This window comes from Hypanus sabinus, chromosome 7 (assembly GCF_030144855.1).
Source record: "Hypanus sabinus isolate sHypSab1 chromosome 7, sHypSab1.hap1, whole genome shotgun sequence".
Lineage (NCBI taxonomy): Eukaryota > Metazoa > Chordata > Chondrichthyes > Myliobatiformes > Dasyatidae > Hypanus > Hypanus sabinus.
The window spans coordinates 130,665,516-130,766,908 of record NC_082712.1 but is presented as its reverse complement, the minus strand read 5'-3'; the positions used below and the strand labels follow the sequence as shown (position 1 = coordinate 130,766,908).

At 41.4% G+C, this 101,393-nt stretch overlaps 1 protein-coding gene across 1 annotated transcript; it reads left to right on the top strand.

Moving 5' to 3' along the window:
* The first annotated feature begins 27,921 nt into the window (after positions 1-27,921).
* LOC132397549 (bestrophin-2-like) lies at positions 27,922-100,748 on the top strand. The gene is made up of 10 exons (XM_059976372.1): positions 27,922-28,073; positions 33,383-33,477; positions 42,848-43,081; positions 45,311-45,465; positions 46,043-46,120; positions 47,625-47,777; positions 49,500-49,580; positions 50,340-50,491; positions 61,462-62,119; positions 100,419-100,748. Exons 1-10 carry the CDS (start codon positions 27,922-27,924, stop codon positions 100,746-100,748), a joined length of 2,088 nt encoding a protein of 695 aa, XP_059832355.1.
* Positions 100,749-101,393: the final 645 nt, after the last annotated feature.

The following is a 101,393-nucleotide window of genomic DNA, read 5'->3' as shown; positions in this document are numbered from 1 at the left end:
TCAGCCTATCAAGGTTTTCCAACTCACAGACCAGTTTGTCTGCAGACTTTCGGCATCAGTTCGATTCAGCAGGATAGTGAAAGACAGAAATGGAAACTTTCTTATTTGAATGGAAACTTACTTTTCGCTATCTTTCTTGAAGGTATTTGCTCTTGCTGATCTGTGTAATTGCACGGTGTTCCTGTGGCATGCCGTGCAAATTGCACAGACCAGCAAGAACTGCAGACGATGCTTAAATTTGCAAGTGCTCAGAGAATGAGTTCCAAGACATTGACTCATTCACTAAGTTTATAACAGAAAGGGTCGTACAGTCAGCGTCTGCAAGGAAAATGTCCTCTAACAACCGACCTCTACTACGTTACAGTGCGTCATAACAATAAAAGTTGACAGAGGATTGAAAGACATGGACCACTTCCCTCCCAATATAATAATTATTCGCCATTGGCTTCAATGCACCAGCATAACCCAGAGTTGAATTTAAAAAGGGATATATGAAGACCAAAACTTCAGACCTTAGACAAAACTTGTGATCTACCAGGCAACAATGATCACTGCTCTCCTATGTGATTTTGAACTCTTGACAGCAAGCACTTCAAGACACTGAAAAGATACCATCAACTCTGGCTCCACAAAACCCTCCAAATTCACTCGAAGGAAAAACAGACCAACATCAGCCTCCTCTCCCAGGCCAACGCACCCAGCAATGAGAAGCTAATTACACTTGGTTGGTTTCATTGGGCAGTTCACATTACGTGCATGCTCTATTATAAGCTCTGTCACTGGAATGGAATATCAGGTGGGCAGAGGAAGAAAATCCAAAGATGTATTTAAAACCTCCTTGAAAAAACTTCCAGCATCTCGACTGACTCTTGAAAATGTTGCCTTACGATTGCTGAAAGTGCAGAAACATTTGAATTGGTATTTTGGAACTGGAAAACAGAATCCAGAGCACACGGAAGCCATGTGTGAATAACAGAGTAGCATATCATCCCACAAGCTACCTATTCACTCAATCCATCAGGCACCTCCTAACCCTTCTGTGGGAGAGTCTGTAATTCCCACATTGACCTCACCAGCTACCTCAGAATCCACAGACCTGGAACGAAAGCAAGTCATCCTCAGTCAGATGCCTGCTGAATTTGCCCATTTTACCTGTGGTCAGAATTTATCGAAAGCTTCAGTAAATTATCCAATGGAAGCTATACTTACTCTTGACATTCACCCACTTTCTCCGTGGATAATGAGTTGGAACAGTATACCTTGCCTGGTTTGCCCTAATCTGGGTGCTCCACACCAAGTACAGCACCATTCCTGTCACCCGAGATGTCCCACAGAATGGGAATCAAGTCTGTGATCTCTCGACTTGTGTATACTCCAGGACATCAGGGTAGCTGACAAAAATGAGTAGCCTGGCAGGTTCCATTGCTTTCAATGTTACAAACCGCACTTGAGGCTTAAATAAAGTAGTGCAGAGCAACAAAAATAAAACAGGTCAAATGACACAGCAAAGCAGATTCAAAAATGACCAGCGGTGCACAGAAAAAAATTCCTCTGTTGGCCATTAATCACTGCATGAGAACAGGTCACCCACCAAGCAATCAATATTATTCACAGGTTGGCACATCTATATACAAAATAGAGGGAGGAAATTGATCTAATTTAATTAATTTATCTAGAATAAAAATACATTCAGAATTTCTTTCAAATCATAACCTAAATTAAACATAAATTATACAGATATTTTACAACAAAGAGCACAGCTAGAACAAAAAAAAAACAAGGAGTCTGTTTTTAGTGCAACATGATCAAGGTGATCATGATATTGCTGAACTGTTATGACCAGGACTTTGCCACTTGGTTCAAGGTCAAGTGGCTGAAGGGAAGTAGCTGTTCTTGAATCTAGTGACGTGAGACTTCAAGCTCCTACCTGATGTAGCTGTGAAAAGATGGCATGGGCGAGATGGTGAGTGACTTTTATGATAGAGGCTGCCTTCTTGAGGCAGTGCCTCCTGACCACCAATGGTGTAGAAATTGCCCATGATGTATTTGGCAGTTGGACATAATTCAATCAAATAAATGTACAGATTTGCATAAATTTGCACAAATTATTTGTTACTACCATCAGGAAAAATGTACCATTTAGTTTTTTTTTACTTATAATAATTTTGTGCCTTTACACTGTACTGTGATGGATATTCACTTTCCAGAGCCCTAGAGGCTTCTTGCCAACCTCAGCTTTCTGGCACAGCAGCACAACCTTTCCAAAGGGTCAGAATTATTTTGACAAAATTAAACTTCTAACCAATATTCCTTGCTCAGCTTCTTGTTGTAAGCAAGAACCAGCCTTCATTTCTTAATATATAGTAAGTTGCAAGTAATAATCAGTCCAAAGTTCAAAGGACAGCTTTGCAAACAAAGAACACTCTCTAAAGAACACAAGCTGCTGGCCTACAGCAGCTCAAGAGATATGGTTTACCAAGTGAAGTGACCATGAGATGTTTTTGTCTGCACCAGCAAACATAAGACAATAGGGTTATGCTAACTGGTCTATATCAAACCAGACTGTGTACATACATCTACTGATGCCTCTGGACACAGCTTCAGTGATGTTCCTGGAATCATCGGTATTTCGGGTCTTTCAACATCATACACCCTCCTCCAGGTGACCCAGCCGGGGCTGATCAGACCCCAGCTTGTGTTCAGATGGCTAGCTACACATGACTCCATGGCTTCCCTCTTTTGAGCCACAGACATCTTGAGGTCCTCTCTGCTGTATCGGTGGTACTGCGGATGGCTCTCCTCTTCCTCCCTCCCGCGATGCCCGAATTGCTGAAGGCTCTGGCTAAGGAATGGGCTGTGAATCCCCTACATCCAACCTCCACCAGGAGACACCTCGCTCTCCATCCAGCCTGTTGGCAGTTGCTGACCAATCCTGCACACTCGGAGAGCTTCCTTTCAAGGACCTCTTCCAAGTGATCTTCCCATGGGACCGTCAGCTCCAGCAGCACCACTTGCTTGGTAGACTCAGACACAAGGACAATGTCTGGTCGCAGGTGGTGGCTGCGATATGTTTGGGGAACTTCAGCTGCCATCCGAGGTCCACCAACAGCTGCCAGTCCCTTGCAGAGGCCTGCCAATGTTCCTTTGGTGGGTATTGGCTGCTCCCCAGCTCTGACAAAGGCAATGGCCTGCTTTCCCTTAGATTCATCGTAGTTTTGGGTAAGTTATTTAGTTCAAGAAAGTTTGTGAACCAGACTGATTTTGTCACTTAGCACATCAAACATGGTCATGTGTGTGATCAATCAATAATTTGGGATATTTGTGTACTCAGAGAGTTAATCCTCTGTTTCCATTTATCAGGCAAAGTGTGTGCCCTCATGATGACCTAACGATGAAACATGCAGCAAATAACAATAACCCACACTGGAGAGTACTCGAGGGCTTCTCTTAATCATTCCACTCTTCAAGCATCCCCCAATTGTAAATATGTTCCCTCTCAAATCTGAAGCCTAAATTGAAATAATGAGCCAACAACCTCTGCAGCCGCTTCCTCATGCAACACCGTAGCTAAAATATCACAAGCATAATAACGTGCCAGAAAATGCTCACTGGATCATAATAAATTTCTATTTACAGTCACACAGAAACTGGACTAGTGTCTGGTCATCCAACCCAAATCAATTGAATTTCAACAATATGTTTCAGATTTTGGTCAGGACTAGTGTACTCCAGTTCAGATACTGTCAGACCAAACTGGGACAGCTCAGTACTTACTAAATATATTTCAACCGTAGTACAGATTTCTTTCCGCTTTTCTGCAAAATTACTCCCTTCCTGATTAGAATTAATTATGGCACATTTCCAATACGTTCATTTCTGGAAACAGTTAAATTTGGTGTGAAAAATTGAGGCCTCTGTCTCAGAATGGGTTCACAATTGTACACGGACTCATACAACAAGGAAATTATCACAACGTGTTGTGTGAAAGTTGTGCCAAGGAAAGTCTTAAACAAAGTTTGAGGTTCACAGTAAATTTATTATCAAAGTACCTACATGTCACTATATACTACCCTGAGATCCATTTTTTGCAGGCATTCGGAATGTTAACCTTCAGGCACCAGACACAGATACACAGTATATACATATTATATCTTACAATATATGACAAGCCTCCCAGTCTCTGTCACTATTTCCCCTTCCCTCCAATGTCTGCCCATCATCACGTGGATCCACCTGTCGCTTGAACCTCTTGCTCCACCCAATCCCGCCACCCTTTCATTCAGGTATTTCCCCCCATCATTGAGTCCAGATGAAGGTTCTCGAGCTGAAAAATTAACTGTCCATTCCCCCCCCCCCAACACGTGGTTCAAGTTCAAGTTTATTACCATTTCAATCATATGCATGTACAGTACTGGGCAAAATCCTACCCAACCTAGAGCTTTTCAATATAAATTTTGTTTTAGGTGTTCATTTTTTTGCTTTCTGCATGAGTGTATCAGTAGAAAAGAGCAATTTTTAGGTTTCCAAACATCCATTTTCCAAAAAAAAGTTTAATGTTACAGAGAAATATTGTATTTTGTTAAAGAAAGTAGCATACTAAGCAAAATAAGTCAAAGAAAACCTTGATCACTTTCTAGGTAGATATCCCACTGCATGATTAAACAAAGATACTAATGATCAATGACATAATGAGTTGAATGAACTAAACTGATTAACTGAAACAGTAACGCGTATAGAAGGAATCAAACTGGGTGAAGGACAACCAAACTAGAAGTGAGGCTGTGGCAGATGTGATAATTTAACCTTCAAATCATCAATTCTTACACCATATTAAGAATGAGCATGCAGAAAGATACAAGGTGTTTACTCTACATCACCAAGCAGAAATTTTTACAGCAGACAGGAGTTTCTAGATATGCTGTTCAAGCTCTTCTAAAGAAGCACCAAGAAACAGGCAAAGTAGAGGACCAGAAACACAGTGGCTGGCCACAGAAACTGAGAGGTACATCAAACTAACATCCCTTTCTAAACTGAAAGGAGTACAGTACTGCCATCAACTCTGAGCTCACAGAAACCAATGGAACCCAAGTACACCGCTCTACAGTCTGGAGAAGTCTTGTCAGAATTGATCTTCGTGGAAGAGTTGCTGCCAAAAAGCCTTTCCTCCGAAGTGGTGGGACCCAGGCCAGGGCTTGAGAGTGAAGGTTTGCTTTCAAAGTGGAAACAAAACCAAGAGACTTGCCTTGAACAAAGACACAGGGATTAGGGTGCCAAACAATGTCAGCAAATATTCTGGACTGAAGAGTCGAAGTTTGAAGTAGGGGGTCAAACAGATTGTTGGTAGAATGGGAATGATCCTTGACAATACTAAGAGACCTGATAAGGTTCCTGATAAATATCTTGGAGTGTGGAAGAGAGACCCCGATGATCCTCTCAACAGACCTCTTAATCTTTTTGAGGGTCTTGCAGTCAGATACCTTGCATGGTGATGCAGTTGGTCAGGACGCTCAGTGACAATTGGCTTTGTGGCTGTGGACTTCCTTTCATGAACTTCAGATCTGAATGTTATTTGCTTACTTTTATTCTTTGCACAATTTTTTTTATTTCTGCACACTGGGGCTCTGACAGTCTTTTTTTAATAGGTTCTACTGGGTTTCTTTGTGGCTGCCTGCAAGGAGTCGGGTCTCAAGCTTGTATATAGTATGTATATTTTGATAATTAATGTACGTTGAACAGGAGCGGGCTGAGCACACAACCAATGAAGCTCAGCTTTATGAAGCTAGAGAAGTTGCTGCCAAAACGGACTATAGACTTTCTGTCAAAAAGTCAAAGATCTCATTGTAGAGAGGCATTGACACCAAACAAGGACCTCTTTCCCACCAGCTTCTGAGAGATGATTGTATTAAACGCATAGTTGAAGTCAATATAACAGCATCCTAGCATGTGAGGCACCATTTTCCTATTGGGCCAGGATGGAGTGGAGGGCAGAAGCTATGGCATCATTGGTGGGCCACATTGAGCAATAAGTGAACTGGAAAGGGTCTAATGTAGCGAGAAGATGGGATTTATTACGACCCATAACTAGCTACTCATTATTGTTGTGGTCAGTGTCACTGGACAGTCGACATTAAGGCAGGTTATATTCACCCTCTTGGGGACTGGAATGACAGTGGTTGTCTTGAAGCCTGAGGAGATAGTGGACTGTTGCAGAGAAAGGTTGAAGATGCCTGTTAGAACCTCTGTTAACTGGGCTGCATAGTCCCTCACCACCTGACCAGGTTTTTTTTCAGGCCTCACAGATTTATGTACATTGACTGTGTCTAGAGTTTTCCTCACATTAGCTGCTCCTTGGGGGGGAGGGGGTGGGGCGGGGTATTTGCCAACATATCGTTCTATGTGTAAAAGACATTCAGCCTATCAGGAAGTGTCAACATTCTTTTTTTATATATATTATTTATTTATTAAATCTTAGAAATTACAAAGAATAAATGTGGTAATAAAGTAGTAAGAAAAATAATATTGACCCTCCCCCCCCCTTAACCCTTATCTAAAGAAAGAAAAAAAAAGGAAAGAAGAGAAGGATTGCCTGGATATCGAAGGATCCCCACATGCTCCATGGAGCTCAAAATAATTTTGATATTTATTTTTACTTTCCCCAATTACTATAATTTTATCTTCAAAGGACCTATGTATTTAATCCTATTCAACATTCTTGACACACAGGATGGAATTGTAGTTCATTATGATCTGAATGCCCTCCCATATGTGCCTTGCATTTCTGGTGTCACAGAAATGGCTGAATATTCTCTGTGAATAATCCCGTTTTGCCTTCCTGATGGAATGGGAAAGCACAGCTCTTGATGACCTGAGAGCCATTTTATCCCCCAATCTGAAGGTAGCATTTTTTAAACTAATTCACAGGATGTGGGCGTTGTCAGCTAAACCAGCATTTATTGCCCATCCCTAGTTGCCCTTGAGAGGGTGGTAATGACCTGCCTTCTTGAACCGCTGCAGTCCCTGAGGTGTAGGTACACCCACATTGAAATGAACGTTAGTGTCAGTGAGTGTGAGTATTAGTGAGGTGCAATCTATAAAAGCAGGAAGAAACTAAGTTAAAACTGTATAAACACCAGTTAGGCCACAGCTTGATTTTGGCATGTAATTCTGGTCACCATGTTGTAACAATTGTGAGTCTGCAGAAGTGGGAGTGGAGAAGACGACTAAAGATGTTGGCAGGACTAGAAATTTTTAGTTGTGAGCAAGGATTGGATTATTTTCTTTGGTGTTGAGGTGTGAATATCATGTTGAATGCCTTAGACAGAGGAAGCAGGATAATTTCTCTTAGCAGAAAGGTCAGAAAACAGGGTAGTGATGGGGGGGGAGGGTTGGGAATGGGAGGGAATTCCTTGATGTTGATCCAGCGACAATGAAGGAATAGCATTATGTTGCCAAGTCAGGATGATGAGTGACTTGGAGGGGGATTTCCAAGTAGTCACATTCCCAGGTACCTCGTCCTTCTACGTGGTAGTGGTCGAGGGTCTGGAAGGTGCTGCCTTAGGAATGTCAGTGTGTTGTTGCAGTGCATCTTGTAGATCGTACACACTGCTGCAACTGTTCATTGATGGTGGAGGGATTGGATGCTTGTGGAAGTTGTCACAGATGAGTTCTGACTTGCCCTCGTAGAGGTGAGATTAATAACGGTGACATCTTAATATCCTTCTCTTTGCAGCCAGTCACAAATCCTGCGTATTCATCAGTGGCCACAGGAACCACCTCCATGAAGATGCTCCAGTCCATGTTTTCAAAACATTCCAGCAATACTGAGGTTGCTCTTTCTGTTCAGGTCCTTATCTCCCTTTGAACTGGTTTGATTTGTTTGATCAGCATAACAGATGAGTGGTTAGAGTATCCAAGATGGGGTCAAGGACCTGCTTTGAAAGCACCATGGATGTTGATATAAACCAGGTCTAATATGTGCTCTCACCTCTGGTAGCAAAGTCAACATTTTGTTATGGTTATTAGTCTACAGATTTATTGAGTATGCCCACAAGAAAATGAATCTCAGGGTTGTATGTGGTGACATAAATGTACTTTATAATAAATTTACTTTGAATTTTGAATCTAAGCAGGATTGCTTTAAGTTAGCAGGGTCAAAGTTAACAATAAAGGAAGCGTCGGGGGGGGGGGCACGGTGTGATAACTTGTCAGAATCAGAATCAGAAACCAGCAGGGTGTGTGCTATCTTATTGTTGTGGAATAAATCGGGCTCAACACCAGCTGAATCCACAATAAATCCATAGGTAATTGAAGAGTCTTTTGGGGAAAGTACTGGGACAGTTCCTGCAGTTGAGGCTGACCTTCTGAAGTTCAAATTGGCTGCCAGTTATACTTTATATCCATGATTCAAGGTCAAATGAATCATCGACTGATATTAACTGGAACCACCCCTGAATGTTCACTGTATGTACTCTGAGCATAAGTACATTGTAAAGCAGCCAATTGAAGATCTCATTGTGTATAATGTAATTGATTCAAAACGCTAGATGAAAACGTTTTGGAATGAGACCCTTCATCAGGACTGGAAAAAAGAGATTAGAACTCTGGCTTCATAGATACTGCCTGGCCTGCTGAGTTCCTCCAGCACATAGTGTGCATTACTTTGCCTTCCAACATCCGCAGATTTTCTCCTGTTAGTGCATAATTTGTTGAGCAAAGTAATCTGATCAATTTTCCACCCGAAGTCGATGGTATGGCCCAAAACATGTACTAACACATTTAGTTTCAAGACCGTTGTATTTTGTATTCATCACCAAATTTTAGGGGTATTATAATCATGTGGTACATGTATTGCAAGGTAAACTGCGTTTTTGTACATAATACGCAATTGATACTGCAGTACAAAATTAGTTCATGCTTCCTGCAGTAGTTTTGTGGGAAGAAAAATGCAAAACAGATTAAGATTCGCCAGAGGGAAAAAAAGAAATCAAAGAGGAAATTGGCAAATCCAATCATTCTTCAGATGAGGCGTTCCAACATTCAGAGTCATGATTTAGAGATCGTAACTCACCAAGTTTGTCCCAAGAATTGCAAACTACTTTGTGTGTATCTTGTGCTAGTAAATCTGGGTATTGTCAGTAAAAGAAAATGCAAAAGAAATGAGTATTGTCCTATTTGTCATTTTGGAAATGTGAATGCTCCAAGGAAACCATACAACATAAAGACTTATTCTAGAACTTTCACTTTCATGGTCAATGCAGGATTGAAGGTTGTTCTGGATGAATGAAATAATAGCAGGTAAATTATACAAAATGTGAAATAAGGACCAGAAATGCTGGAAATACTCTGGGATAAAGTCGTATTCACTACCAAAAAGTATTCACTTGCATAGCTCAGGCCTGGTGTCCAGCATTCCATTTACCTAAATTGATGGTGGCATCTTCCACCCTTCTCCCAGCTGCTGTTGTCCCTATCCTGCTTCAAATAAATCTAATTGAACAGTGTGATTGTCCACAGGCCTCCCAACTCTCAGCCTGGGAAATTTGCTCTCAATGTAATTCGCATTCAGATACATGGGGTATATGACTTCCTGAAAGAAAAGTAACTATATTTTTATTACTTATTTGTTAGTTTCAATGATTTCAATTGAATTATAGTGTGTAGGTGAATTTCTACTAGTTTTTGGTAATGCAGTTGTTTTTAAAATGTTTCTAAAAATTTGCTATTGTTGTTTGTCAAAGTAGTTCAGAGTCCAGCAGATGCCTATGCTGAGAGAGTCCTTGTGTTGCACTTTGCCATGCCAAAGAGCTGTGGGGCAAACTCCAAGCAGGAGATAGCACTGCTGGGTTCCTGCTGGAACGAGCAGCTCTGCTCTAAGACAGATGGTGTCTTTTTCTACAGATGGTGCTGTATGTATTTACAGCATCTTCTTCTGTTTTTATATCAAATAAATGGTTTACAGTATTTATGCATATCTACCTGCAACCAGGAAAACTGCATCAGGAAATCTCCGAATTATCCTCAGCTGGAAAAGATAAAAGCTTGCCACTGAGCTTGGTCATCGGTAGCACAATGAGAAGAAAGTTGTCATTGGAGAAGTGTTGCCTGGTGAGTTTAACTAACTCAGAGCATATCAGAATCAAACTGGAACAACCTGATCTACACAGCTCAATATTATGTCCTTCCAACCACTTGATCACTAGGGGAACAGAACCAGCAGTAAAAGCAAAGAAACGGAGAACTCAAATACTATTAATCTAAATTATCTTGCTCCACAGCATTTAAAATTCAGTATTTATCAAACTATATTTCTCTTTTAAAGTTGATCTTTCATGAGCTTATTTGTTTAAAGCAATTTTCCACTTCACAGTAATGCTCAGAACACAAAGGACAGCACAAGCAAGGGAGCTGATAACGATATCTGCAAAGAACTTGGCGTACACAGTATATGATATTTATATAGGCGGTAGGCCAAAGTTTAATGAATTATAACAAGTTAATGTGACACAGTAAACTGAATGAGAACAAATGAGCTATGGTCAAAATCAAGATACTATGGTGGCTGAAACTCTGAAATGTAAAAAGTGCAACATTATAAATACTGCACAGGACAGCAAGATCTCCCACAGCTCTGCACCCCTAAACCCAGTGTCAGATCCATGCAATTTGCTGAGGTCCCTGATAGTGCATAATATTTATCCCATCAATATGTTTAATCCTTTGGAAGACCTTGGGTCCAACTCTTCTCCCTATATTCCCCAAACACCAAACTCATGGAAGAAGCTCTACTCCCATACCCCAAGTTTCCCCAAACCAGTACACAAGGGTCTGATGCCAACATCCCAATGCATATCTCTCTCTCTCTCTCTCTCTCTCTCTCTCTCTCTCTCTCTCTCTCTCTCTCTCTCTCTCTCTCTATATATATATATATATATATATATATATATATATATATATATATATATATATATATATATTAGTGGATCATTTGAATTTGCAGTGAGGAGACTAATTATCAAAACAACTACTGGCATCTCACTAAACTACTCAACAGTTTCACCTGAATGGTTAAACTAGTGGATATGGCCCAGTCCATCACGGGTAAAGTCCTCCCCACCATTGAGTTTATCCACATGGAGTGTTGTCACAGGAAAGCAGCATTCATCATTGGGGGCCCCCACCTCCCAGATCATGCTCTCCTCTCACTGCTGACATCAGGAAGAAGATACAGGAGCCTCAGGACCCACACCACCAGGTTCAGAAACAGTTATTACCCGCCAACCTTCAGGTTCTTGAACCAAAGGGGATAACTTCACTTGCCCCATCACTGAAATATTCCCACAACCTATGAACTCACTTTCAAGGACTCTTTATCTCATGTTCTTGATATTTTTGTTGCCCATTTATTTATTTCTTATTATTTCTTTATTTTTGTATTTGCACAGTTTTTTGTCTTTTGCACGTAGATTGAATGCTCAATTGGTATGGTCTTTCATTGATCTTGTTATGGTTATTATTCAATTATGGATTCACTGAGTGAGTCACAAGAAAATGAATCTCAGGGTTGTATATGGTGAAATACATGTATTTAGATAATAAATTTATTTTGAACTACAATTTCAGATCTTCATAGCCAATGTAAACACACACAGGTGTCAAATTAAGTTCTAATTACCAGGGCTTCAAAGATTCTTAAGGAAAGTCTGGATCCTTGCAGGCAGAAAGCACACAACCACCCAACATTGTGGGTACACCATGTGGCTAATTAAAGTCCGCATCTTGTATCACAAATGTCTTAGTTTAGCATAATGTAATAAGATGCATCAATTTCATATCTTCTGGGTCCCAATTCTTCATACTTTTAGATTTGGATGTAGATGTATCAAATTTAAAATAGCATTGGGATGTAAATTAAATCATTGAATAATTTAAATTACTCAAAGCCACACCCACCTACAACTGGCAGGCCTGATCCTTCTAAACACTGGTAACTTAAAGAGGCAAAGTCAGGCACAGAGTGGAAATGCAAAGTATGCCATCTGTACAAGAATTTCATTTCATCCCTACCACAAAACACTACTTACTGTTCTTGCTATAAACCTAGTATTAAAATCAAGCATTTCAAAACTGTGTTGAGCCAACTATTTCAGCTGAGGCCTTTACAATAAAATCTGGGAGGTCACTGGATTTAACAGAGACATTCCAGTAACAAATGAAAATTACTTGAGATCAGCATGGCTTTGTCAAGGGCAGGTCATGCCTTATGAGTCTGATTGAATTTTCTCAAGATGTGACTAAACACATTAATGAAGGTAGAGCCGTTGATGTAGTGTATATTTTGGCAAGGCTTTTGACAAGGTACCCCACACAAGGCTTATTGAGAAAGTAAGGAGGCATGGGATCCAAGGGGACATTGCTTTGTGGATCCAGAACTGGCTTGCCTACAGAAGGCAAAGAGTGGTTGTAGATGGGTCATATTAAACATGGAGGCTGGTGACTAGTGGTGTGCCTCAGGGATCTGTTCTGGGACCCCTGCTCTTCATGATTTTTATAAATGATCTGGATGAGGAAGTGCAGGGATGGGTAGGTAATTTTGCTGATGACTCAAAGGTTGGGGTGTTGTGGATAGTGTGGAGGGCTGTCAGAGGTTACAGTGTGATATTGATAGGATGCAAAAACTGGGCTGAGAAGTGGCAGATGGAGTTCAACACAGATAAGCGTGTGAGGTGGTTCATTTTGGTAGGTCAAATATGATGGCAGAATATAGTATTAATGGTCAGACTCTTGGCAGTGTGGAGGATCAGAGGGATCGGGGTCAGAATCCATAGGACACTGTCACTCAAGTGAGAAACTGCTAGAAAATTCAGCAGTTTAATGAACAAGGAGGCAATTAAAAGAGAGAGAGGACTCTGACTTGGTTTTGATAACACTTTTAATTGTGACCTTGAGAGAGAGAGTACAGCGCCAGCTGAGACACGAGCTAGGAAGTCGCCATGGTAACAGCTCAGAGCGGTTGAGCTAACGGACGGTTGGAATTCCGGATGGAATATAAAAAGTTGAGGCGTTGGTCTGATAACAGCAGAGGAGACACGACACGGGAGAAGTGCGGAAGCTATTCGAGAAACCACTGGTGGAGTTTAAGACCACCACGGACCGATTAATTTCGACCCGTGATTACCAGTGCAAGTAAGAACTTGCCTGTGGGGGTCTGCTGGTGGGGAACCCGTGCCGTGGGTTAGTAGACCATTCCCTAGAAGGGGCTCTGTCCATCTGTGTCTGTGTGGGGTTCACACGAAGTGACTCTAAAGACTTCGGAAGCAAGAATAACTAAAACTGCCAACGTAAACATCAACTCAATTAACTCTCTCTCTCTCTCCATCAATTCAACTCGATGCAATACAAAGTGAACTGAACTGCTTAAACTTACCTGACACCGTAAGACTGATATCTACCTCTGGGACTATTATCTTTGTATCCACATATACATTTACGGAAAGAGATATATATATATATATATAATAGTTTATAATCTGTATCGTATTATCTGGTTTTAATGATATTAATTCATAGTAATAATAAATATAGTCTTAATTTATAGTAAACCAGACTCCAGGTGTGTTTCATTTCTGCTGGTCCTTTTCAACTTGTCACGGGATTCATGACAACACTCAAAGCTGCTGCACAGGTTGACTCTGTAGTTAAGAAGGCATACAGTGTATTGGCCTTCATCAATAGTGGGAATGAGTTTAAGAGCCAAGAGGTAATGTTGCAGCTATATAGGACCCTGGTCAGACTCCACTTGGAGTACTGCACTCAGTTCTGGTCGCCTCACTACAGGAAGGATGTAGAAACCATAGAAAGGGTGCAGAGGAGATTTACAAGGATATTGCCTGGATATGGGAGCATGCTTTATGAGAATAGGTTGAGTGAACTCAGCCTTTTCTCCTTGGAGTGATGGAGGATGAGAGGTGACCTGATAGAGGTGTACAAGATGATGAGAGACATTGATCATGTGGATAGTCAGAGGCTTTTTCCCAGGGCTGAAATGGCTAACACGAGAGGGCACAGTTTTAAGGTGCCTGGAAGTTGGTACAGAGGAGATGTCAGGGGTAAGTTTTTTTTACACAGAGAGTGGCAAGTGCGTGGAATAGCCTGCCGGCAGCGGTGGTGGAGAAGGAAACGATAGGATCTTTTAAGAGACTCCAGGACAGGTACATGGAGCCTAGAAAAATAGAGGGCTATAGGTAAGCCTAGGTAATTTCTAAGGTAAGGACGTGTTCAGCACAGCTTTGTGAACCGAAGGGCCTGTATTGTGCTGTAGGTTTTCTATGTTTCTCTATGTTCCAGATAATTGAGAGCTGTCTGAATCACTGCAGGTACAAATATTGGAACCACTTACCAACCCAAAACCCAACCCCTTCCTATATATTAGGAGCCACACACATTCAATGTTAGGGCTGTGTAGAGACACCAAAGTATGGCTTCCCATATAAAAACTCTCAGCGTCAGCTATTTACTTAGCTTCCCAGATGTAAATCAGTCTCAGGGACATAATTGGGAGCTAGTCAAGATGCCTGATCCTAATTAACAATTCATGACTTCCATTGAAAATCATCCATCTCTGCGCACTCTCAAAGATCATGAAACCTGGCTTCTGTTTCATGGCAGAATAGCTTAACAAAACTCAAATGAGGAACTATATGTGATAATAACTTAGGAGGAAGTTGGAAGAAAACAGAAAAAAGCAATCTTTACTTTTCACTTAACCTCATAAAGGTTTGCTCTTTGACTCTCAGAATTATTCAGATATATAATTTTGAAGCAAAGCCTTCAGAATTTCCAACCTCTAATTTTAAAGCAAGGTTGTAACTATCAACCCAGTTGTAAGCCATATGTTTGAATAATCATAGAACATTAAACTAATAAACAAAAAAGCTGTGTGTATCATATCAGCTGTAGGGTATAACAGGGTGACTTTAATATATTATTTTCTTTATCTCATTTCCTTCCTATCTCTCCTACTCTTGTTCCTTATATTCTCTTCACAATGTGCCTTTGCACAAAATTACTAATTGATTAGTACTGGCATATTATGAAAGCTGAAGTAAAAGGCTAATTTTAAAAACATTGTGATATAACTTCCTATTTTATTATTTATGATTCACATAAAATATGAAGACATATACATAGAGTATTGTGGTTTGAGATTCAGCTCTATTCAAGTCAATGGAATTGAATTTCAGAAGTACTAAATACTACACACAGAGAAATTATAACCATGAGAAATCGTAAGAAGAAAGAAATTGAAGCCAATCATCCTATCAAGCTTGACACGTGTTTGATTAGATCATGGCTCGTGGATGACGATACCTATCAGTCAGTAGCATTCAGTTATCCTTGCTATGATTAAACAATAATAAAACATTATTTTCATCCATGGAGCATTTGGACAGTATAGACTTCTAAGTCATAGTATTGTTTACTGACTACAGCTCTGCCTTCAGTACTATAATTCCAGGCAACCTCACCACCAACTCCTGGACCCTGGGAGTCAATGCTTCCCTCTGTAACTGGACCCTTGACATTTTGACCAACAGACCGCAATTTGTAAGGATAGGAGGCAACACCTCCACCATAATTACTCTATACACTGATGCTCCACAAGGTTGCATCCTTAGCCCCCACTCTAATTCCTGTACATTCACGACTGCACGACGCTCTGCCTCCATCTAGAAGTTTGCAGATGGCATTACATAGTGCGCTCTATCACAAATAACAATGAGTCAGAATACAGGAAGGTGATAGAGAGCTTAGTTGCATGGTGTAAGGACAACAAAATTTCCCTCAGTGTCAGCAAAACAAAAGAGCTGGTCATTGACTTCAGAAAGGGGGCAGTGCTCATGCTGTTGTCTACACCATGCTGAGGATGAGAGGGCTGAGAGCTTCAAGCTCCAAGGAGTTGACATCGCCAATAGTCTGCCTAAGAAACCTCACCAATGACTCTACTTCCTCAGGAGGCTAAAGACATTTGGTATAGCCCCATCAATCCTTAACAAATTTTATTAATGTGTCATTGGAAGCATCCTATCTGGATCCATCACACCTTGGCATGGCAACAGCTCTGCATGTGACCACAAAAATCTGCATAGAGTTCTGGACATCTCAGCACATCATGGAAACTAGCCTCTCCTCCATGGACTCTTGTCTTTACTTCTCACTGCCTCAATAACACAGCCAGCAGAATCAAATGCCCTGCCTACTCCAGACATTACATCTTTTCTCCTCTTCCATTGGGCAGAAGATACAAAGGCCTGGAAGGATGTACCACCAGGCTCAAGGACAGCTTCTACCCCATTGTTTTAAGACTAGTAAATGCATTCCTAGCACAATCAGTTGAACTCTTGGCCTCACAATCTACTTTGTTATGATCTTGCACTTTATTGGTTACCTACACTGCACTCTATAGCTATTACATTTTTTTCTGCATTGCTATTGTTCTCCTTCAATGCATTATGTAATTAATTAACCTGTATGAACAGTATGCAGGACAAGCTTTTCACTGTATCTCAGAATTTATGACAATAATAAGTCAATTTCAATTCCTGTTGTTACATTTTGTAACTCCAAAACTAATAACAAAGGAGAGCTGGGAATAACTCATGTACATATAGTTTTATTTCTTTGCTTTAATGACGCATGCGCTTATGGTGGTGTGATGACGTATACCATTCACTTATTTTTTTACACATAACCTGTAATTAATTATATAAACAACAAAGAATATTACTGAAATATTAAATACATAACACCCTTCACTACTTAGCTATAAAATTCAATTCAATATAAGATGCATCTCAACATGTATATACAGTACTGTGCCAAAGTCTTTGGCACTCAGTATTTTTATATAAATTTTGCTTTAGATATTTATTTTTTATCATCTGCATTAGTGTGGCAGTAAAAAGAGAGAAAATTTTAAGATTGATAAATATTCATTTCCCAAAAAAATTAGTGTTAAAAAGAAATTTTTGGATTTTGTAAAGAAAGCAACATATTAAGTAACAGACCACTTTCAAATAAAAACTTGATTACTTCATAGGTATATACATAGCCCAGTGTATGATTAAACAAACTCAACATACAGGTGCTGATGATCAATGATGTAACCAGCTGAATGAACTAAACTGGTTAACTGTAACAGAAATGGGTGTAGAGGAAATCAAACTGAATGAAGGACAACCATGGTGTGGCAAATGTGCAAATTGAGTTAATTATCTGGTCAAAATTAATGGAATTCTCAATGCTGAGAAGTACAAGTAGATTCTCATCCATCATACAATATTGTAAGAGAAACATCTGATCAGTCCCAATTTCATTCTGCAGCAAGACAATGACCCCAAGCACACGATCAAGGTCATATAGAACTATCTTCAGTGAAAAGAAAAACGAGGAATTCTGCAACAGATGGAATTGCCTCCACAGAGCTCTGATCTTAACATTATCGAGGCAGTCTGAGATTACCTGGAGAGTCAGAAGCAAGTAGAAGAGCCAAAGTCTGCAGAAATATAGCAAGTGGATAGGGGAGAGCCAGTGGATGTGGTATATTTAGATTTTCAAAAGGCTTTTGACAAGGTCCCACACAGGAGATCAGTGTGCAAACTTAAGGCACACAGTATTCGGAGTATGGTATTGATGTGGATAGAGAATTGGTTGGCAGACAGGAAGCAAAGAGTGGGAGTAAACGGGACCTTTTCAGAATGGCAGGCAGTGACTAGTGGGGTACCACAAGGCTCAGTGCTGGGACCCCAGTTGCTTACAATATATATTAATGATTTAGACGAGGGAATTAAATGCAGCATCTCCAAGTTTGCGGATGACACGAAGCTGGGCCTACTCCTGCACCTATTTTCTATGTTTCTATGTTTCTCCAAGATGTTTGGAATACCCAACCACCCGATTTTCTTATAAAACTGCATGGCAGTGCACCAGGCAAAGAGTGGTCACACCAAATATTGATTTGATTTAAGCTGTGCCGAACATGTCATTTTCATTTCATTAATTTTGAAAGAACCTTTACATTACAGAATTTTTTTTACATGTGCCTAAGATTTTACACAAAACTGTATATGCACATATGCAGGAACATATATTATTTAATAGTATATTATATAATACAACTACTAAATACACAGTATATTACATTTTAAATTGTCCCATTCAGGCCTGAAGATTTATTCGCTGTGGAGTACTTCTTTCTCTTGTGGGGTAACATTTATTCTGCTGAGAGATGGGGGTCAGTCTGCTTGGCAGGTGAGACATGGCTGTGAAACAATCTCATGTTCTGTGGCTGGTGGTTGTAGGAGGTTCTCTGGGACAGCAGGAAGTGGTTTTGACAGTTCTGGACTCCTTTTTTCTAGACACGTTGGCAACCCGAACAGTGAATGGCAAGTTGCTCAATCTACTGATCTATCGCAGGTCACTAGATGAAGCTCCAAGCCAATGTTTTCAGTTTGACCATACCTAAGAAAACCTTCAAAAGACTTCCTTCAGCCTCCATACGATATAACTCACTGGCTACTTTATCACAGATGGTATAAGGAACCAAACGGGTTTTGTAAAACTTGGCTGTTGTATTTTCATTTAACACTATTTTACCCTTGATTTGTTTGAGTTTTCCAGTGCCATCCTTGAACACTGTTGTGGCATCACCCAGTACCTTTATTAATTAACTTTCAGCTGATTCTATTGCAGGAGATTAGGCATGTAAATAGTGGATGGATCACCAATCAAGTTTCAGTTGTCTCAGCCATTTACGATCCCAATGTGACTTGTTGTATTTCACCATTACAAATTACATTCCCACAGGAGTTGTCTTTTCTCCAGTGTAAGTTACTACAAACCCCATTTCCAGAAAAGTTGGGATATTTTCCAAAGTGCAATAAAAACAAAAATCTGTGATATGTTAATTCACATGAACCTTTATTTAACTGACAAAAGTACAAAGAAAACATTTTCAATAGTTTTACTGACCAACTTACTTGTATTTTGTAAATATACACAAATTTAGAATTTGATGGCTGAACAAAAGTTGGGACAGAGTTAAAATAAGATTGAAAAGTGCACAGAATATTCAAGTAACACCGGTTTGGAAGACTCCACATTAAGCAGGCTAATTGGTAGCAGGTGAGGTTTCATGACTGGGTATAAAAGTAGTGTCCATCAAAGGCTCAGTCTTTGCAAGCAAGGATGGGTCGTGGCTCACCCCTTTGTGCCAAAATTCATGAGAGAATTGTTAGTCAGTTCAAAAGGAACATTTCCCAATGCAAGATTGCAGAGAATTTAGGTCTTTCAACTTCTACAGTACATAATATTGTGAAAAGATTCAGAGAATTCAGAGACATCTCAGTGTGTAAAGGGCAAGGTCGGAAACCACTGTTGAATGCATGTGATCTTCGAGCCCTCAGGCGACACTGCCTAAGAAACCGTCATGCTACTGTGACAATTATAGCCACCTGGGGTCGGGAGTACTTTGGAAAACCATTGTCACTTAACACAGTCCGTCGCTGCATCCAGAAATGCAACTTGAAACTGTATTATGCAAGGAGGAAGCCATACATCGATGCAGAAACGCCGGTGAGTTCTCTGGGCCCGAGCTCATCTCAGATGAATCGAAAGACTGTGGAACCGTGTGCTGTGGTCAGATGAGTCCACATTTCAGCTAGTTTTCAGAAAAAATGGGCGTCGAGTTCTCCGTGCCAAAGATGAAGATGACCATCCTGATTGTTACCAGCGAAAGGTGCAAAAGCCAGCATCTGTGATGGTATAGGGGTGCATCAGTGCCCACGGCATGGGTGAGTTGCATGTATGTGAAGGTACCATTGACTCTGAGGATTATATTAGGATTTTAGAGAGACATATGTTGCCATCAAGGCGATGTCTCTTCCCGGGACGTCCATGCTTATTTCAGCAGGACAATGCCAGACCACATTCTGCACGAACTACAATAGTGAGGCTTTGTAGGCTTTGTGTGCTTGACTGGCCTTCTGTCAGTCCAGATCTATCTCCTATTGAAAATGTATGGTGCATCATGAAGAGGAGAATCAGACAACGGAGACCACGGACTATTGAGCAGCTGAAGTCTTATATCAAGCAAGAATGGACAAAATTTCCAATTGGAAATCTACTACAATTAGTATCCTCAGTTCCAAAATGATTAAAAAGTGTTATTAAAAGGAAAGGTGATGTAACAAAATGGTAAACATGCCTCTGTCCCAACTTTTGTTGAGTGTGTTGCAGACATCAAATTCAAAATTTGTGTATATTTACAAAATACAATTAAATTGGTCAATAAACTATTGAAAATCTTTTCTTTGTATTTTTGTCAGTTAAATAAAGCTTCACGTAAATTAACATATCACAGATTTTTGTTTTTATTGCATTTTGTAAGATATCCCGACTTTTCTGGAAATGGGGTTTGTAGTTGCATATTTGCAGACTGCAATCTTTAAAGTGTCTTTAAAACTTATTTTGTGAAATGACTGAAACAGCAAAGACTGTGTCCAATTCAATTTTAATTAATTTACCGTTCACTTCTGATGTAAACCATACTGCTTGTCTACTATTAGCTTTCATATTGTAAATCTCAAGGCTACTCAGTCCTGTGTCAGTCTCATCATTATTAGATTTTTCGTCAACAGCATGTGATTAGTGCTTTTTGTGAAACTGAAACCTGATTTTTTAAAACTCTTTTTTCTCTTCCCTGTTTAGCCTATTTATTTTTGTCTGCCTGACATGTTCTTTGTATGTGCCTTACTTTGTTGAATTTTCTACAAGTTTCACCTTTGATCTGGTGTATGTGAGCTACTGCCACAATGGTAACATAATTTGTTCAGCCAGTCAGGTTTCTGTTTAGATGTTGAAATTTTATTTATGCTCTCTTTCATTCCTAACTGCATCACAATTGCATCTCTGACTGATGTTTCCATTGATACAACGATTTCAATTAGGAAGCCATTTTTGAAAGCTTTCTTGTAAGATTTCACAAGCTAAATTATCCCTTAGTGCATCTTTAAGCCTATTACTGAACTGACAATGGTCAGACAATCTCCTCAATTCAGCCTCGTATACTGAAATGGACTCCCCTTCTTTTTTGTTCCACTTATGAAACCTAAGGTATTCTGCAATCAACAGTGGTTTTGCTTCTACACGTTCCCTCATTACATTTACGATATCAGCAAAGCTCATTTCGGCTGGTTTGGTTGGAGCAGTCAAATATCTATACAAATTGTATGTTCTTCCACCTATTACACTCAGAAAAACTGGCTCTTGCTTTGTATTGGCTATTTCATTTGTTTGAAAATACTTCTCAAACTATTCAATGTACATCCCCAGTTATATTTTGAGCAATCAAATGTAGCCACCTATTTCTACTTTTTACAATTTATTATTATCACCCAGTACTCACTGTTTATTAACCTGTGAATTTCATCTGTTTTCTTACTTTTACTGACTCGTCCATCTTCCAAAGAAAAGAACTTGCTGCACCTGTTTTTATTTGACTGTTTCCCACTCCTTGTGAATAAAATGTCCTATGCATTTAAAAACAACTTGAACATCTCGCTGCATTTCAACAGGTAGGTAGTCATCTTGGGTTTGTTTTAAAAACTTACTCGTCACCACTGTTATGTTTTGTATCTCCAAAACTAACTGAAAAGAAAAACGTGGGAGATCTGAGGATGGCTAGTTTCATTTCTTTACTTTAGTGAGGCATTCACTTTTGATGTGGTGGCATAACGGCGTATACCATTCATGTAGTTTTACATATAACCCATAATAAATTATGTAAACAACAGAAAATGCTTAATCAAACAATATATTTACAATATTACTCAAATATCACCGAAATAGTAAAAATATAACCTGTTACCATGCTAGTGCTCCAATCCACTGAAATTCCAAAGCATTTGTTCCAATTATTCTGAATGACCCACTGTGTAGATCACTATCCAAGAGATTTGTTTTCTAAGTAAATTTTGTGCCTCATTCAAAAGTATATACATCAGCCTGTCTGGAGGATATGATCACCTAAAGCTTACACAAATAACTAAAAGCAAAGTAAAGGGCTAGTGGCGAAAAAGAAGAGCAGGGGTTGTTAGAAAAGTCCATTTCAAGTGAGAAGCTGGTAGTTCTACTCCTGTTAGTCTTGGCACTGAATAAAAAGGAAGTGGTTTCCAGCAGAGCAACCATTTTGAAAGGGACTGCTTTGAATTGGAAGTGTTGGTAAAATGTTAAAGTGCAGCCTTTGGTGAACAAGAGCTTTGGCAAGTAGGGCAGACAGAAACTAGGTAAGGGTTTGTCACTTTTCCTAAGTCTGCTACTTTACTAAAAAGGGATTGTGGCAGTCAGTGGAAAGGTATGCTCCTCCTGTAAGATGTGGGAGATCAGAGAGAGTTGATGTGATTCAGATTATTATGCCTACAAGAAATGCGTAAAAACGCAGCTCCTCTCAGACCACATAGATCAGTTGGAACAGTATCTGCACCTACTGAGGAACAGACAGAAGGCAAAGTATACTACAGATTACAGTTTCAGGGAGGGGATTAAGCCAATGGTTCAGTCAGATAAACGGGTGATTGCCATGAGGGCTAGGCAGGTAGTTCAAGAGTATACTGTAACTATTCAGGAGGGCACGGAGCGACCACTCCTCACTGAACATCGACGGCTCTTTGGTAGAGATCGTCAAGAGGACCAAATTTCTTGGTGTTCACCTGGCGGAGAATCTCACCTGGTCCCTCAACACCAGCTCCATAGCAAAGAAAGCCCAGCAACATCTCTACTTTCTGTGAAGGCTGAGGAAAGTCCATCTCCCACCCACCCCATCCTCATCACATTCTACAGGGGCTGTATTGAGAGCATCCTGAGCAGCTGCATCACTGCCTGGTTTGGAAATTGCACCATCTCGGATCGCAAGACCCTGCAGCGGATAGTGAGGTCAGCTGAGAAGATCATCAGGGTCTCTCTTCCCACCATTACAGACATTTACACTACACACTGCATCCACAAGGCAAACAGCATTATGAAGGACCCCACACACCCCTCATACAAACTCTTCTCACTCCTGCCATCTGGGAAAAGGCTCTGAAGCATTCGGGCTCTGACGACCAGACTACGTAACAGTTTCTTCCCCCAAGCTATCAGACTCCTCAATACCCAGAGCATGGATTGACACCAACTTATTGCCATCTACTGTGCCTATTATCTTGTCAATTATTTATTGTAATGCCTGCACTGTTTTGTGCACTTTATGCAGTCCTGGGTAGGTCTGTAGTCTAGTGTAGTTTATTTTCTGTGTTTCTTTTCACATAGTTCAGTGTAGTTTTTGTACTGTTTCATAGAGCACCATGGTCCTGAAAAACATTGTCTTGTTTTTACTGTGTACTGTACCAGCAGTTATGGTCAAAATGACAATAAAAAGTGACTTGACTTGACTATTCCACTCTCTATCAATTATACCTTTTGAATCTACTTCGCTGACCATCAATACTAGCATGCCTCAAGGATACGTGCTTAGCCCACTGCTATACTCTCTCTACACCCACGACTGTGTGGCTAGACACAGCTCAAATGACATCTACACATTTGCCAATTACGCAACTGTTGTTAGCAAGATGCCAGATGGTGACAAGGATGGATGCAAGAACAGGACAGATCAGTCGGTTGAGTGTTATCGCAGCGACAGCTTTGCACTCAACATCAGTGAATCAAAGGAATTGACTGTGGGCGTCAGGAAAGGTAAGCTGAGGGACACACACCAATACTCCTCGAGGGATCAGAAGTGGAAAAGGTCCATCGTGGGCAATGCCTCCCCAGCATCCAGGACAACTTCAAAAGGTGATGTCTCAAAAAGGCCATGCCCATCATTAAGGACCCCCATCACTGAGGACATGCCGCCTTGTCCTCACTACCATCAGGCAGGAGGTACAAGAGCCTGCAGACACACACTCAACATTTTAGGAACAACTTCTTCTCCTCCGCCATTAGATTTCTGAATGGACAATGAACCCATGAGCACTTCTTCAGTATATTTTTCCCTCCTTTTGCACTACGTATTTAAGTAAAATCTTTATATATACTTGTTATTGTAATTTATCCTTTTCATACTCTGTACTGCAGCTGAAAAACAACAGATTTCACGACATATGCCAGTGACAGCAAACCTGATTCTGATTCAATTGGAGAGTGCAATAGCAGCCTCTCAAGAGAAAATGCCATCAGCAACTAGATCAGTGGCACCACCACTACACAGCAGGGTTGGACAGATCCAGGTAAGCAATAGTAATAGAGGATAGGTGTTTGTTTCTACTGCTGCAGTAGAACAAAGGGATCTGGGGATACTGATCCATAATTCCTTGAAAGTGGCATCACAGGTGGACAGGGCTATAAAGAGAGACTTTGGTACACTAGCCTTCATAAACTAGACTATTGAATACAGGAGTTGGGACGTTATGTTGTAGTTGTATAATATATCGGTGAGGTCAACTTTGGAGTATTATGTGCAGTTCTAGTCATTTACCTAGTGGAAAGATAGCAATAAGTTTGAAAGAGTGCAGAGAAAATTTACAGGATGTTGCCGGAACATTAGGACCTGAGGTTTTGGGAAGGGTTGAATGGGTTAGGACTTTACTCCCTGGAGCATAAGAGAATGAGGGGAGATTTGATAGAGGAATATAATTATAAGGAGCATTGATAGAATAAGTGCAAGCAAGCTTTTTCCACAGAGGCTGGGTGAAAATAGAACTAAAGGCCATAGATTAAGGGTGAAAGATGAAATATTTAAGGGGAAGCTGAGCGGAATTTCTTCACTCAGAAGGTGGTGAGAGCGTGGAATGAGCTGTCAGCAGAAGTGGTGGGTATGGGTTTGATTGCAACATTTAGGAGACGTTTGGATCGGTGTGCACATGGCATGGGTATGGAAGGCTATGGTCCTGGTGCTGGTTGATGGGGCAAATAATAATTTGCATGGACTAAATGGGCTGAAGGGTCTGCTTCTTAACTGTGGTGCTCTATGACTCTGTAATGGGACTGGCAGAAAGAGAGATGAGGTCCTATGAAGTGAATTTAACAAGTTGAGAGGAAAGTTAAAAGTTAAAGGGTTTATAAACAGAATTACTCCCTGTGCCACAAGTCAGTGAGGCAAGAAATGAAAAGATAGCACAGTTAAAAGTGTGGCTAAAGAGCTGGTGTAGGAGGGAGGGCTTCAGATACATGGATCACCGGGCTTTCTTCCAGTGGAGATGGGACCTGTACAAGGATGGGTTACGCCTGAACTGGAGGGGCACCAATATCCTCACAGGAATGTTTGCTACTGCTGCTTGGAAGAGTCTAAACTAGCGTAGCAGGAGGATAGGAATCAGTGATCAATAAGGAAAAAATAATAGTCCATCATGGACAAAAAAAGACTACTATGCCACCTCATCTCCAGCAATAGTTCTATGTTCATCCAGAAGAAACCAGTGAGCACAGAGACCCCACTTGCCCCATTTTTGGGGCTTGCTGACTTATGCATGACGATCCCCATGACGACACCCCTGCTGGACAATCAAGATAAGGTTTGGCCATAACAGCGGACTCACCTAAACCCAATGAACTAGAGAGTAACTACAAGACCTTGAAGGTAAATTTCAGAAAAACACATAAGAGTTTAAAATTCCATTATTGGTCTTGTTTGTTCACTTTGTAACTTTTATTGTGATAAGGATCCTGCCTTCAAGGTTCCGGACCTCAGTGGTCAAATATTGCTTCGTTTTACAAGTTGTTTAACCAATTTGTGTTGTGAAATGGCACTGAAAATGTAACAGAATGTTAGTGAAAGAGATTAGCCCCAGAACAAAGCAGTGTTGTAAATTTGCAGATTAGCTGGTCAAGTGACCAGCTGTACTTGAAAGGGTTTCAAAATTCCATGCTTATTTCTTTTGCCATATTACCACACACATAGAGGGAAAAAATGAGCCTTCAGGAACCTTCTGGAAATCAGACGGAAGGGAAAAGAGCCTCTAGCCTTCAAATACAAACAGTAAGTACTATTTCTAAGTTGACATTTGATTTAGTAACTGATATTACCAAAACTTCACCTGTATGATTACCATATTGTAAAACTGACTGACAGAGAAAGTTTTGAAGAATACTTAAAGAAAAATGTTGCATTGGTTTGAAATACACATGGAATTGTGAAGATCCATATCATTATAGATTTTCAGTGGTGGCTTTTGGCTGGTTTAAGAGACTATACTCAATAAATCAAAATAGAAGTTATGAGTGCCCAAAATTTTCCAGAGGTTGAAATACTTACTTTGGAATTCCAAGACATTTGAGGACACAAATGGAGAAGAATTGGTATCTGACTTTCCTAAATGCTTGGCATTCTGACTCAACGCTTGTGTTAGTTAGATATTCTTAATGGATCATATAGTCTGATCATTTTCTAACTGTTCATGTTGGATACTTCCAATTCTGCTTTTAAATGCAGGGAAATGATCTCTGTTGTAGTCTAAAGCGCAATTATCTCAGGTACCATTGTCCTGCAGTGATTTTTAGTAATAAACTGGGACAATAAAACAATATTTTCCCAATGATGAATTATTTGATCTTCTTAGTTTCTCTATTAATATAGCCCAAAGTACATTCTATTGTTCTCTGATTCAGTCGCTAGCGAGCCACTCTACAGATTTATCACATACTTCAAGATAACCTATCTTGATTTCCAGTTAATAGCATCCATAGACCATGAATCAGATCAGAGAAATAGTATTTATACTCAAACTTTCATAATTTCAGGAAATTCCAATGCAATTTACAGCCAAAAAAATTACAGCATAAAATATAGCAGCTGTTATAATGTTAAAAATGCAACACATGGCAAGTTCCCAAAAAATAACAATGTGGTAATGATCATGAAATCTGATTTTTAGCTATTGGTTTAATGTTAATGCATTCCAGAGCACTGAGGAAAACAAAGCTATGGAGTCTTATTTGTCACCTGATTTGGCTTCAATGTCTCAAAGTAGCTATTTCTGAGATAACTACTAACTTGTGTGTATCATTGAGTGTTATTTTGAGCCATGGCAATCCCAATGCCGAGTTGACTGATTTTAACCAAGTAACAATATTAGCACTGCAGATGGCCTCAATATTCCTGAGTGTTTTTATCCTGTAATCCCAGCGTTTTTCTTTCTCGCTGCTTGAGCTCACTCGTCACCTAGTTACGTGCTCTACAATTCAACTGTATTTAACAAGCCTCTCCAAGCCACCACGATGTCACAGCCTCAGTGTCATCCACTCCAGTGAAAACATTTCCTTTGTTTCCTCCACCCTTCCCCTTTCTCTCCAACCTAAAACATCTTAGATTTCTAACTTTGTACTGTTCATCGACCTGATATATTACCTATTTCTCTCTACTGTCTACATAGTTAGACATAGGACATAGAACACAGGAGTAGAATGAGGCCATTCGAACCATCAAGTTTTCTGTTCTATTCCATTTTAGGTGATTTATTATCCCTCTCAATCCCAATCTTCCGCCTTCTTCTCATAACCTGCCAGATTTGTCATGTTTTCCTTGGATTTTTTTGTTTTAATTACTCTTGAGCTAACTTCCAACAAACATCATTCTTGGATTTTCACTATTAATTGACTCCACTATAAGATGTGTAAATACCAAATCACACTCAAGCTTTACAAATCTTATTGCATGGTTGAACAGTCCTCTGGCACTCACAGGTGAGTACTGATGGCCAGTCTCCATGGAACCTCTTCCCACCAGGTAAAGGAGAGAAAGCGTAAAGGCAAAGGGAATAAAATGTGTTTTGTTCTCAGGTAGTTAACCATTGGCAGTTTATGTTCCTTCCTCCAGGTCACACGGGTCTTATCATGACAGTAACATATACAAGTCGTGTGGCCAATGCCCGCCTGTGCGGGTTTTCCAAGCTGTTGTTGCAGTGGAAGGGCAGCATATACAAATTACTGTACAAGGAGTTTCTCATCTTCATGCTGCTCTACCTCATTCTCAGCTGCATCTACAGGTAAGTACAGTCCAGATGTGAAGTTTCACCATGTGCAGTCTCTTGCGCCTCCAGTGAAGTGGAAACAAGGGCTAAGAAAATAAGAGATCCCTTTGATTTCCTGATTGAATTTTACTTCCCCTGTTCTTGCTCTTGCCCCTTACCTGCCACTTACACTTTCTATTGCTCTGTTGCCTCACCAGCACACATGTTCCCCACTCTTCACCTGTACTTCCAGATCCAACAACAGACTGCAAGGCAAAAGTACTTCCAAGTGGCATTCCTCCACATCTCTGCCCTTCACATTTATCTCAGAACAGTAACTGCATTAGCCAAAGAAAAAAATCATTTCGGGTCCAGGATTCCTTTTTAAAACATTATAAAAACAAAAATGAATCATTTATCTCATCAATTATATCATTGGTTAAATTTTGAATTAAGCCAGCATATTTGCCCTCTGGTTATAAAAAAAATCTATTATTACCGGATTTCAAAACAAACTAGTATTATTTGTCAAATTATAAAGAGTTTCCTTTATATATAGGAGTGCTTTATAATTCCATTCCTGAAAATACTCTCATTTCCCACAGCTGTCTCCTGAATACAATTTCTATTACCCTGCTACCGGTAAGAATACACTCTAATAATGCTTTTAAGCACTGAAGCAGACAGCTACATTGAAGTTCAATTGCCTTGGTTTTATCCATTCATTTAATTTATTAATATCACTCTGTAACTTTATGCTTCCATCTATGCCACTTACAATATAATCCACTCATGTGTCTGGCAATTTTGGATATGTGATTTTCTATTGCAAAGTTGTTTATATGTATGGTGTAGAATCATGGAATCAGCACACATTTTTGGGACTACCCAAATATCATTTGTTACCAATATATTTGTCCATTATCCCTAATCTATTTTCTTGCTTTTCAATAATTTCCTAACCACATAAAATAGTTCCTGTTTAATGCATGAAATTTAATGGCCTCTTGTAAGGAACCTGGTAAAACTCCTTTTGAAAGTCCATATAAACAATATCAATTAACACTTTTCTGATCGCAACTTAAGTCAGGTATCAAGCATGACCTCCTGTTAATAGACCCATGCTGGTTCTCTCTAATCAGATGATAACATTCAAGATGTTCTATCATTCTGTACTTAATTGGAGATTACGGTCACTTCCAACTCATATGTTATGCTAAGTGGTGTGCAGTATTTTGCATTCCTCTCTCAGTATTAAAGTGGCAATTTTCCCATCCACAAGACCATTTTTCCAATTAAAAGATTCGGATGATTAGAACCTGTATTTTTCCTTTTAATTGTAGCATTACTACATTCCTGCTTGGGGGGGGGGGTGCTATTTTATCCATCTATCAATGCCGGCACTTTGTAAATCAATCCAATAAGATCTGTACTCATGTTAATTCTCCAAAGCAATCTATTTAACATTCAAATATTCATTCAATTTTATTTTGAATTTAATCTTCAGTTGAATCTGCACCCATCACACTTTCAGCCAGATCAACTGCTTGCTACATATACTTTTTCCCTCATGTCATTCCTTGATTTTTGTTTTGTCCATTACTTTAAATCTATGCCCACTATTATCTGATATCTCCACTAATGGGACAAACTTGAGTACCCCCATCAAATACCTCCCACTCCATTTTTTCTTCTACAAGGAGGGCAATTTAACTGATAATAACTGATCCAATTACAGAACTATTTTGTCTCTCTAAAGCCTTCATAACTGTCCCAAAGTATTTATACTATTCTATTACTAAAACCTTATCAGTGTTTTATATAGAATTTCTTCACTTATATACCATGTCTTTGTTAACAAGGCCAGGATCTCATTTGCCTTATCAATTGTATGAATCTCAGGGCTGAATATAGTGACATGTATGTACTCTGATTAATAAATTTTACTTTGAACTTTAATTGCTCGCTCAACCTGCCCCTCCACCTTCAAAAATCTATGTACATTTTTACTCAGGTCACTCTGTTGCTAGGATGGCAATGATACTCTGGGGAAAAAAATGACCAAGTTGGTCGTGTCCCACCGCATCAAAATTCAGCTGTGCTCATTGCCTCATGAGGCCACTTGTCTATTTTTGCATTCAAAGTTTTACCACCCGGTCCTGCCTCGCTCAGGCAAGCAGCAGTTTGGGGGACCTTTGTCCTCAGTTTATGGTGCATTGGGGGTGCCCAAGTGACAGTTGGATGCTGAGAATGTTTGGCAGGGAAGAAACATCTCCACCATATCAGGGATGGTCATTAGTACTTCAGAATCTGGCTCAAATTATTCAAAGCTGCAGGTCCCCAAAGTACATGGAAAATCAATTTTTTTTCTGCTACTAAACCAGCACTGAGAAAATAGACCCCGTCGACAACTCAGGCTGCAAGGACAGAAGCATATCTTCTGCCTAGATCATCAAGGGCGGTCTGGTGATAATTCTGAGCTCAGAGAATCACATTTAATCAAACCCGATCAGCGAGGTCACACAAGCATACCCGTTCACCATCGCTCTTCTTTTAAATACAGAGACAGAAATATCAGTAATCCAATGTAAAGGGCCACCAATAGTTGGGCAATATTACAAATAAACATTTCAATGACAGTTTCTGTGATGTTCAGAATTAGGATATCTGCATTCACTGGGAGGTGGGTTGAGCAGTTACAGAATCATAGGACAACAGAGCACAGATAAAGGCCCCTTGGTCCAAAAAGCCCATGCCACACAGAACCCACCAGCTGGTCCCAATTCCCTGCCTTCGGCCCATATCCCAGCACCTCCAGGTACCTATCCATATGATTGTTAAATGACACTATTGTAGCCACCTCAACCACTTTCTCTGGTAGCTCATTCCATTCTCTCAGCACTCTGTGAAAAACTATCCCCCTCAGCTCCCTTTTCAATATTTCCCTTCTCAGCCCAAACCCTTGCCTCCTAGTTTTAAATACTCCTACCCTAGAAAAAAGACTGTGACTGTCTATGTTATCTATGCCTCTCATAAATTTTAAACATTTCTCTATGGTCACCCCTCATTACACTACATTCCAATGAATAAAGACCTAACTTGCCCAACTTCCCTTCTTGAGTTCTTTTCTGACTTCTTTATAATCTTCAAGGGCTCTGTTTGATTATAGCTTTATATGTGTATCATTTTTCTTCTTGACTAATTTCATCACCTCTCTTGATATCCGAGGTTCTCTTACCTGCTATCCTTGTCTTTCCTCCTGACTGGAAGACACCTGTCCTGTATACTATGCAGTTGGTCCTTAAACACCCTCCACATGTTGGATGTGGATTGCCCAAAACGACTGTTCCAAATTAACTCTCCCTAGTTCCTGCCTAATGCTCTCATGATTTGCCCCTGCTTAAATTTAATACTCTCCCACTAGATCCATCATTATCCTTATCCATAGCTACATCATAACTTAAGTCACTGTCGCCTAACTGCTCACTACTGGAAGGGCAGACTCATTACCCAACATCAGGTCCAATACAGTCCCTCCTCTTGTTGGACTAACTACATGTTGATTAAAGAAACCCACCTGGGTGCACTAACAAATTCTGCCCCATATAAACCTCTTTGATTAAGAAGATCCCAGCTTAAATTAGTGAAGTTGAAGTCCCCCATGACAGCAACCCTATTGTTTTTACCTTTTGTTATTTACCTGTTTATCTGCCCCTCAATGTGCCAGTGGCTATTGGGTGGTCCATAGTACAATCCACTCAGAGTGATCGCACCCTTCCTATTTTTGAGTTCTACCCATATAGACTGAATGGACAGACCCTCCATTATGTCCTCCCTGAGTGCAGCTGTGATATTGTCTCTGATTGGGCCAGCTGGTGGCGCAATGGCATCGGCACCGGACTCCAGAGCAAAGGCTCCTGAGTTCGAATCCAAGTCGGGCCACCCCCGAGCACGCTTTCCATCCTTGCTGGGTTGAGCGTTGAGCTAACCACTCGGCCTCATAAAAAAACAAGAGTTGGATCAGGAGCGTTCATATCGTGACCCGGTTAATCCGAAAGGAGACCAATCCTGACACCACGCGCCAGACAAGAATGGCTGACTATCTGGTGTGACACACTAAAAAAAAATTGTCCCTGATTAGTTGTGCAACCCCTTTAACCTCACTTTCTACCTTCACTAAAACATCAAAACCCTGGGACATTAAGCACCGATTCCTGTCCTTCTTTCTCTGGAATAGCAACAACATCATAGTTCCAATAACAGATCCATGATCTCAGTTAATCACCATTAACCAGCATTTATTCTCCTAGTATTAAAAAACACACACTTTAAACTGTCCATCACATGGTATCTATTACTGTCAGAGCCTGTTTTAACTAGCCCTGACATTTACCTTCCTCTCCATCCCTCCACTTTCTGATCTGGTGCTGTGGTTCCCATCCCCATGCCAAAGTGATGAGGTGAATGATATTGTCCACACCGGTTCGGGAGCCTGATGGATGAATGGTAATAACTGTCCCTGAACCTGGTGGTTTGGGACCTAAGGCCCCTGTAACTCCTTCACCATGGCAACAACAAGCAGAGAGTACAGCTTGGATAGTGGTGGTCCTTGTTGATGGATACTGCTTTCTTTTGGCAGCTTGTCTTGTAGATGTACTAAATGATGGGAAAGACTTTTCCTTTGATGGACTGGGCCGTTTCCAGTAGTTTTGTAGGATTTTCCAGTTCTTGAGCATTGGTGTTTCTATACCAGGCCATGATGCCAGCAGTCAGGACACTCTCACCTGTACATCTACAGAAGTTTATCAAGGTTTTAAGTGACATGCCAGATCTGCACAAACTTCTAAAAAAAATAGAGGTGCTGCCATGTCATCCTTGTATTGAGCCAAGACAGATAGTCTGAAACAATAACGCAAAGGGACTTACTGACCCTCTAATGAGGAATGGCTCATGGACTCCACTTTTCCCTCTACACAGATATCTGAACTGCTGTACTTCCACTATTCTCTTTTATTTTAGTTTTCTAACAATTAGTGTTTTGATATTAACCTCTCCTCTCTAAACTCATTCTTCTCGCTGTCTTTATATCCCTTTGAAAAGGCCTCAACTTTCAAACCATCACCACTCTCTCTTAACAGGAATCAACACTGTCATTCACTCTCTCTTGACCTCCACATTTCTCTGCAATTCTTGAGTGCTTGTAGTACTGATGAAACATTAACACCTCAAATTTTAGATGCTGACTGCTTCTCTCACCGCAGATGCTGTCGGGCCAACTGAGTATTTACAACACTTTGTTTTTATCTTTGTAATGTCTTTATACTTTATTCCTCCAAAATCTGTAGGTTTATGCTGAAAGAGAGCCAAAAGCGTTTTTTTGAGAAAATGGCCATCAACTGCAACAATTATGCTGATCTAATCCCAATGTCATTTGTACTCGGTAAGAATTCTTCTGGATTTCAAAAGATCCTGATCTTAACTGGTTTTGTATAATAAAGTTGATATTTAGTAGCAAGACCTTGTTATCAAACCATTTTTTATGTTGTGTTTTTCAGTACAACCGATTTGGAGTTTAGGGTGGAGTATATTTTCAACATATATGCACTTGTTTCATTACCTGAAAATTAATGCAACAAGACCAATTTAGTAATGCAAAGTCACAACTAAGGCTTGCATTGACAGTCAATGGTAAATTGATTATGATCTTTTCCCTGAATTAGAATGGACAATTATTTTTGATGTTGTTTAACTCCAGACTGCAGCTGTTTCAAAGATAGCTCCAAAGCTTACTGCAGCATAATTTCTTGCAGAATCAGAAGGAGAAGCATAACACACCTGCTGGCTGCTAAACGCCCACTCTTATTTCAGTTATGTCTTCAAATATCATTGAGAACTTCATGACATTACTTGGTACTTGGCTTGAATATTTTACCAAGCCCAAGACAAGCAGGTGTCACAGTCAACCAAAATATTTCAATTAGCCAACCCTGCTTGGTTAAAAATTTCCAGACTATTCAATCTATAGCTAAAACATGTCACTGAAATACAGCAGCCAGTCGGCCAAGGTCTCAATATCTTCTCCCGCTTCCAGCACCTGTTGCTGCACACCCATGTTAAACAATTAACCCTACTTCAATCTGATTACCAAAATCCCTTAGAGTAAATGAATATATTGATAGTTGCTGCGTATAGTTTGAACACAATTCACTTGGACATTCGGGGTGGATCCATACTAAACAAAACTGTGCTTGTTTTGCAATCCAAATACAAAACCAATTAAAGCTAACCTGGTAATACAGATTCACTATTCAGATCTGCGTGGATGACAGAGCTGGTAAGTACTAAGTTTGTGGAAGGTATTGGGGCCAGCAGTTATTTCTCCCAGCAAAGAACTTATTTCAGAATGGTACCTGAGAAGCACCCTTGAAATATAGCTTCGTAATTTGATACTGTCATTAAAGTGTGCCACATTAAGTATCAGTAAACGAAGAGAAAATTTACTTAAGAACTAGCAGCCCCTGAGTTTCAAAAAGAACACTTGCCCAAAGCAGTCCATCAACAGTTGGTTACCTTGATCAATGTAACAGATTAAGATCTAATTTAAGTTTGACCTCAATCAATGGATATCTATTTTCTCTATTCTTTAATGGAAATAAATCATGAATGTTAGTTTGAAATTTGAGGAACCCAAGACATTAGCTGCATCCAAACTTAAACTCAATTCCCGTTTATTGGGCCATTGGTTAATTGGGGCAGATACTTATTTTCAACAACTCTTAAAGAACAAAAGCTAATCAAGAAAATAGCCGGATTCCCTTTATTTATTTGGGACACTGTGCGGCTTAACTGGAGTAGGAGACTGAAGCTGCACATTCTAATTCGCATCAGATGTGTGCACATGTACGACAGTGAGACACTACACTGTGCTAGAGTGAATATTTTTCAAGTAGCATCAGCTGTGTGTTTTTGAGTTTAAAAAAAATGGTAATTTTTGTCACTAATAGTTGGCAAGAAATAAGCAGTAAGACAATTCAGAACTGTTTTTCTCCCTGCGGATTCAAGCATTCAGGCTTGGAGGTGCCAGAAATGGCCGAGAGTGAGAAAGAAATGATTTCACTACCTCATCAAGTTAGGACTATGAACAATTTGAAAGTATTGACAATCATTTTGAATGTTACAATGAAAATGAAGATTTGGAGGATGCAATCATTGAAAGTCTTTTATGAAAGCAGTCCGTTATCTGCACTAGATGTCTATGCTGATTTTGTTCATTTACAGTCAATTAAAAGAACACGGCTCAGTACACATGGGTGAATTCCTCTGTCAATAATTTTTAGGAACTAATACAGTTTTGTAGTACTGTAGTAGTACTGGTAGTGTTCTAATTTATTCTGTAATTCATTTAAATACATAATTTATTACTCAGTTAAATTGTAGTTTGCCTTTTTTATACCTTTTTAATTATTTCCATGAAGCTTTGATTAATTGGGGCAGTCACTTAATTAGGCCAGTCGCTTAATTGAGCCAAAATGTACTGGTCCCAATGTGTCTCAACTAATGGGAATCCGCTGTCTATGTAAATAATTACATACAGCAAAGAATGAGTTCACTGTAAAATGTTTCATAAATCAAAATTATTAAGCCAGACATTTGAAATCATCTATTATTAAGTAGTAACATTGAAACAGTTTAGGAAAGCATTTATTTATTTGAGGCTATGGGGTAGAGCATCAATCTGGATGTGAGAGGTCGAAAAGGAATGACTTACAACATTATGCCTTTTTAACAAAAAACATAAAACTGCACCACACTACAGACCATTCAACCCACAATGTTGTGCCGACCTTTTAACCTACTCTAAGCTCAATCTAACCCTTCCCTCCTACACAGCCAATTATTTTTCTGTCGACTATGTATCTATCTAAAAGTTTTTTAAATGCCCCTAATGCATCTCATCTGCCTCTGCCACCACCTCCAGCAGTGTGTTCTATGCAGTCATCACACTTTGTGTAAAGAAATTACCTCTGACAACCACCCTGTACTTTCCCCCTGTCACCTTAAAATTAAATCCTTTGTATTAACCATTTCCACCCTGGGAAAAAAATCTCTGGCTTTCCTCTCGATCTATGCCTCTTGTCATCTTGTACACCTCTATCAAGTCACCTCTCATCCTCCTTCACTCCAAGGAGAAAAGCCCTAACTTGTTCAATCTACCCTCATAAGAAACGCTCTCTAATCCAGGAGCATCTTAGAAATCTCCTCTGCACCCTCTCTAAAACTTCTACATCATTCCTGCAATGAAGTGACTAGAACTGACCACAATATTCCCAGTGTGGTCAAACCAGGATTTTCGAAAGCTGCAACATTACCACATGGCTCTTGAACTCAAACCCCCAACGAATGAAGGCCAACACACCATACACCTTCTTAGCCACCTTATCAACTTGCCGGCAACTTTGAAGGATCTGTGGATGTGGACCCCAAGATCCCTCTGTTGCTTTATACTGCCAAGAATCCTGCCATTAACCCTGTATTCTGCCTTTAAATTTGACCTTCTAAAGTGAATCATTTCACACTTCTCCAGGTTGAACTCCACCTGCTACTTCAGAGCCAGCTCTGCCTATGAATGTCCTATTGTAACCTATGACAACCTTTCACATTATCCACAACTCCTCCAACCTTCCTGTCATCTGCAAACTTACTAACCCACCCTTCCACTTCCTCATCCAAGTCATTTATAAAAATCACAAAGAACAGGGATCCCATAACAGATCCCTGTGGAATATCACTGGTCACTGACCTCCAGGTAGACCCCTTTTCCTTCTATGGGCAAGTTATTTCTAAATCCACACAGCCAGTTTTTCCTGGATTGCATGCCTACTGACTTCTTGAATGAGCCTACCATTGGGAACCAATGAAATGCCTTACTAAAATCTATATACACCACATCCACTGTTCTATCTTCATCAGTATGCTTTGTCACATCCTCAAACAATTCAATCAGGCTCATGAAGCATGACCTACCTCACAAAGACATGTTGGCTATCCCTAATCAGACTATGCTTCTCCAAATACTCATAAACCCTGTCCTGAAGAATCTTCTCCAGTAATTTTCCCACCACTGAAGTAAGACTCACTGCTCTGTAATTCCCAAGGTTATCCCTACTCCCTTTCTTGAAGAAAGGAATAACATTTGCCACCTTCCAATTATCTGGTATTACTCCTGTGACCGGTGAGGACGCAAAGACCATCACCCAGTGTGCAGCAACCTCTTCTCCTGATTCCCAGAGTAAACTGGGATATATCCTTCCAAACCTGGGGATTTACCTATCCTAATGTTTTTCAAAAGTTCCTGCTTATCCTTTCTTAACATCAACAAGCTCTAGCATATCAGCCTATTTTACACTACCTTCACAAACATCAAGGTCACTCTGGTGAATACTGAAGCAAAGTATTCTTTAAGGACCTCCCCTACATCCTCCAACTCGATGCACATTCCTCTACTGTCCCTCATCGGTCCTACCCTTACTCTATTCATCCTCCTGTTCTTCACATACAAGTAGAACACCTTGGTGGTTTTCCTTAATCCTGATTGCCAAGCCTGGTCATACACCTTCTCACTCTCCTATGTACATTCTTCGGCTCCTTCCTGGCAACCTTGTAACTCTCTAGAGCCGTGTCTTACTCTTGCTTCCTAATCCTTAAGCAATCTTTCTTCCTCCTCTTGAGAAGATGTTCTGCATCTCTTTTCAACCATGGTTCCTTCACCCTACCATCCTATCCCTGCCTCAATGGGACAAACCTATCCAGAACCCCTTGCTGGTGCTCCCTGAGTACATCCGTTCCCAGTTTATGCTTCCAGGATCCTGCCTAATAGCATCATAATTTCTCCTCCCCTAATTAAATACTTTCCTGTACTGTCTGCTCCAATCCCTGTCTAAGGCAATGGTAAAGTCAGGGAGTTGTGGTTATTTTTGCTGAAATGTTCACCCACCAAATGATCTGACACCTGGCCTGGTTCATTGCCTAGTACCAATTTGGCCTTTCCTCTAGTCAGCCTGTCTACAAATTGTATCAGGAATCCTCCTTGGACACACCAAACACATTCCACCCATCTAAACATTTTGCACTAAAGAAGTGCCAATCAATATTAGGGAAGTTGAAGTCACCCATGGAATAAACCTGTGATTTTTACACCTCTCTAAAATCTGCCTCCTGATCTTTTCCTCGGTATCTCTGCTGCTTTTTTTGTGAGGGGAGGTGTCTATAGAATATCCCTAGTAGAGTGATTGCTCTCTTCCCATTCCTGATTTCCACCCACACTGATTCAGGAGACAATCCCTCCACAACATCATCCCTTTCTGCAGCTATGATACTATCCCTGATTAGCAATGACCCTTGTCCATATCTTTTACCTCCCTCCCTATCCATTTTGAAACATCCAAACCCCAGAACATACAGCAGCCATTTCAGCCCTTGTGGCAGGCAAGTCTCTGTAATGGCCACAACGTCATAGTTTTGTGTACTGATCCATGCTGTAAGTTCATCATCCTTGTTCCTCATAATTCTTGCATTAAAATAAACACAAGTCAACCCATCCTACTGACTGCAATTTTGCTCTATCAACTGCCTATCTACCCTTACAGTCTCACTACATGCTGTTTCTACTTGTATACCAACTGCCCCATCCTCTTCCCTATCACTCAAGTTTCCATTCCCCTGCCAAACTAGCTTAACATGTTCCCAACAGCCCTAGCTAGGGACATTGGTTCCCATTGAACTCAGGTGCAACCTGCCCTTTTATGTACAGGCCATACCTTCCCCAGAAGAGATTCTCATGATTCACAGATATGAAACCTGACCCCACACCCAAACCTTCAGCCACACATTCATCTCTCCAAATCATCCTATTCTTACCCTCACTGGTGCATAGCACAGGCAACAATCCAGAGCCTTTGAGGTCCTGCTTTCCAGCTACCTCCTTAGCTCCCTGTATGCTTTCTTCAGGACCTCATCCCTTTTCCTACTTATGTTGTTGGTACCAATATGTAACATGACATCTGGCTGCTCACGCTCCCCCTTTAGAATGCTGTGGGCCTGATCTGAAACGTCCCTGGCCCTGCTGCCTCAGAAGCAAAATATCATCAGGGTATCTCTTTCACATCTGCAAAATCTCCATAATACCTTAAGAGATAGGAACAGAAGTAAGCTCTTTGTCCCATTGTCTGCTCTGCCATTTCATCATGGCTGATCCATTTTCTTTCTCAACTCTATCCTCCTGCCTTCTCCCTCTAACCTTTCATGCTTTGACTAATCAAGAACCTATCAATCTCTGCCTTAAATACACTCAGTGACCTGGCCTCCACAACTGCCTGTGGCATCAAGTTCTACCGATTTACTACCTCTGGCTAGAGAGTCCTCCTCATCTCCACTCTAAATGGACATCCCTCTATTCTGATGCCATGCCTTCTGGTCCTAGTCTCCCCCACTATAGGAAACATCCTCTTCACATCCACACTATCTCGGCCTTTCAACAGTCAATAGGTTTCAATGAGAGCCCCCCATATTTTTCTAAATACAAGCAAGTACAGGCCCAGAGCCATCAAACGCTCCTCATTTAATAACCCTTTTATATCTGGGATCATTCTTGTAAACTTCCTCTGAGCTCTCTCCAATATCAGCACATCCCTTCTTAGATAAGGGGCTCAGAACAACTCACAGTACTCCAAATGCGGTCTGACCATATATGGCCTCACCAGTCTCAGCACTGCATCCTTGCTTTTCTATTCTGGTACTCTTGAAATGCTAACACTGCATTTGACTTCCTCACATCATCTCTTGTCTCCTCCCATAATACACTGGATGGCAAAGATTTTGCTTCCTGAATACTTTAGGGTGTACCTTCTGGGCTTTGGGCTGCTGATCATGAAATCACCATGAAATTTCCATATGACACACCATTTTTAAATCACCTGCATTTGTTATTTCAATTCATAATTCGTCAATTAAAATGTTGCCCACAATGTAAGCCTAAAAGTTTTCATGCCTGGGCAGGGTGGATGGATGCTGCATTGTAGGACAGGTTTCAGAAAGGCTATAAAAGTATCACACACACACACACACACACACACACACACACACACACACACACACACACACACACACACACACACAGAGTTCAATGCGTTGCTTTCACTTGTCTCGCCAATGTTGCAATAGTTGTGATACTTTCAGTTCTACTTACACTTAACTCTCAAAGACGGAGCGTGACTCCTCTAATTAAGAAAGTCTATGAGCTCCTCTTTGGGGGTAAAATTGGTGACCAAGATAAAGCCTGGGTTCCTCACATTTGTCGTGCAACAGGTAATGTCGATCTCGGAGCTTGGCTCAGAGGTACTTGGAAGTCAACACCATTCACTGTCTGCATAATATGGCGAAAGCAGAAGGATCAAGTGAAAGCTACTTCTGTCTGACCAGTTTGTCTGGTTTCTCTGCTAAAAACAAGAAGTCCATTGAATATCCCAATCTCCCTTCAGCCATCAGACCTGCACTGCATGACGATAATCTTCCAGTACCGAAGCCACCAGAGACATGGAGTCTAGAGGAGACAGACGAAGATGCCATGGTGCGCAAGCCAGGAATGGAAAACAATGTTGATACTAAAACAGACTTTGAACACTTTATGTCACGTGAGCCTCATCTGATAACCCAGTCTGTTAAATGACCTGGTCAGAGACTTGAGTTTGTCAAAGGCAAAAGCAGAATTACTGGGTTCAAGACTGCAAGGATGGAATCTGCTGTCACCAGGCACAAAGGTTTTCGTGATAGATTTCAATATTTGAGACAGATGTTTCCCAGAATAACTGACACCAAGAATAAGGAAGCTATTTTTGTCGGTCCACAAATAAAACAGGTCATTAATGACAGGCAATTCAAATAATTTCCAATGGGACTGGAGAAAATCACATGGAAGGCATTCAAGAATGTTATTGAAAATTTTCTTGGCAACTACAGAGCACCAAACTACATGCAGCTGGTTGACAACATGCTTCAAGCATACAAAACCAGGAAGTGTAACTTGTCGCAAAAGATACATTTTCTGCATTCCCATTTAGACTTCTTCCCTACGAATCTTAGCGATGTCAGTGATGATCATGGTAAAAGATTTTTCCAGGACATTGCAGTCATGGAGAAACGGCACCAGGGTAACTGGAATCCATTGATGCTGGCTGATTATTGTTGGACACTTAAGCAAGAAGCCTCAGTCACTGAGTACAAATGAAAATCATCAACAAGACATTTTTAGCTTAGTTGTACTATTGGAAATGTCAGCACCATTATGCAAAAAAACACATTATATTCAATAAAAGTTAATATCTTGTTTCTCCAAATTCCTACTGATACAAGTAGTCTGAAATTATATTTGTGTTCAGCTTCAAGTGGTCTATCATAATTAGAAAACATTTCTGAGGAAACAATGCTTTCGAAAAAGTTTGCTGTCCAATGCTATTGAAACCCCTCTCACCACTACACTCCACTTTCACCCCCCCCCCACCCACCTTTCCTTCTAAGCAAGTTTGCCAGAGATCTGGTTGCTGCACTTTTTTCCTGGTAAGACACCCCCCCCACAATAATATTCAAAGTGGTATACATGCTGTTCAGGGAGATGGTCACTGAGTACTTTGCATTATCTGTTCGTTTTCTTCTCCTGTCACTGCACTACTAGGCAATAATAGACAAAGAGAGAAGGGAACTCAACAGAAAGCTACCTTAGCCTCCAGCTCTCCTCTCACAAGCCCCTTGAGCCAGAGCCTCAAACCACTCTAACCCTGTCCATTCCAACAACTGCTGTTTTGCTTAAACCTAACCTCTTTTTATTGGCCCTTACTAGCTACCAAATCGCTCAACTACCTCAAGAGGAGCAAAGCACCCCAACAGCCCCACACACTATTGATGCCACTTTTCCTTCATTTCACAATGTCCTTGCACTCTTCCTCCCTTTAAAAGAGCCAGCCACTGTGTAATTAATTCTTGTCCTTCTTCACTGCAAAAGAAACCTTTCCAAAGGTTCAAAGGGTCAAAGGTTCATTTTGTTGTCAAAGTATGCATGTACAATTCTGATATTCCTTTTCTCCAGATAGCCATGAAATATAGAAAAGCCACAGGAACTGTTGAAAGAAATTACAGCAACACCCCATCCCATCCACATGAAAAGGAAAAAGAAACAAAACTCACAAAGCCCAAACTCCCCAACCCCTCAATCACACAAAAAAAAAACTAACATCGTTTACCCGGAAAAGGCAGCTGGAACACCAAAACTCCAGAAACCCCCCATACCCCCCTGCACAAGACCCAGCAGATCGCCCACCCAGAAGACAGCAGCAGGAACATCAAAAACTCCAAACCCCGCAACCCCCTCCCTCACAAAAAACAGCATAAACAACATCAAACCCTCAACCTGCTCCCTTGAAAAAAAGAACAGCACCAACAACATCAAAACACCAACCCACTCTCCCATACACAAAAACCAGCAGATTACCCACACAGAAAACCCAGCAAGGACATCAAACCCACAAATCCCCAACCCCTTCCCTCTAAAGCTCTATGAAATTTAGCCCACATCAGGAGCATATTACATATGACATCTTGAAACAGTGAGAACAGAGGCATGGTATGTATATATTGGTATATTTTTCTTTATCCATTTTTGGCAAGGACATTACATATTGTGATATAAAAGCACAGAGGAGAAATCATAAGGTGACCGATATGTCCTTGGATGCTGGCTCACTGGTGGTCTCTCTCCCTAGGGTTCTACGTGAGTCTGGTTGTGTCACGTTGGTGGAACCAGTATCAGAACATGCCTTGGCTTGACCGCCTCATGTGTACGGTTTCCTGTCATGTCCAAGGCACAGACGAGTATGGCAGGATGCTGCGAAGGACGTTAATGCGCTATGCAAACCTCGCCTCTGTTCTCACTTTCCGTTCGGTCAGCACTGCCGTCTACAAGCGCTTTCCCACCATGAGACACATGATGGAGGCAGGTAGGAAAGCATCAGGGCAGTCAATAGGAGAGCGTGAAAGCCCTCACCTGGGTTTGGCTCTATTCGTGTCTGGGAGCTACTGGGCTATATGAGACGATTTAAAGGGAAGGAAGAGTATGGGGAGTGGGGGAAATGAAAGGAGGACACTGAGAAAGCAAATATTAATAATACTAAATAATATCATTACTTGAATAATGCTGAAGTAATTTTTGAATAATTACTAAAAAAGTAAGTATTATTGAAATAATCAAAGGTGGGGGAGCATTGACAGACCAAGTTAGGGAAGGTCAATGGCCTCTGACAGGCAGTGCAACAGTGCAAATTGGCTGAGTTGGGAATATCCAATGAATGAACAACCATATGGAAAGGGGGAGCTAGGGTGGAGATGAGGTCATCAGGGTAGGACACGCTAAGTGACCAGATAATGTATTTGATTAGAGTGTTAGATAAATGTTCAATCCGGGGAAAGAGAAGTGGAGGGGATTACAGTGGCCCGTGAGGTGTGGTGAACGGGATGTGATTAGCAGCTAAAGGGAGCAGGCAGCTGAGATCAGAGGCTGGGAATGACTGACAGGTCAGGGATGACCGAAGTCTGGGATCAGAGAACCACCAGGAAGGTGGAAGATGATCAGAGGCAGGGAGAATGCCCAGTGCAGGGGAGCTGATTAAAGAGAGGTGAGTAATTAAAGTCAAGGGAAGAGATCAAGTGGAGTTAGCATGAAGGAAAGACATTTGAGGGTTGTGGTGAGGTAATAAACCAAACTATGCTGCCAAATTAAGCTAATCCTTTTGTGTTCATGTGCCTATTTAAATGTCTCCTAAACATCACTCTCAAATCTGCTTCCATCACTCCCTCAACAACGCATTCCACGCACCTACCATTCTCTGTGTAAAAATTTTGCCTCATACATCTCCTTAAAACTTTCCCCCACCCCACACCTTTCACCTTAAAGTAGTCTCCAATATTTGACATTTCCCTCCTGCGAGGGAGATTCTGACCACCAACCCTATCCATGTCTCTCATAATTTTATAACTTCCTCTGCCAGCCCTCCCCTCACACAATACTCCAAATGTGGCCCTATCCAATTTTTTTACACAACTTCCATTCTCAGTGCCCCGAATGACGAAGGCAAGCAACCCATTTGGTTTCTTTACTGCCCTCTCTACTTGTGTTGCCACTTTCAGGAAGCTGTGGACGTGCAAGCCAAGACTACTCTGCACATCTTGGCTTGTTCCTCAGGGTCAGAACAAGCCTTTTGACTGTTCTTGAGAATCCTGCATTCACTGTATACCTTCCTTGTACATTTGATCTCATAAAGTGGAACAACTCACACTTGTATGGATTAAACTTTGTTGGCCATATCTCCATTCACATCTCCAATTGATCTATAACCTGCTGTATCCTTTGATAACCTTCTTCACTATCCACACCTCCACTGATTTGTGTCATCTGCAAACTTCATCTACATTTTCATCCATATCATATACAACAATTTCATAATATATGTCCATGATAATAAATCTGATTCTTATATAGAGATAAGAATCTTCACCATTATGCCCTGTTGTCTAGGACCAAGGTAGCGTTGAATTGAATTGATCAAGACACTACAGATTCCATGCATCTTAATCTTCTGAATCAAGCCCATGAGGGACCTCATCAAATGCCTAAATTAAGTCCATGTAGACAACACCCATTGCACTACCCTTATCACGTGTTTTCATCAAAAAATCTCAATTCAGTTCATTAGACATGAACTCCCTCACACAACATCAGCAGGAACTGGCAGCAACTATGGAGCTGGTCTCAGTAATCATTGACTGGGAAAGATAAGATTTTCCACAGCTGGTTATTCAAAGACCCAGGCTGAAAACAGATAGATTGGCGTTGACTGAGGGCAGGATTTGGTTCAATTGTGCTGCTCTTCTAATTGAAGATTTTGATGACAACCTCAACTCAAACAAAATTATGGCTGCTTTAAGGAGATTAGAAAGAACTACATTTGGCTGTATTTAATGCTGCCATGAAATTAGAACCACAGTCATAAAATTTAAATGCTACATTTCAATAACGTGGGCTAGTATTCCTTCTTGACCTCTGGCCATGAAAATAAAAAATCCCAGAATAACAAAATGTTAGGAGAAATTCTATAATACACAGCGGTTGTTCAGGACTTCACAAATTGATTTCCTTATCCTTTTCCATGTCTTATTTTTAATGCTCCCAGGTTTCATGACTCCAGATGAGCACAAAAAGTTTGAAAGCTTGAATTCACCTCACAACAAGTTCTGGGTTCCCTGTGTATGGTTTGTCAATTTAGCGGTGAAAGCAAGGAAGGAAGACCGAATCAGTGACTATGTATCGTTGGCTCATATCTTCAGAGTGAGTATCTGCGCCTGCTTAGGAAGTGTCTGTACCCTGGCCCTTTTTTCAAACTAACAGTCAGAAACACAGAAGTCATTCTTCCTACTCTTACTTTACAAGAATTGCACTTTAAAAGGTTTTCACAAATTTGCTTCTACAAAGTTTCCAAAGTATGGTTTTTGAATGAATAAACATGGGAAAGCAGTGCATATTTGATACGTAAATGAAGGGATCTGGATGGTGCAAGGCATCAAACTATGACATTTCACCCCTGGCACCACGGGTGAGATAAACACCAATTCATTACTTGTTGTTGCTTGTTGACTGTATTAATCCCTTTTGAAATAAGTCTAAAGAAAACTTCTCAAATTGATCAACATGCAATTGCCAGTTTAAGTCTCTCCTCGTTCTTGGATGGCCAAATAACTTTTGCAATTCCCCAGCTCTGATTTAGAATTTCAAGGCAGTCATGTGCTAATGAAAAAGTCAGAACTATTTGCGTTATTGATCAGAGACCCATAACTACCACACTTTTAAAAGTTATGGAAGAGTCTATTCTCATTCCACTGTCATGAAATGCGTGTTTTCTTCACAGGAAGTACACAGCTTGCGCAGCCAGTGTGAGAAGCTGTACAGTTATGACTGGATCAGCGTTCCCCTGGTCTACACACAGGTAGGAAATATTGTTTCAGGTACATGGCTCAAATCTGGATTGATAAAATCAAGTATGATATCCAAAGATGATTGACTGAATGTTGTCACCACTTTATCACAGACAGAAAAAAAAACTTCTGCCATCTCTCAGAGATTAAATTACTTTCAAAACAGCTGCAGAACCTTGTAATAGATGAGAATGCCAACAGACAAAATGTACTCATTCTTCCTGGAGAGTCAACAACTGCAAAATCTGATCCAATCCTGATTTTAGATAGTTTCTATTTGCTTATCTTTATTGTTTATTATACAGTCCAACGTCAATACAGAGTTACCATGAAACTGAGTGTCCCAAAACAAACCAAGATTGATGTTACATGGCATACATTTAATGTTTAATGATTATAAATCTTGGTACTTTGTAGGAGAATATTTAATTCTATGTTTCAGTGCACTAAAGAACTCAATGACTATGTGCACCTTTATGTACACATTGAGAAGCTCTGAAAACCTACTTTGGTTCCCCCTGTTGGTATACGATATGTTAGGTTTGTATGGTGAAGCCAAACATTACGTTGGATGTCACTTGCCCAAAACTCTTTGCATATGCAAGGCCCTGGAATAGTGTGGACCATAGACACAGAAGCAGACATTAACAAAATTATATGGCTGGACAATATGCAAAGATCTTCTGGCAGAATTTTGCTTTGTATTTAATCTAACTACCATCACATCCCCCCCCCATACACCCTCCCCCCAATACCAATATTGCTCAAGCCCCCAGCTGAGTATCCTGCTGCCTTCACATTCACACTTATATCCAGGCTCGATAATATCTTTTCACCAATGTCCCCATGCCACCTACAAGGATCCTAATCCACTTCTGCTGGGTTGGCATTTCCTCATCGCAAATCCCACTCCTGAAATCTCTTCTCTCGATATCTCCTTCCGATATCCATTTTCTCAAAGTTCCTTTCAATTTTCCCCACTGATCCCAGCTCCAGGTATAACTCTCACTTATCCTCACACTCTGCAATCTATCTGACTTGCTCCTCAAGAAGAATATGTTTTTCACACATTTGCACTTACAATGCTCATTTTCCAATACACAGTCTTGTCTTTCTTGGGCAAGCTAATATTACTGCTGGGGTCTTGCACAAAAGTGCTGTTGCCACTAAAGAATTTCCAAGCAAAATATTCAAACTGTTCATAGAATATAAACTGCATTCTGAATATTTCTCATAGAAAAAGCAAAAGCTCCTATCGGTAACACAGAGATAAAAGGGAATCCCTATCTCAGCCAAGAAAATATATTTCATTTGCGGGAAGATCTGTATGGTGCTCTTATGCCTTTCTCTCAAATTATTGTGCAATATTTAACTGAGTAAATCACAGGAAGAGAGAGTCTCCCATGATTTCAAAGTCAGAAAGAGAGAATCTTTCAAGATAGATTTGGGAAGCAATTCTAATTGTGATGATGTCTGATTTCATCCACCTCACATTATATCTTTGTTATCTCTCAGGTTGTCACCATTGCAGTTTACAGCTTCTTTCTGGCATGCCTAATCGGGCGGCAGTTTCTTGATCCCAGTCAAGGATATCCAGGCCACGAACTCGACCTTTACATCCCTGTGTTCACCCTTCTACAGTTTTTCTTTTATGCGGGCTGGCTTAAGGTAATAATTCCAAGTTGATGTATTTAGAAGAAAAGCCACATGATTAACATTGGTTAGATGTACAAAGACAGTAAGAAAATGAAACTGAAACAGTCTGAGCAGATACTGGAATCAAAGGTTTGTGGTGGAGATATAGGGGTAATCAAATTGGACACGTATTAGGAGGGAGAAATGTGTACAAGATTAAAAGATAAGGGGCTGTCAATTATGCATGTGCACAGATACATTTTTGCCAGAGTGCAAAGATATCCTTGGAGTCAATGCAGTTGTTGTAGATAGTACAACTCGGTGCTTCTATTTTATCTGAAATGAGAATTCCTGCTGTGGAGCTCCAGCTGATTGGATTGACAGCAGCAGTGTGAAGCTTGAATTGAACTGTACAAGCAAATCTCTTGTTCAAAACCTGATCTGTACTTAATTGGATAACATGATCTAAACTAGAGGAGAGAGGCTGTGATTGATTACCAGCAGATTTTAATCTTGGTGGAGTAAAAAGATTTATCCCAGGTTTACACAACTGATCGAAGTGCCTGCAACCAGACTTCACAGGTGAAAAATGGGTAAGATACCAAAGATCACTGCTCCCTGTGAAGCAGCACATTTTAGTAGAAGAGAACACTAAAGAAGAAGTAATTACCAACAAAATGAACCATCTTATTTACTTATTTTTAATTTTGTGCAACTTCTGCTCTATTGATCAGACATGTGTTGTGAATATTCATAAGCTTTGGAAAATTGGGAGCAATTGGATTGGGAGTAGTTGGCAGGAATAAAGGTGATCTTGAAAAACACTTACACCAAAACTCATTCAGAAGAAAAAGAGCAATTTTATAATAAGCATTATTTTTCATTTGAAATTTGGTTCACATTTGTATTAGTTTAGATACTGTTGAAAATTTTGTTTCATATTGCCCTCTGTGGTAACATCCATTAGCAATGGTGGAAGAATGAATGAATAACTGTGAAACAGTGTCTAATTTTTACTTGGAATTATTTGAACTGCTCCCAAACATTCAAATATGTTAAAGAATCACATGAAGTGAAACTATTCCATAAAGGCTTAGCAAGAAATTAATTATCCCTGGTAAGGAACAAATTAAATGGTCTCTGCTGGAAGTGATAATATAATTGGCTTGCATGCATCCATGCCAGTTAATACTAAGATCGGCCAAATTCCAAGCTCCACACATCCATTACCGATCTCTCGGGATGATCAATGAAACATAATCAGTTGAATGCTCATTCATGAAAAGTCTGTTGAGACTTTTTTAATTTCAGGCATGAAGGCTGACTACAGATGAAGTTTAACCCTGCTAATAGTCCATATAAATTCATACAACATGTAAATACACCCTATTGTTCACCAAGTTGACACAACTATCATACACTCAGCCACACTAATTCCATTTCATCACTCATCTGTACACTAGGGATAATTTACTGGCCAACGGATGTACCAAGCCACATGCCTTTGAGATGTGGGAGGAAACTCATGCAATCATAGACAAAATATGTAACTCAATATAAACAGCACTGAAAGTCAAGAGTGAATCTAGGCTGCCTGTGCTATAAGACAAGAGCCCTACAGCCTGCCATCTCTATTATTGTGCCGTGGTTCTTCTTGAGGGGTTAAGGAAAACATGGGCATTGGAGAGGGGAAGTAAGAAGAAATAAAATCAGCTCCCATTGTCACTATTAACGTTATTGTGTAAATTCAAATAGGTGGCTGAACAGTTAATTAACCCTTTTGGTGAAGATGATGATGACTTTGAGGCAAACTGGCTCATCGATAGGAATTTCCAAGTAAGTGGTAAATTGTCAGTTTATTGCATAGATTGCACTTCCATGTTCACCTTCCAGCCCATCCAGTGGAGGTTTACCCAGCTGCCAGACTGTTAGAATAAAATAATTTTCAAGAAACTCTCCATCAAATTGATCCATGCTGTGAGTCATTATTTGGAATTGGATAAAACGCTACAAAAGAATAGTTTCTAAAATAAATCACAAGACCAGATTCCAAACCTAGTGAGTAAAGCTAATGAAGAATTATGGCCTGCAAATCTGGTAGACGGGACCCTATCAAGTAATGGGCGAAATGAACTGATAGGACGATAGTTTCCATTTGTCTGGCCAATGTCTGGAATCCTGAATGCCATAGGGGAGCTGTGGTGGTCTTGTCTGCAAAGCAGAGCTTAACAAGTAGTCATGAGTCACCAATGTTTGGGCCTCTTAATGTGAGCACTTTAAGTCCAATGTAACACTGCAAGGATCAAGCTGAATCATAAAGAAATGTGGATACTAGCAGCTAAACAGAAACTCAAATTACATCATATATAAACCATAGCTTGCTAACAACTCTATTCTATTCATAATTATTAAGCAATTTTTAACAGGCTGACCTGTAACAGCTTCTGTTTATTTGGTAGTCTAAGGGTAAAGCACCCTCTGATGGAGAGAAATCTCCTTATTCAGAAATAACAAATTTATTAAGCAAATGATTGCGCAAATGATGTGTCTCCCAGGAAAGAATTGAAATTCATATTCTTCACTTTTATTTTTGAGGTTTCGCTCCTGGCAGTTGATGAGATGCACCAGAACCTACCAGCTCTTGAAAAGGACAAATACTGGGATGATAGTAACCCTAAGCCTCCATACACAGTTGCAACAACTGAACACTGGAAACCTTCCTTCCATGGCTCCACTTTTGACACCAGGTTAAGTAAACCATTTAACTTTTAAGTAGCACACAAAACACTGGAGGAACCCAGCAGGTTAGACAGCATCAGAAGGGAAATAAACGGTCAAGGTCTTGGGCCGAGACTCAGAATCCACAAGAATCTCTGTGTTTAGCTTCTTAGTTAACAAAATTTATGGAGCTGGCAAAAACAATTGCAATGGTTCTGCTGACCACTGTAACAACTCCGACAAAATTATACATGCCAACCTATGGGATGTGCTACTTGAAAGCTGTGTGTGCAAAATAAGTTCTTCCAGGATGAGCAAATTCAAGTAACTATTAAGACAAGTACATTGGCTCCAACAGGTGAAATCACCTGAATATTTGCATTTTACCTTTTTGCTCTGTGTTATCACAATCTAAACCTAATTATTCCTTGGTAACTGAAGTTATTATTCCTTGATTCCTTAGAAACATATTTATTCCTTTTCCTTTCTCAACCTATTTGCTGCCTTCCTTCCTTCTAAAGATATCTCATAGTCCCACCTTTTGGTACTCAAACGGCAATTTTTTACATGATTGCTGTCAGTAAATGTTTGAAGCTTATTTCAACTTGGGACATAATGGATGATTATTCAGTAAAGACATTTTCCAGAAGACGTCAACAGGCAAGGGACATTAAGTAAACCTTTTTGAGACCTTTGACCTTATGGTTACCAGCACTATTATAAAATTGTACAACACAAAAAAACATTATGGGCTTACTCCCTATAATGGATTAATGAAAGGGCTTTGGCCCATTCATTCTGCCTCGCTCTGTGCCTGATTTTCTTAACCCTGCTATTTATCCGCTTCCCTTCGTAAAGCCTGTAAATATTATTTCCATTATAGCTTATAATGGGGAATTTTATGTACTAACAACATCTGGAGAAAAAAATGTACAGTGGATTCTGATTAATTGGACAATCAATTAACTGGGGCAGCCATTTATTTCGGTCAATGCTTAAAGAACAAAAACTAAATAAAGGAAAATGTCAGGGTTCCCTTCATTTATTTGAACGCAATGCTGCTTAATTGGCACAGGAGACTGTTGCTGAACAGTTTATAATTAGCATCAGTCACGTGCAGTTGCATGGCTGTTCGATACCACATTATGTTTAGAGTGATCAGTTTTTAAATACCATCAGTTGCATGTGTTGCATTCAGAAAGCAATGATTTTTGTCACTCATAGTTGGTAAGAAATAAGCAGTAAGACAATTCTGAACTGTTTTGCTCACCGCGGTGTCAAGCATTCAGTCTTGAATGTGAAAAAGACTAAGGAGCTGGTGGTGGACCTAAGGAGGGCTAAGGCACCAGTGACCCCTGTTTCCATCCAAGGGGTCAGTGTGGACATGGTGGAGGATTACAAATACCTGGGGATACGAATTGACAATAAACTGGACTGGTCAGAGAACACAGAGAACAATTTGGTCTACAAGAAGGGTCAGAGCAGCCTCTACTTCCTGAGGAGACTGAGGTCCTTTAACATCTGCCGGACGATGCCGAGGATGTTCTACAAGTCTGTGGTGGTCAGTGCTATCATGTTTGCTGTTGTGTGCTGGGGCAGCAGGCTGAGGGTAGCAGACACCAACAGGTTCAACAAACTCATTCGTAAGGCCAGTGATGTTGTGGGGGTGGAACTGGACTCTCCAACGGTGGTGTCTGAAAAGAGGATGCTGTCCAAGTTGCATGCCATCTTGGACAATGTCTCCCATCTACTCCATAATGTACTGATTAGGCACAGGAGTACATTCAGCCAGAGACTCATTCCACTGAGATGTAACACTGAGCGTCATAGGAAGTCATTCCTGCCTGTGGCCATCAAACTTTACAACTCCTCTCTCAGAGTGTCAGACACCCTGAGCCAATAGGCTGGTCCTGAACTTATTTCCACTTGGCATAATTTACTTATTATTATTTAATTATTTATGGTTTTATATTGCTATATTTCTACACTATTCTTGGTTGGTGCGACTGTAACAAAACCTAATTTCCCTCGGGATCAATAAAGTCTGTCTGTCTGTCTGTTTGAAGAAGCCAGAAACAACTGGGAGTGAAAATGAAATTATTTTCATTATTTCAACAAGTTAGGAATTACGAAGAATTGAAGGTATCGACAATCATCTTGAACGTTATAATGAAAATGAAGATTTGGAGGATACAATCATCGGAAGCATTGTATGAAATATTGTCCAACTACTCCCAGGTGCCTTTAAGACAGCAATCTCATGCACCACAGGTAGCTGGATATCATTAAATATTCCCACTTCAACCTGATACAGCTGAGAATCACAAGTGTTTCCCAGTTCTGCACAGTTAATAAAGATGTCTTAATGTAGTCGAATAAACTGTCACCGCTTAAAACCAATGGAAACAATGGCCATTGTGGCCATACTTCTCACCGGAAGAAACTTCCTCGTAGGAAACATGGCTGTCGTTCAGGGACACAGGTCTATTTTAGAAAACGGGGTTTTCAACTCCAATACTGACTATCTTGCTATCTTGCAGTCTGTATTAAATAAAATTGAAGATCTCAAAGCTAGGGTGCTGAATCAGAGGGACATTAGGACACTTGCACCCTTTTGTTTCACAGATTTCTGATTAACCCCTTCCACACCAGATACAGTATTCAGATTGATGAGTTTGTTATGCACCGTCAGGATCGGACTGGCAAGTCTCTCAGAAGTGGAGGTGGAGGTCCATGATTCATGATCAACTCTGCTTGACGCACAAATGTATTAGCATTCTCGCAATTCTGCTCACCAGACACAGTTAAGTGCTCTCCCATCTTACCTGCCGCAGGAGATTTCAGTGATCAATTTGGTATCAATGTACATTCAGCCTCAGGCCAATGTCAGACAGGCTCCAGATGATCTGAGCAATGGGATCAACATGCACGAAACAGCACTCCCTGGCACCTTCTCCATCATGTTGGGGGAGTTTAACCAGGCCAGTTTGAAAATGTAACAAAATAATTACCATCAACAAATCACTTGTACTACAACATGCTAGACCACTGTTACACCACCATCAGGAATGCCTACCATGCTATTTCATGCCCACACTTCAAGAAGTCTGATCACCTGGCTGTGCTTCTACTCCCTGAGTGTAGGCAGAGACTGAAGACTGCAGCACCAGCAGTGAGGACCAAGGAGGTATGAACAAGGGAAGCACAGGAGCGATTACAGGACTGCTTTGAATCGGTGGATTAGACTGTATTCAGGGATTCATCTTCGTACACCGCAATTTTTACCAACTTCATTAAAACGTGTAGATATTTCAAGAACTAAGAAACAATTTCAAATGAGTTTGGAGGCAACATGGGATGCACGTCCACTCTGGGGCAGGGTTTGCAAAGAGAAACTCAATAGCATAACTGGCAGCGATGCTTCACTGCCAGATGATCTCAATGCCTTTTATGCCCGCTTTGAAAGGGAGAATATAACTACAGCTGTGAAGATCCCTACTGCAGCCGGTGATCCTGTGATCTCTGTCTCGGAGGCCGATGTTAGGCTGTCACTAAGAAGGCTGAACCCTCGCAAGGTGACAGGCCCTGATGGAGTACCTGGTAAAGGTCTGAAAACTTGTGCCAACCAACTGGCGGGAGTATTCAAGGACATTTTCAACCTCTCGCTGCTGTGGGCAGAAGTTCCCACCTGTTTTCAAAAAGGCAGCAATTATACCATTGCCTAAGAAGAGTAGTGTGAACTACCTTAATGACTATCGTTCAGTAACACTCATATCCACAGTGATAAAATGCTTTGAGAGGTTGGTCAGGGTTAGAATCAATTCTTACCTTAGCAAGGACCTGGACCCACTGCAATTTGCCTGTCGCTACAATAGGACTATGGAAGGTGAAACCTCAATGACTCTTCACACAGCCTCAGATCACTTGGGACAATACAAACACCTACATCAGGATGCTGTTCATTGACTATAGCTCAGCATTTAATACCAACATTCCTACAATCCTGATTGATAAGCTACAGAATCTGGGCCTCTGTACCTCCCTCTGCAATTGGGTCCTCAACTTCCAAACCAGAAGACCACAAACTGTGCGGATTGGTGATAATACCTCTTCACTGACGATCAACACTGGTGCACCTCAGGGGTGTGTGCTTAGCCCACTGCTCTACTCCCATTATACCTATGACTGTGTGGCTAGGTGTAGTTCAAACACCATCTATAAATTTTGCTGACGATGCAACCATTGTTAATAGAATCTCAGATGGCGATGAGATGGCATACATATACAAGCTAGTGGAGTGGTGTCACAGCAACAAACTTTCTTGCACTCAACATCAGTAAGACAAAAGAGCTGATTGTGGACTTCAGGAAGGGTAAGACAAGGGAACACAAACCAATCCTCATAGAGGGATCAGAAGTGGAGAGAGTGAACAATTTCAAGTTCCTGGGTGTCAAGATTTCTGAGGATCTAACCTGGTCCTAACATTTCAATGGAGCTATAAAGAAGGCAAAACAGTGACTATATTTCATTAGGACTTTGAAGAGATTTGATTTGTCACCTAAAACACTCAAAAACTTCTGTAGATGTAAAGTGTAGAGCATTCTGACAGGCTGCATCATTGACTGGTATGGTGGGGGAGGGAATTACTGCACAGGACTGAAAGAAGCTACAGAAAGTTGTAAAATCAGTCAGCTCCATTTTGCATACTTCCTCTGTAGTATCCGAGACATCTTCAAGGAGCAGTGCCTCAGAAAGGCATCGTCCATTATCAGTGACCCCCATCACTCAGGATTTGCCCTGTTTTCATTGTTACCATCAGGAAGGAGGTACAGAAGTCTGAAGGCACACACTCAGCGATTCATTAACAGCTTCTTCCCCTCTGCCATACAATTTCTGAATGGACATTGAACCCATGAACACTACCTCACTTTTTTTAAAAATATTATTTCTGTTTTGCACTATTTTTGATCCAACTATTTAACATACATATATTTACTTACTGTAATAGTCGTATTTATTTATTTATTTATTTATTGTCACTTATTGCATTGTACTGCTACTGCTGCTAAGGTAACAAATTTCATGACATGTGCTGGTGATAACAAATCTGATTCTGGTTCTGAAGACAGTCCATTATCTACACTAGGTATCTGGATTGATTTTGTTCATTTACAGTCAATCAACAGAACACAGAAGTGTAATCTAGATGAATTTCTCTGTCAATAACTATTAGGAACAAATATACAGTTTTATAATACTGCAGTAATCAAAAGAACAGTGGAATTCCTTCATCAATAACTATTAGGAACAAATACAAGGTTTAATAGTACCTAGAGATATTGGTAGCGTTCTAATTTGTTCTCTATTTCATTTAAGGACATAAATTGTTACTCAGTACTTTGCCTTGTTGATACCTTTTAAGTATTTCCATGAAATTGGCTAATTGGGTCAGCCACTTAAATGAGCCAAAATGGGCCCGACATGTCCCAATCGACCGGAAGCCACTATATTGTTAATCTCCTTTGCCCTTGTTCCTTTCCTCTTACTTTAAAATTATACCTTCTGATTAATGGCTCCCTAACAAGTAAAATATTAATGATTAGAAATTGGATTTTCAGTACGTTAATTGGGTGTAGTGCTAACGCCGTCAGAAAAATCACAAAGCTGGAGCATCTTGTGGATTGGTTCTCCAGCAGTATTAAAAGTGGTCTGCTGCACTTCATAAACAGAACTAACTTTATTTGCTTTATAGACAAATAGATAGTGCATCATTTGTGTTTTGATCCATGGTAATGTCCTTTGGCAGCATGTATCATGTAGCTTTTATGGAGGGTCAGAATATTCCCTCAGCCAAACTTAACTAAGGATGGTCCCATCCAAATGAATGTGCAGTTAGTAGTCCAGGAATCTTCAATCCATAGCAGGACTTGCTGATGACATTTTTTTTAAATAACAATTATAGGGGATGTCCTTTGGTACAGTATAAAAAGCAGATGAGACCTCAATCCTAAACAGCCAACCTCTTATTCTTATCCCCTAGTTTCTAGATCTTTTAGCCAGAGGAAACATCTTCCCTGTATCCATCCTATCAAACACTGTAAAAATTTTATAACTCTCTGTGAGAGCCTCTCTCATTTTTCTAAGCTTTTGCAGTCTAGTGTACTGAATTATTTCTCATGCTTCCCTTGAACCAAGCTATTGAATCTTTGCTGCATTTAATCTTAGACAAGAACTTCCTTCATTAGGGAAAGAAACCAAAGCTGTAGACAGTACAACTGAAAAAAGGCTACGAAAAACATCTAGTAATAATGTCTAACATATCTTTTGAATTCCTAATCATGTATACACCTGCATTTTTGGCCCTTGGTGACTTGTGCATTAGCAATTTTTGATCTCTCTAAACATCTATCACCATTTAGAAAATACTCGACTTTTCTGTGTTGTTCAACAAACATAAATGTACTCATATTTTTCCCTTATCTACATCTTTGATATAGATCACGAATAATTGGGCAATAATTCCAGCCCTTACAGACCTATCAATCCAGAAGGATTTATCTCCATTCTTGTTTACTGTCCAATAACTAATTCTCAATTCATGGCAGTTAATAGTTCCAGTTCCACATCTACCAACCTTGTCGATCAAGGCCTGTATTGCATATAAAAGTTTTACAAAAATCCAAATATACTACTCTGCTGGTTCCTGGTTAGCTATCTATCAGTAACATCCAAAAATAATTCCAATAGATTAGCCAAAGATGACTTTCCTTCCATAAATCCATGCTCACTCTTCCCCATGTTATCATTCTTATGTTGTACTCATTTCATTATGGTTACTTATACTGTGCACATAATGGCTTTTAATTCCATTGCTGTACACTGCACAAAATACAACAGGAAAATTAAACCTACATTAGGATCTACCCCAGGAATGCCAATTTCCTGGTGGACAGAACACCAACAGGAAACTTATGGGAATACCTCACAAATGGCACCAAAAAAATTTTCATGCATGATTTCAGAATAAAAAAACAAGGACAGAAGTATTCAAATATAATAATCCTTTCACAATCATGCAAACTTAAAAAAAAGTCATGCCAAAGTTATACCAGCATGTCAACTTCGTAATCAGAGGAGAGAACATATTTTACCTGGACTATACCAACGTTAATTGATCCTACATGGCTGCCCCCGCCCTCATCTTGGACTTGTTGCTCAGTTGTTAAGTCAATTCTGACTCTTCGTGACCTCATGGACCACAGGGTCAGCAGGGTTTTCATGGCAAGATACGGAAGTAGATCACCAGGCCTTTCTTCGTGCAGGTACTGCTGCTGCCCAGGTTGGGACCTGGCTGGGTTTGAACTCAGGACCATCTGCCTTGAAGTCCAGTGCCGATGCCACTACACCGCCTTGGATACTCAGACCATATATCCATTTTAATATTCCCTACATACAGGCCACTGGTTAAACGAGTCAAACCAGTTCACAAGGCGATCAGGGCCTAGCCAGATGGTACTACCTCAATGCTATAGGACTCTTTCGAAAGCACGGACTGAAGCATGTTCAGGGAAGTGGCTAACTGCAATTATCATGTTAACATTGATCTATTTGCAGGATTGGTAACTGGCCACCTGGGAAAAGCATTGAGGATATTACTGTGATTAAACACTATACTCCCAGAGCAAACCAGAAACCATGGTTGACTGTAAAGGTTCATGGACTGCTTAGGGTTCAGGATACCAGGTAGTTGTACATCAACTCTAGCTCAGCGTCACAGACTGGTGGATGAACTGCCCTCATTGGGACTCAACACCTCTCTATAACTGGATTTTGAACTTCTCGATGGAAGACTTCAGTCCATCCGGGTTGTCAGCAACATCTCAAGCTCCATCCTGCTGAGCCCTGGTGTCCCCCAGGGCTGCGTGCTCGGTCTGCTGCTGACACATGACTGCACTGCCAGATTCAGCTCAAATCGCGTTATTAAGTTCACTGATGATCCAACAGTGGTTCAGCTCATCATCAACAATGATGAACTGGCATACAGAGAGGAGGCAGGGAAGGCCTGTCAAATGGTGATAACAACAACGTGGACAAGACAAAAGAGGTGATTGTGGACTTACGGGAGCTGCAGGTTGACCATTTTCTATTGCACATCAATGGTTTTGCCGCAGAGAGTGTGAAGAGCATGAAGTTCCTTGATGTGTCGATAGCCGTCGATCTAATCTGGACCCACAACACTTCATTAGTCAAGAAGGCACAGCAAGGTCTACACTTCTGAGGAGATTGTGGCAGGTAAGGCTCCCTGCTCCTATTCTAACAATTGTCCACAGGACCTTTGAGGGTGTTCTGTCTGGCTGATTCCATTCCTGTGGAATGGAAGCTGCAAGGCATTGACTACAAGACCCTACAGAGGATGGTAGAAGCCACCAGTCACCAGGTCTCCCTCTCGTTACCTGTGACATTTACCAGGAGTATTGTATATGAGGGCCCAAAGCATTGTTGAGGTTCCCCACCACTCATCCCACAATCTCTTTGACCCGCTACCATAAGGAAGGAGGTACAGGAGCATCAGGACTAGGACGGCCAGACTGGCTAACAGCTTCCTCCCCAGGCTGTGAGATTAATGAATACCCTGCCTCCAGCGAGATTCCGTCAGTAGGACAATGAGCTGCTTACATTTTACTGCATCGTTTACCTGTGCTGTGCACTACATGCACTTTGAATTATATATTATTAACTTATTTGTGGTAATATTTTGTTCTATGTGCTGCGTGATATGTGTTTTGTGCGTACACTGTGATCTGGAGGAAAATTGTTATGTGCAGTCTGATAACAATAAACTTCAACTTAAACCTTGTTTAAAAAATCTCAATAGATCCCTATTTTCTTCAAATGAAGAGTACTGCAAATCTTCTAGTCTTCTTCATAACTGAAAGTTCTCAGCCCTACAAAGTACCTTTTCTTTCATATAATTCCAAAGAGTGCTCTGAATTACATAACGGAGCCTAAGTCATGATTTGTGTGAAATTTGTTGTACATTTTGTATTTGTACTTTATAAAACCCTGGAATAACATCTAGTTTGGCAGCAGGGTGAGTTATCTATTATGCTTGCAATGTTTAAACTTTTCCTGCTAAATGCCTCTATACCTTTTTCCTTTAGTAGTACCCAATTGTCTATCTTCCCATGTTAGAAAATGATAGTTTTAATTGATTATGGAGGTATCACAACCAGGGAAGATCTTGCCTTCACCTAATGCGAGCAAGTGAATCATAAAGAGGTGAGGAGGAACAAAAGCACTGATTCAGACACTGCAGCAGAACCACGACTAATTGAGCATCGCTGAAGACAAGAAGGTGGTTCAAAATAAAGAGCAGCTTCCAGCTACTGATTTTGCCTCCAGCTGAAACTTTTCAGTGGTGTGCATTTTCTACAAAGAAAATTCTACAAAGTGATTTCTCCAAAAATTAAAGGGTTAACATTTACCTTTACTGGGGGTCATAGGAGATGTAGCAAGTCCTTCTTCATTAGAAACATATTCTGCAAACCAATTTCTATAAACTAAATACTAAAAAAACTGATATATGTTTACACAGAATCAGCAAAATGAAGATAGCTGAATTATAGATGGAATAAAAGGTCAATTCAGTCCACAAAAGATTAAAATAATCTTCTATAATACATTAAATTTAACTTCTTGATAAATTACATGGAATAATCCTGTGAGACCTTTATTAAAATTCAAAAGTTCAAAGTAAATTTATCAAAGTACATTATACAACCCTGAGATTCAATTTCTTGTGAGCATACTCAATAAATCCATAATCAAATAAAATCATAATAGAATCAATGAAACACTACATCAACTTGGGTATTCAACCAGTGTGCAAAAGGCTACAAAAAAGCACAAATACAGAAAGAAAGAAATAATAATAATAAATATATAAGCAATAAATATTGAGAAAAGGAGATGAAGAGTCCTTGAAAGTGAGTCTTTAAGTTAATAAATTGTGTACAGAAATGAAATAAATATTCACTCCATTGCAGTTCAGAACATCAGAAATAACCAAGCTCAATAATCAAAGTAATGGTGATAGTTTCTGATTGTCACCATCAAAGCCCAATACAGCTGGAATACAACTTTTATTTTAATAAGAAGGTATTAATGAGAGAAAAGTATAGTTTCTGCAAACATCTCTCCTTAATACTTCATTCATCAGAATGACAGAATCCTATAATAGTTTGTCATAACATTTTGAAACAGCAGTGGTCATCCTATAACTTGGCTCAAATAAATTCCAGTGAAAAAAATGTTGAAACAGAAAAATAAAATCCATTCAAAGCGGACACTTCCTGTGCCATGGGTTGCCTGTTTGTTGACAAGTTGCTTGTTGTCACATTTATTCTATCTAAAGTCAAGTAAAATATAATTTTCTCATGATTCTGTGCAAGGGTGTTTGAATAGAAAGAAGGACTGTGAACCCTGGCAGAATTATATTCTCCCATGCCACTGCAACTGAAATTAGTAGGTAGAGTTCCTATTTAGGATATTTTGGTTCGTTAGGCACAATTTTATATCATTTTTCCAACTGAAATCTTGGAAAGCTTTCTCAATATACTGAACAACAAGGAAAGAGGCCACTTTACCCACAAAATTCTACCAATCCTATTCCCACACTTATTTCTATGTAACATATTCTTTCTCGCATGCCTATCGACTCTCTCTGAATCCTCCAACAAGCATGTACGTCAGAGGTAATTTACCGTTGTCTATTGAAATCTCTGGAATGAGAGAGGAAATCCTTGTGGTCATACTCGACACTGTACTGGGGGGGGGGGGGGGGGAGAGGTGTTGCGGTCAGGATCAAAAGTGGATCACTGCAGTTGTGAGGTAGAAGTTGCATTGCTCTGCTGCCCATGCACAGAACACAAGTTATGACGTATTGTTAATGCATTCTTTATACCTGTTTGCTTAAGACTTGTGTTTAATTCCTTTACAGCATGCTTAAAGAGGAGATGGAATTCCAACCTCTCGAGCAAATCAATGAGAATGAGGAAGTAAACCATGCCACCCCACTTCTGAGTAACTTGGGCAGACTGCTAGGAGTTCAAGCAACAAACTTCCAGAACATTTCCAGGTCTACTCCCCGAATCAATCTGTCGAGGAAGAGGAACAGCACGTTTTTACCAGCTTCAATGTTCAGCTTCCTGAGCTCAGAATCAACACCCAATGGGTTTCACAAGTCAGGGCCTCTTCCTCCCAACAGACCTTTTGCAAAAATTCACCGAGCCTCCTCCTCCTCCCATTCACCTTTCGGTTCCACTCAAGGTTGTGCTGCAATGGATAGTGAGGCAAGGGATTATGACAGCTTCATATCCTCCTCACTTTATGAAAGGCCTGGCTACTACAGTGCACCACAAACACCCATTCAATCCATACCCATGACATTCCCGCTCAAATGGATTCCCAAGAAACCCTCCAAGCTAACCAACATTTCCGCCTTCCCTACCGGAAACGAAGGAAGTAACAGTAGTACGTTGGCCTCAAAAGCTGAAGAGCTGGACAAACACATCAGCATTAATACAGACAAAATTGCTCCCCTTAATGAACCGCCTGAGAAAATTATAACAGAGGACAGCAGTCAAGTTGTAGCTGAAGTAGCAGAAGATGCTACAAGAAATCTTTGCTTAAACAGCAAAGAAACAATTTTAGATTCATCCCACAGCTTTAACCCTGGTAGCAGCAACAGCTTACTATTAATTTCTGAAAGTCCACATTCTCTCTTTTCAGATAACTCTTCAAATACAAATAATCCCAACAATACAAAGCAAATTTCTGGTTTCCAGGAATGCAAACATCCTAGATTGACCCTTGAATCTCTTGGATATGTCAACAACCCTGACCTTTCAAATCCTTTACTCAACACTCCAGGCCATGAAACAACCATTTCAACCTTTTCATTCACACCCTTGTCTTCCCCAGTGCTGGGAAGGTCAAGGATGGTTAGTCAAAGCGGACGTGTATCTGGCTTTGATTACAAGGCAGGAAGTGCTTCTTCCCCAGCATTTCCCGGAACAGGGGCTTCTTCAAAGTACCCCAGTCTATCAACTCAATCCATGACTACTACTGAATGCATCAGTGGTATCAGTTCAGAACCAATGCAGAAAAATGGGATTGTGGCTCCAAATGATTCAAGCTTCTCCCTCAACGAGGAGGACCTAGTCAACTTCATGGACGTCATCACTGAAACTTCAGAAAGCGCCCCTAAGAAAGAGAACTCAATCAAATAATTGTGCTATTTTATTTGTTTAAGAAGAAGCCCTCTGATACTTCACAAGAAAACTATTATAAATATCACTTCTAAAATAGTAAATTCACACTGTGGGTTTGGATAGTGCCATTTCTTGCTGCTGCACCATAATATCCCAGCACTGAGAAATAGCAGAAATATCAGCATTTCAAATGAGCAGAGCAAAGAGTTTAATGCCAGATTTTCACCTTGAAGTACTTTAGCCTGCTGGTGGTAGAATAAAATCATTCACAAGTGCATCCCCAATAATCTAGAACACCTGGGCCAATTCTCTCCTGAGTTAGTAGACCATTGCAAATACACAACAGGACAATTGAAATATTAAACTGTCAAAAAGGTAAATAAAGATGTCTGCTTGGGTAGAAAACACAGATTATAAAAAAAACTTATAGTTATCTTTATCATGCTTCTTGTCTATGTTTTTCCTGTTCTAAGAAGTGAATAATCATTAATTTAAAGCTTGAGATTACTTAATTGAATTGAATACCTTCCAAAATTCCCCACATTAAAATCCTTTTGATGATGGACATAAATTTCAGCCAATGTGCCACATTTTTTTCTTTAAAAACACATTTCAGTCCTGGGTTTTTGACAGTTATTGGATCCACGGTTAAAATTTAGGATTCAGTAAATTCTTCAATATCGAAAAGGTTGTGAGTTTTATTTAATGCGAACAACTCAGTGGATGTTGTTATGGGGTAACCCAAGCAAAACCAGGGACACAATCAAAACAGTTAGTATTATGAATGAATATTTATATTCTACAATAAATAGTAAAGTGACATTTTGGAAATTAGAATTAAGATGAATCCACAATTTACGAGTTTAGTAGGTATATAATATTTTATTGATCCCAAAGGAAATTACAGTGTCATAGTAGTTTTACAAGTGCACAGATATACAAATATTAGAAGAGAAGTAAGAAAGAATAAAAAATAAGTTACCTCAAACAGTCTAACAGGAGGAGGTCATCACTTCCCTGGCTATTATAGAGCCTAATGGCCAAGGGTAAGAATGACCTCATAAAGTGCTCTTTGGAACAGTGCAGTTGTCTTAGTCTATTACTAAAAGTGCTCTTCTGTTCAGCTAAGGTAGCATGCAGAGGATGAGAAACATTGTCCAGAATTGCAAAGATTTTCTGTAGTGTCCTTTGTTCTACCACAGCCTCCATTGTGTCCAGTTTGACTCCTATAACAGAGCCAGACTTTCTAACCAGTTTATTGAGCCTGTTGACATCACCAGTGTTGATGCCATTGCCCCAGCACACCACCGCATAGAAGATTGTACTGAGAACAACAGACTGGTAGAACATGTGAAGGAGAAGACTGCAAACTCCAAAGGACCTCAGTCTCTTCAGGAAGTAGTGGTGACTCTGGTCCTTCTTGTACACAGCTTTTGTTGATGCTCCACTCAAGTCTGTCACCCAGGTGCACCCCCAGGTACTTGTAGGTCCTCACCCCATCCATATCCTCACCATCAACAGTAACAAGGAGCAGTGCAGGCTTAGTCTTCCTAAAGTCCATCACCATCTCATTTGTATTACTGATGTTGTGCTGCAGGTGATTCAGCTTGCACCATTTGACAAAGTCCTCTGCCAGGGCCCTGTGTTCATCCTCCCATCTCCCTATTGCTGAGTTATCAGAAAATTTTGCCCATGACAGTGTTGTATCTAAAGTCTGAGGTATACAGGGTAAAGAAAGGAACCAATACAGTCCACTGTGGGTCTCCAGAGCTGCGTATAGCCATGTCTGACACACAGCTCTGAAGCCACACACACCGTGGTCTGCCAGTCAGGTAGTCTATTATACAGGATATAGTGGAAGTGCCAATCCACATTGAATGGAGCTTTTCCCCAAGCAATGTGCACTGTATGGTATTGAAAAATCAAAAATCACGATCCCCACAGTACTGCCCTGCTTATCCAATGGGAGTAGGCTCTGTTCAGCAGGTAGATGACAGTATCGTCAACTCCAGTGTGCTCCTGGTAGGCAGAGAATTGAGAGCTGATCTGACCAGGGGTCAGAGGTGAGCCAGGACCAGCTTCCCTGGGGTTTTCATAATGTGTGAGGTCAAGGCCACTCAACAGCAGTCATTCAAGACTTTCAGTTGGCCCTTCTTGGGTACTGGGACCACACATGATGTTTTCCACACAGTTGGGACCCTTTCCAGGCTAAGGCTCAGATTGAAAATGCTCTGGAGAACTCCACGTAGCAACTCAGCACATTCCTTCAGGGCCTTGGGGTTCACACCATCCAGTCCCAGTGCTTTGCCATGTCTGAGTTTCCCCAGAGCCCTGCTCGCCTGTTCAGTAGTGAAGGTGCGTCCAGGATGACTGGACAATTGGTGGAAGGTGGGTCTGGGGATGGGGGGGGGTTAAAGATTGGCACAATAGCATTTGGCATGAGGAGGGGTGGATGGTAGGTGCAGAGCAGGGAGACAATATAGGCAGTGTTGTTCATCTACGTGTTGAACTGGAGATGTTGGTGCTGAGGGAGCACTGGGGATCTCAGCACCTGGACTGAAGTGCTGAGGGGAGTGTAAGCAGGAGGGCAATTATCAAACCTATTAACTCATTAGCCCATTCATGGCTGCATTCCAAGTCTGAATTTAATTTAATGAAAGGATATAAAAACACTTTCATAAACATTCACAACACAAAGATTAACTTGTACCTTTGTTATATGACAGCAAAATAATGATCAGCAACAAAGATACAGGTTCAGACTCAAATAATGTGGAAGATCCACACATTCAAAATACAGAGAAAGAAGACGACATGTTGTATACACCTAGAATGCATATTTTTCTTTAAGAAAGGACTTTTTAAAAAACTAAACACAAGAGATTCTGCAAAAGCGGAAATCCAGAGCAACACACATAAAATACTGGAGAAACTCAGCAGGTCAGGCAGCATCTATTCAAGATAGCAAAAAAAACTAATATTTTTGCTGTAATTTCGCCATTTGTGGGGAAAGGTGTAATGAGGTTCTGAGGGATGACTTGCAATTGGCTGTGCTAGATTGGGTGTTGTGCAATGACCCAATGATGATAAGAGAGCTTAAGGTTAAGGAACCCTTAGGGAACAGTGATCACAATATGATCAAGTTCACATTGAAATTTGAGAGGGAAAAAATAAATTCCAATGTGTCAGTATTTCAGTGGAATAAAGGATATTACAATGGCATGAGAGGGGAACTGGCTGAAGTTGACTGGAAAGGGGCATTTGCAGTAAGGACAGCAGAGCAGCAATGGCTGGAGTTTCTGTGAAAAATGAAAGTGAAAGACAGATATATTCCAAATAAGAAGAAATTTTTGAATGGAAGAAGGATACTACTATGGCTGACAGGTGAAGTCAGAGCCAAAGTAAAAGCAAAAGAGAAGGCATACAAGGAAGCCAGAGCTAGTGCAAAGATAGAGGATTGAGGCGCTTTTAAAAACTTGCAGAAGGAAACTAAGAAGGTCATTTGGAAGGAAAAGATAAATTATGAGAGGAAGTTGGCGACTAATATCAAAGAAGATATTAAAAGCTTTTTTATGTATTTAAAGGGTAAAAGAGAGTTGAGGGTAGATATAGGACCAATACAAAATGACGCTGGAGATATTGTAATGAGAGATGCAGAGATGGCAGAATAATTGAAAGCGAATTTACATCAGTCTTCACAGTGGAAGACATCTGCAGTATATCGGACATTCAAGAGTGTCAGGGAAGTAAGGTTTGTGTAGTGACAATTACGACTGAGAAGGTGCTCAGGAAGCTTAATGTTCTGAAGGTGGATAAATCTCCTGGACCTGATGGGATGCACCCTCGGGTTCTGAAGGAAATAGCTGGAGAGATTGCAGAGGCATTAACGATGATCTTTCAAAAATCGATAGATTCTGGCATTGTACTGGATGACTGAGAAAGTTGCAAATGTTACTCCGCTATTTAAGAAGGGGAGGGAGGAAGCAGAAATGAAACTATAGACCTGTTAGCCTGACGTCAGTGGTTGGGAAGTTGTTGGAATCGATTGTTAGGGATGAGATTACGGACAAGATAGGGGAAATTACAAGCAGGGTAGACAAAGGAGATGCAGTAGACGTGGTGTACGAGGCTGTTTAGCAAGATAAGAGCCCAAGGAATTACAATGGAGTTACTAGTATGGGTGAAGCATTGGCTGGTCAGCAGAAAACAGAGAGTGGGAATAAAGGGATCCTATTCTGGCTGGCTGCCCGTTACCGGTGGAGTTCTACAGGGGTTGGCCTTGGGACCACTGCTTTTTACAATGTATGTCAATGATTTGGACTACAGTATTAATGGATTTGTGGCTAAATTTGCTGATGATACAAAGACAGGTGGAGCAGTGAGTAGTTTTGAGAAAACAGAGAGCCTGCAGAGAGACTTAGATAGTTTAGGGGAATGGGCAAAGAAGTAGCAAATTGAATACAATGTTGGAAAGTGTATGGTCATGCACTTTGGTAGAAGAAATAAACGGCCAGACTATTATTTAGATGGGGAAAGAATTCAAAATGTAGAGATGCAAAGGGACGTGGGAGTCCTTGTGCATGATACCCTCAAGGTTAACCTCCAGGCTGAGTGGGTTGTGAAGAAGGTGAATGCAATGTTGGCATTCATTTCTAGAGGTATAGAATATAAAAGTAGGGATGTGATTTTGAGGTTCTATAAGGCACTCATGAGACCATACTTGGAATATTGTGTGCAGTTTTGGGCTCCTTATTTTAGAAAGGATATACTGACATTGAAGAGGGTTCAGAGAAGATTCATAAGAATGATTCCAGGAATGAAAGGGTTACCATATGAGGAACATCTGGCACTCTTGGACTGAATTCCCTGGAGTTCAGGAGAATGAGGGAAGATCTCATAGAAACATTTCGAATGTTAAAAGGCCTGAACAGATTAGATATGGCAAAGTTTTTTCCCATTGTAGCGGATTCTAGGACAAGAGGGCATGACTTCAGGATTGAAGGACGTCCTTTTAGAACTGAGATGCAGAGAAATTACTTTAGTCAGAGGGTGGTAAATCTGTGGAATTTGTTACCATGAGTGGTTGTGGAGGCCAAGTCATTGGGTGCATTTAAGGCAGAGATAGATAGATTCGTGATTAGCCAGGGCATCAAAGGGTATGGGGTAAAAGCAGGGGAGTGGAGATGATTGGCAGAATTGTATCAGCCCATGATTGAATGGTGGAGCAGATTTGATGGGCCAAATGGCCTATTTCTGCCTCTATATCTTATGGTCTTATAGTAAAGTTGTTGAAAGTAAAATCAAACACACAGTGGAGGACTTAAAGTGAGAGTGGTCTAATTGGATAAGTGGAACAGCAAAATCCTTAAGGTTGTTTTGGTGGGGGGTGGGAGGTGTTGGTGGAGCTGCCATTAAGTGCACCTCAGATAGTCTCCGTCAATCAAGTCCAGTTCTAGCCTTCACATGTGGCTTAGCCACTAAGCTAAGCAGAACTGTTTCTACTGACAGGAGAAGGGGCAAAGGGTTACTGGTGCCTTAAAACCATTCGCTTCGGGCAGACGGGGCTCATCAACTGTGGTTGGCAGCTCCTCCAGGAAAAAGGAATACTCTGATCTTAAACCTCCTTGCAGCTATACCCACCCGTGGGGAAGGCTTCAGGAAACTTCAGGAGCTGGAGTCTCCCAGGCAGTGCCACACTGAGTTCAATGCTGACTGGCAACTCTTGCAACGCTGCTGGTACCAAACTCCAAACTGTATCGACCTCTGCCGTTCCTTTGGATTCATCAGTTACATCAGAGGAGAAGGGGGTGAGCCCACTGCAGGGGCACCAGCTTGCTCTCCATATCAGACAGCCCTGGCCGTCATGTAGGGTTATGTGTCACGGAAACAGCTAGGACACAGTTAGTTGACCCTGACCAACAGAGGGCCTCCAAATACTAATGGGGAGATGAGGGGGACATAGAGATTACAAGTAAAACTCAGAATAATATTTTGAGCAGATTACTGGGCTACCAGGCACTTACAAGCAAATAGCTTACCTCATTTCTTTCTGGGGCTCTAGAAATAGTGGGCCTGTGTCCAGTTTGGTTGTCTTTTTAAACCTATGATAGTTTTCTGTTCAGTTGTTTCAAAAGCAAATATATAACATCCTGCATCTGAAAATACTGTTCATATTTTATATTTCATCTCAGGATGAGGCTTTTCATTCCAGAATGAAGGAGATGTCTTCCTTTCTTAAACAAAGGGGCTTCCATTCGTCCACCATCAACTCTGCTCTCAAACGCATCTCTCCCATTTCCCGCACATCTGCCCTCACCCCATCCACCCGCCACCCCACTCGGGATAGGGTTCCCCTTGTCCTCACCTACCACCCCACCAGCCTCCAGGTCCTACATATAATTCTCCGTAACTTCTGCCACCTCCAACGGGATCCCACTACCAAGCACATCTTTCCCTCCCCCCCCTTTCTGCTTTCCACAGGGATCGCTCCCTACGCGACTCCCTTGTCCATTCATCCCCCCCCATCCCTTCCCACTGATCTCCCTCCTGGCACTTATCCTTGTAAGCGGAACAAGTGCTACACCTGCCCTTACACTTCCTCCCTCACCACCATTCAGGGCCCCAGACAGTCCTTTCAGGTGAGGCGACACTTCACCTGTGAGTCAGCTGGTGTGGTATACTGCGTCCGGTGCTCCCGGTGTGGCCTTTTATATATTGGTGAGACCCGATGCAGACTGGGAGACCGTTTCGCTGAACACCTACGCTCGGTCCGCCAGAAAAAGCAGGATCTCCCAGTGGCCACACATTTTAATTCCACGTCCCATTCCCATTCTAATATGTCTATCCATGGTCTCCTCCATTGTCAAAATGAATCCAAACTCAGATTGGAAGAACAACACCTTATACACCGGCTGGGTAGCCTCCAACCTGATGGCATGAACATTGACTTCTCTAACTTCCGTTAATGCCCCTCCTCCTCTTCTTACCTCATCCCTGACGTATTTAGTTGTTTGCCTGTTCTCCATCTCCCTCTGGTGCTCCCCCCCACCTTTCTTTCTCCTGAGGCCTCCCGTCCCATGATCCTTTCCCTTCTCCAGCTCTGTATCACTTTCGCCAATCACCTTTCCAGCTCTTAGCTTCATCCCACCCCTTCCGGTCTTCTCCTATCATTTTGCATTTCCCCCTCCCCCCACTACTTTCAAATCTCTTAGTATCTTTCCTTTCGGTTAGTCCTGACAAAGGGTCTCGGCCCGAAACGTCGACAGTGCTTCTCCCTATAGATGCTGCCTGACCTGCTGTGTACCACCAGCATTTTGTGTGCGTTGTTGTTTGAATTTCCAGTATCTGCAGATTTTCTCGTGTTTGCTCATATTTTATATGTTGACAATCTTAATTACAGACTACTTCTACCTTCATTGATTCTTACACAAAATGGAAGAGTTCTCAAACATTTAACTGAAAATCCTATAAGGTCTTATTGCAACTGTTCGTATTTCAGTTTTCTTCCTCAGATGAAACTCCAAAGGATGGTCATATTTCCCCATAACATAGCCCTCTTAGATCAGGATTCAGACTGGAAGACCTCCCTTCAAATACTCTATGTCTTTCTTGTAATGCAAAACCAAATTGGAACATGGGATCCCGAAACAATTAGTAAGGCATGTGGTAAGCACACCTTTACTGCATGAAGAGTCTAGTGCACGAGTAAAGGCATCTTCCTGAAATTATACAGAACAACGGTGAGTCCGTCGAAGAAATATTGTGTGTAGGTCTGGCTTCTCTATTTCAAAAAGGAAGATATGCAGAAGTGGAAGAGCAATGAAGATTCTGGCAGAAGGGAGAAGTTTACAGTATTACATCTACAGAGATTAAGCAGACTTGGCCTATACTTGCGAGTTTAGAAGAATGAGAGGTGATCTAATTGAAACATAATAAATTCTTGTGGAGCTATAAACAGTAAAACCAGAGGTCACAATTTTGAAATAATGTATCAATTATTCAGGACTGAAAATGAAATTAATTTCCCCAGAGAGTGCAAATTGTTGGAGTTCTCTGCCCAAGAGAGCTACAGAGTCTCAGTCCATAAGACTATAAGACATAGGAGCAGAATTAGGCCATTCAGCCCATCGAGTCTGCTCCACGGCTGATCCCGGATCCCACTCAACCCCATACAGCTAACTTCTCGCCATATCCTTTAATGTGCTGACAGATCAGGAAGCTCTCCAATTTCTCAACAGATCATTCCACAGATTCACTACTCTTTGGCTAAAACAATTCCTCCTTACCTCTGTTCTAAAAGGTAGCACCTCAGTTTTGAGGATATACCCTCTAGTTCTTGATACCCCAACTATATGAAACATCCTCTCCGCATCCATCTTATCTAGTCCCTCCAACATTCAGTAGGTTTCAATGAGATCCCCCCCATGTTCTTCTAAATTCCAGTGAGTGCAGGTCCAAAGCTACCAAACGGTCCTCATATGTTAACCCCTTCATTCCCAGAATCATCCTCATGAACCTCATCTGGACTCTCTCCAAGAACTACACATCCTTTCTGAGATATGAGGTCCAAAACTATTGACAATACTCCAAGTGTGGCCTGGCTCATGTCTTATAAAGCTTCAGCATTATCTCCTCATTTTTATATTCTATTCCCCTTGAAATAAATGCTAATATTGCATTTGCCTTCTTTACCACAGACCCAACCAGTAAATTATCTTTCTGATAGTCTTGCATGAGGACTCCTAATTCCCTTTGCACCTCTGATGTTTGAATTTTCTCCCCATTTAGATAATAGTTTGCACTATTGTTCCTTTTACCAAAATGCAAAATCATACATTTCCCAGCACTGTATTTTATCTGCCGCTTTTTTGCCCATTCTTCCAATTTGTCTGAGACCTGCTGCAATCGCATTGCTTCCTCAGCACTACCTACCCTCCACCTGTCCTCGTAACATCTGCAAACTTCGCAACAAAGCCATCAATTCCATTATTTACATCACTGACAAACAATCCCAAAACTGACCGATGGGGAACACCACTAGTCACGGCAGCCAGCCTCTCCTTTGTCCCCCCCTCAAAAAAGTTGTCAGGCAAGATTTCCCTTTACAGAAACTATGCTGACTTTGACTTATTTTATCATTAGTCTCCAAGTACCCCAAAGCCTCATCCTTAATAATAGACTCCAACAATTTCCCAACCACTGAGGCTGGGCTAACTGGCCTATAATTTCCTTTGGTTTTTTTTTTGCTTTCCTCCCTTCTTAAAGAGTGGAGTGACATTTGCAATTTTCCAGTCCTCTGGGACCATGCCAGAATCAAGTGATTCTTGAAAGATCGTGACCAATGCATCTGTAATCTCTTCAGCAACCTCTCTCAGGACTCTGGGATGTAGTCCATCTGGTCCAGGTAACTTATCCACCGTAAGACCTTTGAGTTTGCCTAGCACTTTTTCCTTTGTAATAGCAATGACACTCAGTTCTGCTCCCTGACACTCACAGACCTCTGGCATACTGCTAGTGTCTTCCACAGTGAAAACTGATGCAAAGTGCTTATTAAGTTCATCTGTCATTTCTTTGTCCCCATTACTACTGCAGCAGCATCGTTTTCCAGTGGTCCAATATCAACTCTCACCTTCCTTTTACTCTTCATATAACTGAAAAAATCTTTTAGTATCCTGCTTTATATTATTGGCTAGTTTGCCCTCATATTTCATCTTTTCCCTTCTTATGGCTCTTTAATTGTCTTTTGCTGGATTTTAAAAGCTTCCTAATCATCCATCTTCCCACACATTTTTGCTACCTGATATGTCCTTTCCTTGGATTTTATGCAGTCCTTAACTTCCCTTGGCAGCTACGGTTATCTAACCTTGCCATTTGAGAACTTCTTCTGTGGGACATATCTGTCTTGCATCTTATGAACTATTCCCAGACACTTCAACACCTCTACTCTGCCAAGAGCCCTGCCAGTATCCTCCTCCAATCCACCTGGGCAAGCTCCTCTCTCTTGCATCTATACTTCCTTTTATTCCATTGCGATACTCATTCACGTGAGTTATGCTTCTCCCTCTCAAATTGCAGTATGAATTCAATCATATTATGATCACTGACTCCTAAGTGTTCCTTTACATTAAGCTCCCTAATAAGATCTGGATTGTTACACAACACCAAATCTAAGATAGCTTTTCCCTTAGTAGTCTCAAGCACAAGCTGCTCTAAGAAGCCATCTCTTAGGTATTCAACAATTTCTCTCCCTTGTAATCCGACACCAACCTAATTTTTCTAATGCCCTTGTATGTTGAATTCCCCCATTAAAATTGTGACATTACCTTTATTTGATGCCTCTTTCAGCTTCCATTGCAATCTCACTCCGACATCTTGACTGCTATTTGGAGATTTATTTAGAATTCCCATGATTTTTTTAACTCTTGCAGTTTCTTAACTCCTTTGTCTTTTTCAATCTTTTTATTGAATTTCATATATAAAAGAAACATAATATAATAATAAATAGGTCATAAATGCATAAGACTTGAAATTGAATTAGTAGTAGGATAACAATATCCTATTAAAATATCAACATAGAAACATAGTACATTATCAATCAAGTCTATAATAATTATATGAAAAAAATAAAAATAATCATCAAAAGAAAAAGAAAAAATTATAAAAATACAGGCAAAAAATATAAAAAAAATACTAAACTAAACTAACATGGGCAATAATAACAGTTTATTTGTATATGATAGTGCCAAAAACTCCGGAACTCCATACCTGAACAAGGATAAGTAAAGAGAAGGTCTGGAAGAGGCCAAATTAATTCATATGAAAATGTCGAATGAACGGTCCCCAAGTTTCTTCAAATTTAATTGATGAGTCAAAAATAGTGCTTCTAATTTTTTCCAAACTCAGAAAAGAAATAGTTTGAGAGAACCACTGGAACGTGGTAGGAGGATTTACTTCTTTCCAATTTTGTAATATAGACCTTCTGGCCATTAATGTTACAAAAGCAATCATTCGTCTAATTGAAGGGGAAAACTGATTATCATCCTCATTTGGTATACCAAAAATTGCAGTAATAAAATGAGGTTGTAAATCGATATTCCAAACTGAGGAAATGGTAGTTCTTAATTCCACTCACAAGATTTAACATTCTCTGACCCTGTCACCTCTTTCTAAAGATGTAATTCCATCTCTTAACAACAGAGCCACACCACCACCTATGCCTTCCTGCCTGTCCTTTCAATACAAAGTATATCCTTTAATGTTAAACTCCCAACTGTGACTTTTTTCAGCTATAACTCAGTGATGCCCACATCATACCAATCAATCTCTAATCGTACCACATGTTTGTCCACGTTATTCCAAATGCTATGTGCATTTAAGTATGGCACCTTCAGTCCCGCATTCCTCGCCCTTTTGAATTTTGATACAATTTTACTCTTTGCTCTTACTGCATTTGTACCCAATCACTGGCTTGTCCTTTCTTACACCATGTTACGCCTATCATCTACTTGTAAACCTACTAGCTCATCCTCAGCTCTATCATACTAGTTTATGATAGTCCATGATTGATAGATAGTTGGATATTCTGGAAATCAATGGATATCAAAAGTTCCTGCAAATGGTCCTAAGGAAAAGATCAACTATGTTCTTATTGTCAGGCAGATGAAGCACAAGGATAATTATGACCTACTCCTACTTCTAGTTCTTATAATCTTATGTTATAGGCCAGGACTGGCTGAAGTCTGATAACAGCCTTGGCAACCTGCTTTTATCTATTTGTCACGTTCTAAGTGACATATTGCAACATCTTATTATCCACCAATGTCTAGTTTTTCTCAGCAATGTGCAAAGATTCTATGATAAACAGACTCACCCATTTCAAATCGATTTCTGTACTAACACGAATAGACAGTAGCTCCTCTACTTTTGAAGATACCTGTCAGCCAATCTCCTGTTTACCATAACTCATCAATTTTACATTTATAGAATATAATTCCTCATTTTCATCATCATGTTTACATTACATCTTTTCAAAATTATTCAATTTGTTACTTCTTTCATCTTTACTAAGTTAAATGCAAAGAGCTTCATTTTTCGTATCAGTCAAGATATACTGTGTGTGATTTAAAAAGAGGAAGTTCTGCTTTTTTCACAGCAACGGACATTTCAGGGCTCATAATCATGTTCTTCAAGAATATTATCAATGAGCACCAGGCCACTGCCTCCCACAGACATCATCATAGATCACATTGCTTCAGATCTCTCTCTGCAGCATTCATTTGAAATCTCTTTAAGATAGTATGAATCTTTCTTGCCATGGAGTTCCGTATTATTTCATTCATTCATTATGTGCCGTGTCATATGATGGTGATGGGGGTCCTTTATAATGGCTGCCACCTTCTTGAGGCATCACCTTTTGAAGTTGTCCTCGACGCTGGGAAGGCTAAGTGCCCTTGATGAAGTTGGCTGTGCTTACAACTTTCTCTAATCCTGTTCAGACGATGATGTCCATACCAGATGATGATGCAACCAGTTAGAATGCTCTCCAAGGTACATCTGTAGAAATTTTCAAGTGTCTTTGGTGATGTACCAATTCTCCTCAAACTCCTAATGAAGTATATCCACTGCTGTGTCTTCTTTATAGCTGCATCAATATGTTGGTTCCAGGGTAGATCCCCAGAGATGTTGACCCCCCAGGGACTTGAAACTACTCACCCTTTCCACTTCTGATCCCTTGATGAAGTCTGGTGTGTGTCCCCTCGATTACCCCATCCTGAAGTCCACAATCAATTCCTTGGTGTTACTGACGTTGAGTGCAAGGTTGTTGCTGTGACACCACTCAACCAGCTGATCTACCTCACTCCTGTACATCTCCTTGTCACTATCTGAAATTCTGCTAACAATACTGTGTCATCAGCAAATCTATAGATGGGACTTGAGCTGCATCTAGCCATATAATTATAGGTGTAGGAGTTGCGGTAGGCTAAGCACACATCCTTGAGATGCGCCAGTGTTGTTTGTCAGCGAGGAGGAGATAATATTTCTGATGTGCGCAGACTGTAGTCTCGTGGTGAAGCAGTCAAGCAACCAGTCACAGAGGAAGGTTGCAAGTTTTGGATCTTATTGATTAGACTGGAGGGTATGATTGTGGGGAATGCTGAGCTGTAGTCAATAAACAGTAGCCTGACTATTGTATACTATCACTATAGCTATTGTCCAGGTGATCCAAGGCTAAGTGGATAGCCAGTGAGATTGCATCAACTGTAGTTCTACTGTGGCGAGAGGCAAATTGCAGCTACAGGGAGACATGGGCAGTGCAAGGGTGATGACAAGGCAGGCTGAAAGATCAAGACTTCACCTTTAGCATACAAGTGGCCTGTTCAAAAGTCTAATAACAGCAAGGTAGAAGCCTTCCTTGAGCCTGGTAGATTGTGTTTTCAAGCTTTTGTGTCTTCTGCCCCATGGGAGGGGAATGACCTGGTTGGGAGGCTGCCTTCTAAAGGCAGCAGTAGGTGTAGTCAGACTCAGTGAAGGGGAGGTCTGTTGTGTATTTAATATTTCAATAATATTTGAGTGATCTTGTACATATACTGGTTGATTAAGCCTTCTTGTTTGTTTAAATAATTCATTACAGGTTATATATATAAATACATGAATTGCATACATCATCACGGTACCCTGTGATTCGTGTGTGCCTTGCTTAAAGTAATTGCAAAGTTAGACTCACAATTCGGACTCCCATGCCTTCCTTTGAATTAGTTTAATGTTTTGAAGATAAAAACATGACAAGCTGGGTTTTCATGATGAACAGAGCTGTATTCGTAACTCTGCAATTTCTTACAGTCTTGGACAGGGCAGCCGCCTCATCAAGACGTGATGCATGCAGATCAGATACTCTCTACAGTGCTTAGTAAAAGCTGATGAGGTTCATGCCTTAGCCTTCTGAGGAAGTAGAGTCGCTGATATGCCCTCTTGGCCACAGCGTTCATGTGGTTGAACCTGGACAAGTTGTTGGTGATATTTACACCACTCCACCTCGGCACCACTGATACAGTCAAGAGCATGTACTCTGCCCTGCTTCCTGAAATCAGTGAGCAGCTCTAGTGTGTTGCTGACTTTACTGTCTTGACATCGTGCCAACAGGAGCTCTCTCTCATTCCTGTTACTGAGATGTGTCATCTACAAACTTGTAAATGGAGGAAGAGCAGAATTTGGCAACAGTCATGAGTGCATACAGAGTAAAATAAAAAGCAGTCTTGTAGGGCATCGGTATTGAGAGCAATCCTGGAAGAAGTGCTGCTGCCTGATTGTGGTCTGTTGGTCAGGAAGGCAAGGATCCAGTTGCAGAAGGAGATACTGAGTGATGCACCATCAATAACTCACACTGAGACGTAAGGCGAGATATCGGCTTTTATTGACTGGAAGAAGGAACCAGGAGTGAGTGTCCATCATACTATGACCTGGAGACTGAGGCCGAGCGTCAGGCCTCAGATCGCCTTTATACAGGGACCTGTGGGAGGAGCCACAGGAGCAGTCAGCAGGGGCCGTGTCCAGACAGGCACATAGTTCACCACACTGAGTCCTATTGTTTCACCTTACTTACTCATTCTGCATTCCTCATCCTTCTTTTCTCTAAAAGGCTAGGTTCTGGTACGTTTCGCCTTATACGTAGAATTTAATTTGTTGGTTAATCATTTACCAACCCAACCAGTTAATCTTTCAGGGACATTATTAGTTCAATTGCATGCAAATATTTCTCTGAATACTAATACCATAACCAAATTCCTTGCTAGTATACTCACAGTTTAGCATCTTTAACAGCCAATTTATACGTCATCATTCTTAAACAAGAAAATTAATGTTTGCCCTGTTACAAATCAAGGATAGAGAGTCAGAGAGAAAGAAAAAAGGAGGTTAAAGAAAGAGGTCCGTTAAAGAACTGAAAATACTGAGAGATGTAGAAGCAAATGACAAAAAAAAAGACATTTTGGTCTGAAAAGACTGAGATGGCTGCAAAAGGATTGGCTGAAAAGTTGAAAATGCAACTGGGCTCAGGAACAGAACATAAACTAAAAAAAACAAAACATGGAGCAAGAGTGACATTATTATATAACCATATAACAATCACAGCATGGAAACAGGCCATCTCGGCCTTCCTAGTCCGTGCCAAACTCTTAATCTCACCTAGTCCCACCTACCCACACTCAGCCCATAACCCTCCACTCCTTTCCTGTCCATATACCTATCCAATTTTACCTTAAATGACACAACTGAACTGGCCTCTACTACTTCTACAGGAAGCTCATTCCACACAGCTATCACTCTCTGAGTAAAGAAATACCCCCTCGTGTTTCCCTTAAACTTTTGCCCCCTAACTCTCAAATCATGTCCTCTCGTTTGAATCTCCCCTACTCTCAATGGAAACAGCCTATTCACATCAACTCTATCTATCCCTCTCAAAATTTTAAATACCTCGATCAAATCCCCCCTCAACCTTCTACGCTCCAGTGAATAGAGACCTAACTTGTTCAACCTTTCTCTATAACTTAAGTGCTGAAACCCAGGTAACATCCTAGTAAATCGTCTCTGCACTCTCTCTAATTTATTGATATCTTTCCTATAATTCGGTGACCAGAACTGCACACAATATTCTAAATTTGGCCTTACCAATGCCTTGTACAATTTTAACATTACATCCCAACTTCTGTACTCAATGCTCTGATTTATAAAGGCCAGCGTTCCAAAAGCCTTCTTCACCACCCTATATACATGAGACTCCACCTTCAGGGAACTATGCACTGTTATTCCTAGATCTCTCTGTTCCACTGCATTCCTCAATGCCCTACCATTTATCCTGTATGTTCTATTTGGATTATTCCTACCAAAATGTAGCACCTCACACTTCTCAGTATTAAACTCCATCTGCCAACGTTCAGCCCATTCTTCTAAACGGCATAAATCTCCCTGCAAGCTTTGAAAACCCACCTCATTATCCACAACACCTCCTACCTTAGTATCATCGGCATACTTACTAATCCAATTTACCACCCCATCATCCAGATCATTTATGTATATTACAAACAACATTGGGCCCAAAACAGATCCCTGAGGCACCCCGCTAGTCACCAGCCTCCATCCTGATAAACAATTATCCACCACTACTCTCTGGCATCTCCCATCTAGCCACTGTTGAATCCAAATTATTACTCCAGCATTAATACCTAACGACTGAACCTTCTTAACTAACCTTCCATGTGGAACTTCGTCAAAGGCTTTGCTGAAGTCCACATAGACTACATCCACTGCCTTACCCTCGTCAACATTCCTCGTAACTTCTTCAAAAAATCCAATAAGGTTTGTCAAACATGACCTTCCACGCACAAATCCATGCTGGCTACTCCTAATCAGATCCCGTCTATCCAGATAATTATAAATACTATCTCTAAGAATACTTTCCATTAATTTACCCACCACTGATGTCAAACTGACAGGTCTATAATTGCTAGGCTTACTTCTAGGACCCTTTTTAAACAATGGAACCACATGAGCAATACGCCAATCCTCCGGCACAATCCCCGTTTCTAATGACATCTGATTATTTCAAATTATTATTTCAAATGAAGGAAAAGATCTACTAAAGAACTAGAAATGACATACAGAATTTCAGTAGGATTAGAGATATATGGAGGCATAAATTGTTTACAAGGAGAAAAGGTCATGTGGAATCGAAGGTAGTGATGTACATTCCACCTCAGGCCAATGTCAAACAGGCTCTAGATGATCTGAGCAACGGGGATCAACATGCAAAAATCAGCACACCCTGACGCCTTCGCCGTCATTTTGGGGGATTTTAACCAGGCCAGCTTGAAACTGTCACTAAATAATTACCATCAACAAATCACTTGTAGTACCAGAGGAAACAACACACTGGACCATTGTTACACCACCATCAAGAATGCCTACCGTGATATTCCACACTCTGATCACCAGGCTGTACTTCTACTTCAAGTATACGCAGAGACTGATGACTGCAGCACCAGTAGTGAGACCCAGAAAGATATGGACAAGGGAAGCAAGGAGCTTTTACAGGACTGCTTTGAATCAGTGAACTGGACTGCATTCAGGGGTTCATCTTCAAATCTGGATGAGTGTGCCACAGATGTTACCAACTTCATTAAGACCCGTGTGCATGAGTGTGTGTATACAAAAACGGTGTACATTCTCAAACCAAAAACCAGGAATGAACCAGCAGGTTTGTTGTCTGCTGAGGGCTAGATCTGTGGCATTCAAGTCTAGTGACCCAGGTCTGCACAAGAAAACCTGGTGTTATTTGTAGAGGGCTACTTCAAGAGTGAGGAAACAATTCCAAGCAAGGTTAAAGGACGTTAACTCTGGCAGGACTTGCAGGACATTACTTTCTACAAAGCGAGTCCCAATAGCATGAATGGCAGTGATGCTTCACTGCCAGATGAGCTCAATGCCTTTTCTGCCCACTTTGAAAGGGAGAATATAACAACAGCTATGAAGACCCCTGCTGCACACAGTGATCTCTGTCCCAGAGGCTAATGTCAGGCTGTCTTTCAGAAGGATGGAGTATCTGGTAAGACTCTGAAAACCTGTGCCATCCAACTGACAGAAGTATTCAAGGACATTTTTAACCTCTCATTGCTAAAGTCACATGCTCCCACCTGCTTCACAAAGGCAACAATTAAACCAGTGCCTAAGAAGAGTAGTGTGAGCTGCCTTGATGACTATCATCCAGTCACACTCACATCTCCAGTAATAAAATGCTTTGAGAGGTTGGCCATGACAAGAATCAACTCCTGTTTCGGCAAGGACCTGAACCCACTGCAATTTGCCTGTCACCACAATAGGTCAACGGCAGACATATCTCACTGGCTCTCCACACCGCTTTAGACCTCCTGGACAATACAAACAACTACATCAGGATGCTGTTCATTGACTATAGCTCAGCTTTTAATAGCATCATTCCCAGGGTCCTGATTGATAGGCTATAGAACCTGCGCCTCTGTACCTCTCTCTGCAATTGGATCCTCAACTTCCTAACCAGAGGACCACAATGTGTGCAGATTGGTGATAAATTCCCCTCCTCGCTGATGATCAACACTGATGCACCTCAAGGGAGTGTGCTTAGCCCACTGCTCTACTCTCTCTATAACCATGACTGTGTGGCTAGGTATAGCTCAAATGCCATCTATAAATTTGCTGATAATACAACCATTGTTGGTTGAATCTCAGATGGTGACGAGAGGGCGTACAGGAGCAAGATATGCCAATTAGTGGGATGGAGTCACAGCAACAACCTTGACCTCAATGTCAGTAAGATGAAAGAGCTGATTGTGGACTTCAGGAAGGGTAAGACAAGGGAACACAAACCAGTCCTCATAGAGGGATCAGAAATGGAGAGGGTGAGCAATTTCAAGTTCCTGTGTGTCAGTATCTCTGAGGATCTAACCTGGTCCCAATATATTGATTGATGCACCATCAATAACTCACACTGAGACGTAAGGCGAGATATCGGCTTTTATTGACTGGAAGAAGGAACCAGGAGTGAGTGTCTATCATACAATGTCCTGGAGACTGAGGCCGAGCGTCAGGCCTCAGATCTCCTTTATACAGGGGCCTGTGGGAGGAGCCACAGGAGCAGTCAGCGGGGGCGTGTCCCGACAGGCACATAGTTCACCACATTGATGTAGCTATAAAGAAGGCAAGACAGCAGCTATATTTCATTAGGAGTTTGATGAGATTTGGTTTTTCAGCTAAAACATTCAAAAACTTCTATTGATGTACCGTGGAGAGCATTCTGACAGGCTGCATCACTGTCTGATATAGTGGGGTGGTGGGAGAGAGTGGCTACTGCACAGGATGAAAAGAAACTACTGAAAGTTGTAAATTTAGTCAGCTTTATCATGGGTACTAACCTGCATAGTATCCAAGACATCTTCAAGGAGCGTTGCCTTCATTATGAAGGACCCCATCACACAGGGCATGTCCTTTTCTCACTGTTACCATCAGGTAGGAGGTACAGAAGCCTGAAGGCACACACTCAGCGATTCAGGAACAGCTTCTTCCCCTCTGCCATCTGATTCCCAAATGGACATTGAACCATGAACATTACCTCAATATTTTAATATATTATTTCCATTTTGCACTAACTATTTAATATACATATATATACTTACTGCAATTGATGTATTTATTTTTTCTTTCTGTATTATCACATATTGTATTGTACTGCCACTGCTAAGTTCACAGATCTCACAACGCACGCCGGTGATAATAAACTTGATTCTAATTCTGAAACAGACATGGAGAGCCAATGGTCAGAGATTCAATTAGAAATGTAATGGGTTGGTGCAAACAATAATTTACACTTATATAGTATATCTAACACATCCAAGTCACTTATAAGAACATAATCAAACAAAATTTGGTATGAAGCTGTCAAAGCAGCTGTTCAACCAGGCAACCAGACTTTTATTTGCTTTCTTTAGGAGCAGGAGCAGGAAAAAAAGGAGAAATTTAAGGGGGAAATTCCAGAGTTTAGGGGGTTTGTGAAGCTACCAGCATGCCCATCAATGGCACTTGTAAATCAGGGATGATCAAATGGTCAGGATCATAGAGATCTGGCAGCACTATAAAGCTGAAAAAGTTTTCAATAAAAGACAACGGAGAAGACACTTCAACATTTGATAACAAGGTTGGGAATTTTGAAACACAAGCTTTAGTCAGCTGAGAGCCAATAGGAGTAGTAAGCACAGAGGTGAGAGGAGAAGGGGACTTGCTATGAATTAGAATATCTCAGGATTGTTAAATGGAAACCCAACCAATGAAGTCTGAGGATTTAAGGGCATAACATTCAGTGGCATGATGTAAAGCAACGTTGTGGAAGTAGAAATGGTGTCACAAATATGCAGTTGGAGATCAGCGATGCCATGAGGACTGAAGCTGTTTCATCCAGAATCAAACAGATGCAGGGAGATTGAATGCAATCAATGCTTGGGTTTTTATTGTGGACTAAAGATGGTGGCTTTGATCTTCCTTTATTTATTTGATGGAATTTTCTTCCCTGGAAATTTTTGGAGTGTTCAAGAGAAATGGTTGCAAGTTTAAGAAATGAGATGACAGACATATGAAGGTATAGTATACATAAAGGACTAAACTTATAAGAAGCTTTCGTGTAGATTAATTGTTGCTTGGATATTTACTTAATTCCTGCTGCTAGAGTGTAGAACAGTTCCAACTTCAGGACTCAAGCAACAGAAGGTGAGAGAAATGATTCTTAAGGAGTCCATTTAGAATGTGCTGACACAGAAAGAACGTGCAAAGCAACTTGCAGGGCAACGTATAAACCAATTTGCAAAATCAGGATGAAACAATAGCTTGCTGATTAAAGAAGCGATACGGGTAACGGGAAGACATGCTTAACGGTTGAACAATAACGGTGTTAATGCGCTGAGGCTGATAAGTGGGCCAAAGGGGTAATCACATTTGTAATTTTGTAATGAGATTAAAGAAGAATGTAGGGTATAAAAAACTGTGCAAAGTGTAATTCGGCACTCAATCTAGCAGGAGCTGGTTGGGTCCGACTCTGCAGACTCGAAAAATAAAGTTTACCGTTCTGCAAATTGCTGAGACTCAGTGTGTTTCTGACAACGTGGGGGCTCGTCCGGGATCCACACTCCGGCCGCGGTGGACACGAGGAAGGACATCGGAGACGGTGCACCCCGCCGAGTTTGGCGGTCCCTGACTCCTTGCTCGTCGCTCCAACGCGGCTTGAGCGAGTGATATCCGGACAGCGCAGAGCGGTAAACGGGGAGAAGGGGACAGTACCTGGTACTGGAAGTCCCCAGGACGCACCGGGTAAGTGCCTACTATTATAGTAGAACGGTGCGGGAATAAGTAAGGACGGAGAAGACCGGGATCGCTACCCGGGGGTCCTCCTGATTAAGTAAGAGCGGAATAAGATGGGAGGGGGTGGCTCTAAAAAGAAAGAGGAGACGGAGAAGACCGGGACCATACCCGGGGGTTCCTCCTGATAGCCCCCTCGGTAGAATGTTTGAGAATTGGGGATGTGGAAGACTAAAAGGGAAACAAAAGAAAAAAATGATACAGTACTGTTTAATTTGGTCGAAACAGCCGATAGAAAAACCTGCGGTCTGGTGGCCGCGGCTTGGGTCTGAGGAGGATTGGGTACGACAAGCCTTAAACATTTACGTTAATTCAAAACCAAATGTAAAACCGGAAGAAATTGCTTATGCTTTTTGTTGGGCTCCCTGGCCAGGAGTAACAACAAAGAGTTTTAAGTTGGGCATTAAAGGGGAGCGGAAGTGGGACCCACTCGATCATTTACCCCCTCCCTATGTCCAGCCTTCTGCGCCCTTTGCGGGAGCAGAGGGAGGACGTGAAGAAAGTAAAAAAAACAGAAGAAATAGACCCGGAGAGGGAAGAGAGGGATGTTAGGGAAAAAGCAAAAGCAAGGATCGAAACAAGGAGTGTGACAAGAGCAGATAAGAAAAAGAAAGACGAATTAAAAAAGGAAGAGGTACAGCTGTGTCCCCTTCGAGAGGTTCCAATGGGAGGAGCACGAGGAGGGACAGGATTTGTAAACGTCCCTCTGACAAGTACCGAAGTACGAGGATTTAAGAAAGATATGAAAACTTTATTAGAAGATCCAATGGGACTGGCAGAACAGTTGGATCAATTCTTAGGACCTAATGTTTACACTTGGGAAGAAATGCATGCGATTATGGGAACGCTATTTTCTGCACAAGAGAGGCAAATGATACGACAAGCTGCAATATCAATTTGGGGAAGGGAACAGCCGAATGAGTTACCGGGGGACCGGAAATTTCCAGTAAACGACCCACAGTGGGACAAACAAGCAGAAGAGAGAAGACGGCAATATCCCATTGCCATGGAAGGGAGGAGGGGATTACAACCTGTAATTGAGACATTAGTATCAGATGGACTCCTGGAAGAATGTATGTCACCCTTTAATACCCCCATCCTACCGGTCCGAAAGCCCGACGGCACGTATCGAATGGTTCAAGATCTGAGAGGCTTAAATGCGGTAGTCCAAACACGATACCCGGTAGTGCCTAACCCCTATACATTAATGAGCAAAATACCTCCTGAACATGAATGGTTCAGTGTGATAGATCTAAAAGATGCCTTTTGGAGTTGCCCGTTGGAGGAAGGTAGCCGAGATATGTTCGCATTTGAATGGGAAAATCCCTTCACTGGGCGGAAGAAGCAACTCCGGTGGACCGTCTTGCCCCAAGGGTTCACGGAGTCCCCAAACCTATTCGAACAGGTACTGGAGCAAGTATTGGCTGGATTCCATTGTACCGAAAAGAATCAACTATTACAGTATGTCGATGACCTACTACTATCGGGACCAGCAGAGGAGGTAGTGCGAGACGATACTATAAGACTCCTGAATTACCTAGGAGAAAAAGGATTGCGGGTGTCCAAGAAGAAACTGCAATTTGTCGAGAAGGAAATAACATATCTCGGACACAGAGTCAGTAAAGGGCACCGCCAAATAACCCCAGAAAGAATAGCGGGAATAACTAAAATACCGCTTCCCAGGACAAAGAAGGAAATAAGACAATTTCTGGGCTTAGTGGGCTATTGCCAGATTTGGATAGAGAATTATACCTCCCTGGTGAAGTTTATGTACGACAAATTGGCAAAGGAAGACCGGGGAATAATCAGCTGGACCGAAGAAGAAGAACAGAAGTTCAGGAAAATAAAAGGGCAACTAATTCGGGCCCCGGTATTAACACTGCCAGCACTGGAAAAGCCCTTTCAGCTGTATGCAACAAACAATGAAGGAACTGCGTTAGGAGTACTAACCCAAGAAAAAGGAGGAAAGCGGCAACCTGTGGCCTTTTTATCAAAAATGTTAGACCCGGTATCCCGGGGATGGCCGACGAGCATACAAGCCGTAGCGGCAGCAGCCGTACTAGTAGAAGAAGCACGGAAATTAACCTTTGGGGGAAGAATGACGGTGTATACCCAGCACTCCGTTAGCACCCTCTTAGCCCAAAAAGCTCAGCGGTGGTTGACGGACTCTCGCATACTGAAATACGAAACCATTCTGATGGTCGGGGATGATGTAAGCTTTGAAAGGAACAATAGTTGTAACCCGGCACAGTTCTTATACGGGGAATCAACAGGGGAGCCCGACAAACATCAGAAGGCGAGTGGAAGACCCCCGACGGACGGCAAGTACTGAATAAGGAAGTAACTCGTCATATACTGCAACAACTACACCAACAAAGCCATTGGGGAGTGCAAGCTATGTGCGACACTATCCTAAGGGACTATGTTTGTAAAGGGATATTCACACTAGCTCAACAGGAGGTGTGGGGCTGTTACACCTGCCAAAAGGTAAACAAGAAAATGATGCGTGCCACCCATAAAGGGGGACAAACACTAGCCGTCCGACCGTTCCATCGGATCCAAATAGACTTTACGGAACTACCACAAGTTCAGAGATGGAAGTACCTGTTAGTAATTGTGGATCACTTCACTCGGTGGGTGGAAGCATTCCCAAGCACTAAAGCGTACGCCCCTACAGTGGCACGGATCCTATTAGAAAATATAGTCCCGAGATATGGAATAATGGGGTCTATTGATTCAGATAGGGGAACACACTTTGCCTCAAAAACACACCAGCTAATCTGTGACGCCTTGGGAATCCAGTGGAAGCTGCACACCCCCTGGCACCCTCAGAGCTCAGGAAGAGTTGAGAGGATGAACAGTACTTTGAAGACGCAATTGACAAAACTAATGATGGAAACCAAGCTACCCTGGACCAAGTGTCTACCCCTGGCCCTACTAAGAATCCGCACGGCTCCTCGAAAAGATATAGGAGTATCCCCTTATGAAATGTTGTTTGGCCTTCCATATTGGAACAAGGTGGAGGGCTATCCTTCCCTGCAAGGGGGAGATGTCTTTGTAAGGGACTATTTACAGGCACTGTCTCGTTCTTTTTGCAGAATTGCGCAGGAAGGGGTTACTCGCACAAACCCCACCTCTGGACTTCGCACTCCACCGAACTCAGCCCGGTGACTGGGTCCTGATTAAGACTTGGAAGCCAGAGAAGTTACAGCCGCAGTAGGAAGGCCCATTCCAGGTGCTACTGACCACCGAAGCCGCAGTAAGGACAAAAGAAAAAGGGTGGACCCACGCCGCGAGAATCAAGGGACCCGTAAAGCCCGAAGAAGGTGCAGAATGGACTTGCGTCCAGGGAGAAGACCCGATGGTGCTAAAGCTCAAAAGACGGACAGAATGAACTTTGGGACTGTAATGTATATACTGCTATTGTTGAGAAGCGCTGAAGGGGGATGTGATAAGTGCAGGACGACGGTAAGGGTGGGCATGACGGTTTTTCCAGGGTCCTTTGTATCACACTCGCATGTAAACGAGAAATGTTATGACTACAACAAAAAGGAGGAGTATGTGGAAAGTTTAATCTAACCAACTGCTGCTTAAAGATAGATGACAACGGAAAGGTGGTTCAAAAAAAATATCAGATAAAATAAGGAAACTAGCCCACGTGCCGGTACAGACCTGGAAGCCGCTGGGGTATTGGGACTGGCTGGACGGATGGTTGAAAGGAGGCTGGTGGCGAACCGCTTTAGGGGTTATAGGAGGGGGATTGATGGTCCTCCTTCTGCTACCATGTCTGATCCCCTGCTTGCGGGAGCTAGTAGCTCGGGTGGCAAGACAAGTCATGCAACCAGGGGCCCCAGCTGATCCTGTTCAGGTACTCCTACAAAGGGAAATAGAGCTAGAGGAAGAAGCCTATGTAAACCCGTGGCAAAAGCCCAACTGATAGCACATTCTAAAAAGAAAAAGGGTGGATTGAGAGAAATGATTCTTAAGGAGTCCATTTAGAATGTGCTGACACAGAAAGAACGTGCAAAGCAACTTGCAGGGCAACGTATAAACCAATTTGCAAAATCAGGATGAAACAATAGCTTGCTGATTAAAGAAGCGATACGGGTAACGGGAAGACATGCTTAACGGTTGAACAATAACGGTGTTAATGCGCTGAGGCTGATAAGTGGGCCAAAGGGGTAATCACATTTGTAATTTTGTAATGAGATTAAAGAAGAATGTAGGGTATAAAAAACTGTGCAAAGTGTAATTCGGCACTCAATCTAGCAGGAGCTGGTTGGGTCCGACTCTGCAGACTCGAAAAATAAAGTTTACCGTTCTGCAAATTGCTGAGACTCAGTGTGTTTCTGACAGAAGGTATGTAAGAGATGGGGGGAGATTTTGAACAATTTCTTTTCTTCGGTATTCACTAAGGAGAAGGATATTGAATTATGTAAGGTAAGGGAAACAAGTAGGGAAGTTATGGAAACTATGATGATTAAAGAGGAGGAAGTATTGGCGCTTTTAAGGAATATAAAAGTGGATAAATCTCCGGATCCTGACAGGATATTCCCTAGGACCTTGAGGGAGGTTAGTGTAGAAATAGCAGGGTCTCTGGCAGAAATATTTCAAAAGTCATTAGAAACGGGGATCGTGCTGGAGGATTGGTGTATTGCTCATGTGGTTCCACTGTTTAAAAAGGGTTCTAAGAGTAAACCTAGCAATTATAGGCCTGTCAGTTTGACGTCAGTGGTGGGTAAATTAATGAAATATATTCTTAGAGATGGTATATATAATTATTTGGATAGACAGGGTCTGATTAGGAACAGTCAACATGGATTTGTGCGTAGAAGGTCATGTTTGACAAATCTTATTGAATTTTTTGAAGAGGTTACAAGGAAAGTTGACGAGGGTAAAGCAGTGGATGTTGTCTATATGGACTTCTGTAAGGCCTTTGACAAGGTTCTGCACGGAAGGTTAGTTAGGATGGTTCAATCATTAGGTATTAATGTTGAAGTAGTAAACTGGATTCAACAGTGGCTGGATGGGAGATGCCAGAGAGTAGTGGTGGATAACTGTTTGTCAGTTTGGAGGCCAGTGACTAGTGGTGTGCCTCAGGGATCTGTACTGGGTCCAATGTTGTTTGTCATATACATTAATGATCTGGTTGAGGGGGTGGTAAATTGGATTAGTAAATATGCAGATGATACTAAGGTAGGTGGCATTGTAGATAATGAAGTAGGTTTTCAAAGTTTGCAGAGAGATTTAGGCCAGTTAGAAGAGTGGGCTGAGCGATGGCAGATGGAGTTTAATGCTGTTAAGTATGAGGTGCTACATTTTGGTAGGAATAATCCAAGTAGGACTTACATGGTAAATGGTAGGGCATTGAAGAATACAGTAGAACAGAGTGATCTAGGAATAATGGTGCATAGTTCCATGAAGGTGGAATCTCAGGTGGATAGGGTGGTGAAGAAAGCTTTTGGTATGTTGACCTTTATAAATCAGAGCATTGAGTATAGGAGTTGGGATGTAATGTTAAAATTGTACAAGACATTGGTAAGACTGAGTTTGGAGTATTGTGTATAGTTCTGGTCACCGAATTATAGGAAATATGTCAACAAAATAGAGAGAGTACAGAGAAGATTTACTAGAATGTTACCTGGGTTTCAGCACCTAAATTACAGGGAAAGATTGAATAAGTTAGGTCTTTATTTTTTTGGAGCGTAGAAGGTTGAGGGGGTACGATAGAAGTATTTAAAATTATGAGGGGGATAGATAGAGTTGACGTGGATAGGCTTTTTCCATTGAGAGTAGAGGAGATTCAAACAAGAGGACATGAGTTGAGACTTAGGGAGCAAAAGTTTAAGGGTAACATGAGGGGGAATTTCTTTACTCAGAGAGTGGTAGCTGTGTGGAATGAGCTTCCAGTAGAAATGGTAGAGGCAGGTTCAGTATTGTCATTTAAAGCAAAATTGGATAGGTATATGGACAGGAAAGGAATAGAGGGTTATGGGCTGAGTGCGGGTCAGTGGGATTAGGTGAATGTAAGTGTTTTGCATGGACTAGAAGGGCTGAGATTACCTGTTTCCGTGCTGTAATTGTTATATGGTTATATGGTTAGAAAAAGAGTAGAGTCTATATTTCGGGCCAAGACCCTTCAGCAGGACTCCATCAACTATACTCTTCTCCATAGATGCTGCCTGCCTTGTTGAGTTCCTCCAGCATTTTGCGTGTGTTGCTTGGATTTCCAGCATTTGCAGACTCTCTCGTCTGTGAAGGTACGTTTGTTCATAATGGAAATGTTTTGATTTTTCCCGAGTCCACAGAGCACCCAAATCAAATCAAATTCAAGTTTAGTTATCATTCAACCATGCATGAATACAGCTGAGTGGAACTTAAAACATTATTTGCTTAATATTAATGAACTTCACCATTTCAACAAAATTCTAAATTCTAAAATGCTTCATTCAAATGCATCGGATATACCATAACTCTGCTTTGTCATACTCAACATAAAAGTTATTCTATTAAGTCTTGTACAACTGTGATCCCTTTAACTAGAGCCAGTAATGTAATCATGTCTGATTGTTAATTGTTGTGCAGAAATAAAATATAATAGAGAAAATCCACAGCTGATGCTTTTGTTCACCATGACTGATATTCCCTATCAATGTTCTTTTTACTAGTGACATGCTAAGAATTTGCATTAGTATGGTAAGGAAGGATGCGGATACCATAGAAAGGGTGCAGAGGAGATTTATAAAGATGTTACCTGGATTGGGGAGCATGCCTTATGAAAACAGCTTGAGTGAACTCAGCCTTTTCTCTTTGGAGTGAAGGAGGATGAGAGGTGATCTGATAGAGGTGTACAAGATAACGAGAGGCATTGATCATGTGGATAGTCAGAGGCTTTTTCCAAGGGATGAAAAGGTTGCCACAAGAGGACACAGTTTTATGGTGCTGGGGAGTTGATACAGAGGAGATGTCAGGGATTTTTTTTACGCAGAGTGTGGTGAGGGAGTGGAATGGGCTGCCGGCAACTGTGGTGGAGGCAGATACAATAGTGTCTTTTAAGAGACTTTTGGATAGGTACATGGAGCTTAGTAAAGTAGAGGGCTATAGGCAAGCCTAGTAATTTCTATGGTAGGGACATGTTCAACATAACTTTATGGGCTGAAGAGCCTGCATTGTGCTGTAGCTTTTCTATGTTTCTATGACAGTGAATATTTATTTATTTTTTTTCCAGATCCCAGTGTCATTGGCAAACCATAAATTAATTGCCTATACATAACTACCTCTGAGAAGGCAATGATGAGCCTTCTCCAACCGCTGTGAAAGTGTTATAGTGTTGAGTAGGATTTCAACCTGGTAAACTCATTTGGGAATGTGACTGAGAGATCACATAGTTGGAAAGTCAGAGTTGCCTAAACAAGCAAATCCAGTTGTTTTGTAAATTAAACAAACTGAAGATGCTATTTATTTATTTATTGAGATACAGTGCAGAGTAGGCCCTTTTGGCCCTTCCAGACAGGCCACCAAGCAATCCCTTGATTTAATCCTAGCGTAATTTATACTTATCAATTAACCTAACAACTATGGGAGGATCCCATGCAGTCACAAGGACAATGTACAAACTCCTAACAGGCAGTGGGGGGAACTAAACCCTGTTTACTAGTACTATAAAGCGTTGTGCTAACCGCTACACTACCACACCGCAAAGTAACAATGATTAGTGGAATGAACGTTTAGAGTGCAAATCTGGTGAGCTATTTGTCCTGGACGGTATGGAGGTTGCCTTACATTCAACCAGGCAAGTGAGCAGTTGTCCTCCTGCCTTGTGTCTTAAATGTGGTGAAGACTGACTTCAAATCAAGTAACAACCATCAGATACTCAGCCTCTCTCTAGCATTTCTTGTACTTACAGTTTATGCTCCAGTCAATGGAGACTCACAGTATGTGAGTCTTTATCTTCAGTGAAGATAAAGTCTAATACTTTAGCTTTGAACTCTTACTTCAATCGCAGCATTTTCTACGGCGTTAAAAAGTGTCACAACCGCGGATTTGGCAGTGCAGTAGATACAGCAATTGGGCTTGTGAATTTGCACGTGTCAGCTAATTATTATTTAATCGTGATAGTATTTAACTTCATCCTTGTTGTCCTAGTGCTTGTCGAGACTTGGACAGAGCACAGCAAAGCTTCGCTGCTGTTTTGATTTTCGGAATTCCCTGAGATATTGAACTTCCAAGTCAACCAACTCTGAAGACACAATATTTGCTTAATGCTTAGATGTTCTTTTCAGACACAGTGTAGGCTGCGCTTTCCTTTCGAGAGCTTTAGTTTAGCCTAGCATTTATTGTTTTATTTTCCCTTTAACACTGTTCGTATTAAAGTCTGTGAACTATCAACCTGCTTCAGTGTCTCTCACTCTGCACTTGGGTCAGATCCAAATCTGGTGACAGTATTGGAGTATAAAAGTTGCATTGTTTGCTGTGTAACCAAAACTATGTAGTCAGCTTTGAAACTTGCTATTTGCTATGCATGTATCCAATTTAGTAGGAGAATGAAATCTTAAGAATGTAGAAGATAATGGTGTGTTAATGAGAGGTAGCTAAGAGATGTAGATTAGAACAGGATTAAGTCAATGGGTAGAAACAATAGTGGCGGATGTACTTGTGATACGCAACTGTAGACCAATTGGATATGCTAATGCAACTAAACCAGGAGATTGCTATAAAAAATGCTATGTACAAGGATCGGTGGGCAATCAGCGACTAGCTCAATGACTGTCTCAGATTTGATTTGCAAATTAAAGTTTAACCCTTCTTGAAGAATCTTCTGCATCTCCTGGTCATTTGTGAGGCACAAGAAACCACAACAAAATTGGCGACCGCGGCAGGACTGGAAAGAGACCCGCGGAAAGGAAATGGCAGATTGGGGACGCTTCCCAGTCCTCCAGGGACCCTCACAAGGCTAACAGAATTAAGGGTGCACCCAAACAAAAGGAAAGCGCTTTTTGCGACAACTTGGACTAAGAATTCTGTTGGTTTTGGGGAGGTCTTGGAGTCTCAGAAGTGTGGAACCACTGCTGAAGGGTCTCTCCGGTCCAAAGAATCTGGCAGAATTGGGGGTTAACAGGAGGCTCAGAGGATTGGTCAAGAACACTGCAGTAAGGGTAAGTACAAATAAGCTAATAAGAAGTTAAGTGAAGAAAAATTTCACGTGGTGTTGGTAAGTCCCTGTGGATACCATTTCGTATGAAACAAAGGTCTGAACGGGCAGGGAAAGGGAAAACAGAGAAAATTCTCGTGGATACCGCCTTAAAAGATAAGGGTCTGAATAGACGAGCTGCAAAGAAAAAGTTCTGTGGATACCACTCTGAGTAGAGGTCTGTATGGGCAGAACAGAATAGGAAACAAGGACAGTCCAATATATAGTTTAAAGCGTTGGTAGATAGACGATAGACTAGGTATAGAATTAGAGTAAATAATATTATCCAGTAAACGAACTGTGAATCTCTGAAATACCTTAAAAAGAGAGAACAACATGACAGGTAAAGGAATAGCAGTAGATTCTGAGCAAAAAAAAGTCCCGGTAAATAAATATGAGATCACAAAAACTTAAGAAAAATGGGAAAAAAGAACCAAAAACCTGGTCACAAAATGGCCAAGAGAAGGAACGTTTGATGTAAGCTTGTGCGAAGAAATGGAGGCACTAATTAAAAATTACAAACCAAAAGATAAATCTAAGAAAAGAGGGCAAAAAAGAGAATGAGAAATGGAAGTGCTAAAACTCTTCAGAACGGAGGGAGAAAGGCTGAGGAGGACAGGTAAAATATTGATTACAAGCGAGGAAGACACTAAGGTGCTGGAGAAACAGCCTGTTAGACAGAGAGGAAGGTACAGTGAGAAGCTGGCTTCAGCTCCGTACCCGGATGCGAAAGAAACAGAAAAGCCCCCTCCCTATAATGAGGAAGGAACCCCTAAGCAGGCCCCCTGCTGACTGGAACAGTAAACATGCAGGGAGAAGTACAAGTTTGGGATAATGAGGAGGAAAAAAGACAATACGAAAAGGAAAAAGCAGCGATATGGAAGGAGATACAGGCAGAAAGGATAAAGGTGGAACAGGCAAAGAGAGAAATGAAAGAAGAAATTGAACGGATGAAACACTTGAGAGAGGAAAAGGAGTATGATGAGGTTATACTATAGAAATAAACAGACTAGAAAAGAAAGTGGCTCATCAGGGCAGGAAGAGATGAGGCATTCAAGAGAAAGTGGAAAAAAGATAGGAGATGCGAGTCTTGGAAAAACAAGAGAGAAGGGAATCAAGCACGAGTAAGGATCGTGAGGAGTCCCTGCCACAGGTGTACAGACACGGACAGGAAGAAAGAGAAGGTGACTCTTTGGAGGAGCAAGAGTTAAGTGGAGAGAGAGAGGATGTGAGAATTTGTGGGGAAGAGGTAGGAGGCAGAAGCCTAGAAGAGCAGAAGGAGGCGGTAGGGGAGCGACTTGCGGAAGCAGAGAGAGAGCCAGATAAGTTACTGAGAGGGGATTGCCAGAGGAGATGCGAAAAATACTCCAGGGGCCAACCAAGTATTGAATCAGGACAGAAAGGAAGGACTCCACAGGGAGACCGAGGGAAGAAGAGGACCCCGGAGAAATTTGTGTGGGAGGCAGTAAAGACGTACCCTGAGACAGATGGGGACTCAGGCGAGGAGGAGAGCCAGGGCAGGTGGGAAGAAGGATGAAGAATGATGCTGTTGTTAGTTAAAGGATCAGGACAAGTGCAGGACAAGTGCTTGGGGATCCCAGGACCTAGAAGGGCTGAAAAACACTCTGCCCAATCTACATGAAGGAGCAGGGAAATGGATTAGAGCCTTTGAAGAAGAAACAGCAGGACGATTATTGGCTATGGGAGATTTGAAGGCACTATTGATAAGGTTGATGGGAACCTCCAAATTTAATGAACTAATGGAAATGGCTGGCATAGTAAACTCGAACGACCCAAGAACTGATGGAGATGGGTTTGACAGAGTGAGGCAGAGGGTATGGCAGGCCCTCAGGAAGCTTTACCCACCCAAAGTGGACCCCAAAGCCTTAAAGGGGGAATCCACTGGGAGACACTGAAAACCCAGCAGCCTACGTAGAAAACCAGTTGAAAAAGTGGAGACTGGAGACTGAGCAAGAGGTGGAAAATAACTTATTTATCACCGCAATGTTCCGACATAGCATTTTGGATGCAATGCCTCCGCAAGTAAAATCCAAACTGGAGGAAGTGGTTGGGCTGATGTCAATGACCCCACAAGAATTTAGAGACCACGTAGTCCATGCGGTTGAGAAATACAGGAAAGACAAACGAAGGTTGGCTGAGCAGCAGGAAGAGGTGCAAAGAAGGTTAATACAAATGCAGCTCGAAGAACTCAAAAAGAAGGAAAAAAGAGAAAAGCAAAAAGATGCTGCCAGCAACCACCGGTCCGAGTACAGCCATCGAACTGGATGAAGCACCGCTATATGGAGGAACTGATCAAACTGTAAGACAAGGGCCAGAAAACCCCATGCCAATAATCAACGTCTTTGGAGGAGCATTCCCACAAATGCCCTATCAGGAACAGACTAAATTCAAACAGCCCAGACAGGACTGGAAGTCCCAAGGAGGGGGACAGAGGAGCTATGGGCAGAGGAGAACAGTGAGGAAACAGGGGGAAAGAGAGGTAGAGAGACTGTGCTGGGGATGTAATCAGCCAGGTCACATGAGAAGAGATTGTCCGTTTGCACCGTGGCCTGTCACACACCAGCAGGAACCGATAAGAAGGGAACTAAAGTTTAGCCAAGGACCAGCCCCCACAGGCCCAAGCGGACCTGTGAACCTCTATGCGAGGTATTAGGGGTGCCCCGAGAACTCGAGTGGGCAGGGACATTACCCAATGATAACAAGGGAGGCAGACGAGGAACCCATTGTTCAGGTTATGTTAGAAGGGCAACTGACACCAATGATGATAGATACTGGAGCCACGTACACTTGTGTACAGCCACAGTATGCCCTTCACCTTCCCATGACAGGAAAGTTTATTAAGACAGTAGGGTTCTTGGGGAAAACACAGTTGACACAGTGCACGGCTTCAGTGCCGTTGAGAATGGGAAATAAAGGAATTGTTTTGCCGGTGCTAGTACTTAAAGGAACTCCGATTAATTTGTTAGGCAGAGATGCTTTATTGAAACTGGAATTAAAATTAGAATGCACCAGAAATGGGCTGAGTGTGGAAAGAGCAGGGGCTCAATTGATAGTGCGAGAAGACAAGAAGGCTAATGTCTTTTGGATAGGAGACATCGCAGATCAGATTCAGGAAACCTGGGAAAAATGGAAAAAGGGCGTGCAGGCTATATTACCCAGGGCTGTAATGCCCAAATCTGAGCTACATTGTACAGTGATTTTTGATGAGACTCAGAACAGGGAGTTAGAGGAGAGATGGTACGTGGAGGCATGTACCCAACAGCACCTGGAAGGGGAGGCTGCAATAATTGGAAAGCAAGGGGCAGCTTTACAAGTTAAGTGGAACACCTTTTTAGAAAAATGGTACAGGATACCGGAGGCTGTGCCCCACGTAACGTTGTTGGTAAACAAGGGTTATCAGTCTAAAGACTTAGGACCTTTAGGTAAGAGTGCTGAAACCGTAACAGTGTGGAGGAAAATCACGCCAGAGGTGTGGATATCAGAAGACAACAATTGCATTAAAATAATGGTAAGTGTAGATATGGTAGGGACAGTGAGAGAGGTCGAAATAACTCCCCAACCACACATGCCCTTGCTGGGAAAGGAAAGAGGCCAGCAGAAAGATAGAAGGTTAGATGAGTTGCCATCTATTCTGTGGTCACAGCATGACACGGACGTAGGGAAAATAAAAACAGCTAGTCCGGTGGAAATAAGGCTGAAAAGGGGAGCAATTCCACCCAGGAGACCACAATACCCTCTAAGACCAGAAGCAGAAGAGGGAATAGCATCGACAGTGCAGGGGTTGCTTGAAATAGGGGTGCTTAAAAGGACAAACAGTCCATGCAATACCCCGTTGCTGCCGGTCTTAAAAGCAGATAAATCTAAGTGGAGATTGGTGCATGATTTGCGAGCGGTAAATGATGTGGTAGAGGACTGGCCAGCGGTAGTCCCCAACCCACACACACTTTTGACTAATGTTCCACCAGAAGCAAGTTACTTTTCAGTGTTTGATTTGTGTTCGGCTTTCTTCAGCATTCCCCTGGCCGACCAGTGTCAGTATCTGTTTGCATTTACTTACAGAGGTGCTCAGTATACCTATACCAGAATGCTGCAAGGATTTAAACATTCACCACACGTTTTTAATCAGGTGTTGAAGGCAGACCTAGAGGGCATGCCATTGGAAAGTACATTGTTACAGTATGTGGATGACCTATTGATTTGGCCCACAGCAAGGAACAGTGTGAGCAGGACACTATAACTCTGTTAGAGAAGCTGGCGCACGGAGGACATAAAGTATCCAAAAAGAAACTGCAATTTTGCACGCAGCAAGTGGAATACTTAGGCAGGGTAATATCCAAGGGAGTGAAGGTGATAGCACCAGATCAGATTGAGGCAATAACCCCAGACTGTAGGGCAGATGATGACATTTTTGGAAATGGCAGGGTACAGCTCAGATTGGATAGGAGAATTTGCTGAGATTGTGGCACCTTTGAGAAAGATAATGAAAGAAGCAGGACATACAAATTTGAAGAACGGCTTACATTGGAATGGAGAGGCGGAGATAGCTTTCAATACTATTAAGCAGAAATTGCAGTCAGCACCAGCATTAGCTTTGCCTGACTACGAGAAGATTTTTCATTTGTATGTATCCAACCGACAGGAGGGTTATGTCACAGAGGTTCTAACACAAGAGACAGGCACAGGAAAAGCAAAGCAGCCGATAGCATACTACAGTACGAGACTAGATGTGGTGGCTCAGGGGTATCCACCCTGTTATCAGGGATTGGCGGCACTGTACTATGCATACGAAAAGGCATCATCTGTAACCCTGGGCTATCCTGTGACTCTGTACACACACCACAAAGTAGCAGAATTGTTGGAAAGAAGGAAATTTGTGCTGACGCCAGCCAGGATAGCAGCATATCAGATGCTATTGACATTTCCAGACATAACTATACAGAGATGCACTACCAGTAATATAGCCAATTTTGTCCCTTTGGTCTATGAAGGAGAACCCCATGATTGTGTAGAGAAGATGATGGCATTTGCCAAATTGAGAGCAGATTTACGGTCAGAACCTCTAGAGGATGCAGATAAAAAGGTTCTGTTCGTAGATGACTCTTGTTATAGGGATTATGATGGAAATCATGCAGGGTTCTCTGTAGTGTAGCAGGATCAGTTGAGCTATAAGATTATTAGGATGGAGTCCTGTTCCCCAACCGTGTTCCACCCAACTAGCAGAAATCAAAGCCCTGACAGCTGCGTGTGAAATGATGGAAGGTGAGAAAGTAGACATCTATACTGATTCGGCATATGCTCATGGAGTATGCCATCTGTTTGGGGCAGTGTGGAAACAGAGAGGTTTTTAAAAAAGTAGTGGAGATCCCATACAACATTGTCAGCGAATTCTAGACTTAATAAAAGCCATGATAAAACCTAAAGCATTGGCTATAGTAAAATGCCAGGCACATAAAAAGGGAAATGATGTAATAACAAAGGGAAATCAAGCTGCGGATGAGGCAGCCAGAAAAGCGTCTGGATGTACATCAGCTGTCATTGCCCCCCAGGTAAGCGTAACTCCAGAACCTGTGGTAGAGGACCTAATTGAAATACAAGGTAAGGCAACTTTGGCAGAACAGACAATGTGGAGACGAAGGGGGGGGGGCCAAGCAGAACCCGGAAGGCTTGTGGAGCACGGAAGATGGTTTGTTGGTAGCGCCCACCCCTCTACTGACGATTCTGATTTCAGAAGTACATGGGATGGACCATTGTGCAAGGGGGGAAGTGATAAAGCAAATAAAGAAGTATGGTTTTTGGTCACCTTATTTACAGGCTTCAGTGGACTTTGTCTTGTCACAGTGCGAGGTATGCACACAGAATAATGTTCGGAAGGGAATTACAACCCCAATAGGTCACATTCTTGAACCTGAAGGACCATTTAAACATCTAGTGATCGATTACGTAGACATGATAAAGACAGTGAGAGGGAAAAGATACATGCTGGTAGTAATTGATCGATTTAGCAGATGGGTTGAGGCAGTACCTTCAAGAGATCAAGGGGCAAAGACAGTGGTAAAATTTCTGACAAATGAAGTGATCCCAAGGTTTGGAATACCTACAGAAGTTAGCTCAGACAATGGTTCGGCTTTTATCCAGAAAGTGGTCAAATTGGTACTACAAGCGCTGAGGATAAAGCAAAGATTTGGATGTGTATACCACCCTCAGACGCAGGGCATGGTAGAGAGAATTAATGGAACCCTGAAAGCATTGGACTGGCTGTTGGCAGAAAAAGGAGGAGTTTGTGTGATGTTTGGAGAGAAGTGCTGTACTTTTAAACCAAATAACACTAGTCCAGAAGGATCAGTTACTAAGGCAATGTATAAGTTGAAAAGTCTCAGAAAGGAAGTTAAACAGAATGCAGCATTTGGACATCAGTTATTTGACTGGTTAGAAAGTGACTCGGAGGATGGGGAGTATGGCTGACTAAAATGGCAATAACTGTCAGTATAGTATTGTTGAGCTGTGCACTTGTGCTGTGCTGTTTTCTTCCTTGTCTCAAGTCTCTTGCAGTGCGTGCTGCAACCAAACAATTTCCGATGCTCGTGGCAATTACGAAGCAAGCTTAGTGGAGAAAGGAACACCGAAAATGTATCGTTACAGCCTACAACACCTGCAGGATGATCAAGAGCAAAACGACAGTGTGGGAGTAGATTGTAAGGGCTTCTGAGTTTTTTTCCCTGTCTCAGGTACAAAGGGACAGGTGTTTGGCTCAGCGGCCCAGGGTAACAGGGAGAGAATACTTTGAGGTCTTGGCACAGAAAATTATAGTTTAACCCGAGATTTGGGAATAAGCGCTTGAGTTTATTGGGGCTTTTGTGCACGGACTCTTAGTCTTTCTCTGTGTGAGATATGGGTCTCAGAGGGGGGGGGGGGATATATTGGAGTATAAAAGTTGCATTGTTTGCTGTGTAACCAAAACTATTTAGTCAGCTTTGAAACTTGCTATTTGCTATGCATGTATCCAATTTAGTAGGAGAATGAAATCTTAAGAATGTAGAAGACAATGGTGTGCTAATGAGAGGTAGCTAAGAGATGTAGATTAGAACAGGATTAAGTCAATGGGTCGAAACAATAGTGGCGGATGTACTTGTGATACGCAACTATAGACTGATTGGATATGCTAATGCAACTAAACCAGGAGATTGCTATAAAAAATGCTATGTACAAGGATCGGTGGGCAATCAGCGACTAGCTCAATGACCGTCTCAGCTTTGATTTGCAAATTAAAGTTTAACCCTTCTTGAAGAATCTTCTGCGTCTCCTGGTCGTTTGTGGGGCACGAGAAACCACGACAACAGCAAGTCTCGAAAACACAAAGATAAGCCCAGCAGAGAGAGAGAAACTGACCTTGGCCATGAAATCATTGGTCAGTTAGGAGACAAGCTTCAAGCAATAGAATCTGTTCTCAGTGATGTTAAGGAGGCAATAAAGCAGATAACCTCATGCTGACAAGCCCAATCTCACTTGGAGGAACAGGTATTGTCCCTAGCTGCAATTGTTCAACAGCTCACCGCAGACAGTCGGACTCTGGTGTCTGCGATTTCCGCACTCACGGCTGCCGTCCGCGAACTTACTGTGAACAGCCAGCATCAGCTGACAGCCATTAACGTTCTCGTCAGCTCTATTCAGCAACTTCAGGCTGCCTCAGTCCCACTCCCAGCATCTCGCAGGTCCTCCTTTTCTGCTGCTCTGACTATTTCTGCTATGAATGCTCCCACTCCCACGCCCGGACCAGAGCCAACTCCCACGACCGTACAGGAACCGAGTATTCCACACAAGGCAGTCATTCTGGTGATCCTGGTGGTTGCAGGAATTTTATTACCCAATGCGAGCTGACATTCCAAGCCCATCCTGGTTGTTTTGGTGATGATGTGTGAAAATTGACATACATGGTCAATCTTCTTGATGGATGTCCTCTCAGCCTGTTCAACGCTTTACGGGAGCAAGGATACCTCACAGCCCAGATGTTTCAACATTTTGTGGTGGGTTAAGGAGGGCTTTTGATCTTCCAGTACAGGGTCAGGAAGCTGCCCACAGTCTCTTGGACCTGCGCCAAGGCAGAGGAACGGTGAGAGCCCATGCAGTCAAATTCTGTACCCTTGCGGTAGAGACGGGATGGAATGAGAGATCCCTCATCACTGCCTTCCAGCGTGAACTGAATGCAGGGGTCCGGCATGAGATCTCTGTCCGGGACGAGCAGGGTAGTCTGAATGACCTGATTAATCCGGCTATTGGAGTTGATGACCAGGTAACTGAATAGCGCAGGGAAAGAATGTTTCAAACTTCCTACGTGCCGCCAGATCACCATCTTTCCTTGTCCTCTCCACCTCCCTCATCTAATCACCACCATTCCCCGCCTTCTCCCCCTCTCTCACCACCCAGCACCCAGCTCACGGAGGAGCCTATGCAAGTGGGGCGCATGCACCTGTCTCAGGAGGAACGAGAGTGGCGCCGGAGACGGGTTCCTGCCTTTACTGTGGT

What these genes read in the sequence shown, in the direction of transcription:
- LOC132397549 (XM_059976372.1), top strand. Translation starts at nt 27,922, where the DNA reads ATGACAGTAACATATACAAGTCGTGTGGCCAATGCCCGCCTGTGCGGG. An exon ending in CGTTGGCTCATATCTTCAGA is followed by an intron (nt 45,466 to 46,042) that starts GTGAGTATCTGC and finishes TTTTCTTCACAG; the next exon opens with GAAGTACACAGCTTGCGCAG. An exon ending in GGCTCCACTTTTGACACCAG is followed by an intron (nt 50,492 to 61,461) that starts GTTAAGTAAACC and finishes ATTCCTTTACAG; the next exon opens with CATGCTTAAAGAGGAGATGG.